The sequence below is a fragment of the Gopherus evgoodei genome, chromosome 4 (genome assembly GCF_007399415.2).
Source record: "Gopherus evgoodei ecotype Sinaloan lineage chromosome 4, rGopEvg1_v1.p, whole genome shotgun sequence".
NCBI lineage: Eukaryota > Metazoa > Chordata > Testudines > Testudinidae > Gopherus > Gopherus evgoodei.
In genome coordinates, this window is record NC_044325.1 from 154,102,712 (window position 1) to 154,245,342 (window position 142,631).

Below are 142,631 nucleotides of genomic sequence, written 5' to 3' on the forward strand. Positions count from 1 at the left end.
TGTCCACACATGGAGCTATTCCGGAACGGCTACTGTATTCACTTCCCACTTTTAATTTGAATTAACTTCCAAATGTAGACAAGCCTTAAGACATAGCAGCATGAGGAATGAATCCTACTCATGCTGATGTCAACTGAAGCCCTGCCCTTGACTCAAATGACTGCAGTATCAGGTGCTGAAGTAGCCAAGTATTATGCAAGACATAAGTATCATCCCCATTTCACAAAGAGAAAAATCCAAGGTTCAGAAGGGAAGTGACATAACAGATCACTACTAAAATTAGAACAACTCCTCCCCTGTTCTAACTCAATTGATCCCACTCCCATCCCTGAACCAGGGGCAGAGAGTCCTGGTTCCCAGCTCCACCATTTATGCTGCTTCTTCACGAACTCCTTGGCCTAGCTGGATGGAAGCAACTTACCATCAAACCAATCGATGGCTGCCTTGGCAGATGGGGGATCATCAAAAGACACAGTGGCTTCCCCCTTTAGCTTCCCGGTCTCACGGTCTGTGTACAGGTTAATCATGGGCTGCCCAGTTTTCTTGTTTGTCTGCAACACAAACAAGGGGTACATCTCATGAGTTTAGCTTCTGGAGATTAACCTACGGCTGAAGGCTACCCTATCCACTTCCCTTGTTGAGTGGACTGAAAAATGGAGGGAAATATTCTATTGCTTTAAGACTAGGGACTATTTGTGAAATCTGCATATAAAGATCTCTGAAAACCATCAACAGTAAGTCATGAGTAAGGCTAAAATTTTGTCATGGTTATTTTTAGTTAAAAAATCACGGACAAGTCACAGGCAGTAAACAATTCCCAAAGCGAAAACAGGACACCCGCATCCGCTGGTCCTAGGCGTCCCCCCTTCCTCTGCATGATGGGGGAGGTTGTCACAAGAGCCCTGAAGAGGGCCCCTTCAGGAGGCTGTAGCCTGCTGCTGGACCTTGTAGGGAGCGAAATGAGGAGGCTGTCACCTTCTCACTGCTGGCTGCCAGCTCCAGTCCTTCGGCTAAAGGAGAGTATGGAATATCACCAAGGTCTCTGGAGGTCACGGATTCCTGACTTCCATGACAAACATAGCCTTAGTCATGAGGATTGCAAGATGGTCAAAGCAGGGACTACCTTGGTATCAGTCAGATCCACACTGGCATCGCACCACAGTCCAAACATAAGGAACCAGTAATATCTGTATACTGCTTACTGAGCACCTTCCATTCGGATCGTTTAAAGCTTTTTAACTAGGCCTTGAATATTAGAAGTTTATATCCCAGTTCTACAATGACAAAACTGGGAGTCTAATGCAGGAGTGCTGAGTTCCCACCTCACCTATCCCATGATACTCCCTCCCTTGCCCTGAACCAGAAACACAGGAGTCCTGACTCTCCTATTCTCAGCTAGAGACCAAACTCCTTCCACGGTAAGACCGCTTGGATTGTACGTTAAGGGCAAGGGGGTACAGGATGACAAGAGAAGTGTCGTTTCGCTATGCTGCTCTTGCAAACCCAGACTATTTAGTTCCCTGTGCTGGTACCTTAATGATTCCTATTTGCTTGAAGTAGTCAGCAACCGACTCGATGGTGACATTTTCACCGAGTCCCTGGACGAAAATGGTGTTGTTGTCAGAGTTATCCTGTTCAGAAGCTGCAAAGTAAGCGAGTGTCACTCAATTTCATACCCAAGGATCAGTCAAGAGAAAAATGTTACCCCACTGTAGATGCTACAGCAATAGCTGCGTAGCAGTGTCTTTAACAAGACCACACCTTAGCAGGTACACAGGCTACACAAGAATTTAATGCAAACTTTCACAGGTTTAAGCTGCTCTAAATTAGCTTTTCTTTTTGTGAAATGGGTATGATGCTTATGTCTTAGATCAACTTCAGATCATCCCCGTAAGTTAACACAAGCCACTTCTGCAACACATGAGATAATTAACCCTGCAAACCCACACTTTGGGAACAGTCACGTACCAGGATCATGGCGTGGTCCTTGGTCCCGGGGCCCTTTTGCACATGAAAATAAGGAGAAATCTAGTTAGTCGGTGGAAACAGACTCATCTCCCACACATACTAAACACATTAAAGACAGCAGGCCAGTGTTGGTACATGTGCTCTGATGCTGAGCCTATGTTTACTTTACTTTAGCCGAAGGCAAAATACTGTGAAGTCAGAGAACTTAAGGTACTTTGAAGACAGTGCTGCAAAACCAGTAACTCTTTTCAGATGTCATACTGTACACAGAAAACGTCTTTCCAACTCTATGTGGAGGGTCAACTACAAAAGCCCTCATAACACACGTTTAATTCTGCTTAGTATCACCTTCCGAGGTCTGTTTAAATTGAGACCTTTGCATATACAATTTAAGCTACTACCCAAAGAGATCTCTGTCCACATGTTTATATACACCTTTGTCATTCACATCTTTCAGTAACATGTTGTAGCATCATACCACTTGCTACCCTGGTTAGTGTCACAGTATATAACCACACACTTAACAGCTTTAAGATTTATGCAGCGATATAGTGGCATTAGCCCATGCCACACATTTAAAGTGAACTAACCTTGCATAAATATAGCTTTATTTCACTTAAACCATTATTTACCTATACAAACCATATATATATTAGTATTTTTGCTATATTTAGACATTTCACCCATTATACCTTTAATCACACCCATATCAGATCAATAATTATCTTAATGAACCTAAAAGCATATGCCCAACACTGGTCTCTTAAAACTAAATTGACCTGATCAAGAGATCATTCATGCCAAACCCTTTTCAGCAAACCCATGGGAACTCTCCTGGAAGTGTTCAGATATATTTTGTTTGGTATGTTTGAGTGCAAAAAATACCTTTTTCCTTCTTAAGATACAAGTTTAAATATAAACCATCTTTCTTAAGGTATAAGCTTACAAAACCATGTAATGTAGTCAAAGGGAAGTTTACACAAGACCAGAAATTCATTCCAGTTTTTGGGGACTTCCCCCATTTTCTTTACCAGGAACCATAAAAAGGTATGTAAACTCTTTGCATTGTTATCCTCAGGATTGCATGCAATTCCATTACCATGTTTTAACTCCAAAAATCACCAGCACTTAAAGCTCCTTGTGTGTTTTGTTTTTTAAAAAAGGAACCACACACAGACCAGACACTTCTAGGAAGTAGCACTTTCGTTTTCTTTCCCCAAAGCACACTTTTTTGTGTGTGTCTTGTTGCAAAACATTCAACCAAGATGTATTGGCACCAAGAACTTTGGTCAAAGTAGAAGCCCAGTGGACGTAGAAATAAGTGACACCGTATGTATCTCAAGAACTCATTTGGTATAGAGGACTGCAGAGGGTGCTCCCATAGGTTATATCTGATAAATGGTGGCTTTTCCTAACACATAAAGATTCTGCATATGAAAGACAAGTCTCTGGAAAATATATATATACTTTTTTTGGTTCAAGTTTTGAACTCTTTGGACTTACCACCAAACTTATTGAAGCCACCACGCTCACCACCGCTGAGGAGATAAGTTAGAAGATAATGAAGCTTTTTCCATGGCTAAAAGGTTCACTAAAACTACCAGATCTTAAAATCCTGACCAACACTTATTTTTTCCAGTTCTTCCTGAAAGCCTAAAGAATGCTCCTTTCAACCTTGTTCTGTCCCTCAGCATATTTAGGCTTTTTATTTATTTAAATACACCCTTTGTCTTGTAAAATTGGAATGGACAAATCTAATACAAGTGCAACTCTGGCTTCCAACCTTCTCCTATTACTTCAGCCGTCGTGATGTACACTTGAGACAATGCTGACTCCTCGATGCAGTCCTAGCGTGGGTAGGAATCCATGAACTGCATGTTACAACTTATTTGTACAGCGTATTCCCCCCAGTCCCGGTGTTGATACCACCTAAACATAGATACATAGGATATTTGCTTTGAAAGCATATTAAAAAACCAACCCAAGTTCCCTAGCATAGCATAATAAACTGATTGACCACTAAGCCTGGACCTAACATAAGCTCTCTCCCTTCCTCACCCGTAGCTAACATGTGGAAGGTCGAGAATTGATAAAGTTCATTGACTTTCATACCTGTAGCACATAAAACGCAGAGTTTGTTAACAGATAACATGTAGTGTTAACAGCAGATAACAAGTAACATCAACAATACTTTGATTTCCCCCCAGCCTAATACTCACCTTTCTAAAAAAAACAATTTAAACTCCCGATCAACAGTTCACAATCAATATTATTTGGCATCTGTTTCTCAACTTATTTCTTTTTAACAGACCACTGAGCAACCCTCTGCAGAGGGAGGACTGTTACACCAGGGCAGTTTAAGACACTGCTTTTCTGTGTGTATATAGTGAGATAAACCAAAAGCAAGTTGTATATAAATGTGATCACAGCTGCTGAAGCTGCTAAGTGGGTGCCCAAATACATCCTTTAACCCATGGAATATCTCCAGTGTGTGGATGGACCACAGAATTAACCAAGTTTGCTACACAGGTTGTAAGCAACCAGGTTGGAAAGAAGACAACTTCTCCTCTGACTGAGGAGACTTACATCCCTTGTTTCTTACCAAGATGACCCAGGTGCTTTGGTGAACAGATTATAGCACCAGATAAAATGCAAATAAACCTTTGCTGTAGAGAGATTTATAGGCCCTTTGAATAGCGATAGTTATAAACCTTCAGTAGATACCTAGACAGGGTAACATGAAAGTTCAGCAAGCGCTTGGAATTCACACTGTGCATTTGATATGTTAAGACATCTGATGTCAGACAACTCTGATAGTAACCACCAGCGGGGTATTTTACCCCCCATGCATAAATTGTCTACTGTAGATATGAACCTACATTGGTTCTTAAGGTAGACAGTAATGGGATTCTGCCCCTCACATACAGGAAAAGCTTTTATTGCCATTCAATCTCCACCCCCCTATAGAACACTGGCACTCCCTTACCATACGCAGTATGATATGGCATTCCACACATGCACACAAGAGCTTCTCCATAATGCAACACACCCTCCCCTAACATGTTAATTTCAGACAGAGCTAGAGACAGTAACATTTAAACCCACTCCCTCTCCCACCACAAGCATCTAGACACCTACCCCATGCCTCCACGACCACCACGGCTGCCTCTTCCACCACGGTCGAAGCCACCCCGGCCATATCCTCCTCTGCCCCTGCCACCACGGTCTTGCTGGCCACCTCCATAGCTGCTCTGATCCTGGCTACCGTAGCTGCCACCACCACCGCCACCACTACTGCTCATGGATGACTGGTCCTGGCCATAGCTGCTGGCTGGAGAGAACATGTGCTCAAAGTTACAAAAACAGGACAATCTTAGTGATAAGAGCAGGGACACTGGAATCAAGACTCCTGGGTTCATCCACAGCTCTGCAAGGGAAGTGGGGTCCAGTGGGTTAGAGCAGCATGGGGAGTTCATATTCCAGGGTTGTATTTCCAGAGCCGCCACCAACTTGCTGTATAACCTTGCAATAGTCATTATCCAAGCCTACAGGCTGGGGAGGAGAGGAAAAACTCACGGGGTTAAAAATTAAGATGCCTGCATGAAAGTACCTTAAAAAGAGGGTAACGTATCAGCTTTAAGACACGCGTAATACTTCTTTGAAAACTGTAGTGACTTCCATTCTCCCTCAATGGAATTTGGATTCCCCCCAGACCAAGTTTCCCAGGCTTTCAACCATGACACACGGAGCACAATAAAGATCAACTCACATCCACTGTTGCCCCCGCCGCCTCCTCCGCTGCTGCTACTGCTGCTGTACTGGCTCTGCTGCCCGTAGCTTTGTGGAGGGTTGTAAGAAGGCTGCTGACCATAGGAGCTCTGTGGTTGGCTGCTATAGCTGGATTGCTGGCCATAGCCTCCACTTGGGGGCTGGCCATAGCTTGTGCTTTGGGAGCTGCTTCCATAACTACAGATTTAAAAAGATCATTGCCCTTTAAATACACATCAAGTCTCTTTTCAATTCACCAAGAATTTGGCTTGTAGGATACGTTGATCACCGAGGTAGTGTGGTCTAACGGACAAAGCACCAGACCGATTCTTTGGTTCTATCCCCAGCTCTGGGAGGGGAGTGGGGTCTAACAGGTTAGAACAGGGGGGCGGGGTCTAGTGGGTTAGAGCAGGGAGGGAAGGGGAGAGCTGGGACTACACACAGCTCTGCCACTGACTGTGACCTTGGGCAAGTCCCACCCCCACAACCTGTAAACAGATTAAAATTTCACAGTAGGTGTTGTGATGCTAAATGTAGAAGTGGCTGCAAAGTGCTTTGAGGTCCACATACACAGGATGCTAGAAAACAGAAGGGACACATGCAGGGAGAGCTATGGGAAGACGAGGACTCTTTAGCTGTACCTTCCAGTTGTCGAGCTGGCTGCCGGTGGCTGGGAGTAGCTAGGATAGGACGAGGGCTGCCCATAAGAGGTCTGAGAGGTCTGGCTGCTACCGTATCCAGTTGTTCCGTAAGCTGGGGGTGTTGACTGAGTGCTATAGCCAGCTAGCAAAAAAATAAAGAGCTCCTGAAAATATGGTGAGGCTGGGTCCCTCCTTCTATACCTGAACTGCACTGAAACAAGTGAGAGGCATCAGCAGATCACTTCATTTCCCACAGGAGCTGTGGAGATGGCTGTGCTGCTCAGTGTGTCAAGAACTGGACCATGGCTCAGGAGACAAGTTCTATTCCCACCTCTGCCACCAACCTGGGCAGTCTCCTTGCTGTCCTGTGCCTCGGTTTCCCCATTTGTAAGACAGGGACAATGACATGAGATTTACTGATTTAAAGCACTAGAGAAGAAATAAGTATCACCCTAAACCTCTACATATGGGGAATCCCTCCATCAGCCCTGAAATGCAGGTACCTCTGGGGATGCGATACAGCAGCTGGCTAAGAGATGCACAGTTGCTGGGGTAGGGACTGAACCAGCAATACAGCTGCAATAACGAATGGATTCTTTGATGGGATTGGCCATCTGCAGAGCAGACTGAAGGGCAAATACTTGGCTCTGTGTCACAGGAGAAAAAAATGCTTTGCACTGATAAAGTGATGGGACTTGCTGGCAGTGAAAACCTGCCTCACTTTAGCCTGAACTGTGAACATCTCCCACAATGCACCTCAACCAAGAGACTCTAGCACTTACAGCTTTGACTCTGGCCATAGGAAGAACTGTAACTGTTTTGTCCATACGCTGAGGTGTCTGCAGACTGGCCATAACCGCTGTAGCTCTGCTGGCTGTAGGGCTGGCTGGTTTGCTGAGAGTATCCCTGTCCTGGTGGTGCTGGGTAAGCCCCATAGCTGAGGGAGAATGATCAGACACACCCATCAGGTTAGATATTCCAGACAGGATACAATGACTCCATTGTTAAGGATGCAACAGTTTAGAGAGAGTTTTTCAAAGGTCCCATACACCTAAGCAGACTGATCTGGAAATTGCCATGACACTATTTGTTGCAATTTGGGAGCAACCACAGCATGTTAGGAGCCATGAATGCCGGGAGCAGCCACAAATCAAGAGATTTAACAGCAGGGACTGATGGGTTTGTCAACTGATCTACAGAGCATTAAGTAGAGAAGAGCTTTTTGCCATGTTCAAATATTAACTGATTAATCCTCAAAACGAAACAGGTTAGAACCTAAGACATGTGACTGAACTGGACATTCCTAAGGATAATAAAAATATCCAGAGTTTAAGGGTACCCAGGAGTGCTGCAAGGGATATAAAAGCTTCCAGTCCGGCCAACTAGCAGTCTGTCATGAACCTTTGCAATATTGTACTAGGTAGAGTCTCTGCCTCAAAGAGCTTACAAATCAAGGGGGGTAAATTCTAGGAGGAGACTCCCTTTATGGTCAAGTTATTGACTAACTCTTTGAGGTAGTGGGGTTCTTTTGGGGGTGGTGGTGGAGGACTTTTCTCTAATCCAGATAACGCTGGTCATTGTTGGAAAACAGAACCTGGGGTAGATAGGCCCACTGATCCCATCCAGGGCAGGTTACTGGGCTGGATGGTCCAACTGATCTAAGACACCAATGGAAGTGAAATGAAGGGAAAAGATTCCCAGGATGAAGCCTCCCAATGTGCCCGTGATGAGCCAGCACTGCCCTCCTTTTGCAAAGCCGACTGACAGCTGGGCAGGGCTATCTAACACTGCTGTCCTTCATATCAGATAACATAAATCTATACCGTGCCACTTCAGTAACACAGAAGCAGGGACATTTACCTCTGGGTGGCTGGCTGGCTGTAATCTGCAAGAGACAAAAGAGGAAAAGGAACAAATTAGACCCCAAACCAATGCCCAGCTCCTGAGAGGTGACAGAGGGGGATGAGGGGGCTGCTACAGCCATCAGTCCAAGCCCTTGTGTCTGTGTGTGGCAGGAATGCCCCCACCCGGCCTGACCCAACCCCTGGGCAGTGGGAATGGATCAGCAGGGGCAATTCACCCTGACATGGGTAGCACAACAGTGGGCAAGAGGGACTGGGGGGCTATTCCCTGTACCTATGTTAAATGGGGCAGGGTACTTACAGCCCCAGGCAGCTGTGGGTGGTGGGGGGGGGCATTTACCCCCTAGGGGAACCTTTAGCCCTGTGGGTGGGGGCACCAGGGGGTTACTTGGTGGGTCACACACTGGGCTGGTCGAGCCTTTTAAAGGCAAACGGGGGGGGGTGGAGCGAGGGGGACGACCGTTGGTTGGGCGGTTGGGGTCCAATGAACCCGCGCCGCGCGCCAGGCGCGATCAGGAGGGGGCGGAGCGAGAAGTACCCGGATGCAAGACTGCGGCAAAAAAAATCAGGAGCACCACGCATGCGCTAACTTGCGCACGCGTGCCCAGAGCGGCATCCAGCCCCTCCCGTCTCTGCCGCGCATGCGCACCTTCAGCTTTCCGAGAGGCGCGCAGACGCCTATTCACACCGAGCATGCTGCGCTTCTTCCCCCCACCGGCGCGCAGGCGCACTTGACTCAGGCGCGCAGAAGGGAAACGGTTCACCCACCCCCCACAAAATGGCGGCCCGAGGCCTGGGTGGCGCAGCTCGGAAAGAACGTGCCGACCCCCAAAGCGTAAAGACGGGGCAGGCACAACATGGCCACCGCGAGGCGAGCAGTAGGGGCCCCACCGCTGCCCCACAATGCACAGGGCCCCACCCCCCTCCAGGGGTACGTCAATGCCCCCCCTATGCCGGGGGGATATTGCCCCGCTTCCTGCAGCCAGGGCGGGGGTCACCCCCTGAGGGCGGGGGTCACCCCCTGAGGGCGGGAGCTTCCCGCGTCCCTCCCCCGCAGCCCAGACCCGGCTGCAGCGGATACACCGCCCGGTGGGGGAGGGGGGACTGAGGCTCGCCCCGCCCGGGGACCGTTACCATGGGGCCATTTACCCCCATTTACGGGGGAGGGGGCGCGCGGCACCCTCAGCCCCGCCCCCACAGGGCCGGCTCTTCTGCCCCCAGCAGGGGGTTGATCCCGTCCCGAGCCCCCAGAGAGAGAGCGTGTGTGGGGTCCTGGCGCGGCCCCCCAGCCTGCGGCCCGATGGTGTCTGTAACCGCCCCCCCCGCCTCACCGTTAGAAGCCATCGCTCCTGCTGCCCCGAGTCCGCTCCACGCGCTGCTGCTGCGGCTGGACTGAGCCTCCCGCCCCCACCCGGGCGCTACATATACTCTCCCCTCCCCCACCCCTTGCCGTCGGCCTGTACCAACTCCCCGGCAGCAGGGGGAGGATGGCGCGTGCCCAGCGCTGCGCCGCGCTGCTGGATCCCCCCTGACGCCGCCCCGCAGCCGGGCGCATTGTTCTCCATGGGGCGGGCGGGCGGCTTTTCTCTGTGCACAAAAAGACCCTGTTCTCCCCCCCCGGGAAGGGGAATGGTACAGCCCACCCGCAGGCGGAGGAATGAGGTAATGGCGCAGGGTGGAAGGAACCAAAGGGGCCGAGGATCCGGGGGGGAGGCAGTTTTCGCGTGTGTGTTTTCTGTGGGGGAGGGGCTGGGCTTTTGGGGGGGTCTCTTTTCGAGTGGTTGGATGCGTGTGAGGGGGAGGTTTGTGTGCAGGGTCTGTGCTTAGGGCAGTGTGTGCCTGTGGGGTCTGTGTGCGGGTCTGGGGGTGTGTGTGTGTGAGATCATTGTGGATTTGTATACAGGTGTGTGTGTGAGAGAGAGGTTTGTGGGTCTGTCTCCAGGTGTGTGTGTGAGAGAGAGAGCGAGATCACTGTGTGTCTGTGTGTGTGTAAGAGAGGGAGGTTTGTGGGTCTGTCTCCAGGTGTGTGTGTGAGAGAGAGGGCGAGATCATTGTGGGTCTGTGTGTGTGTGTAAGAGAGGGAGGTTTGTGGGTCTGTCTCCAGGTGTGTGTGTGAGAGAGAGGGCGAGATCATTGTGGGTCTGTGTGTGTGTGTAAGAGAGGGAGGTTTGTGGGTCTGTCTCCAGGTGTGTGTGTGAGAGAGAGGGCGAGATCATTGTGGGTCTGTGTGTATGTGTGTGAGAGAGAGAGGTTTGTGGGTCTGTGCAGGCAACATTTGTCTAGCTTGTTATACCAATAAGAGCTCATTGAATTGGTTGAAGAAGGTGGGTTTGTCCAGTTGTGTTGCTTTTAGGGCAGTGTGGATAGTGCCTAAAGCACTGGATCAATACTCAGGACTCTTGGGTTCTAGACCACTGGCCTGCTGTGTGATCTTGGGCAAGTCACTTCCCTGTGGTGTGCCTCAGTTTCCCTAACTAAACCAGTAATTAACTTCTTTGTAAAGCGTTTGGAGATCGACAAACAAAAAGCACTAGCTAAGAGCTAGGGTATGTCTGTATGTGTGGGACTGAGTACATGGGTTTATATAGATGGATAGGTACATATTTGTGTCTAAATGTGTGTGTGGATTCATGTTTGTTTGTCCAGGATCTGAATCATTCTGTGCATTTGTTTACGGTATTTCCAAAAGCTGATTTAATTGGATTAATCCTGTGTTGACATATAGTATGTTAACGTTTCCAGTCTTGCTCTTGATTCATCCCACTTCCACTGGTGTCTTAGATCAGTGGGACCATCCAGCCCAGTATCCTGCCCTGGATCAGAGCCATGGGTCTGTATTGGGACATCAGTCACTGGGTTTAAAAAAGCCCAATACCCAACCCCTTTTTTAGGATCATCCCAGTTTAGTGCGGCCTAAGAAAGTAATTCCATTTGCTTGAGGAAGGACGGCAGTCCTTGCGTGGGAGGAGGGTGGGTCAGATTTCTCCCTATTTCAAGAGGACCATAATGTAACACATCCTAAAAAACAGTCCTTCCTCTCCTTTTCCGATCTGGCTCCAGAGCATGTTGTTGAAGGAAGATGAAGTCTTTCCCTCTTAGGGCTCTGGTTCCCCAGCTGGCTGGCTCAGAAGGGACTGGGATACTAGAACAGAAGCTGTTAGGGGTTCTCTCTTCTGTGTTTGTACAGCCCTTAGCGTGATGGGGTCCTCAGCCAGGACTGGGATCTAACACCTAGGTTAGCTTTTCTCCAGGAGCTACCACAGTATATGCCAGTCATCAACCAGCCTTCCCAAAGCAACACACCTTTATTCTTAGGTATTTACCGCCTAAATAACTCACCTTCATCACACCGCACTGTCCCTGAAGGAGCTGTGGCCCACTGGAGTCGCGTGCAATCCCTGACCCACAGTGAGACATAAACCATGAACTTAATACAACATGGCTCCCAAAGGTACTGCATGCAGTTGCAATATCTGTCACCCTCATTTGCACAGATGGGGGGCGGGGGGGATTTCGGCCCAGAACTCAGCACGAATTAGGTACCTAAATACCCTGAAGGGCCTGACCTAGAGGAACTAAGTGACTTAAGTTCGCAGAGGATGTCTGGGGCAGAGCAGGGAACTGAACCTACATCCACTCCAGCCTAGGCTAATGCTCTAACCACTGTACAATCCTTCCTCAGTAATAACAAACTACCTTTGACAGTTAGGTTTCCAGTTTTGCTCTAGCCTCAACTCTGTGACAACCAAAAATTGCTCCCAAATGGCTCTGTTTTTTCAAGTGCTAATTTGAAACTGGATACGTTTTGCACTGCCCGGTTCTGTAGTCACATCACACTGACTGTGCTTAGGAGAGACAAGGTGGGTGAGGTACTATCTTGTATTGGACCGGCTTCTGTTGGAGAAAGAGACAAGCTTTGGAGCTAATATACAGTAGTCCCTAAGCTCAAAAATTTGTTCCACAAACAGAAGCTGGTCCAATAAAACCTCACCCGGCTTGTCTCCCTAATATCCTGGAGCCAACATGGCTATAACAACACTGCAAACAATAATTATGCTTAACACAGGTATTACCATCCTGGATCAGACCCATGGTCCTGTCTAGTGTTCTGTCTGTCATAGCTAGTATCAGACTCTACTGATCCAAAGTAGTTATTTAGGTAATTAACTCATTCTCCCAGACCTGAGGAAGAAGCAGCAGCTCAGGAGCTTGTCTCTCTCACCAACAGAAGTTAGTTCTCACCCACCTCTTCTCTCAAATTAATTAATCAGTTACTTAGCTAATTTGATCAGCATGATCAATCATTGCACAGTGTGGTGGGACATCAGTCACTGAGTTTAAAAAAGCTCATAAATGCCATGATAGCTGTGCTGCAAAATACGTACTTAAAAAGCCCCTTTCTGTATGCGAAGCCTCTGGATCCCTGAGGAAACAAGAATTTGGACAAGCCAAGGCTGGACAGAGATGTGTTTTTCTGCACAGATATGAAGACAGTTTTTAAAGCATGTACTTCTTTTAATGCGGTGCAAGACATTTACCTGTTCTGTTCATTCCCTCTGAAGCAGCCTGCACCGGCCGCTGTCAGGAGACAGGATACTGGGATAGATGGACCATTGGTCTGTCCCAGTTGGGCCATTCTTATGTTCTTACAGTCTCTGAACAAACCTTTCTTTCATTCAGATCAGCTTTTTGATAACAATAAAATGTCAAGTTTTAAAAACACAGAACTGGAACTGAGTGGGAGCTTAATCAGAGTCAGGGAGCTTAATCAGAGTAAAGGCCTAATTCTGAGCCCATTTACACCAGTGTAAATCAGGAGGAACACCCCTGGTGTTGCACCAGGATAAAACTGGTGTGAGCAGGGGAAATCTAGTCCAGTCTGACTGTCAACCATCTAAACTAGATTTTTGCTCCATTCTTTTTTTAACAGGGCTAGGCTGCTGGAGTGCTGACCATGACTGTTTCATTGTTTCTTTGTGCTCCTCCTTCTACCTAGATCCATTTGTTGTCTCTCATCTTATACTTAGATTGGGGTAGGGACCATCGTTTAAAACAAACAAAAGGAAGTATTTTTTCACACAAGCACAGTCAACCTGTGGAACTCTTTGCCAGAGGTAGTCGTGAAGGCCAAGACTATAACAGGGTTAAAAAAAGAACTAGATAAGTTCATGGAGGATAGATTCCATCAATGGCTATTAGCCAGGGATGGACAGGGATGGTGTCCCTAGCCTCTGTTTGCCAGAAGCTGGGAATAGGTGACAGGGGATGGATCACTTGATGATTCCCTGTTCTGTTCATTCCCTCTGGGGGACCTGGCATTAGCCACTGTCGGAAAACAGAATACTGAGCTAGATGGACCTTTGGTCTGACCCAGTATGGCCGTTCTTATGTTTTGTTCTGTGTTTGTTACACCGCCTGGCCATGCCAAGGGCCTTCGGCCCCATACAGTCCATGACTATGGCCCAGGGCTGGATTTAGGGGTGGGCAACCCAGGTGACTGCCTGAGGTGCAGGGTTTGGGGAGTGCCAGGCTCGGGGTGCTGTTTTTGTTGTTAGTGACAAAAGGGAAGATAGAATGTTTGAAGTAACAGGTTTCAGGTGTTCCGTACGTGGATTCATTTTTCACTGACCTCCTTGAATGTTCTGGACCTTTGTAGAATCTTGTGGAACCTTCCAGACTTTCTGAGAACTACAAAAGCAGCAAAGAGTCCTGTGGCACCTTATAGACTAACAGATGTTTTGGAGCATGAGCTTTCGTGGGTGAATACCCACTTAGTCAGATGCGTGCAGTGGAAATTTCCAGGGGCAGGTGTGTGTGTGTGTGTGTGTGTGTGTGTGTATATATATATATATATATATATATATATATATGCAAGCAAGCTAGAGATAACGAGGTTAGTTCAATCAGGGAGGATGAGGCCCTGTTCTAGCAGTTGAGGTGTGAAAACCAAGGGAGGAGAAACTGGTTTTGTAGTTGGCAAGCCATTCACAGTCTTTGTTTAATCCTGAGCTGATGGTGTCAAATTTGCAGATGAACTGAAGTTCAGCAGTTTCTCTTTGAAATCTGGTCCTGAAGTTTTTTTGCTGCAGGATGGCCACCTTAAGGTCTGCTATTGTGTGGCCAGGGAGGCTGAAGTGTTCTCCTACAGGTTTTTGTTTATTGCCATTCCTAATATCTGATTTGTGTCCATTTATCCTTTTCCATAGAGACTGTCCAGTTTGGCCGATGTACATAGCAGAGGGGCATTGCTGGCATATGATGGCGTATATTACATTGGTGGACGTGCAGGTGTATGAACCGGTGATGGTGTGGCTGATCTGGTTAGGTCCTGTGATGGTGTCGCTGGTGTAGACATGTGGGCAGAGTTGGCATTGAGGTTTGTTGCATGGACTGGTTCCTGAGCTAGAGTTACTATGATATCTGAGAACTACTTTTCCTTAAACCTCCTGGGCCAGTCCTTTTAATGACCCATGCAGTCTGCTCAAACCACACACAGACATGGATGGGGGCGGGAGGGATATCTCAGTGGTTTGTGTATTGGCCTGCTAAACCCAGTGTTGTGAGCTCAATTCTTGAGGGGGCCATTTGGGGATTGGTCCTGCTTTGAGCAGGGAGTTGGACTAGATGATCTTCTGGGGTCCCTTCCAACCCTAATATTCTACAAGTGCTGTCAGCCATGCCTTTGCAGGTATATACAGGGTGAGGCATCATCAGGCAGTCAGGCAGTGAGATATAAGAACAAATTGAAGTGAGGACCAAGCTGCAATATTGTTAACCTTGTTTTATTGTGTAATTGTGTTTTAAGACTTGAGGAGCATAAATATCAGCTAATAGAGGACATATTTAATGAGATGCCAGAGATATCTATTGAACCCTTATCTCCAAACGAATATAAAAGAAGTACTGTTAGTTCTTTTGCCATGCTTAACATGTCATGTTTGATGACAATTCCATTTCCTGATGTTAATAAACGTTTCAGTTATTCTTAAAATTAAAAAGTTTCTATAAGTTTAGAGGAAACAGTTTTTAAAATTTGCTTCTATATGGCTTGAGTAAATACAGATCCTATAGAGTGCAAATATATCATCTTATATGACAGATAAATCATACATGCAAATTGTGCATCAAAGTTGTGAAATGGGCTACATATGCAGTAAAAAAATAAGGTATTACAAAGTTTAACAGATGGGGAGGGGGGCAAAGACACTTCTTGCCTGGAGCAACATTTGGTGTAGAGCCCCTAGATGCTATGATAACACAAATAATAATAATTATGTTGTACCCATCACTGGAGTATCTGATTCACAGCTGTCACTGTAGGTTTTTTGTTTTAATAAAGAGCAGCATTTCTTTTAAAACCCCTCGGGATCATGGTCCATTTAACGGCATAGAATTATTGCCGAGTGCAGAGTTTCTCTTCCTCGTGACAAAAAATGAATACATGTTTAAGTTGACTGATTAAAAAAAAAAGAGCGTGGGAGGTGAGCAGAATTTGCAATTGAAAAAAAGTCCATTAATAAAATTTAGGCCTGGATTCTGTGTCTTGGATTGTCTGTGTCGGGGGGGTCAGATACTGCAGTGATGAGTGTGGTATAAGAACCTATATAGACTAGAAAAGGTTGATCGGTGTCTTGGATCGGGATTCAGGAAGAAACTGGATTCTCCTTTCTGCCATCCCCCTCGTCTCTGCAGAATGGTTTCTTCCGGAATACAAGGCTTTCCTGTCTGTGTCCCTGAAACCGGTTCAATCCGGCTCAGAGGCCCATGCGCCATTTATGAATGGCCTTGCTGGGCGTTGGCAAGGCAACGTGGAAAGTAGGTCACTGGCTCAGCGCACTACAGGTTCGCACAGATCCCTACCAAAGAGTGCCGGCCTGTGCAGAGCTCTGGAGAGCCACACACAGAGACATCTGCACAGACCCACATATGGGTCCGCAGAAATATCCAGCCCCGCACAAATACACACAGACCCACATTCAATCCCACACCAATTCACGCAGAGCCCCACACCAGAATTATAATACCCAGCTGTCCTATCGAGCTTCCCATCAGCCGATCCCCAAAAGAGCTTTGTAAAGGAGATAAGTAGCATTGTACAGATGGGGAAACTGAGGCACGGGGAGGGGAAATGACTTGCTATGGGGCACCTAGCAGCTGAGATAGAAACAGAATCCAGGAGTCCTGAGTCTCAGTCCAGTGCTCTGTGCATTAGGCCAGCAAAAACTACCAGCCCTAAATATTCCCCCTCATACATGGTCATACAGATACTTCCATATCACATGCACACGCACCTAGAATGAAAAACATCCAACCCAAAGACAGATCACCATGCCAACACACAGAGCCATACACAGATCACCTGTACACACACATACAATGAGAAATTGAAAACCTTGTTGTTTTCCTCTGAGCAAGCACCTAGGCCAACCCTCTCTTAGCGCTACCTTTTCTTATTACAGGACTCAATTACATTTCACTCTCTGTATTTTTTTTAAAGGGGAGGCCTCACTTTTATATTTCATCAATGAAAAGCAGTTTCAGATCCAACAACTGCTTACACCTCTCTCGGTATATTGAAAAAAAGTCCTTTAACAACATTTAGGCCTGGATTCGGTGTCTTGGATTGTCTGTGTCAGGGGGTCAGATACTGCAGCACTGTATATGGTGTTTCTCTTTGAGCCCCAGTTGCCCAGAGTTTAAGCCTAGAAGAGTCCATTAGATCATCGAACATGTATAGCACAGGTCATTCAATTACACCCAAACAAATACCCCTATATTGAGCCCAACGACTTTATTGAGACTTAGGGTATGTCTTCACTACCAGCGTTAAAGCGCTGCTATGGCAGCACTTTAATGTGGCCAGGGAGAGCTCTCCCAGCGCTGTAAAAAACCCACCCCCACGAGGGGTGTAGCTGCCAGCGCTGGTGCACTGTCTACCCTGGCACTTTACAGCACCGAAACTTGCTGCACTCAGGGGAGTGTTTTTTCAGCGCTGTAAAGTGGCCGTGTAGATGAGGCCTAGCATCCCAATCATAGAAGATCAACTGTTGTGTGCCCCAGGCAGAAAAAAAGAGACACCAACATCGACTAGGCAACACTACCAAATATATGATTCATATGGCAACACAAGGTGCAAGGCGGCAGAGAATCAGGGCCAGGGTAACTTGATTATCACTTCAAAAGTTTTTTTTTTCTCCTCCTGATGATAGCTCATCTCAATTGATTAGATTCTTCCTGTTGGTATGCATACTTCCACCTTTTCATGTTCTCTGTATGTATAAATATCGCCTGTCTGTGTGTTCCGTTCTATGCATCCGAAGAAGTGAGGTGTAGCTCACGAAAGCTCATGCTGAAATAAATGTGTTAGCCTCTAAGGTGCCACAAGTACTCCTGTTCTTTTTGCGGATACAGACTAACCTGGCTGCTGCTCTGAAACTTGATTATCACTGGTGTTAATCATTGTCACTCCACTGAGGGCAAGGGAGTTCTGCTGATCTATCCCAACTGGGAATCTGTGGAGGGGCCATTTAACCTCTCTGCACCACATTGGTCACACAGATGCTGGATCCAGTTCTGGCAGACACATTTTAAAAAGGAGGTTGAAGAATTGGACAGGGTGCAGAGAAGAGCTTTAAAAAAAAATGGTGGACTGGAGAAAATGGCTGAGCGTGAGAGACTCGGTCTGTTTAGTTTATCAAAAAGATTGAGAAGGTGACTTGATGCTGGTGTACAAGGACCTTTGTGGGGAGAATATCTCAAGTATCCATGGCCTCTTTAAACTAGTAGAGAAAGGTGGAAGGAGAACCAAGGGCTGGAAGTTAGAGCCAGACAAAATTCCAGTCAGAAATAAGGCACCAGTTTTGAAATTGAAGGTGATTAACCACAGGAACAAACTCCCCAGGGCCATGGTGGATTCTCCATCTCTAGAAATGTTCAAAAGCAGCCTGGATGCCTTTTTGAAAGATGCTTTGGCCTGACACAGAGGTTGGCAACCTTTCAGACGTGGTGTGCCGAGTCTTCATTTAGTCACTCAGATTTAAGGTTTCGTGTGCCAGTAATATATTTTAACGTTTTTAGAAGGTCTCTTTCTATAAGTCTATAATATATAACTACGCTATTGTTGTATATAAAATAAATAAGGTTTTAAAAATGTTTAAGAAGCTTCGTTTAAAATTAAATTAAAATGCAGAGCCCCCCCCACCCCCACCGGCCTGGTGGCCAGGACCCGGGCAGTGCGAGTGCCGCTGAAAATCAGCTTGTGTGCTGCCTTTGGCACGTGTGTCATAGGTTGCGGACTCCTGGTCTAACACAAGTTATTGGGCTCAAGACAGGAGTGACTTCTGGGTGAAACTGTATTACACTGGAATATGATCTAATCTGCTGGTTCCTTCTGGCAACAAACTCTGTGAATTTGGCCCTGTGTTTCTAGTCTGGTTACTTAATAGCCAGGTTTCTGAATGCCGCAGCACCGGGTCAGCTCCTCCTTTCCTAGTCTCCTTTCTTTAATGAAAGGATTTCTAGCAAGACTTTGTATCTGAAGATGCATAAAACACACCCACAGGCAAATTCACAAGCAGGGCCCTGTCTCCTTAAAGTAGACTCTAATAAGGCCCTTGAACACCACAGCCAGAGTTAACCATCTCATCCCTCAAGCCCTCTTTGGCATAGGAGCCAGGACTCCTGGGTTTTATTACCAGCTCTGGGAGGGGAGTGGGAGTTAATGGTTAGAGCAGAGGCTGGGCCTCAGGACTTCTGGGTTCTATCCCTGCCTCTGGAAGGGCAGTGGAGTCTAGTGGTTGGGGGCAGGGGGTGCTGATAGTCTATTCCCAGCAAAGAGATGATGCTGACAGTGTGGCACATAGCAGAGGTGGATTAGGAGTTTGTGGGGCCCTGGGCCTGAGCAAGTCCCCCTCCCAGCACTTCTGCCAGGGGAAATGGGGTCAGGGCGCAGGGACTTGCCCTGCTCCCCTGCACAGCACTCCTTCTGGGGAGCTGGTGGGGAGGCTTCCCCTGCCTGCCTAGCGCTCCTGCTGGAGGGTGGGGTTGGGACATGGGGGTGCCCATTTTTCCAGGGGTTTCCCAATTACCCAGGGCTCCTGGGCACAAGCCCTGTTGGCCCAGTGGTTAATCTGCCACTGCATACACAGAAAGAGTTGACATGGGCCATGAGGAGGGATATGGGGACATGCTAAGAATGCAAATGTCCTTAGCAATGAAAATGCTGGCAGTATAGTGAGACACACAGACTAGCATTGTGGTCCTGTAGCTAAATAAAGGGGAGGCTGGGAGCCAAGACTCCTAGATTTTATCCTTAAAGAGCTGGGATGCCCGACACCAGAGGTGGCTGCATCTCAGCCTGGGGCAAGCCATCCCTGTGCCGTGTTTCTGTGAGGCTTTTACCTACCTACCTTCCCCACCCCACTGTCAGCTGCACCTCAGCACCAAATGAGTGAGTCATTAGTATACTGCCTGTGAAGGTGATCTTGAAGGACTAGAACACCGTGTAGGGAGAATGGAGGTGGTCTTAATCTGAAAACTCTGTTTTTACTTAGGATTTGTCCAACAGCAGATTGTGAGCATAAACAGAACTAGAATGAGATTAAACTAAGACCATTCATATTTTATTATTGTTTTCACACTTGATAGCAAAAAAATAAATCACTTGCACTCAGATCACTTATTGTCACCACTAGGCTATGCTTTGCAGTCACTCATTATCAGTTACTTGTCTTGCGTGAGGCATAGAGACTAATTGAGAGGAGAGGGTCAGGTTTTTAGGTTGATCAGTTGATATTCACCCAGATCTTCAAGGATTCTGGACCCAAATCGCTTACTGGAAGAAGCGTGACTTGCTACCTTTTTATGAATTTTATTAAAGCCACTTCAACCCCCCTCCTACCAAAGTTAAGCTATTATTACTAACGTAAAATCAAACTACAAATGAAAGCAATACAACTGGAGCTGGCTGGAAAACAGGATTTCCCGTGGGAAGATCCAACATCTTGACTCTGAATTTTGTTGCAAATCCAGATAAGCAGTTACAGCTTTTCTGGAAAGGAAGTTTCAGAAAGAAAGTTTTGATTCAGAAGCCTGCACACAACCTGATCAGAATGGCTTGATAACTCCATGATAGAGTTAGTATAACAGTTAATAAATGTAAGGTGATACGAAACAAGCAAGTCAAAATGAAATGCTCCGTTTTGATTCAGAATTGTGTTGAGATTTTTTTCTGTCAAAAGCTTAGCTGAGAACAAAACCTTTCAATTTGGATCACCACACAATTGATGGAAAACTCATCTGTCAAGATTTTTTTTGGGGGGGGGGGACAGCGTTAATTACAACTGCCAAATCAAAGTCAAATCAACAAATTAATCTCAGCACCTGATCATCAAAAAGAATTCTGGAGATAAAAAAATGCTTTATCAATTCTAAAAGAGGTTTCTAAAAGACGTCAGCTGGCTGTAGGGTTAGAAACCCCAGTGACAGAGTTCTGCCAGCTCACATGTATGATTTCAAACTGGGTAAGTGTCTGACCCCAGCCTCAGCCATCCTTTGATCAGTCTCTTTCTGTACCCTAAGAAAGCAGATCACCCTTAACTGCATGCCCAGCTCCTGTTCCATTACAGTCAACTGAGGTTAATGAAAGGGCAAGCGGCAGTTTTAAAAAAAGCAATCACTTTGTTCTGCACGGTTCAGTGGTGAGGAGAAATCTGGCCCCGTTTCCCCAGCCCAGCTGCATCAGAACCCACACAGGAAGTAATAGTTGTTTCAGAAACTAACTGAGAAGTACATTTATGTTACTCCTTCAACCTTGGCAACTGCGATTACCTAAAAGGGGATTTAGAGCAGAGATGATGGGAGCAACAGTGGGTGAGTGGTTACAGCTGGCTTCAGCAGTGTTACTGAGCATGCTCAGTACAAGCCAAGCAGCAAACTGGGGGGACAGTGGCATGTGATCCTGCATGCCCCCCATCACCTAGCTTTAGAGACATGCAATAGAGAGTATAGTTATTTAATTTCCCCTCTTTCCAATGGAGATCACAGGGAAAGTGGCTTATCTAAGATCAAACAGTGAGTAGGTGGAATTGCTGAGGCTAGATCCCAGGTGTCCTGACTCCCAGCTCACTACCCTAACTCATTAGACCCCACTCCCCTCCCAGACCTAGGGATAGAACCCAGGAATCTGGACTCTCAGGCTACCTAACCAGACTACATATCCCATGATGTGCCATGGCCCAGAGTCCCAGGATGCACTCAAGAAGAGGGGAGGACTATGGTATGTCATGGGAAATGTAGTCCAGCCAGGAAGTCTGATGCATATAGGAGAATGGGAGCATGAGGCACCCAAACAACAGCTCCCATAAGGAAGCATTTCTAAATTAAAATTTGGTGGAATTCAGGCTTTTGCAAAAAAAAAAAAAAAAAAAAGTATTTTCCATGGGAGGAAATAGCTCCCATTTTCCAGCCAGTTGTAGAGACGGGCCATGGTGGGTCAGGAGGAGGGAAGGAGCAGTAGGTGGGAATGGGAAGGGAAGAAGTTGTGAAAATGGGACAGAGAGGACAGGGTTATATAGTGGAAGAACCCACACCGCTGCCCCACAGAAAAGCCCTGGGGTTTGGCTGAGCCTGAGAGTGGTCCATGGCAGAAGGTTTGTCACCTTGGAAAAGACTGGTAGAGATTCAGGGGCCTATAGGGGTGGCTGTGGCAGGCTGGGTGGATCCTGCCAGGCTCAGAGGCAGGGTCCTCAGAGCTCCATGCAGAAGGTCAGATTGGTCCCAGCCATCTTCTTCTCATAGTCCTCCTCAAAGCGCTCATTCTGTGCCACAGTGAAGTGGTTCTTCCAGTCCCCAACAGTCCCTGTGAACAACAGAGATGCAGAGACAGAAGTCGCCATGCAAGGGGAAGGGCTTGGACTTTCGACACAGCCAGCATCTGGACCAGGCCTATCACAGCTGCCAAGGCACTGCTCAGGGGAAGCTCACAGCTCCCAAGGCCTTGCTGAGCACTGCTGAGAGTCAAGCAGGGCAAGGCCCCAAACCACTATAGACGTTTAAATGCCCTTCTGAAGTGAGTTGATGGAAGAACTGAGGATAGAACCCAGGAGTCCTGACTAGACCCCACTCCCCTCTCAGCCCTAGGGATCTGGACTCCCAGGCAATCTAACTGGACTACATATCCCATGATGCACCATAGCCCAGAGTCCCATGATGCACTCAAGAAGAGGGAAGGACTGCGATCTATCATGGGAGATGTAGTCCAGCCAGGAAGCCTGACCCAAATAGGGGAATGGGAGCATGAGGTACCCAAACCACAACTCCCCTTTTTAAATGCCCTTCTGAAGCTTAGCAGCCAACCAAGGTCCAGACAGGAACAGGGCGTATACAGCCTGTCTCAGAAGTGTGTGTGTGTGTGGGGGGGGTGTCACACACCTATCGCCAGCAGGGAGCGTCCTGGAGCCCATCCCAGAGGCAGGTCTCAGGACTGTGTTACCTTTGCGCATGAACGGGGAGATGGACAGGTCCATGAAGGACCTGGGGACGCCGGAGCGGTTAGCCATGGGATTGTCCTTCATGACGTCGAATGATGTGTGATAGACAATCTTGTCCAGAAGCTCCTGGTCCAGGTTCTTCCCTAGGAACTGGGCCACCTTCTGGATCTCACGCTTCAGGTCCTGTGGGGAAGGCACTGCTCTGAGGAAGCTCACAGTGCTAACACTCCTGCTAGGCAGTGTCTGGGCACTGCTCTGAGGAAGCTCACAGCACTAGAGGCCCTACCAGTCCATGGCAATACTGTCTGGAAGTTAATTGAGCTCACAGCCTTGGAATCTAGAGCAGGGCACTGCTTGCAGGGAAGTTCACAGCGCTGTGCTCCTCAGCAGGGCACTGCTGCAGAGAAGCTCACAGCTTTGGAATCCCATCTCCTGTTCCCTTTAAAGATAAGCTGGGAAGGGTTCATTTCTCCCCTCCATCCCATGCGGAGTCCCCTATACTGCCATTTCAAAGTGCCTATGGGGCTCGCACCTCAACCCGCCCAAATCCCCCCCCAGAGCCGCTCACCTTCTTCATGTCCTCGTAGAAGAGGAAGAGCACGCAGTGCATGTCCTTCACCTTCCACCAGCCCTTCACGTGGTCGTGCCACGGACCCCAGCCCACTATAGCAGAAAGAGCAGGGAGACAGCACCATGAGCACAAGCGGGGCTGCGGAGCAGTGTGTGTGTGAGGGTTCCCCAGCAGGGCTCACTCTCTGAGACCACAGGGGCACTAAGGGGATCCCAGGGCTGAACGTGCAGGGGTGTGGTCTCCCCACCAGGGGACAATCTCCCCAGGATTGGGGTCACTCGGGAGGGACCCCAGGGCTGAGACTGTGGGTGGGCTGTCTTCCCACCAGGGGACAATCTCCCCAGGATTGGGGTCACTCGGGAGGGACCCCAGGGCTGAGACTGTGGGTGGGCTGTCTTCCCACCAGGGGACAATCTCCCCAGGATTGGGGTCTCTGGATGGGACCCCAGGTCTGAGACCGTGTGGGTGGGGTGTCTCCCCAGCAGAGGACAATCTCCCCAGGATTGGGGTCACTGGATGGGACCCCAGGGCTGAGACCATATGGGTGGGGTGTGTCCCCAGCAGGAGGTGCTCTGCCCAGGCTGGGAGCTTAAGGGGGGATCCCATAGCTGAGGGTACAGGGGCTCTCCCCAGCAGGGCGCATTCTCCTTGGGGGAGGAGCTCTAGGGGGACTCAAGGGCTTAGGGCACAAAGATAGGAGGTCTCCCCAGCAGGGTGTGCTCTCTCTGGAATGGGGAGCTCAAGGGGGGGGATCTCAGGACTGAGAGCACATGGCTGGGGACATCTCCCCAGCAGAGGGTGCCCTCCCCAGGGTGGGATATTCTAGGGGGGACCCCTGGGCTGAGAGGGTGGGATAACTCCCAGCAGCGGCGCCCACCCCAGGACGGACAACAGGAAGAGGAATTTCTGGATACCAAGCCAAGGAGCTGGGCTGAACTCACCTTTGCCCGCCATGAACATCTCAAAATACTCGTGCCAGGGGCCCGGGTCAGGCAACACCTTGTTCATTCTCTGGAAGTGGTAGTAGGAGACCATGCAGTCCTTGGCATTACGAGCCACGTACAGGAACTGGGTGGATGGGGCAGGAACAACAGAGGGAGAGGGGTTTGCTATTGGTCACTGCTGCAGGGTGAGGGGGTCTCTAAGCTCAAGTTTAGAGGGGAGGAGGTTACCTTACACCTCTGCTCCCAGCTGTTGAATACCCACACAGCAGCCCTGCACAGGAATCACTCACCTAGCCCTGAAATGCAGCCACCTCTGGGGCGGGGCGCAGTGGCTGCCATTGTGAGCATGGTGCTTAGAGGAAGGATTACCTTACACTGCTGTTCCCAGAAGGATGGAGGCAGCAGTTTGACGGGGAGGTGGGTTTTCAGGGTCCGTGGCGAGGGCATGGCTTCAGCCTGTTCCACACCTGCAGGCAGGAGTGAGGTTCAGATGTTGTGCGTGAAGAACCAGCCCCACCCACCCCAGTAGCACCTACCTGACGGTTGAGGTGGTCGAACCCACTCGATGAAGGGGTGCCGGTGGTGGACAGGGGCACGCTTGCACTTCTCCAAGTCTCCATCCTGCTGGATCATGTCTACTATCTCCTGGATCCATGTTGTGCCTTCCCACCGGGAAAGGAGTGGATTTGAGTGTTTATTCCAACCAAACCTGCTGTGCCCATCTTGTTAAGGAGATTGGGTTTACTGGCTGCCTTGAGACACCAAGGCTAGTGGATAAAACACCAGAATTGAGAGACCTGGGTTCTAGTCTTGGCCAGCTAGGGGACCTTGAAGAAGTCACTTTCCCTCTTTGTGCCTCAGTTTCCCCATCTTTAAATTAGGATACTGATGCCAATCTCCTGTGCAAAGTGCTCTGAGATGAGATGACAGAAAATGCTATATAAGAACTAGGGATATTCCATTCAGACTGAATGACGGAGCAACTAAATGCTCTTTTGCTTAGTGATAGCTGAAACAAAGGAAAAAGCCACCCTGGGGACAGATAATGAAAGCCACTGCTCAAAGACTAGATTGAATGCAAATACAGGAGGCTGGGGATCTACTCACTTGATTGCAGCTGTGTGTCTAAAAGAGAAGCCAGCAGCAAGCAAGCCCCAGAGACAAAGCTAAGCAAGAGAGAGATTTTGAGCAGAGGGTTGCCTGGAAAAGAGTCTTGGAATTGTAAGCAAAGAACCAGTCCCCTGTGGTTTGATCCTTGCTGTGCTCAGGTCAGAGGACTCTCTATATTCCTTGTAAATAAACAGAATTGCATCAAAGAAATACCAATTCCTGTGTTAATTTCTCTTTCTAACCAAAAGAACCCACAGGACCCTAAAAATTCACTATCCCCTTAGGTCAAAAAGGTGTAACAATGTATTCTCCATGTATAGGGTGACCTGACAGCAAGTGTGAAAAATCGGGACAGGGGTGGGGTGGTTATAAGAGCCTATATAAAAAAAAAGACTCAAAAATTGGGTCTGTCCCTATAAAATTGGGACATCTGGACACCCTCTCCATGTTTCTTTTCAAAGAGTACGTCTGTACCGGGGTAGGCAACCTATGGCACGTGTGCCAAAGGTGGCACGCGAACTGATTTTCAGTGGCACTCCCACTGTCCGGGTCCTGTCCTGACAGTCCTTCGCACGATACTTGACCAGTCGTCTACCACCTCCAAGGCTCTTCCTTGAGCAGTCTATTGAATCTTCCCTACCACAGTGGTAGAAGCCCTTTAACAATGCTCCCAGCCACAGGAATTGAATCTCAGTGCTCCCAACTTTCTCTATAGCTTTCCCCTCAGCAAACACCCACCTGCTTTGGGGTAGGTGCAGATGAGCAGATCGTCGGGCCTCGCTTGGAAACTCTGGATCCGCTGCCATTCATTACAGGTGACCTGGACGAGCGGAATCCCCTCCACTTCGCCCAGTTCTGGATGTCCCTCTTTTTCCAGCGTGAGCGCTTTAGTCTGTTCTTTGGACATAGTGTATGGCAGACTAGATGATCATCCAGCACTGAAATGCAGCCGCCTCTGGGGTGAGGCACAGCAAGTATTAAATACTCACTAGTGTCCTGGCTGAGATGCTGAAAAAATAACTATCAAGTATTTGTCTCCATTTAAGCAGTGCATACCAACCGTGTAAACCGAGCCAGGGATCAGAGAGATAAGAAGGGTTCTCTCATAGACTCATAGACTTTAGGGTCAGAAGGGACGAATATGATCATCTAGTCTGACCTCCTGCACAAAGCAGGCCACAGAACTCTACCCATCCACTTCTATAACAAACTCTTAACCTATGTCTGAGTTATTGAAGTCTTCAAATTGTGGTTTGAAGAACTCAAGCTGCAGAGAATCCACCAGCAAGTGACCCATGCCCCACGCTGCAGAGGAAGGCGAAAAACCTCCAGGACCTCTGCCAATCTGCCCCAGAGGAAAATTCCTTCCCGACCCCAAATATGGCGATCAGCTAAACCCTGAGCATGGGCAAGACTCACCAGCCAGCACCCAGGAAAGAATTCTCTGCAGTAACTCAGATCCCATCCAACATCCCATCACAGACCACTGGGCATACTTACCTGCTGAAAATCAAAGATCAATTGCCAAAATTAAGCTATGCCATCATACCATCCCTTCCATAAACTTATCAAGCTTAGTCTTAAAGCCAGATATGTCTTTTGCCCCCACTACTCCCCTTGGAAGGCTGTTCCAGAACTTCACTCCTCTAATGGTTAGAAACCTTCATCTAATTTCAAGTCTAAACTTCCTAGTGTCCAGTTTATATCCATTTGTTCTTGTGTCTACATTGGTACTAAGCTTAAATAATTCCTCTCCCTCCCTAATATTAATCCCTCTGATATATTTATAAAGAGCAAGCATATCCCCCCTCAGCCTTCTTTTGGTTAGGCTAAACAAGCCAAGTTCTTTGAGTCTCCTTTCATAAGGCAGGTTTTCCATTCCTTGGATCATCCTAGTAGCCCGTCTCTGAACCTGTTCCAGTTTGAGTGCATCCTTCTTAAACATGGAAGACCAGAACTGCACACAGTATTCCAGATGAGGTCTCACCAGTGCCTTATATAACGGTACTAGCACTCTCCGTCTCCCATCAGCAGTAACAAGCCTTCAGTCTGAACTCAGTTAAGAATAAAGAACAACCTGTGTGTGATGCAGGAGTCAGATTCGAGTCTGGCTCAGATCTTGACTCCACGATGCTAACAGAGTAAAACCGCTGTTAAAGCAGCAAGACAGGACTCACACAGAGAGCAAAACAGTTGAGCAAAAAGCTGGCATTTGAAAATAACAGTTATTCATTTGTACATTTTAAGTAAGTGTTGAGGACGGGTGGATCCGTGAGTAGGGCAGCAGCCTTTGCCTCAGAAGACCTTGTTCAATTGCCAGATTTCCCGTGTCATCTTGGGCAAATCGCTTAGTCTCTCTGGGTACGTCTACCCAGCAGAAAAAACACACGCAGCAGGGAGTCTCAAAGCCTGAGCCTACAGACTTGGGCGTGTGCTATAGGGCTAAAAAGAACATGTAGATGTTCCCATCAGGGTTCTGAAACCTAGCAAAGCGGGTGGAACTCAGAGCCGGAGAAGAAATGCCTGTGTGGCTGTTTTTAGCCCTGTAGCATGAGCCTGGGTATATAGATCCAGACTTGGAGACATGCTCCTGTGGATTTATTGTGCAGCATGGCTGTACCCTCTGTGCCTCAGTTTCCCATCTGTAAAATGGGTATAATAGCCCTGCCCTGCCCCACAGAGGTGTCTGAGTGCGAATACATTGAAGATTGCGAGGTGCTCGGCTACTGGGACAACTGGGGCATATAAACACCATAGGTACGGTGTATAATTTCATTAATAAGCCTCTGTTTTGCAGATGAGGGTGTAAAGGCCCAGAGACGTCCAACTCCATTCGATCCAGCCCAGCCAGGGGAGTATTTAGCAAAAAAAAATTGCCCAGCAAGTCAGTGGCAAAGAGAGACCCCAGGTGTCCTGACTCCAACAGACTGGCTCATTTCTCAGCTTACACTTATGCCTTAAACTGTCTTTTCTTTTGCTCATTTGATTGATCCCAGCTGAACTGTAGTAACCAGAGAATCCCAATCTGCAGTCAATTATCCCCAAACTCTGGGAGTGATCAGTTCATCTCTTGCCATAACTCCTTTAAAACGAAACCCCCTGTTATGCCATAAAGTTAGAGAACTAAAGTATGGATATTATTGTTGGCTTTTTAGTGGATCTGAGCCAAGACTCCCACCTACAGCTCCTCAGCTTTTTACCTTCTGCCTCTTGTCTTGACAAAGCTCCTCCAGCCTCCTTCTCACCTCCGATGGTTGATGGAGTTTATAAAGCTGCTTAATCTGGATGCTGAACTTTCTCCTGCTGGGGAGCAAAGTTTCCTTGTTGATCAGCTAGGCAAAGCCCAGCACTGCTCTTAGCAGGCAGCATTTTTAATCCAAGTTGGTCAGTTTCACATGATTGGGCAGTTTCTGTTCCTCACCCATCTGCTGCAGAGTCCTGCAGCTGTTCTTTGAACCCATGGCATGGCCCCTCCACCCACAGGGAGCGCTAATGTGAATTTAATGGGCATTCTCGGGAAGAGTCAAAGAGCACAGATTGGATCGTACAGAGGCAGTGGGGTTTATTTAGCTACAGCGGAGGAGTGGGGTCTAGTGGATCAGAGCGGGGATTGGAAATCAGGACTCCCGTGGTCTGTTTTCAACTCTGGGAGGAACTGTGACTCCAATCCTGCTGGGAGCTAGAGCTAGTCCCCAGATATCCTGAACACCCAGCCTTCCCCTGCAGCTTTAACCCACTAGACCCCCCTCCTCTCCCCTCCTCGAGCTGAGGATAGAACCCAGGAGTCCTGGCTAGCCCCCACCCTCCAGCTCTAACCCACGAGACCCCACTCCCCTTCCAGAGCTGGGGATAGAACCCAGGAGTCCTGGCTGCCAACCCCCCCCCCCCCGCTCTAACCCACTAGACCCTCCTCCCCTCCAAGAACTAAACAGTTTAAACCAGACACATCCATTCCATTCTGACCAGGTAATTATGTGTGTCCTGTTTTCGGGACTGCTGTCTACAGATCTAGAAGAAGACACCTGTGGAGTAGGACACCAGCTCCATTGAGACCACACACCCACTTGGCAATTTGATGAGGCTCAGCTTTAAATCTTAAGGAGCCCCCTGGTGCCGAATTGACTGATATTTATTGCCAAACAGTACAGCTATCTGTTCCACGATTTAACCCAGAGGGAAACAGGAGACAGTTCAGGGGTTCAAACTTTATCCCAGCGGTAGGCAACCTATGGCACACATGCCGAAGGTGGCATGCAAGCTGATTTTCCGGGGCACCCACACTGCCAGGGTCTTGGCCACCGGTCCGGGGTCTCTGCATTTTAATTTAATTTTAAATGAAGCTTCTTAAACATTTCAAAAACCTTATTTACTTTACATACAACAGTAGTTTAGTTATATATTATAGACTTATAGAAAGAGATCTTCTAAAAGCGTTAAAATGTATTACTGGCATGCAAAACCTTAAATTAGAGTGAATAAATGAAAACACGGCACACCACTTCTGAAAGGTTGCCGACCCCTGATCTATTCCCTAGGGTGATGTGTAGGGACAGCCAGAGCCTTTTTCCAGCTGTACTATATCCCAGTGAGGCATAACACAGCAGGGCTAGTTCCTCACCTGGTCTAAATGGGCATAGCACCATTGTAACCAAGCCGACCGCTCTGGAACTGAAGAATCCACCACATTCCCTGGAAGTTTCGTCCAATGGTTAGTAACCTCTTTGTGCTGTTGTGGAGGAAGACTCCTTGCCTATATTTTGTCCCGGCAATGCGGGAAGGGCAGGGGTAGGTCTAAAACAGGCAAGGCTCATAGCAGGTCTAGATGACGTGACAGTGAAAGAACTGAGGATGGCTAGCATCTGGTCTACTTTGCAGGGAAAAGCTGGTGTAGATACATCCTCTGAGTGCTACCGTCTCATGAAAACTTGACTTGTAGGTGTCCCTGTGCTATTTATGAGGTGCCTGACATCTTGGTATCACAGTGGTAACAGCACACAGGAGGCTGAGCTAGTGGTTAGAACACAGGGGAATGGACATTAGACTCCTGGTTCTAGCCCCAGCTCTAGGAGAAGAATGGTGTCTAGGGGTTACATTGGGGGAGGATGAGAGTTAAGACTTGTGGGTTCTATCCCTGGTTCTGAGAGGGTAGTGGGGCCCATTGAGTTGGGGTTGGGAGCTAGGACTCCTGGGTTCTTTCCCTGGCTCTGGGAAGGAAGTGGAGTCTAGTGGGTTAGGGAGGGGTATGGCGAGGATACAGAACTCCTGAGTTCTATTCTCAGCTCTCCTGGAAACTGTGGTTTAATGGTTATGGTGGAAGATTGAAATCCAGGACTCCTGGATCTTCTTTCCACTTCATCTGAGAAGAAAGCTTCTGTGTCCCCTTCCCCACCCAATGAGCCAGCCAGTCCCCCTGCCCTGGGACTGGATCAGAGCTGTTGTTCCTGAGAGAGAAAAGGCCTGCATCCCATTCCCTGATCCCCTAAACTGGCCAGTCCCCTGTCCTGGGGCTGGATCGGAGCCTGCTCCCCCTTGAGGGGAAAAGCTCCCTACCCTATTCTCTGAGCCAGCCAGTCCTGCAGCATTTAGGGTTATAACTGCAGCCCAGTGTTGTCCCCTGTATTCCACAATGCACGGCTTGCCGCTCAGTTTGCTGAAGCCGTTGATGTACAGCTCAGGGGGCCCAGTGGAATACAAAGCCAGACACCACCACCCTAGGATAATGGCTGGGCTGCCAGAGAACGTAGGAGAAAAGGCTGAGACACAATTACGTACCTAGACTCTGAGCAGCAGGGCAGTCGAGCTGTGCCATGCGATCCAGCAAGGAGTGGCCTTATCGAGGGCTCCTTCTTGTTCAAATACCCTGCTGCTGGTGTGATTGACGGCTCCTGAATCCAAACAGCTTCTGCCCACCATGCGCCCACTTCCTGACCCAGAGCACATGTGTCTGAATCACCTAATCAGGGCGGCGGTATCACGCCCTATGCAAAGAACCGTGGGGACGCTTTGGCTAGGCCAACAGGGCTCTGTCAGAACCATTCTCCTGAGCCAAACGGGGTTGGGCTGGCCAGGGGCAGGCGGGAAAGGGAGCTGATAGCGCAGTTCCTTGGAGTCAGGTGCGAGGGGGTGCTGTGTGCAGGGAGCAGGGTGCAGGCACTTCCCCCTCACACTCAGTACAGTCCCCAACACCCACGTGATGATAAGGGGCACCCTCCTGAGGCAGACAGTGCTGACTCCAGTGTGGCACTAGGGGGCCCTGTGCTGCATGGAGTGGGATGGGGGGGCTCAGTAGGGGTCGCTCTCCCCTGGCAGTCAGAGCAGACCTCAGCCTGGTGATAAGGTTGCGTGACGCAGGGTGCCAGATGGGGGACTGAGTAGGGGGCACTCTCCCCTGGCTGTCAGTGCTGACCTCAATGCTGCGCTACAGGGCACTATGAGCGATTCATAGTCTGTCCCCCCTGCCTTCCAGTACAGAATTGTTCCCTACAATCAGCTTTCCAAGGCTTTGCTCAATCTTAAATTTTAAATGGCACCAGGTCCCAGCCCTGGTCTTGGGAGGCGATTTCCGACTGTGATGCATCCCACAAGGGGTTTTCCTGATACTCAATGCAAATCCCGCATCCTGGAATTTGATGCTGATTGCTACCTGTGCCGGGGTGCACCTGGCCCTTCGTCGCCCCCTGCTGGAGAATCCCCAGTCCTACTACACCCTGTCTCACACAAGCAGAGACAGAGGAAGGTTCTCCAGGTCTGCCTAGAGAGGATGCACGGATGCAGCCAATCAGAGCCCAGAAAGCTTAGATAAAAGGTGCTGCAGAGCGTGGCAGGTCCTGACCTAGCCCCAGACCTGGGGCTGATGAGGGCAGACAGACTGTTTTGCTATCCTGGAAGGGATTAATTTTGACTGTGTGACAGTCAGAGGGCTGAGCCACTGAAGATCTGCCAGGTGAGGTTGGCAACCCACCGAGGCAGTGCCAGGAATGGGAAAGGCCTGCAGTACCACCCGTGGCAGCAGGTGGTGCTCAAGAGGCATGGGGTATCTGGCCTACCACTCCCATGAAGCTCTGCAGGACCTGAGTCAGAGGCGGTTTAATGTCAAACTGGCTAAAAGCAAAACAATTTGCCGTTTCAGAATCTAAATTTTTTCAGAATTTTTCATGTTGTAAAAAAATGCAGAATTTTGACTTTTGCCCCGAATCTGTATGAAAAAACGAATGCCAGAATGATCAGAGTCTCTCGTGGCTTAGAATGTATTATTTTCAACCATATCTATCACCATAACTTATAAGCACTCAACTCTATTTTTTAAACAGAACTAAAAATATTAACATCGTAGCTTTACGTCCAACACAAACTCAGCTAATGTCTTGATGCTGACACCTCACAGATCTAGCTCTCTACTCCAGCCCTGTCTTCTTCTGTACGAGCTAAAGTCTTGGCGTGTCTCTCTGACATCCCCTCGGGGATGTTTATCCATCAGCTTAAGCACAGCATGGTTAAAGGAGAGCTCTTAATCTTTATCCCCCAGGTCCTCCCTGCTAGGGCCTACCTCCTATCTCAATCACGGTGGACAACACCACCATTCTATTGGACTCAGCCTGGGTGTGAGGACCTAGCATAGGCACTGACTCCATGGGTGCTCGGGGGCTGGAGCACCCATGGGGAAAAAATGGTGGGTGCTGAGCACTCACTGGCAGCTCTCCATCAGCACCTTTCCCTTCCCCTCCAGTGCATCCTGCGTGCTGGCAGACCCCACTGATCAGCACCTCCCCCTCCCGCCCCACACTTCCCACTTGTTGCAATCCGCTGTTTCGTGGCATGCAGGAGGCTCGGGCAGACAGGGGAGGAGCAAGGATGTGGTGCGCTTGGGGGAGAAGGCAAAACGGGGCAGGAAGAGGCGGGGTGGAGAGGGGGTGTGAAGAGGTGGGGCAGGGCACTGGGGGGAGGGGTGGAGTGGGGGCAGGGCCTGGGGTCGAGCACCTCCCGGCACACTGGAAAGTCACTGCCTGTGGGACCTAGAGAGAGGTCCATGTCTAAATCTTGCTGATTTGTTCTTTGGAATGTCTCTAAGATATGGCCTTTCCTATCCACCGACATAGGTAAAACTGGTGTCCAGGCTGTCCTCATCTCTGCTCTCAAGCATCCTTCTCTCTGACCTTGACTAATGCAATGTTGTCTTGCATGTAGCCATTCTGAACATGGCCCATCCCTCTGTCCACATCACCTTTCTCTATATCCCTCCCCTAGCTTTCCCTTTAATAATAATATGGAGAAATACCTATCTCATAGAACTGGAAGGAACCTTGAAAGGTCATCAAGTCCAGTCTTCTACCTTCACAGCAGGACCAAGTATTGTCTTTGACAGATTATTTTTGCCCCAGATCCCTAAGTGGCCCCCTCAAGGGCTGACTGCACAACCCTGGGTTTAGCAGGCCAATGCTCAAACCACTGAGCTATCTCTGCCCCCTTCTCTAGCATGTCACATGTCAGCTGCTGTCGTCCCTTTCAAGGCCCTTCATCGCTAATCCCCACCTGACCTATCATCTTCCTTTCACTATAAAGGTCAGCTCCTGCCTTCAGCTGGCCCATGATGGCAACTTCCGAGCACCTTTGGGCTTTCACCCACACAGCTCCTCACGCCTGGGAGGAGCGCCTTGTAAGCACCCGCAAAAGTGACTCATTATCCTGGGCATAGTTAACCGACTTTTATTTTCAAAAATGTTCAAAATTGAAAATTTTCATTTTGGGTCATGAAACTTATGCCTTAAACTGTCTTTTCTTTTGCTCATTTGATTGATCCCAGCTGAACTGTAGTAACCAGAGAATCCCAATCTGCAGTCAATTATCCCCAAACTCTGGGAGTGATCAGTTCATCTCTTGCAATAACTCCTTTAAAACAAAGTCCCCTGTTATGCCATAAAGTTAGAGAACTTAAGTATGGATTTTACTGTTGGCTTTTTAGTGGATCTGAGCCAAGACTCCCACCTACAGCTCCTCAGCTTTTTACCTTCCGCCTGTTGTCCTGACAAAGCTCCTCCAGCCTCCTTCTCACCTCCGATGGTTGACGGAGTCTATAAAGCTGCTTAATCTGGATACTGAACTTTCTCCTGCTGGGGAGCAAAGTTTCCTTCTTGATCAGCTAGGCAAAGCCCAGCACTGCTCTTAGCAGGCAGCATTTTTAATCCAAGTTGGTCAGTTTCACATGACTGGGCAGTTTCTGTTCCTCACCCATCTGCTGCAGAGTCCTGCAGCTGTTCTTTGAACCCATGGCATGGCATGGCCCCTCCACCCACAGGAATGTCAGGAATGGGAAAGGAATGGGAAAATCCTTGTAAACACCCGCAAAAGTGACTCATTGTCCTGGGCATAGTTAACCAACTTTTATTTTCAAAAATGTTCAAAATTGAAAATTTTCGTTTTGAGTCATGAGCCATGTTGTTAGACAAGAATTCATTTTGAGTCAGCCACCAAATTTTCTTTTTTAAATGGTTTTTGGCTCCACACAAAATGAATATTTTAAAATAAACATGGAATAGCCAGTGAGCTGAAATATCCATTATGTGCACAGCTCTGACAGTATCTAGAATTTTAACCTGAGAAGGTCGAAGCTGCCTAAGGGGTTGAGGGGCTGGATCCCCATTTAACATCAGCGATGAATTCAATCCACAGCCCCTTCCCTGACATGCTCCTGCCATGATTCTAAACCTGCTGTGCCTTTCGATGTACTGGTTCTTTCCTTCCGCATCTGTGCAAGCATCAAGAAGAACTGAAGCCCAGCTAGGTGAGGGATGGAACCTGAGACCTAACCTCCCCCCACAGGAATTAGGCACCTAAGATCTTTTGAGGATCTGGGCTTAAGGGCTTTGCTGAATCAGGACCAAACTGCACACAAAATAAATCATCCCCTTGGGTCTTTCTGCATTTTAGTTTTTTAGATGCAAAATTATTCTTGTTTTACATGGGATTAAAAAAAATCAGTATTTTTTAAATTTTATTTTAAGGAAGTACACTTCTACCCTGATATAACGCGACCTGATATAACACGAATTCAGATATAACGTGGTAAAGCAGTGCTCCAGGTGGGCAGGGCTGTGCACTTCAGTGGATCAAAGCAAGTTTGATATAATGCGGTTTCACCTATAACACAGTAAGATTTTTTGGCTCCAGAGGACAGCATTATATCAAGGCAGAGGTGTATATACAGTTTCTTTAAAGGAATACAGACAGTATGGTGTTTACAGTCTAAAACTCTGTTCCCATAATCAAAATAGAAACATAGATCACATATGGCTCTTCATTTGGCTGGACAAAGCATAGCTGAATCAGCACCATATTCCTGGCTGGATTGTGTGTTACAGGCCTGCTCCAAAGTCCAGCGATGTTCAAATGTCCATGGCAGGGGTAGGCAACCTATGGCACGTTTGCTGAAGGCAGCACGGGAGCTGATTTTCAGTGGCACTCACACTGCCCGGGTCCTGGCCACCGGTCCTGGGGGCTCTGCATTTTAATTTAATTTTAAATGAAGCTTCTCAAACAGTTTAAAACCCTTATTTACTTTACATACAACAATAATTTAGTATCAGAGGGGTAGCCGTGTTAGTCTGGATCTGTAAAAGCGGCGAAGAATCCTGTGGCACCTTATAGACTAACAGACGTTTTGGAGCATGCATCTGATGAAGTGGGTATTCACCCACAAAAGCTCATGCTCCAAAACGTCTGTTAGTCTATAAGGTGCTACAGGATTCTTTGCAACAATAATTTAGTTATATATTATAGACTTATAGAAAGAGACCTTCTAAAAACGTTACAATATATGACTGGCACGGGAAACCTTAAATTAGAAGGAATAAATGAAGACTCAGCACACCACTTCTGAAAGGTTGCTGACCCCTGGTCCATGCCTTTGGATCAGGCCTTATAAACATAACCCCATAGCACAGAGCCAGTCCAACACAGGCAAAGTATCTTGACATATTCTGCTGCGAAAAACCACAGTGGTCAATAGGATTCCCTATTACATCCCTTGAGAGGGTGCTACATACTTTCCACTGCCCTGCTGATCAGCTTTGGCCAGCCATAGCTCCACCTTGTCCTTGAGTTGCTGCAGCAGGGAGTCATTCTTACCTCTCCATCTGCTACTGTGAAAAAGTGGAATACCTGTATTTTGTTGCATCATCAATTTACAAGTTTCCTTTACTGTAGTATCTGAGCCCCTCACAATTCTCCATGCGTTTGTTCCCATACCGCCCTCCCCAAGTGAGGCCGAGCAGGGCTATTCTCTCCATTGTACAGATGGGGAAACTGAGGCACAGAGCGGCTAAGCGACTGTCCCGAGGTCACACAACAAGTCTGTGGCAGAGCAGAGAATTGAACTTGAGTCTTTCACGTTAGCACCTTAACAACTGGGTCATCCTTTTTTATAATAGCTTTTAACTCTAACGCCCAGTTGAAGAGAGATTTTTCTCAATGTGTGAATTAAATATTTCAAGTTCTGCAGCACATGGACCACCTTTTTATTTTGTTCATACAGTGCCTGGTACATCAGGGTCCTAGTCCATGATTAGGGTTTCTAGGCACTACAGCAATTCATATAAATAATAAATAAATAAATAATAATAATAATTAATTAATAATAAAATATATCTGTGTTTAAAAAGAAACCTGGGAAATCCAATTCTGTCACATGCAACTATAATACTCCTTCTATAGGTAATAAGTGGGGTTTGACCCACAGACCTCCCATTTCCCAGCATGCACTTCTATCACTTGAGCTATAGGAGTAAATTACTCCTCAACCTTTCTTCTCAACGTAAGATGTTGTCCAGACATTCTCCTCATCTGGTCAGTGTAATCCATTGTTTCCCAACCTTGCTTAGCACATGCTGGGTCACCAGTGAGGACTGAACCCAGAACTGCTGGATCTCAAAACGTGAGTCTATATTGCCTGAGGCAAAAGACTGGCTCCAGTAACTTAAAGGCAGTAGCAGATGCACAGATGTCTACATCTACTCCAACCACTAGGTGGGGACAATGAGCCAATGATTTAGTGTGAGGTAAACTCATCAGCAGCATTCCAGATGCAAACAGTGCTGTGGAAGATTTAGTATATTTAATATGTTTCATGGAAAGATCTTAGGTTTCTTTTGTACAGCCTGGAGCCAGTTTTGACCTGGCACTGAGATTGCCCCTTTAAAAGCTTCCTCTAAACTTTCCAGTGCCTGCTCTTGGGTTATATTACCCTAGTCCCTGGGCAGATCAGCTGGTTTAGCACCGTATTCTCTAGCAAATTGTTGGTTGAACTCCTTGAAAACAAACTTCCAGCTGGAATCTGCTGGAGAATGACAGCGCAAGACATTGTTATCTTCATAAAAACAATGGCAGTAACCTATGTGGACGTGGGAATCCCTGATAAGCCATCCGGAATAGCACGGAGCATAGTCAAGTTTTGGGCCATGCACCAAACAGGGTAAGAAGACTCTCTTGGGTTTCATTAGCCCTTGAGGCCGGTGGACTGATGCAAAATGAATTTTGTGATTGGTGCCTTCTGCTTCACAGGGGACTTTGCAGAATGGACAGCACTTCCCACAGCCAAACATGCGCTTACAGATCTCCTCTTCGGGCTTCAGAGGCAGGATGGAGAGCTTAGACTCTACATCCAAGTCTTTAAACTGAGATAAGATTGTCTGCTCAAGTGCACGCAGAAAGACTTGAATAGCACTGGGAAACTGGTTTGAGTTTTTGGTGATAATAAGCTGCATTCTGGCTAAGCTGTCCCTGGACATTACAAGATCCCTTTGCAAATATTTGAAAAAGCTGCCTAAAAAGTCAGTCTGAGTCTTGGAGTTCTCCAGAGCATCCATGATTTTCTTTATTACTGTGGACAGAAGCTCTCTCTCCAAATCTTCCATGCCCCTAGTCTCTTTGTAGTGATCTAACAGGTGTGTCCATATCCAAGTTATGGCAAACTCTTGGTAGCTATTAATATATTTCACATAACCATCAAAGTTCATCTCCTTCAGGAGTCTGCTCAGCAACCAAAATTGGAAGATGCTCCGATTGCCATATCCAATCGCCTGTGCACTGTTGAGAAAATTGCCCACTATTTTTATACCAAGCATCCTATTAACATAATCCACCAGGGCAGGCCTCAGACACTCCTCACAGAATATCCTGATCTCCTTTTGAAAGGGGTCCCTTTCTGAGGAAAGGTTTCTTTTCCTGCAGTGTCCCAACAGACAGTCCGCTTTCCCTTTCATTGTTTTCACGTTCATGGCTTGGATCTGATGGTTCAGTCTCTCTGGGCTGCTTTGACCGTCAACTGCTTCTTCACACTTTCTGAACCAATACCGTCTGAGTTCTTTCATCAGGCCATTGGTGCTCCTGATGAAATCTTCCCTGTACTTCTCTGTCAGAAGCACATTTGCAGCTCCACTTTCAATGTATTTTTGCAAATAATCCAAGAGCCTCCGTTCTTCTTGCTGCAGTTTCTGCCAAGTTTCATCTTTTAACCTACTTAAAGCTACATGGTCTAATTCAGCTTGAGGCTGATTCTGAATAAAAGTTCTTGCTCAGACTCCCCGAGATAAATCTCCTTGCGGAAATCCCATTCCCATTCAGAATACTTTGCAAACAGCTGGTTATAAGTGTGAGCCACAAAGCTATTTCTCAAGCTGAAGGTAGAATTTGAATGTTTTATAGCATTCCACAAGCTCTTCACCCATTCACTAAACTGGGGGATGTCCTTAAGGGGTCTATTAGATGAGTATCATCTCATGAATTCAAATAGGTATTTCTTTAGCTCACACACACTCTCACTGTATCCCATGTTCACTGGAGCCATGGGAGGAAGGAACAAGCAGTTTCACACATACAGAATGGGAAGAGACTGTCTAGGAAGGAGTATGGCAGAAAGAGATCTAGGGGTCATAGTGGACCACAAGCTTAATATGAGTCAACAGTGTGATACTGTTGCAAAAAAAGCAAACGTGATTCTGGGATGCATTAACAGGTGTGTTGTAAACAAGACACGAGAAGTCATTCTTCCGCTTTACTCTGCGCTGGTTAGGCCTCAACTGGAGTATTGTGTCCAGTTCTGGGCACCGCATTTCAAGAAAGATGTGGAGAAATTGGAGAGGGTCCAGAGAAGAGCAACAAGAATGATTAAAGGTCTTGAGAACATGACCTATGAAGGAAGGCTGAAGGAATTGGGTTTGTTTAGTTTGGAAAAGAGAAGATTGAGAGGGGACATGATAGCAGTTTTCAGGTATCTAAAAGGGTGTCATCAGGAGGAGGGAGAAAACTTGTTCACCTTAGCCTCCACTGATAGAACAAGAAGCAATGGGCTTAAACTGCAGCAAGGGAGATTTAGGTTGGACATTAGGAAAAAGTTCCTAACTGTCAGGATAGTTAAACACTGGAATAGATTGCCTAGGGAAGTTGTGGAATCTCCATCTCTGGAGATATTTAAGAGTAGGTTAGATAAATGTCTATCAGGGATGGTCTAGACAGTATTTGGTCCTGCCATGAGGGCAGGGGACTGGACTCAATGACCTCACGAGGTCCCTTCCAGTCCTAGAGTCTATGAGTCTATGAGGGACTCCATGCCACAAGCCAGGGAGGTACCAATTGTGTTTCTCTGCATCATTATATAAAATGCCAGGAAATTTCGTTTTCCTGATTCCTTTTTCTGTACAAGCTGCAGCTATGGTCATTTCTTCCAGTGACTCCAGGAGCTGATACCTGTCTCCCGCGTTTTGTTCATGTGCGGACACATCGCTGACATTCTGATGCACAAACTGGCAGTTTGGATGTTGCTTGATTTTCTTCATTTTCAGAAGTGTATCTAGCATAATTTGCAGGACACCTTTCATGTCAGTGGCGTTCTCCATGGCTATGTTAACGATGGTTATGTCACTCAGTGCAATCACCAGTGTGGCCAGCTCATTGTCACGTCAATAACTGTCCTCCAACTTGGCCAGTTCAGGGGCTTTCATGCCTTCTGTGTCCATTGCCAGGAGGAAATCACAGCCCAGCTCCTGCTGAAAGTTCTCTGTCACTTTAATGACTGACATGAAGGCTCCTCGTGTATGTTGGCCACTGCTCACTGCAAACTGCAGGCCGAACATGGTGTTGAGGAGGGTGGATTTCCCAGTGCTCTGCCCTCCCAGCACCGTTAGAACCAGCATTTTGGACCTTCCTCCCAGCTTGGCCTGAAGCTGGGTCAGAACATCTGTTACCCACTGTAGTGGGATGTTAGATACATCTCCGTTGATCAGTTCTAGAGGAAACTCTTCCAGCATCAGGTCAGCTGCTATGCCTGGGAGATGGATAAGTTGCCTTTGGGTTTTTAGCTTTTTTCCTTCCTTCATCATTGCACATTCAGCTTCATAAAACTGCCCCAACCCACGCATGAAATGCTCAACCCCTAAAGAAGTGGAGGAAATTGGTTCATGCAGTTGTGCTCTATGCTGGGGATCATCCCCTCTAGCATGACATTTCTCCTTATAGTCTGCCTGCAGGCTGGAGAGATTGCTCTGAGCAATATGACCCAGATGGTATTTCATCCACTTTAGGAAGAAGTGTGTTTCCACTTGAGAGAGTTTTCCTAGCCCAGTAATAAACTTGACCATCCCATTAGTAAGCTCACATTTACTCTGTAAGTCCAACCATTCCTTTCTTTGCTGAGATGCCTGGAACCCAGTGGCAGTGTCCCCTTGCCATTGCATTCGGCACAGCTCTTTCTCTGCCTTGGCCAACTTTTTGCACCGATCCTCCGGGAGTCTGAACATTTCCCTTTTGTACTTTGCCACATCCTTTATTTCCGCTGTGATTTCTGCCACCTGTTTGCTCGTGCTTTGGCATTCCTCACAGTCCTCATCCACCCGGATACCTAATTCTTGTGCTGTCACAGCCGTGTCTGCTATGGAGGTTCTCTTGAGGGAGGACTCCGTTAGGCTTCCTATGGTGAACTGTAGCTTCTCCACAAACTGAGCATGATTTAGGGTGTTCTCTCTCATCAGCACGCTTAGTTTGTCTAGTTTCAGCACTGACTCTAATTTATAAAGGAATCCCAGGGTCTCCTCAGGTTTCTCAATCTTGCAGTTAAAGATGAAGTAGTATTTAGTGGCTGATCCCTGCAGAGATGATAACAGTGCGTATTGTCTCTCGTTGATGCTCTTAGTAACTATGAACACTGCTGAGGAAACCTCTGTTAAAAAGCTGAACTGCAGCCAATGCGACTCAATGTCTCCGTGCAGGTTTGTAACTGCGATGGCTTCTGGGAAAAGATCTGAGCTCTCCTTCCCAGCTGGTAAATACCAGGAAATTTCGACCAGCCCATCTGTGATTTCCCGAGGGACGTTCCCAGACTCCATGTCACAATGGACAAAGAAATCATGGTGCTGCTGCGAAAGGCTCAGTATGTCATTGAGGAGTTTGGACTTGGAGAAGCTGCAGCTCCCCAGCCGCACAAAGGAAATGGTTGGCATTTTGGTGAGTACCAGGCTCTCCTCTCTGAACCCCCTGCTCTCTGCCAGGGAGTGCGGCCTCCACTTCCTCACAATGTCCCTCATGGCCCACAGCATTAGGGTGCACTTGGGGGTGTCAAGGGCAGGCAGCAGCAGAGGGAGGGCAAACTGGCACATGGACATTTTGGACAGGATCTCCTGCTGTAGGAAACTCTCTGAGCAAAGCAGAACGGTGCAGAGAACATTGAGGGGGTTCAGAGAACTACTACTGTCCATGTTACTTATAGAAAGATTATTGTAATCAATATGTACTTCCTGCTCCTCATTGGTCTCTTGATCATCAGTTGCCCCATGCACAAGCCTTGTGTTTCTGGCCGTCCCATTCAGAGCCATGACTTTCCTCAGGAAATGCCAAGGTAAATCCCCTAATGTCATAGAAGCCCAGGTCTCTCTGCTCTCTGGGCTGATCTTCTGGAGATCCCTCAGTCTGAGCTGCCTGCTTCTATATTGCTCCAAGTTCAACCTCTCCAGAACTCCCTGTGTGGCTCATCTTCTCTCTACAGGAAAAAAAATAAGAACATGACATTTACTCATGTTCAGCCTCCTCCAACTTTAACTGTGCTCGCTTCCAGATGTCCACCCCTGCAAGTTTAACTCTGACCCCTTACACCTTCACAGCACCTATCCCCAACCTTAACTCTGTCCCTTTACCCATACAGACCCTCCTCTAACCTTAACTCTGCCCTGTTACCCTTGCTATCATCCCCCAATATTAAGTGTTCCCCCTTTCACCATGCCCCAGCTTGCTCTCAACTACAAGTCATAGACTCTTCTTCCCTGCCCCCTTGACATAATGGCCTAAACATTGCAGTCACCCCGTACTCTCTGGCTGACTGCCAGAAGCTGGAATTGGACAACAGGGGATGAATCACTCAATAATTGCCCCATTCTGTTCATTCCCTCTGAAGCATCTGGTATTAGCCAGTATTGGAAGACAGGATACTGGGCTAGATGGACCACTGGTCTGACGCAGTCTGGTCCTTCTTATGGTATAAGCTGGAGCCCAGACTGCCCCCCTCACTCCCATGTTAGGACCAGAGGTCATACCCTCTGTCTCATGCTTCTCCATATAAGGATATGCATCTCTCTCACCCCCTCCTGATCGCCACCTTATTATTGGCTGGATAGCCCACTCTACCTCAATTTACCCTCCCACAACTGGTCAGAGTCCCCACCTCCATGCACAGACCAGATGGATGCTCTTCCCATCTTGTTCATGATATGTAGGCACTGAGTCTCTCTCCCTACCAGCTCCAGACACCCCCACGCACCCCGGATCCCTCAGCAGCTGCTGTATGCAGGTGGGGTGAGTGCAAGTTACTTCATTGTACAGCCAAATCTCAGGCTATTGCAATTGATGTGTACATCACAGAAGTCTTGAATGTCCTTCATGTGGCAGCTAATGGGGCTCTCCCCTGGGAGTGGAGTGTGGAGGATGCAGTTACATTTATTTCCTGGACTGAATCCCTTGCGGAGACAAGCTTGTAAGTGCAAATACCTTGGGAAATGTCTCTTTCCTCTGGTTCTGGGGGTCCCCGAGTCTCTGATTCCTGCTCTGGATGAAAATCAACTTCTTCCCCCAGCTCTGGCGCTTCTGGAGTGTCTGAGTTCTGCTTCCGTCTTAAAAGATCTATCATGGAAAACAAGAGGAAGCACAAATGAATGGCACTCAGTCACAGACCTGCTCCAGCCCTTTTCCCAAAGGGTTTGGGCATCTCGAACTGCTGCCTCAGTGTGCAAACAAGAACAATCTGCAAACAAGGAAAGATTGGTTTAAAGTGCTCAGTCTGGGGCAGTCAGAAATGAGCTGGTTGTGGATCTTTCTTTATAAACCCTTGGGGTGTGTTTCTTAGCATACACGGGGCATTTTGGGGACTTTTTAAAAAAGAAGACTAAAGCACACAGTATCATTTTTGATTTGATCTTACCCAAAATCTCCATTTCTGTCTCTGTGTGCATGGTTAGTGTATGTGTGTGGAGTCAGTGTGTATGAATGCAGTCAGTGTGTGGGTATAAATCAGAGTCTGTCTCTGTGTGCAGGCAGGCATGCAGTGTGTGTGTGTGTGTGTGTGTGTGTGTGTGTGTGTGTGTGTGTGTGTGTCTGTGTGTGTGTGTGTCTGTGTGTGTGTGAGAGAGAGAGGCCCCTGCTGTCTCGCCGCCATCCCCACCCCCCATCACTCCTGGCTTCCACGGCCTTCCTCGGAATGACTTATGTAAGACGTGGGAGGTCATTGTCCTGCTCTACTCAGCACCAGTGAGGCCTCAGCTGGAGTATTGTGTCCTGTTCTGGACACCACACTTTAGGAGAGATGTAGACAAACTGGACAGAGTCCAGAGGACAGTAACAACAATGATCAAAGGTTTAACAAACCTGACCTATGAGGAAAGATTAAAAAACCCGGCATGTTCAGTCCTGAGAAAAAAAGACTGAGGGGGGACTTGATAACAATCTCTCCAAGGGGAGGGCTGTGGTGCATCATGGGAGATGTAGTCTGACTTATTTATAGAGAATGGGAGCATGAGGCACCCGAACTACAGCCCCCAGGAGGCACCATGATTTGATTTCCAAATTGGAAAATTTTGATTTTTTTGGCCAAAATATTTCAGATTTTGATATTTGTACTAAAAAGTTTATATTTTCCACAGAAAAGAAAACCTTCTTTTCCAACCAGCTCTTGTTCATATTATACACAACAGGAGGAGACCATATTTTCTTTCATGTGGCAGCTCATAAAGCTCTCCTTTGGGGAGGGATGAAGATGACAGAAGAGGAGGTTGATTTGGAAGGAAATGCCTTGGGTAAGTACAATCTCTGTTGGCTGTGGGGTTTGCTGGGCACCTGATTCCTGCTCTGGATTTTAATCACCTTTTTTCCCTGGCTCTGGCTCTTGCTGAATCTCTGCCTGCAGCCTTGGCTGGTATTCAGTGTTTTGACCCAGTTCTGGGACTGGTTGAGTCTTTGATTCCAGCTTTGGGTTTAATCTAACTTTGTGCCTCTGCTCTGGGGCTCGCCAACTCTCAGACTGATCCTCCCGACTTGGTAAGAAAGAAGAGATGCAAATTAATGATACTTAATCCCTGATTGCCTCCCTCCCCGATCCCAAATGACGTTGGGTTGATCCAAAACTCTGCCCCCAGTGGTACAGCTCAGTGCTTGTAAACGGGACTCCACTGGGAGCAGAACAATCCTGACCTGAGAGTTTTAAAATATCTCACACTTAACTCCTTTCCCACTTGTGCGAACAGAACGCAATCTGCAAACCAGGAAAGATTAGTTCTTAAAGTGATCCAGCAAGGATGGCCTATAACAGAGGAACCTCAAGACATATCTACACTACGGAGCCTGTGTCAGCATGGCCTCTAGTGTAGTTGGAGCATACACTGCCAGAAGGACACCATCTCCCTGAATGACATTAGTTAATCTGATAAACCAGCATAGTTGCATCTACACTGGGAGTTCTGCTGGTGTAGTGTTGTCTAGGGGCTGTGAATTTTTCATACTCCTAACCCACATGTCTATGCTGGTAAACCTTCGTAGTGTAGACCCAGGCCTCACTTGTTTACAGAACATTGTGCTATAAATAAGTGAGCTGTGTTTCTCAGCAAACCTGGAGCAGACAGTGTTTCCAACTCTCGTAACTAGAGTTGGGCAAACCTCTTCATTCAAAACTTTTTTTCAGCAAAAAAGTGAAGATTTGGGGACACCAAAACGTTTTGTGTCATTTTTGCCAAATTGTATCAGTCAGGGGAAAAAGAAAACCCTAACTCACAATTCTGGAAAATTCAAAATGTTGTGTTTTGACATTTTCAAAAGCAACATTTCCATTTTTCGATTCAAAGTGACTTTTTGTTTTGAAACTTATTTTAATTTTATTGTTAAACAATTAACAAATATTTGGAAAACGGTTGAAATTGAAATGAAACATTTTGTTTCAGGTTGAACAAAATGTTTGTTTGGCCTGAAATTATTCTTATTTTACTTTTCAATTTGCCAAAAGTTTTGAAAATTTTCAGTTCGGCCCTTTTCTTGGTGTTGCAAGTGAATTGAAATATCTGTTCTTCTCATAAGTCTCATGATAATGTACTGTTTATTTGCTTTAAAATACCTAGCTCTTGAGTCACTGATGGTGAGAATCTCAGCTTTAATTTAAAGAGAAAGTTTCCAGCCTTCCTCATTTCAGAGAAAAGTCTCCAAATATGACCCAAAATGTGACTCTAATCCTCAGAAAGCATCAGGCAAAGAAAAGGAATCCACATTAATTATTTTTAAAAAAATCTCTTTTAATCCACTCTCATGATTTTTGGGGACGTGACTCATAACTGTTTAATGCTTAGGGATAGTAATAGCAGGCAGGACATCTCTGGGACCTCTTTTTAGAAAACATTTGAGCTGATGTTTGAAATGGTCCTTAACCATTTAGGTTATGTCTTGTAGCTTGAGTAGACTTAGCAAAGCTAACTTTGATCTCGCTAGCTTAGATACCAGCAGCAGCACAGGTTTCGGTGTGGGCTAGCCATGTGGGCAATTACCCAGGGTCCCGTACAGGCTTGTACTGCCCATGCTGAAGTCCATCTCACTCTGTCTTCACTGCTGTTGGCAGGTGAATGAGCTAGATTAAAGCTAGCTCGGGTACATCTACATGAGCTGCAATCCTACCTCCTGATTGCAGTGTAGACATACCCTTACATCCAGATTCAGGCTGTGTGTGAATAAACATTAAAGGGAAACTGTCCATTTTAAATCCATTCAGTTTCAAAAAACAAGCAAGGAGTGGTCTCAGATGCTGCGTCTAGGGCAACGCTTGCCATTTTATTACCAGATTTTCTCCATTTTTCAAAAACGTTTTTCACTTCTCTCCTGCTGCATGAAAAATCCCGACAGACAAGAGGACAGATTGACTACAGTGAAACAATGAAACGGACGCAGTACAAAATATTGGCAAAAGCACACAGGAAATCAACTGGGGAAAAAATGGAGCATAAAGACCATTTCCTCTCCAGTCGCTCTGAGTTACTGGGCGAATGATCTCAGCTTCAGCAGGTACATAATTTCCAGCCAGGGTGTAATTTGAAAGATGAAAGTGTCCCTTTACAGGGCTGCATCTCCAAAAATTCAACATCCTGTGCTGTAAATGATCTAGTCTTCTTCCAGCACTCTGCAGTGAGATCCCCCTGTTCTCTCCCTGGCTTGTTCCTTACCAGCTCTGCTGAGCCTCTCTGCCAGGTCTCTCTGGTTGATGTCTCCTAGCACCTGCACAGTAACCTCCACCCCGTAGCGCTCCCCATAGTGACTGATCAGCAGGTTGCTAACATCCACAGGGTCCCCTTTCTCCAGCTGGAGCCAGGAGATGGCTTTGTACCTCTCCTCCAGCGGGGCTGCTCGCAGCTTGTTCTTGAATCTCTTGAAATTGTCCTCCCCAAGATCATCCAGGGCCTCCAGCAGGAGGTTTCTCTCTGTCTTCTCCATACCAGCTCCTCAGAGGGGGCCCTGAGCAAACTGCAAGGCCAGACAAAAGCAAAAGTCGGGAAGTGGTTTCTGTATTTGCATGGTGAGGTATGGAGTGGGGACGGAGGGGGATGGTAAAGTCTAGTGAATGCAGCTCACCGGAAATCCTTCCCTGTTGCAGATACATGCATTGAACCTACACTTTCCCTGCTGGAAACAGTGGCCTTAAGTCCCTCCAACATGACCTGCTGTCACTGTCGCCAATTTTTGCGATGTGTTTTTCTTAATGCTCCTACATTGATGTGAATCCTCACTTTTGTTTTAAATATGCACAGCTTTCTAGACCTCCTTGCTGCAGGGAAAGGCTTGAAAACATGAGCTGAGTGCACCCTGAAGGCACTTTTTTATGTCATGATTTTTAAGACAATCTCTTGATGGTTGGGGACCTGACACATGGTTTTTGAACACTTGGGATGGCAGTACTGTAGTGTCGAGGTAGAATTCCTTCTTTTTGAGGACAATCATTAATGCAGTGGTGCCCAAACTTTTTCCGCAGTGTTTCCCTGCCGCCCCCGCCCCCGCTAGCTGGGGCTAGAGGCAGAACTGGCCTTGGGACGGAGAGCGAATGAGAGCAGACCTGGGCTGCGGGTAGATTGGGGTTGGAGTGGAGCTGCAGCTGGGGGCAGAGCTGGGTGGAGCTCAATTCTCGCTGCTCCTGCACCCCTGTCGGAGCTGACTAAGGCCCCATCACATGCCACACTGAATATTCCTCTGCACCTCCTAGGGAAGCATGCTCCATAGTTTGGGGACCACTGCATTAATGAGTTAATTCCCTATATTTTGACATTTTCATAACAATTATTTTTTAAAAAAAAGCATTCTGGAAATGGCACGAGGTCAGTAATTAAATATCTTTTGTGGGGACTTGTCTGTAAGTACTAGACCTTATTATTATCATCACTATCTCCATTATACAGATTGGGAAAACTGAGGCATCAAAAGAGGAAGTGTTTCTCTTGAGGTCACATGGTGAGTTGGTAGCATAGCTGGCAATAAAACCTATCAGGCTCCCAGCCCCCACTCCCATCTAACTCACTAGACCCCACTTTTTTCCCAGAGCCAGGCTAGAACCCAGGGGTCTGGAGTCCCAGCCTCCTCTGCTCTAACAGACTAGATCCACTGCCTTGTCGGAAGAAGGAACAGAACCCAGGAGTCCTGAGCTGTGGCTTTTGACTGCTAAGAGTTGTATATCACCAATAGCAGTGTCATATTGCCATCTAGTGGCTGGTCCAGACCACAGCTAACACCTCTATCTTTAGTTCAGGTGGTGAATGCCCATCGTGGGCAGCTGATGATGGAGGATTCAGGTCCTGGTTCTGACCCATGCAGAGAGGTGCCCAGGATGGAATTAATTTATTCACTTTTCTTTTTTAAAACATCGATTCATTTAGCTCCCCCGGTCACAGGAGGTGACTTTTTTCCTCACAGGGGGTGCCCCGCTCTGCCTCTTCCCCCAGGTCCTGCCCTCACTCCACCTTCTCCCCCAGGCCCTGCCCTTGCCATGCATCTTCCCTCCCAAGGCCCCAACTTTGCTCCGCCTCTTTCTTCCCTCCCCTTTCCCCTGCAGCCCCCCCATGTGTGTGCCCACAGCTTGCTTTTCTCTGCTTCCCCCAAGCGCCTCCCACCAGCTGCTCACTGCTCCGCTGGCCACCCGTGGGGCCAGAACCACTGTGGCTGGTGGATGCTAAGCACCCCCTATTTTTTTCTGTGGGTGCTTCAGTCCTGGAGCACCCATCGAGGCAGTGCCTGTGCCCTTTGTGAGAAAACATCCTTAACAGATTTTAAATGAAAAACACTCTAATTTTTCCATTGTGGTACAACACACAACAATACCCATGTGTTCTATATTTCAATCCTTTGTCACACATTTTGGTGGATTGCCTCACACATTGGAAGGCTCAAAGGTTGAGAGGTCTGATAACAGCACATAGCCTCTTTCACTGATGCTGTCAGTAACTATGGACATTGCTGAGGCGACTACTGTTAAAAAGCTGCACTGCAACCAGTTGGATTCAATGTTTCTGTGCAGGTTTGTAACCACAACAGACTCTGAAAGAAAAATCTGAATTATCCCTTCCCTCACGGAAATACATGAAAATCTCAACCAGCCCATCTGCGATTTACCAGGTGACGTTCCCAGATGCTATGTCCAGATGGATGAAGAAATCGTGGGGCTGCTGGGAGGGGCTGAGAAACTCATTGAGGAGTTTGGACTTGGAGAAGCGACAGCTCCCCAGCCGTACAAAGGAAATGGTTGGCATCACTGTGAGCACCAGGCTCTCCTCTCTGAACCCTCTGCTCTGTGCCAGGGAGTGCAGCCTCCACTTCCTCACAATGTCCCTCCTGGCCCATAGCATCAGGGTGCACTTGGGGGTGTCGAGGGCAGGTAGCAGCAGAGGGAGGGCAAACTGGCACATGGACATTCTGGACAGGATCTCCTGCTGTAGGAAACTGTCTGAGCAAAGCAGAACGGCACAGAGAACATTGATGGGGTGCAGAGAAACTCTGGCTTCTGTGTCTCTATGCCAAGATATCCCGTATTAGTCACTAATTCCTATATCATCTGAAGCCCAGATCAAATGGCTTGTACTTCTGGCCACCCCATTCAAAGCCATGGCTTTTCTCAGGAATTGCCAAGAAAGAATGCCTAGCGTCGCAATGGGCCAGGATTTTGCACTTTCTGGGTGAATTTTCAGGACATTGCTCTGCCTGAGCATTTTGCTTCTGTGAAACTCTTAGCTCTGACAGGACTTTCTGAAATTGTCTTCTCGCCTCTGTAGAAAGATGTGAAAATGGGCCCATGTTTTGAGAGCTGAAGAAATTCTGTTTGAGGCTCAAAACTTACTGATTTTATTTTTCTTTGAAGGCAAATATGTATGTTGATGTTGGGTCAATAATGTGAAGGAGTGGAACACATTGCATGTGCTTTTCTCCCCAAAATGCCTATAGTTCCAATCCTGCAGTGACTCTGTGCAGACAGGGGGCAGCATTATATTGACTGCTGTATGTACCCTTAGTAAGGGCTTTGTGTATACGGGGTGTGTGTGTGTGTGTGGTTCATTTGCACTGATTCTTTGCACACCAATTAGCACATATTAATTGTGTACATTTTGTTAATTTGTATCCTTTCAGCTAAATTGTAAAACAAAACAAAACTAGCTAAACCAAACCAAAACCGTCCCAACTTTTTTTTTGACATTTGCAAAATGAAATATTTTGTTTTTTTCAGCTTGAAATGACTTTTCATTTCAAAATGGCCTTTAACTAAGCAACAAGTACTGAACTGCTCAGAGGCTCCAGGGAGGAGTCACTTAGAAATGTCTACAAATAAATGAAAAGAAGTAAAAGACAACATCCTATCAGTGTGAGAGGGAGCAGAGGAGAACTGCTTGGTGTCGGACACTCTGTCTTCAACTGTTTCTCTTTATTCCTCCAATTGTTCCTTTTGCAAACATTTTGCTGCAAAGTACACAGCATGCAAAATAAATCCACATCCATCAAATTCACTTAACAATATAAAAGTACAATGTTAATTTAAGAGGCTATCTGCTGCTTCCCAGACATGACAGTAGAACAAAGCATGTAGCATGGGCCAGACCATAGTGGGACCTGCAATGAATTCCACCTTCGATTGCATGCACAGACAGTTGCTAGCCACAAGATACCTTGGTTGTGCAGGTCTCGAGCTATCCTCAGGCTATTCTCCATTGTCCTTGGATTAACTGCTCACTGGATTTCACCTTTGCTCCAGTAGGCTTGAGAAACTGTAAGAGGATGCCATTTTCTGGGATCCTGCCTAGGAATTCAGAGCTAACCCTGCTGAATCAGCGGTTAGAACTCTGCATAGAGATGCAGTTGTTTGTGCTGACTCACCCTTGTGTCAGATCAGGTGAGTTCTATTAGCCTTGAATAGCGGGTACCGAAAGTTTCTGAATGTCTCAATGAGACAGACTAAAATTAGGGGAAAGAACATAAGAGATTTTGTAGGGAAGGCCATAGGCACAGCTAAGCTCAACAGAAATGTTTGGGTGAGGATTGTTTTCGCTGGTAGGAGTTAGTAAGAAAGGCAAGTTACAGGTAGAGAGCAAGTTTCAACAACCAAAGGGGAACCCACCTGAATACAGGAATGTTTTCAGTGTAACTAATGTGGTTAATCATTAAACACATATTCGGAAATGTTCATTTAGGGTATTTCAATCACCTTTAATTGTAGCATAAATTGACAGGTGATTGAAATTGTATTGAAAAAAAATCAGTTTCCTTATTAATCTTCCTTAGGAATCATGAGTTTTATTTGTTTCTCCATAGAAAAAGAACTACATATTTTACATCACATGCTCTATTTGCTTCCTTTAAAAAAAAGGAAAAAAGGAATTATTCTTCATTGTTCTGTCAAAATATAACTCATATAAATAGAACTCACTTATACAGACTTCCTCACCAATTGGGCTATTTCATCATAAACACTTTTTTTAATGCTCTCCAGTGCCAGCTCTTTGGTTATTTCCCCCCACTCCTCTGGGAGATCAGCAGGCAGAGCATCGTACTCTCTAGCAAACTGGTGATTGAATTCCTTGAAAACAAACTTCCAGTAATCAGAAGCCACGATGCTGGGATCAGGCTGGATATACCAGTTTGGGTAACAGTCACGATAATCTTTGTAAGGATGAAGTTTCCATTCTGTGTCTGAATTTTGGAATTTGTCATTGTAAAGCACATCAGTGGAGCATAAAGAATAATGAAGCTTTTTAGCATGGCTATTCCCGAATCTCTGTAGGCTTTGAGGACGATGCACTGATGCAAAATGCTCCCTGTGATGACGGCCGTCTGCCTCACAAGGGACTTTACAGAATGGGCACTGCTTCCCGCAGCCAAACACTCGCTTAAAGATTTCATCGTGGGGCTTCACTAACAGACTGGAGAATTTAGACTCAACTTCCAAATCTTGAAATTCAGCTAAGATTTGCTGTTCTAGATCAGGAAGGAAGGACTGAATACAAGCAAAGAAACTCTCAGTGTCTGTTGTGTTGAGAGCCCATACGCCCACTAAACTGTAACTGGGGATGACTAGGTCCTTCTGTATCATCTCACAAAAATGGAATAAAAATGCACAGACTGTTCTAGTCTTTTTATCTTTGGTCATTTCCAGTGCATCCCTGACTTTCTTTATTATTGTGGACAGAATCTCTTTCTCCAAATCTTGCAAGCCCTCCGACTGGTAGTAGTTGTCTAACAGATATATCCACATCCAGGATGTCACAAATTTTTCATAGTTATTAATGTATTCTACATAGTTGTCAAAGTTCATCTCCTTCAGCAGCTTCTTCTGCACTGTGAAGTGGAAGACACTCCGGCTGCTGTATTCAGTGGACTTCCCCCTGCTGAGAAAGTCATCTGATATTTCCATTCCAAGTCTGTTATTAACATAATCTTTCAGGGCAGGTTTCAGACACCGATCACAGAAATCCTGGACCCTGTTTTCACAGGAATCCTTCTTCAAAGAAAGATATTTAAATATGGAGAGATACTGAGGTTTCAGCTGTTCCACATGTTGCTGAGGATAATTTCATTTGATAAAATCTTAATTCATCTTCTGAAAGGCATAAGCCACCTTCCACAAAATGAGAAATTTCAGGTCAGTCTCAAAGGAAAGGGTAGCGGGAAGTTTCCGAACATCCTCCTCTTAGAGCCACTCATTGACCATATTCAGCAGTTCTCTGAAGTAGGTTTCATTGTAGCCTGCTTTGGACCTTACTTTTCCTTCGGTGTAACTAATGCACTTGGCCATTAAGGATTTAGCCAGTGCTTCTAGTCTATGATAGCATTCCTGTGTAAACCATGGAATCAGAGCTTTAAAATATGGCAAGTCTAAGTACTGCTGTTCCGTTGGGAATGACTTGGTTTCACAATTCAACAAGGTTTTCATGGTTACGGATGTCAAAATGTCAACAGTTGCTCGATTACTCAGGTCCTTTGTGAGGTGGAACATCATCTCCTGAGTTATGGCACATTCCTGTGAAAATGCAAACGGTAACTCTGATAATGTTTTTCTCCACATTATTTCAAATTCACTCTCCAGTTCCCTATTGTCTAATTTCTGTTGTCTTCTCCTGCAGTCTCTCCAGAGTCTGTCTAGATTCGCTTCAATGGTTTCCATGTACTCCCCCTTTAGAAATCCTTCCTTGAGCCAGTATTTTCAAATATAAATAGATTCCTCCAACTTGTTTATTGCATAACGTTCAGGTTCCTGTTTGAGGCTGCTTGTGCACCTGATAAAGTCGTTTTTGTATTTCTCCATCAGGTGCTCCTCTCCAATGTCAAAATATTTTCCTAAACAATCCAAAATATTCTGTGCAGCAAATACAAGATGGTCCTGAACATTACATTGTAAGATACCAAAATCCACTTTATCTGGTGTCTGACTTTGAATAATATTTGCCATTGAAGTTACCCAGAACATCATCAGCTCACGAAGTTTCAATTCCCACTCTTCAAACTTCACAGACATTTGGCTATAGGCCTCAGCAATGAGGCTCTTTTTAAAGCTGAAGATGAAGTTCTCATGTTTCACTGCATTCCACAGGCTCCCCACCCATTCAATAAATTGAAGAATGTCCTCAGGGGGGCTGCTCAGTGAAGAGTTCCTTATACATTTAAACAAATACTTCTTTAGTTCACATACACTCTCACTGTATCCTATATTCACTGGTGCCATGGGGGGGACTCCATGTCATAGCCTAGGGATGTACCAGTTCTATTTCTGTGGATCATAGTCCATGATGTCAGAAATTTTAATTTCCCTGCATTGTTTTTCCATCCTTCCTGCAGCTTTGGTAATTTCATTTAGCTGTTCCAGGAGATGATTCATATCCCTAGTGTTTTGTTCATGTGCAGACACATCTTTGATGTTCTGATGCACAAATTGGCAGTAAGGTTTGTGCCTGACTTCCCTCATTCTGAGAAATGTGTGGACCACAATTTGCAGAACATCTTGCATTTCAGTGGCGTTCGACATGGCCATGTTAACGATGGTTATGTCACTCAGTCCAGTCACCAGTGTGGCCAGCTCATTGTCATGTTCATAACTATCCTCCAGTGTGGGCATTTCAGGGGCTTTCAAGCCTTCTGTGTCTATCACCAGGATGAAATCACAGCCCAGCTCTTGCTGAAAGTTCTCTGCCACTTAAATGAGGGACATGAAGGCGCCTCGCGTACATCGGCCACTGCTCACTGCAAACTGCAGGTCGAACATGGTGTTGAGGAGGGTGGATTTCCCAGTGCTCTGTCCTCCCAGCACCGTTAGAACCAGCATTCTGGACCTTCCTCCCAGCTTGGCATGGAACTCAGTCAGAACATCTGTCACTCACTGTAGTGGGATGTTGGATGAAACTTCATCAGTTAGCTCCATGGGAAACCCTACCACCATCACTTCAGCAGCTATATCCGGGAGATGGATGAATCGCCTTTGCCAGTTTGCTTTTATTCCTTCTTTGACCTTTGTGCATTCTGTTTCATAAAACTGCCCCAACTCTCTCATGAAATGCTCCACCCGTAAGGAGCTGGCAGAGACTAATTCATCTAGTCCTGATAAACTTTTAGGGTCATTGCTTCCAGTTTTATATTCTCCTTTATATTTTTTTTCCACTAGAGAAAGTTTTTTATTCCCCCTACTAATGTTATCCAGATTAAATCTCATCCATTTTAGGAAGCTATGGACTTCCACTTTAGAAAGTTTTTCTATTACAGTAATAAATTTCATGGTACCAACACTGATATCACATTGATTCCATTTGATCGTAACTCTAACACTTTCTCACTCAGATGAGATTCCTGTGTCTCCGTGGATGCCTCTCTATTCATCCTACACAGCTTATTTTCTAATTTAACCCACGTTTTCCCAATGTCCCCTTGCAGTCTCAGCATTTCCCTCTTGTACTTTGCCACATCTTGTATTTCTGCAGTGATTTCTTTAGCCCAGTTGCTTGTGCTCTGACATTGTTCATAATCTTCATCTACCTGGATTCCTAGTTTACGTACTATCACAGCCATGGCTGCAATACTGATACTCTTGTTAGCAGACATCATTATGATGCCTATGGTGGACTGAAGCTTCTTTACAAGCTGCACATTAGTTCTGGTGTTCACATTCTCCAGCACATGGGATTTATCCAGTTTTAAGACAGGAGCCAACTTCGCAAGTTCTTCAAGTGATTCATTGTGTTTGTCCGCCAGGGCATTGAGGATGAAGTAGTGGCTGATTCCTGCAGAGATGATAAAAGCGCGTATTGTCTCTCGTTGATGCTCTTAGTAACTATGAACACTGCTGAGGAGACCTCTGTTAAAAAGCTGAACTGCAGCTGGAGCGACTCAATGTCTCCGCGCAGGTTTGTAACTGCAACGGGCTCTGGGAAAAGATCTGAATTCTCCCTCCCACCAGGGAAATACCAGGAAATCTCAACCGGCTCATCTGCCAATTCCCGAGGGAGGTTCCCAGACTCCATGTCCCAGTGGATAAAGAAATTGTGGTGCTGCTGGGAGGGGCTGAAAACCTCATTGAGGAGTCTGGACTTGGAGAACCTGCAGCTCCCCATCCGGACAAAGGAAATGGTTGACATTGACGTGAGCACCAGGCTCTCCTCTCTGAATCCTCTGCTCTGTGCCAGGGAGTGTGGCCTCCACTTCCTCACAATGTCCCTCATGGCCCACAGCATTAGGGCACACCTGGGGGTGTCGAGGGCAGGTAGCAGCAGAGGGAGGGCAAACTGGCACATGGACATTCTGGACAGGATCTCCTGCTGCAGGAAACTGTCTGAGCAAAGCAGAACGGCACAGAGAACATCGAGGGGATTCAGAGACTCAGTAGGGCCAGGGTCACTAAGTTGGAAAATACTGTCCCCACTATCCAGCTCCTCCTCATCCTCACTGATTCCTTCCTCTGGTGCCTGATGCCCAAGACTTGTGTTTCTGGCCATCCCACTCAGAGCCATGACCTTCCTCAGGAAATGCCACGGTAAATCCCCTAATGTGTGAGGAGCCCCGATCTCTATACTCTCTGTACTGATTTCCTGGAGATTGCTCAGCCTGAGCTTCCTGCTTCTGTGCCACTCCAGGTTTAGCTTGGACAGGATGTCATGACATGCTCTTCTTTCTGCAGGAAGAGAGTAAAACAGAAGTAGAGATTTCAGGGTTGATGACATCTCAGAATCAAATTCTCAACTTTGTTTACTATGTAATTTTTTTCTTTGAGATTGGGGCAGTATTGCAGAACCATAGACATTTATGACAGCAAAGATGCATAGTCTAGTATTTTTCTGAACCCCAGCCCTTCCCCTAGCCACCAGAATTATTCCCTTCTACTCTTAACTTCATTGACATCAGCAGGGTCATTCTGGATTTACACTGGAATCACCCAACATCAGAATCTGGCCCTGAATCCACTGACGTCAAGTGGAGTCATTCCGGATTTTTACAATGGAGTCACTGAGACTTGAATCCAGTCCTCCTTCCACTGACATGAATGTGGTTGGTCTGGATTTTTGTAGTGGGATCACCAAGATCAGAATCTGGCCTTGACTCCACTGATTCCAGTGGAGTTGCTCCAGATGTACAGCAGGAGGCATGTACCATAGAGGAGAATGAAGGCACGGAGTATCTGAACTACAACGCCTATGAAGCTCTGCATCACCTTAGTCAGATGCAGTTTAACGTCAAACTGGCTCAGTGCAAAACAATTTGCATTTCAGAATGGAAATGTGTTTAGAATTTTTCATTTAATGAAAAAATGCGATATTTTTACTTTTCATACTGATTCGGGACAAAAAGTAATGTCAAAATATTGGGATTTCTCATGGGATGGAATGTGTAATTTTCTACCATATCTGTCCCTTATCTCCGTAATTTACGAGTATTTAATATTTTTATTTATATTTAAAAAAATAGTTAAAATTACAGTTTTAAATGCAACACAAATTCAGCTATCATCTTTATGCTTACAGATCTGCTTCTCTACTCCAGACCTGTCTCCTGTAGAAACTAAAATCCAGGCCTCTCTCTCTATTACCACCTTGCGGATGTCTAGCCATCAGCTCAAGCTCAATATGGCTAAAACAGAGCTCTCAATCTCCCCTCTTCCCTCCCTGCTAGCATTCTCAATCACTGTGGACAATACCACCACTCACTCAGGCCTGTAACCTGACAGCATCCTGTCTGTCACTCAAGCCTGTAACCTGGATGTCATCTTGCAGACCTCTTTCTAGGTCCTTGTATCCTGGCTATGTCTAAGTCTTGCTGATTCTTTCTGCAGAACATCTCTAAAATACAGACTTTTCTATCATCCACTGTAATACTCTGTATTCCAAAGCAACACCCTGGCTATTCACGTCTGTCATATAACTATGATATGTTATGTATATAGTATGCCTTGGGTTTGTATTATTTTAAAAGTTTTGATCTGTTAAGTATGAATATCCTGTTGGATTGTATGTGCTAGCATTATATGTGAAGTTATGAAGTTTTGCTCTGTGTGTGTTACTGAAATATGTTGTGAGTTGGAAACACCTACCAACAGCCTTTCAGGTACAACAGTGGAGAAGCCAGACACTGATGATGACCTATTAAGGGACATACACAAGGACTACATCAGGAATTGTATACAATGAAGACCTCTCAGAATGAGCACATACACAATGGAGACTTTTTGACTCATGTCATAGCAAAAGACATTTCCAGCGAGCTATAAAAGGGGGAAGTGACATCATCACTTGTCCTCACTCTCCCCACAACTCAACACCTGGAAACACATCTAGAGAACACAGACTGAACTGGGGAGGTAGTCCCATTATGGAAGATCTATGATCTGTTTGTATTGTCCATCAGGGTGAGATGCTGCTTGATTCAAGTCCTGTCTAATATATAGAACTCAGATTGCATTCTTACTTTTATTTCTTAGGTAATCAACTTTGATCTGTATGCTTACTACTTACAATCACTTAAAATCTATCTTTCCATAGTTAATAAATTTGTTTTATATTTTTTTACATAAAACAGTGTGTTGCTTGAAGAGCAAGGAAAATCTTCTTAGAAATAAAAGCTGGTGCATGTCCTCTCTGCATTGAAGGAGGGACAGACTGGGTAATAAACTTACACTGGTTGGGCTTCTGACCAGGGCAGGTACAACTCTGGGGCCCTAGGCTGGGGAGTTGGGAGGAGTTGACTGAAGCCGCTCTATTGTTAGTTCATGAGTGGCTGGTGAAAGCATTAATGTAAATCAGCTAGATGTGTCCCTCGCTGTGGATGACTGTGTGAGTGCAGGACCTGGAGGGGTTTGCAAGTTGTCACAGCATCACAGTGTGAGATGGAGCCCAGCTTGGTAAGACAGAGGGCTCAGCAGCCCCTCAGTTCCAAGTTACACCCTGGGGAACCCATCACATCCACACAACTAAAAGTGTCATCCAGGGTCGCATCATCTCAAGTCTTGATGTCTGCAGCATACTTCTCTCTGATCCCAGCAAATGAAATCTTGCCCTTTTCATATCCATTCAGACCACTCCTGGTCATTTTGACCACGTCACCTCCATTTGCATCCCTCATTTGGCTTCCCCTTTTCCATCACATCAATGATAAGTTACCTGTCTTCATTTTCAAGGCCCTTCGCAGCCAATCCCCACCAGCCAATCATCTCTCATTTGATATCAAGTTGTTGAATCCTAGTCCCTCTTATTCTATGATGCCAGTCTCCGTCACCCACTTGTTAAATTTTCAAACAATATCTCCTTGCTTTCTCCCATGCTGCCATTCATGCTTGGGAGACGCTCTCTGTAAACACTGCAAAAATAACTCATTATCCTCCTTGAAAACCCTCCTCAAGACTCTCCTTTGCTGTGATGCCAACAAAAAACTTGACAGTGGTTAGGCAGCGGGTGCACTGAGAACACTGCCCATCACGCTGGCCAATATTATCTCATTGTTTCCTTTTACTCCCCCTGTCAATCTGCCTGTCTTCATGTGCTGTCTCTTGTCTTATACTTATTTCATAAGCTCTTTGGGACAGGAACTGTCTCTTTGTTCAGTGCTATAGTAATACAAATAAATAAATAATAATAGTCGGAATTATCTTGGGAAAGTTCTGTCTCTGAGTCTTGCCCAATGGCTGATTCCTCACACCGATTTGAACCATCTTTCCCCCCCGGCTCTGAGTCGCTCTTAGTCTCCAATTCCTGCCCAGGATTTATAGACCCTAACAAAAGAAACAAGATGAGGCACAAATAATCCACTTTTTCAAATGACACAGGGATCTATCTCTCTAGTAATCAGTGGATGTGTGTCCGGTGCTTTGAACATGCGAAGGGAGTAAAATAGGTTGAGGGCCAGCTCCCATTGAAATTCAATGCAGTTTGGATGCCTAAAAGCCTTGGAAACCTTTGTTAATTCCAATCTATAGAAATGATAGCATAACCCAGTTGAACAGAAATGGCTCACTGCCGCCATCTAGTGACTAAACCAAACATAGTGTTTGAGACTCCTACTATCCTTGCGTTTTACTAGGTTTGCTCTTTTAGCTCAGGCAGTAGAAACTTATGCTATTAGAGCCAGAGCCTGAGCCTGAGAAGGAGCCAGAATTTACCAACGTACATTGCCAAAGAGCCACAGTAACACATCGGCAGCCCTGCATCAGCTTCCCCCTGCCCGCTCCCAGTGCCTCCCACCCACCGGCAGTCCCGCCAATCAGCACCTCCCGCTCCCTCCCCGCACCTCCTGACCAGCTGTTTCGTGGCATGCAGGAGGCTCTGGGGGAGGGGAGGGAGGAGCGAGGGCAGGGGAGGGGGCGAGAAGGGGGGAGTGGGGGCAGGGCCTGTGGCAGAACCAGGGGTTGAGCAGTGAGCACCTCCAAGCACATTCGAAAGTTGGCGCCTGGAGTCGGTGCCTATACATGGGGCTGCATATTAACTTCAGAAGAGCTGCATGTTGCTCCAGAGCTGCAGGTTGGCCACCCCTGGGTTATGGGTTCAATAACCTTGACTGATGATTCATCTAGAGATATCATGTTCCGCTATGTAATATTGTCTCTCTCCCTGTTTCTAATACTAATAATTATACCTAGTTCTCATCTAATGCTTTTTATCGGTAAATCTCAAAGTGCCTCATAAAGGAGATCAGTATCATCATCCCCATTTTATAGATGTGGAAACTGAGGCACAAGGTGGTGAACTGGCTTGTCCAAAGTTATCTAGCAGCCCAAGCTGGGCATAATGAACAGGTATAATTTGCACAAAGAAGAATGATCGCTTCTTAATAAAACCTGCCAAAGGCCATCAGTAACACAGGGGCTTAGCCTGTTGGCAATAATAATTAGTGTTTTCAAGCAGAGTCTGAATGAGCTCTCCCCTTGCAGCTAGCTGGGGAGGGGGAGAGACTTCAGGAGCAAATTGCTTATGTATCTAGCAGATAGAACTGCATTGCTCAAATTGATCAACTTTGGCTGGTGTTGGGTTACAAATAACTTTAGTACTGAATGGAGGGGTAGTGAAATGTTGTTATCAATGTTGTTGTCTTTATTGTATGAGTAAAGGGGAGCAGAACTGTGCTCAGCCGGTCCTGACTGAGGGGTCACCCTCAGCTGAAGGGAACTCACTAAGCCATGGGCTCAAATGCCAGACCCCTGTGAGAATAAAAGGGGTGGGGACAGGTGTCCCAGACAGGAGGTTTGGTCTCTGCCTAAGGATACCCAGTCAAGTTCAACCTTTTCCTCCCTTCTGCTCAAAGATAGAGCTAGATAGGCTCTTTGAGGAGTTTTTTGTTTTGTTAAGTGTTTGCTAGAGCTGAAATCACTTGAGGGGTAGAGTTTCTGCCTAGCCTGCTTCAGGTTCCCCCCTAAGAGCGGATAATAACTAAGAGTTGGGTGGAACCTGAAGAGACTGATCTGCAGCCCTCACAGCAGAGAGGCAGATGACAGCAGAAGGTGACTGGTGAGCAGGAGCGGTGAGCAGGTGGCTGGAATGGCAGCTGGTGGGGTGGCTAGCAGAGTGGAAAGAAATGGCGGCTGGCAGGGAAGCCAGCCAGAGCAAGTGTTCAGATTGTGGAGCAAGCAAGGTGCCTTTTTCCTTGGGTGGGAGGTGAACTCACACAGATGCACCTCTGGACCCTGAGGCCTCACCGACCAAGGACAACTACGGTGAGTGGGGTGTGGTAAGGGACCAGAAAGGAGCACAGAAAAGAAACTTTTGGTTGTAAAACTCAAGAACCTGAGGTGGAAGGCACTGCCCCACGCACTCTGGGATGGGTGTCCTGCTCACAGTTTCATGATTATGAATCCTGATTGCAGCATTTTGCCTAATTAGTTGGGTGACTTAAAAATTTCTTTTCTACACTCACACTTTGTACTTGCTAATGGAGAAGTATTGCAGATAGAGGCTGAGGTTGGTGTCAAGCAGGGCTCGTGCACACAGATACTAGAGAGCAGATGTGAATAGGGGTTGGGGAGAGGCAGAAACGAATGAACCTTTTGTGGGCCCGGCGCCAAACATGCTTGTGGGCCCCCACGGAGGCCATGGAGCATGGCGCAGGGGGAGGGGTGTGTGTGTCTGTCCCCAGAGTGAGGGGCCAGCGAAAGGCAATGGGGCATGGCATGGCAGGGGAAGCCCCACTTCACCCAATGCGAGGGCACTATTTACAAACCGGCAGTTGCCCAGATGCACAGTGGCCTGCCCGACCCTATGCTGCCAGCGTGTCCCTTCCTCTCGGGGGCAGGCCCATGCCACACCAGACAGCCCCCTTGCCCAACATCTCCTGACTCCCTATGGCCAGAGGCCCCCCGGGACCCACTATGCCCAGCACCCCTCCAGACCCACCCACAAATGTACAGCACCTTGCACAACACCACCCCTGCCCAGTGCCCCACATAGAACCCCCACTCCCTAGTGCCCCAACACACACAGATCCTCTCTGCCCCTTCACAGCCCAGCACCCCCCCAGACTCTCCACAGACCTACTCCCTGCCTCCTGGCCATACTCACTGGCAGTACAGCCAGGGCTGGTCCCAGGGCCGGGGATCACTCCGGCTCCTCAGGAGTGGCGCAATCAGCCAGCCCAGGCCTGTCCCGGTAAGGGTCCATCAAGATGCACTGGCCTGGAGGGGCCCAGCCAAGCCCGCCATGCTGTCTCCCAGGGCCATTTGGGGGGGCGGTCAAGTGGGGCAATTTGCCCCAGGCCCCTAGGGGCCCCCACGAGAATACAGTATTCTATAGTATTGCAACTTTTTTTAATGGAAGGGGCCCCCGAAATTGCTCTGGGCCCCCTGAATCCTCTGGGCAGCCTTGCTGTCTCCCCGCCCCACCTGGCTGAGACTGACCAGGCTTCTGCACCAGTCCCAGGCGGCTCAGCTCCGGGGAGACACGCGGGGCCTCACAGGTGGTGGGAAGCAGAGACTGCCCAGAGCCGGAGGTGCCCTGGGGTCTGGCCAGGCGGCTGAGAGGAGCAGGGGTGTGGGGCCATGGAGTGGAGAGGAGCCCCTCGGCTAGTTGGCAGGCAGGCCGAGAGGAACAAGTGGTGGGTGGGGGGCGCAGTGCATGGAGCCACTGTAAACCTGGCACTGGGGAGAGGAAACAGATTTCTTAACCCACCCAGTCTCATCCATCCCCCTGCCCCCAAACTCCTGCAGCAGTCAGGGCCACCCGGGGGGGCAAGTGGGGCAATTTGCCCCAGGCCCTGGGCTCCACAGGGGCCCCCATGAGAATATAGTATTCTATAGCATTGCAACTTTTTTTTATGGAAGCGCCCCCAAAATTGCTTTTCCCCAGCCCCCCTGAATCCCTCTGAATCTATCCAACGCCTTCGGGTCCATCCCCCACCACCACATCTTCAGCACGCTACGGGAGTTTGGGATGCCAGAGACCTTCCTTGGCCTGATCCGGGAACTCTATGAGGACTGCAGCACCACCATCTGCTCGGTAGAAGGAGAAACCGCCGAGATCTTGATCCACAGTGGCGTGAAGCAGGGCTGCCCCCTCAGCCCAATCATATTTAACCTGGCCATGGAGCCGCTCCTGCGGGCGATTTCGGACCGCGCTGACGGCTTTGACCTGCACGGCGAGAGGGTGAGCATCCTGGCCTATGCGGATGACCTGGTCCTTATCACGGATGTCCCCGAAAGGCTCCAGGGCATGCTCAACGCTATTGGGGGAGTCGCAGACTGGACGGGACTCCGCTTTAATGCCAAGAAGTGCGCGTCCCTCCATGTTGACGGGAGTATGAGAGACTCAGTACAGGCGACGGAGTTCCAGATCCAGGGTGAGTCCGTCATTCCCCTGGCAGATGGACAGGCGTACCAACACCTCGGCACGCTGACGGGTGTCCGCGTCCGGCAGACCCCTGAAGACACCATCCGGGAGATACTACAGGACGCTGCCAAGATCGACGCATCCCTGCTGGCGCCGTGGCAGAAGATCAACGCCCTCAATACTTTCCTGATCCCCCGCATCGCCTTCGTCCTGAGAGGTTCCGCCGTGGCAAAGGTGCCCCTCAACAAGGCAGACAACACCATCCGGCGGCTGGTTAAACAGTGGCTGTCCCTGCCCCAGAGAGCCAGCAATGAGCTTATATACATTGCCCACAGGCACGGTGGTGCCAACATCCCCCGCATGGGTGACCTCTGCGACATCGCGGTTGTCACGCACGCCTTCCGCCTCCTGACATGTCCGGACGCCACAGTAAAGAACGTCGCAGCGGCCGCCCTACGCACCGTCGTTGAGAAGCGAATTGGCAGGCCTCCCTCCGGCCCGGATGTAGCCACTTTCCTGAGCGGCTCCCTGGACGGCGAATTTGCCCGGGATGGGGGCGACATTGCTTCGCTGTGGTCCCGTGCCCGCAACGCCACGCGCCGGCTAGGAAAACGACTGGGCTGCCGCTGGGTTTGGAGTGAGGAACGACAGGAGCTGGGAGTCCTGGTGCCACGGATCGAGACAGAGGGCAGCACCATCGTCAGCCCTGGAGCCAGAGGCGTGCTGGAGAAATCACTGAAAGCCGCTGTCCACACGCTTTATGTGGACACCCTCAGGAAAAAACCCGATCAAGGCAAGGCCTTTGAGGTGACCAGCAAGTGGGACTCCAGCAACCACTTTCTCCCTGCGGGCAGTTTCACCCGTTTTGCCGACTGGCGATTCATACACCGCGCCCGCCTGAACTGCGTCCCGCTCAATGGAGCCGTCCGCCACGGGAACCGAGACAAGCGCTGCAGGAAGTGTGGGTATGCTCTGGAGACTCTGCCCCACGTCCTGTGTAGCTGCAAACCCCACGCCAGAGCCTGGCAGCTGCGCCACAACGCCGTCCAGGACCGGCTGGTGAAGGCCATTGCCCCACACCTGGGTGAGATCGCAGTCAACCACACCATCCCCGACACCGACAGCCTGCTGCGCCCAGATATCGTCGTCACGGATGAGGAGCGGAAAAAGATCATCCTCGTCGACGTGACGATCCCGTTTGAGAATAGGACCCCAGCCTTCCGTGAAGCCCGAGCCCGTAAACTCGAAAAATATGCCCCCCTGGTGGACACCCTGCGGGCAAAGGGCTACGAGGTCTACACCGATGCCCTGATTGTCGGGGCACTGGGTGCCTGGGACCCCTGTAATGAACAAGTACTTAGGGCCTGTGGGGTGGGCCGTCGCTATGCACGACTCATGAGATGTTTGATGGTCTCGGACACTATCCGGTGGTCTAGGGACATTTACACAGAGCACATCACCGGCCACCGCCAATACCAAGAGTGAATCAGCATGGCTCTGTGCACTCATGGGGGGGTTGAGGCCTATAAACCCCCCTACTGAACCATATCCCCTAAGCCCTAAACCCACTGAACTAGATTGCACCAGGTGAGGGTCATCCTGTCCCGATTACCCAGCCTATTTACTTATATCTATTTACTTATTTTTTTATATTTTATATATTATTTATATATTTTTATATATTTACTTATATCCATGACTGCGTGTAAATCACTGTATGAGCAATGTACCCTCACTGCTTCCTTACTGCTTCCTGATCCCACCCACCGTACACCCCACATTGGGGACCTTACGGACTATATACGTTATATGCTAACCAATCCCCAAACACCAGCTTCCCCCTATACTCTGTATGTTGCCCCCAATGACCAACAACTGACGCTTTGAACTCTTTGTATCATCTTTATTTAAATATTCTCTAATAAACTTTTAATTCTATAGTATTGCAACTTTTTTTTATGGAAGCGCCCCCAAAATTGCTTTTCCCCAGCCCCCCTGAATCCTCTGGGTGGCCCTGGCAGTAGGGACAGGCTGGTCTCTCTCTGGCTCGTTCCTTACCAGCTCTGCTGAGTCTCTCCGCCAGCTGTCTCTGCCTGATGTCTCTCAGCACCTTCACAGCCACCTCGACTCCTTAGCGCTCCCCGCAGTGACTGATCAGCAGGTCGGTAACATCCATGGGATCCCCCTTCTCCAGCTGACCCCAGGGGATGGCTTGATATCCCTCCTCCAGCCAGGTCACTCGCAGCTTGTGCTTCAACCTCTTGAGATCATCCTTCCTCAGGTCATCCAAGGTTTCCAGCAGAAGGTCTCTCCCTGTCCCCTCCATGCCACCCCCCTTGCATGGGACCCTGGAGAAAGTGCTAGGTCATTACATTGAGACAGTCAGGAAGCGGCTTCTCTATCTGCAGCCAGGAAGCAGGGCCTGGGGAACAGAAGTGAAATTAACATGCCCAGACAATATCAGTTCCCAGCAAACCCTTCTCTGGTACTGCTCCCCGAAGGGTCTCTATCCAAGGATAAGAAGGTCACTCTCAGTCCACAATGCAATCTCTCAAACACCCGGCTGCCCCAGCATTAAGCCCTTCAGTCCTGCTCATCTGGGAGGTTCGGCTCTGGGACAGGGAGAGAAGTCAGACTGGCACCCAGTGTGCAAGTAAATGGTGTGGTCCAATCAGAGAGCTGCAGCCCTGGAGACGTCACTCAGCTCCCAGTGGGGGGAAAGGTGGGGCTGTTTGGGATGGGATCAGTAGGGGGATGGAAGGGGTGAGATTGGGTCAGTTGGGGAGTGGTGGAAGAAGTTTGGGGGATCATTCACAGGTTACAGATATGGGTGAGGGGAGGAGAAGTTTGAGGGGAGCTGGTTGTGGGATGTTGTGAGGGGTGAGCAGAGAATCAGTTCTTTGGCCACCCCCCATTTGGGTCCTGCCTGCAGGGTGTTGCTGTGTTTCTGCTGCACTGGGTCATGAAACCAGCTCTGAGGGTCCCTGCTCACAGCCTCGATCAGAGAAGCCCAGGGGAGGGATGTGCCTTGTGGATCTCTGTCTATGTAAATGCTGATAAATCTGGCATGGGTGCTGCTTGGTCCTTTGGCTGAGTGCACCCGTCTGATCAGGGGTGTAGATGCCATTCTGACTTATTTGCAAGGGAGCAGCATGCTTAGCCTGGCTTTCTGCTCCATGACGCTAATGCTAGGGTGACCAGATGTCCCGAATTTTTAGGGACAGTCCCGATATTTGGGGCTTTGTCTTATATAGAATCCTATTCCCTCCCAGCCCCCGTTCTGATTTTTCACACTTGCTGTCTGGTCATCCTGAGCTGCCAGGGTTTGTGGGAGGCAGCTTCCCAAATATCCCCAATGGGATGGCATCTCTGTCCACCACAGATCCAGGAAGAAGTTACCAAGCCACTAGTCCTTTGCTGCAGGATGACACCACAAGGTAAGGTTGAAGGAGGAGTGGGTGAGGGCAGTGAGCTGCATAGACTGGGGGGTACCCCATAGCTTTGTATAGTTCAGATAAGCATCCATACTTGAAATTATATAAGGTTCCCCCAGCACTAGAGTCACATGGAGTTTGGCAATTGGGAGGATAGTTTATTATAGCCTGTCACTGAATGGAGCATTGGATGAGGGCAATGTTTCCCAAAGTGTGGGCCACAATGAGGGGCAGGATTGGACAAGTCCTAGGGGCACATACACACACCTCAACTGTTCCCTAGTGTTAGCTTTCATTTTTTAGAAAGCACATCTAGCTTAGGGTGACCAGATGCCCCAATTTTATAGGGACAGTCCCGCTATATGGGGCTTTTTCTTATATAGGCCCCTGTCCCCATTTTTCACACTTGCTGTCTGGTCATCTTAGTCTAGCTGTTATGGTTGCAGAGAAACCCTTCAAAATGTGACTAGAAGGTAATTGTTGCCAAGTCTCCCAGCAAAGGCACAGCCCAGCCAGGGGTCTGCATGCCCTTCATAGCCCCCCAGCACCCAGGCCAGCCTCTGATTGGCTGCTCCAACCTCCTCTATGCAAATGAACCCCCCCGATGCAAACAAGGATGCAGGTTGCCCCTTTGGGGGAGGGGAGCTTGGAATGTTTCTGGGGTGACAGTTAAACCAACATAACTGACTCCAGGGGTGCAGGGGGGAGGGGTTGAGATCAGGGGGCCACTCGGGGGCTAGAGGGGGGGATTCAGGATGGGGCCAGGGATGAAGGGAGGGAGGAACTTGGTAGGAGGAATCAGTTGGAGAGGGGAGAATTTGGGGGGTCAGTTGGCTGAGGGGAGCTTGGGAGGGGTGTTAATTGGGAAGGGGGTGTTTTGTAGGGTTCCCAGCTGTCTAATCAGAAAAACTCAAACACCCTGGTCAGGGGCGCAGAGTCTGGTCTGACTCATTAGCGAGAGAGCAGCATCCTCAGCCCAGCTCTCTGCTCCATGCTGCTGCTGCTGAGCTGCCAGGGTTTGAGGGGAGCAGCCTCCCAAATACCCGCATGGGATAGCAGCTGTGTCCACTAGAGATCCAGGAAGAAGGTACTCAGCCAGCCAGCTTCCTTTGCTGCAGGAAAACACTACAAGATAAGGTTGAAGGAGGAGCAGGTGAGGGCAGATAATTCCATGGACCTGGAGGGTGACCCCTTAGCTCTGGATAGTTCAGATAAACTCTGAATTGTCTGAGGTTCTGTCATCACTAGTGTCACATGGAGTTTAGCAGTTGTGAGGATGGTTTATTATGACAATGCCATTAAATGGAATGTGTGCCTATGGCAGTGTTTCCCGAAATGTATGGCACAACTCCCCGATGGGGACGTGGGGGTAAAGGACAAGTCCTGGGGGCACATACACACATCTCAACCATTCCCTAGTGTTAGCTTTCATTTTTTTAAAAAGTCAGTCTAGCTGTTATGATTGCAGAGAAACCCATCAAAATGTGACTCGAAGGTAATTAATGATGCAGTGTTGTCTGCCTGAGTCTGCAGACACCCTGAAATAAGAGGTATCCCTTTCATTTAATAGAATAGAAGATTAGGATTGGAAGGGACCTCAGGAGATCATCTAATCCAGCCCCCTGCTCAGAGCAGGATCAATCCCCAGGCAGATTTTTACCCCAGTTCCCTAAATGCCCCCCTCAAGATTGAACTCACAACCCAACATTTAACAGGCCAATGCGCAAACCACTGAGCTATACCTCCCTTAGGGGGATGAAACTGACTCAAATGCCAGTGATGCTGTTTTAAAAGTCAGCACTGTGAACTATTTTGCTGCTCAAAGCATGTAAGAAAGAAGTGAAAGTATATTCTGAAGATCTAAATGGCTACGCCTTAAACACTAGATGGCAGTATTAGTGAGTGTGGGGGGCAGATAGTGTTTGATGCATTTTACTGAAGGGAGGGCTCAGTTTTCAGAAGTTTAGGAAAGACTGGTGCATGGTGAAACTTGTGTGGCATTTTGCAGTGATAAGGCTGCTTTAATATAGAACGCTGTTATGTGGACTTTAACAATTAATTTGCATATTTTAAAAAAATATTCTTTTGTAGTGATATGAATTTGATTTTCAAATCGAGCTTCCAGTTTCGCAGCTGAAATTTTGCATCCACAATAAATTGTGGCCCACAATTTTTTCCCACATATGGTTCCACCTGGCTATGTATTGCAGGTGCAAAATTGTGGGTACAATTAACTGAGGAAGCAAATTTGCACCTGCTAAATTGGAGAGTCAGTTGGAAAATCAGTTGAATGTATAGTTTAGAAGAATCAGAAATACTATGGCCTTTTGGTGGGAAACTGGCTGGCTTACCAGCCCCACGCTGAATAGGGCATGTACACCACTTCCCCTGCCTGTTGGAATCTCCTCGTTTATAGCCTGTTCTTGTCTGTGGTCTCCGAGTGCCTTCTGCACTGATGAAGCTGGGGGTGGGGTAAAGTGATCACTGTGTGGTTCATGCAAAATTAATCAGTTGGACTGAACCACTATGAGGCTGTTGGGAAAGTGACGAAGAAAGAAGATGGCCACTGTATTATAAGGAACATGGAATTAGGCGAGAATGCTTAAATACGTGATCAATAAAGGTGAAAAGTCAACATCATGTTGGTGTGGGAAAGGGTAATGCATTATATACTAAGGGTTCTATCCATCTGTCTCATTTTAAATTATCCCCATCCTCATGAACTGTTCCTCTTGGGAGAATTTTGCTGTAAAAAAATCACATATGAACATTATAATGAATCAACATCCAGTGACTATGAAGCAAAAAATTGTATTAATTTTATTTTGTTTTTTGTATAAGTTGTTGATGATAAATTTTCAACAGCATTAAAGCAGTATGCATGGCTAGTTTGCTAGTAGAAATTAGTAACTGCTTCTAAAAGTATGCGTAGCACTCCGACCCTTGGATTAATCAACAGCAATGTATTACAAGAAGAAAATAAAACCCTTTCTGCCCTGTCCCAACACACGTTTTACCAAATTAATAATAATCACGACAATAACTTGCCCTTCTTTAAAGTTTTCCATTAGAGAAATGAACATTATTGAATTAAGCATCATAATCTACAGAGAAGTGGATCAGATTCATTATCCCTTATTTTACAAATGACGAACTGAGGCATAGGGAGGGGTTGGAAAAGTGAAATTACCTAAAGTTACACAGCAGGTCAGTAGCAGAGCTAGGACAGAGCCCAGGAATCACTAATCCCAGTACCTCTGGCCCACTGGTCCACATTCCCATCTCAGAACTAGGAGGAGAACCCACATGTCCTAGTCTTTAGCCATCAACACCATCCATCCCGACAGATAGAGAAGAGAGAGTAAGGAGTGTGTCAGGAGCCCCTTCTTGTTAGACCTCCTTTAGAATCGTAGTTCTTTTCATCAGATTATTTTCAGCTCTGGAACCCTGAGCTGCTCTATAATTTAACCTCTAGATGGTGTATTCCACCCATTACCTTGAGGAGCCTAGTCATCAGGAAACATGGTAATGGGGGGAATGAGTAGATGGCGTAAGTAAAATGGAGCAAAGATGAGGAGACAGACCACAGGTGGGGGTGAACAGAGTACATGGAATGAAGGGCAGAGGAAGCACTACAAGTGAGCCATCAGTGGCGTGGGATTTGGTAATTTCTGATCATGGTACAGTGTCCCAATTATAACAGGGCCCAGAAATGCAGATGATCCTTTATCTGGAATGACACTGCCCTAGCTTTTCTAATAAAATAGATTGTGTTGGGCAAAATACAATTATATAGTATGGTGTATCCTACCCTTTGAGTTTAGCTGCCTGGGTCAGAGTATTGATACTTGAATTAGTAGGAGAGTTGATCAGTTTTGGGAGTGAATTAATTGGTTATTAGTATCAGAGGGGTAGCCGTGTTAGTCTGGATCTGTAAAAGCAGCAAAGAATCCTGCGGCACCTTATAGACTAACAGACATTCTGGAGCATGAGCTTTCGTGGGTGAATACCCACTTCCTCAGATGCATGTCATGCATCTGAGGATGTGGGTATTCACCCATGAAAGCTCATGCTCCAAAACGTCTGTTAGTCTATAAGGTGCCACAGGATTCTTTGCTGCTAATTGGTTATTGGATGTCACCTTGTCTCTGGTGAAATGTATCTGTGGTTTGAGCAGTTAAAAGCCTAAGACTTGATTCTCTTACAAATAAAAAAAAAGATTTTCATTCTGAAGTTATGAACGGTGCCTGATAATGTCATAGATGAAATTACATATTTGTTTGAAGTTGGACTTTTTCATGTCTCTTTTAAAATGAAAAGAATATTCATTTTTCTGTCTGATCACATACATATCCCATTTAAGGAGATTGTCTGCATGTTTATTTCATAGTAAATGCTTCCTTTAGGCTCTCCAGAGCCTGTTCTTTGGTTATTTTTTGCCAGTCTGCTGGGAGATCAGCTGGTTTAGCACCATACTCCTTAACAAACTGTTGATTGAACTCCTTAAAAACAAATTTCCAGTAATCAGAAGCAGTAATGCTAGGATCTGGCTGAATGCGCCAGTGCGGGTAATATTGACGATAATCTTTAAAAGGATGATCCTTCCAATCTGTGTCTGAATTTCTAAATGTAGTGTTGGAAACCACATCAGAAGAACATAGAGAATAGGTAAGCTTGTCTGTTACCAAATTTTGGTATCTTCCTAGCCCGTGAGGACGATGTACTGATGCAAAGTGCTCTTTATGATCCCCTCCTCCTGCTTCGCAGGGGACTTTACAGAACGGACACTGCTTTCCACAGCCAAACACTCGCTTGAAGATTTCATCCTGGGGCTTCAGTGGCAGCTGGGAGAGCTTTGATTTAATTTCCAAATCTTTCAATTCGGCTAGTATTTGTTGCTGCAGATTAGGAAGGAAGGTTTGAATAAAAGTACAAAATTGATCTGGATCTGCTGTGTTTTTAAACTGTATCCCCACCAAGGTATCCTTGGAAATGACTAGGTCTTTCTGCAGCACTTTACAAAAGTTGTTTAGAAAGGCTGAGACTGTCGTAACACTTTCATCTTTGGCTTTCTCCAGAGCGTCCTTGACTTTCTTTATTATCGTGGATAGAATTTCTTCCTCAAGATCTTCCAAATCCTCAGCCTCTCTGTAGAAATCTAATATGTGCCTCCATATCCAAGCTTTGACAAACTTTTCATAGTTGATAATGTATTTCACAAAGTTGTTGAAGTTCCCATCTTCTAACAGCTTCTTCTGCACAGTGAACTGGAAAAAGCTCCGACTGGCAAATTCAATGGACTGTCCGCTGCTGAGAATGTCATCCACTATTTCTAGTCCGAGCCTTTTGCTAACATAATTCATTAAGGCAGGTTTGAGACACTGATCACATAAATCCCTGGCTCTATTTTGTCGGGCATCTTTTTCCAAGTAGTGGTCTTTAAATATAGAGAAATATTGAGGTTTCAGCTTCTCCAACCGTTGCTGAGGATCATTTTCCTTGAGAAAATCTTCATGCATCTTCTGAAATGCGTGAGCGGCTTCCCCCAAAATGTGAAGCTTCAGATCAACTTCAAAGCAAACAGAAGTCTGCAGTTTTTTCACTTCCTCCTGTTGAAGTTTCTCATTGATCAAATGCAACAATTCTCTGCAATAGGTTTCATCATAGTCTGCCTTGGAATAGATTCTCTCTTCAATGTAACTATTACATTGGGCCATCAAGGATTGAGCAAGTTTTTCTGTTTTCTGTGACTGTTTTTTTGTAAGCCAACATTTCACAGCTGAGGTAAATGAGAAGTCTAAGTATTCATTTCTCATTGTGAAAGAGTTAATTCTATAATTCATCAAGCTTCCTGCTTTTTGTATCTTCTGATTGACAGAACTCCCTCTGTTATCCAGGTCTTTTCTCAGATGGAACTCTATATCTTCATGAATTTCATATTTCTGTAAACAAATGGGCGATAATTCTGAAAAGGTTTCTTTCCACATTTTTTCAAATTTCATTTCCAATTCTTTATTTTCCAACTTACTTTCTTTTCTCCTGCATTGTTCTAAAAGCATGTCCACTTTCCCTTCAATTACTTTCATGTACTCAGACTGGATATTGGCTATCTTGTGCTGGCCTTTTTTAATGTGAATGGCTTCCTTACATTTCTTAAATGAATAACCTTCCAGCTCAGTCTTCAGGCTCTTTGCACTTCTGATAAAATCTTCCCTGTACTTTTCTATCAGATGCAAATTTGCTGCTCCACTTTCAAAATAGTTTTAAAAGCTCCAGAATTCTCTGTTCTCCACACTGTAGTTTTTGTTGCATTTCATATTGTCACTTATCAGCTTCTAGTTCATCAGGAGAAAAATTCTGAATTGCAGTTTCTTTTTCAGTTATCCAGAGGTGTATTTCCTTGTGGAAACCCCATTCCCACTCAGAATACTTCACAGACAGCTGGTTATAGGCTTCAGCTATGAGGCTGTTTCTAAAGCTGAAGATGAAGTTCTCATGTTTGACAGCATTCCACAGACTCTTCATCCATTCAATAAACTGTGGAATGTCCTTGGGAGTTCTTTTAAGTGAACGGTTCTTTATGAATTCAAACAGATACCTCTTTAACTCATATACTTTTTCACTGTATCCCATATTCACTGGAGCCATGGGAGGGACTTGATGCCACAGCCCAGGGATGTACCAATTGTGTTTTTCCAGATCATACTCCATGATATCAGAAAATTTTATTTCCTTGTTCAGTTTTTCCATCTTTGCTGCAGCTTTGATCATTTCATCCAGCTGCTTCAGGAGGTGTTTCCTGTCCCTCATGTTTTGGTCATGTGCAGACACATCACTGACGTTCTGATGCACAAACTGGCAGTTTGGCTTATGCCCTATTTTTTCCATTCTGAGAAAGGCATGGACCACAATTTGCAGAACATCCTTCATTTCAGTGGCGTTCTCCATGGCCATGGTAACAATGGTTATGTCACTCAGTCCAATCACCAGTGTGGCCAGCTCATTGTCATGTTGATAATTGTCCTCAAGTTTGGCCAGTTCAGGGGCTTTCAAGCCTTCTGTATCTATCACCAGGATGAATTCACAGCCCAGCTCCTTTTTTAAGATCTCTGTAACTTGAATGAGCAACATGAATGCTCCTCGCGTACACCGGCCACTGCTCACTGCAAACTGCAGGCCGAACATGGTGTTGAGGAGGGTGGATTTCCCAGTGCTCTGCACTCCCAGCACTGTCAGAACCAGCATTTTGGACCTTCCCTTCAGCTTGGCATGAAGCTGGGTCAGAACATCTGTTACCCACTGCAGTGGGATGTTGGATGCATCTCCATCAATCAGCTCAATAGGAAACCCTTCCAGCATCAGGTCAGCTGCTATGCCTGTGAGATGGGTGAATTGCCTTCCACTCTTTAGAATTTTGCCTTCTTTAACCATTGAGCATTCTGCCTCATAAAACTGCCCCAACTCACGCATGAAATGCTCAGCCCCTAAAGAAGTGGAAGATATTAATTTATCTAGTTCTGCCAACTGTTTGGGGTCATCTCCTAAAGACTTGCATTTCTCTTTGTATTCAGCCTATAGTTTAGAAAGATTCCCCCTAGCAATATGATCCAGCTGAAATTTCATCCATTTCAGGAAATAATGTTTTTCTAATGGAAGTAGATGTTGTATTGCATCAATGAATTTATTCAAACCATCAATAAGGTCACATTTATTCTGTTGTTTACATAATTCCAACATTTTATCTTTTAGCTGAGATTTATATTTCTCAGCAGGGATATTCCCTTGCCTTCTCATTCGGCACATTTCTTTTTCCACTTTAGCAAGGCTTTTCCATAAATCCCCTTGGAGCCTCAGCATTTCTTGTTTGTAATATGCTACATCTTTTATTTCTGAGGTGATTTCTTTCACACAGTTGCTTGCGGCTTGACATTCCCCACGGTCTTCATCTATTTGGATTTCTAGTTCATGCGCTGTCACAGCCATGTCTTCTATACCTATCCTCTTGGGAGACGACTTCATTATGCTTTGTATGGTAGACTGCAGCTTTTCCACAAATTTTGCTCTATTGGTGCTGCTATCTTTCATCAGCATATGTGAATTTTTCAATTTCAGCACAGGGGCTAATTTGTTAAGGAATGCCAGAGTTTCACTGGATTTCCCAGCCTGGCGGTTAAGAATGAAATAATATTTAGTTGTGGATTCTTTCAAAGATGATAATAGAGTGTACACTCTTTCAGTGATGCTCTCAGTAACTATGAACATAGCTGAGGAGACCTCTGTTAAAAAGCTAAACTGCAGCTAGTGAGATTCAATGTCTCCACGTAGATTGGTAACAGCCACAGGTTCTGGGAAAAGATCCAAATTCTTCCTCCTACCAGGGAAAAACCAGGAAATTTCTATCAAGCCATCTGCGATTTCTCGAGGGACATTCCCAGATGACAAATCCTGATGGATAAAGTCTTGAAGACTGAAACTCCACCAAAGAAGTTTTTTGTTAGTATCTTTGACTGTCAGAAGCCATTCCAATGTGGCTTGATCAGTCTGCAGTTGGTAACGCCATCCCCAAATGTATGGGCCTAGCTTCTCCAGAGCATACAGAATGACGTAACATTCTTTTTCTGAGACTGACCAGTGGCTTTCCCTCTCAGAAAGTTTTTTGCTGAAAAACACAACAGGATGGAATTGTCGATCTGGTCCTTCCTGCATTAAAACTGCTCCTACACCATGCTCGGACACATCTGTGGTTACAACGTACGGTGGGTCAAAGTCTGGGGCCCTTGGTACAGGGTCAGACGTAAGGGCTGCCTTAAGCTGGTTGAAGGCTCTTGGTGCCACAGGACTCCTTGTTGTTTTTGCTGATACAGACTAACACGGTTACCCCTCTGAAACGTGTCATTCTGAAGGCTTGTTAGGGATGTGAGAGACTGAGGTGGGCAAAACTATGCCATGCATGCAGAGAGGGGGTATGTCTACACTAAGAAATTATTCCTATTTTACCGAAACCGGTATTTGGAAACAGATTGTATAAAGTCGAGTGCACACAGCCACACTAGCACATTAATTCGGCGCTGTGCGTCCATGTACCAAGGCTAGCGTTGATTTCCAGAGCATTGCACTGTGGGTAGCTATCCTATAGTTCCCGCAGTCAGCCCCACCCATTGGAATTCTGGATTGAGATCACAATGCATGGTAGGGCAAAAACAGTGTTGCGGGTGATTCTGGTAAATGTCGTCAGTCAGTCCTCCCTCCGTGAAAGCAATAGCAGACAATCATTTTGCGCCCTTTTCCCTGGATTGCCCTGGCAGATGTCATAGCATGGCAACCATGGAGCCCGTTTAGCCCTTTTTCACTCTCACCGTATGTGTACTGGATGCTGCTGACAGATGTGGTACTGCAGTGCTACACAGCAGCATTCACTTGCCTTTGCAAGGTAGTAGAGATGGTTACCATCCCTATTGCACTGTCTGCTGCTTTAGAAATTAGCAGTGATGGTTACCAGTTATATTGTACCATCTGCTGCTGTCGTGGGTGCTCCTGGCTGGCCTCGGTGAGGTCGGCTGGGGGCGCATGGACAAAAATGGGAATGACTCCCCAGGTCATTCTCTTCTTTACGTTTTGTCTAAAGGTAGAGTCAGTCCTGCCTAGAATATCAGGCAAGCCTACTATAGAACCAGAGAGGACAGTCGTTCTGGGTCAGAGCCCCAGACATCCTGCAGAAATGATGAGCTGCATGCCATTCTGGGGGGTGCCCCTGTCATAATATAATTCTCAATTCTGAACCTTAGCGTCCAAAATATGGGTACTAGCATGAATTCCCCTAAGCTTAATTACCAGCTTAGATCTGATAAGCTGCCACCAATCAGGAATTCCAGTGCCTGATACACTCTGGGCCCCCCAAAATCTTCCCTGGGGACCCCCAAGACCCAGACCCCTGAGATCTTAACATAAGGAAAGTAAACCCCTTTCCTCACTGTTGCCTTTCCTAGGATTTCCCTTCCTGGGTTACCCTGGAAGATTACCGTGATTAAAACTCCTTGAATCTTAAAACAGGGAGGAATGTCCCTCCCCCCCCTCTCATTTCTCCCTCACCCAAAGGCAAAACAGATTCAAGCTCCGTGAATCTAAAACAAAGCGATTCCCCCTTCTCCCCTCCCTCCCTGTTAAGTACGGACTCAATTCCCTTGAGCCTCAACAAGGGGGAAAAATCAGTCAGGTCTTAAAAGCAAAACTTTTAATAAAAAGAAAGAAAAAAAGGTAAAAGTTTATCTCTGCAATTTAGATGGTAAAAAGTTACAGGGTCTGTTAGCTTATAGAAACTAGAAAGAAGCCTCCCCCCCTGCAAGATACAATTTAAAATACTTCCAGCAAACTACACATTTGCAAATACAGAAACAATCAAAAGACTATAATCGCCTTTCTTACTAAATTACTCACTATTCTGAATATATAAGAGACTGTAGCAGGGAGATTGGCAAGAAACCTGGTTGCACGTCCAGTCCCTTCCAGGACCCAGAGAGAACAAAGCAAAACCCAAAAAACACAAACAAAGGCTTCCCTCCACCAAGATTTGAAAGTATCTTGTCTCCTGATTGGTCCCCTTGTCATGTGTTTGGTTCCCTGTTTGTTAACCCTTTACAGGTAAAAGAGACATTAGCCCTTAACTATCTGTTTATGACAGCCCCTGAACAACGCCACCCATTGCTTCCCTCCTCCCCCACCCCTCCTGGGCTACCGTGGCAGTTATCGCCCCATTTGTGTGATGAAGTAATAAAGAATGCAGGAATAAGAAACACTGACTTTACTGAGATAAAATGGAGAGGAGGCAGCCTCCAGCTGCTATGATATTCTAGGCAGGTCTGAATCTCTAGGAGACAAAGCTTAAGGAAGGGGAATGACTGGGAGTCATTCCTGTTTTTGCCCAGGCCCCCTGGCCTATCTCACTGAGGCCAGACAGGAGCACTCACGGGATGATAATGACAGTTATCAATCCTATTGCACCATCTGCCATCAGGGAGAGGAGGGGATGCTGCTGTTTAGCGCTGCAGCACCGCATCTACCAGCAGCATCCAGTAGACATATGGTGACATTAAAAAAAAGGAGAAATACGATTTTTTCCCCTTTTCTTTCACCTGGGGGGGGGGGAATTGATGACATATACCCTGAATTACCTGCGACAATGTTTTTGACCCTTCAGGCATTGGGAGCTCAGCCAAGAATGCAAATAGTTTTTGGAGACTGCGGGAACTGTGGGATAGCTGGAGTCCTCAGTCCCCCCTTCCTCCCTCCATGAGTGTCCATTTGATTCTTTGGTTTTCCGTTACGCTTGTCACACAGCACTGTGTTGAGTACCTGCTGTGGCCTCTGTCTATCATAGCCTGGAGATTTTTTCAAATGCGTTGGCATTTTGTCTTCTGTAACGGAGCTCTGATAGAACAGAGTTGTCTCCCCATACAGCAATCAGATCCAGTATCTCCTGTACGGTCCATGCTGGAGCTCTTTTTGGATTCTGGGACTGCATGGCCACCCGTGCTGATAAGAGCTCCACGCTGGGCAAACAGGAAATGAAATTCAAAAGTTCACGGGGCTTTTCCTGTCTACCTGACCAGTGCATCTGAGTTCAGATTGCTGTCCAGAGCGGTCACAATGATGCACTGTGGCATAGAGCCCGGAAGCCAATACCGTCGAATTGCGGCCACACTAACCCTAATCTGACATGGCAATACTGATTTCAGCGCTTCTCCCCTCGTCAGGTAGGATTACAGATGCCGGTATTAAGAGCCCTTTATATTGATATAAAGGGCATCATTGTGTGGACTGGTGCAGGGTTAATTCGGTTTAACGTTGCTAAATCCGGTATAAACTCGTAGTGTAGACTAGGCCCCAGGCAGGAATCAGTAGATCCCTGCAGATCCACAGGTATTCACTTTATAGCTGTGGACCATTTTTGTGGATGTACACTTTCCAGGGCCACCCAGAGGATTCAGGGGGCCTGAGGAAAAGCAATTTTGGGGGCCCCTTCCATAAAAAATGTTGCAATACTATAGAATACTGTATTCTCATGGGGGCCCCTGTGGGGCCCAGGGCCTGCGGCAAATTGCCCCACTTGCCCCCCCTCTGGGCAGCCCTGACACATTCACCCGAATGGAGTGGCTGTCCCCCAATCTACAGGCTCCAGCTCCGGCTCTCTGAATTACGCAACTGCGGGGACAGCCTGCTGGGGATTCTGGGAGCCGTAGTCCCCAGCTTGTTTGGAGGGAGAAAGTAAACTACAACTCCCAGAAGGGAGTGAGATAAACAACGTTTTGAAAGAAGTGTGGTTGTATTTTAAACTAGCCAGTGGCAAGGGCACGTGCTGTGAAGAGAGCAGTAGTCATCGCACTCTGTCTGGGCTGGGTCTGCATGCATTACAGCCGCTGCAGCTGCATAGGGGTGTCCAAGCCCCCCCACTGAGAGGAAGGCACTGCACACGAAGGCCCAGAATTATTGCCTTCCTACCCAGAGTGGAGAAGGGGATGCAGTGGGGGCAGAGCAGGTGGTGGGGCAGAAGATCTCTGGGGATAAGTGGGGGATAGCTGGGGGTTAAGGGGCTTGGCACAGTTCTGCTCACAACAGAGTTTCTTAGCCTGTTCTTGCCTTCAATGTAAAGGCTTCCTTTAGGCCTTCCAGTGCCTGCTCTTTGGTTATTTTACCCCAGTCTTCAGGGAGATCAGCAGGGAGAGCATCAAACTCCTTAGCAAACTGGTGATTGAACTCCTTGAAAACAAACTTCCAGTAATCAGAAGCTGTGATGCTGGGATCTGGCTGGATGCGCCAGTCTGGGAAAAAAATTAGATAATCTTTATAAGGATGATCCTTCCATTTTGTTGCTGTGCATCTGAATGTGCCATTGGAAACCACTGCAGAGGAGCATATATCATAGCTAAGTATCTTTGTTCTGATACTTCGGTATTCCCCTAATCCTTGAGGGCGATGCACTGATGCAAAATGCTCCTCGTGTGCAGGGGCTCCTGCTTCACAGGGGACTTTACAGAATGGACACTGCTTCCCACAGCCAAACACTCGCTTGAAGATTTCATCCTCAGGTTTCACTGATAGATTGGAGAGCACTGACACAACTTCTAGCTTTTTAAATTCAGATAAAATTAGTTCCTTCAGATTAGGAAGAAAATTTTCAATATATACAGAAAACTGTTCAGCATTTGCTGTGATTTTAAGTCTGATCCCAGCTAAAATGTCCCTCGGAATGACTAGGTCTTGCTGCAGCAATCTGCAAAAGTTGTCTAAGAAGGCAGAGACTGTGTTTGTTTTTTTATATTTGCTGTTTTCCAAAGCCTTGTTGACCTTGTTTATAACTGCAGTTAAAATCTGTTCTTCCATAACTCTCAAACTCTCACTCTCTCTGTAGTGATCTAGCAGGTGTCTCAGTATCCAGCTCTTGACAAACTCTTCATAGCTGTTAATATATTTCACATAGTTGTCAAAATTCATCTCCTCCAGCAGTTTCTTCTGCACAGCAAACTGGAAAAAACTCTGGCTGCCATATTCTAAGGATTGTCCCTTGCTGAGAAAGTCATCCACTATCTCTATTCCTAGTATCTTGTTCACATACTCCACCAGGGCAGGTCTCAGACACTGATCACATAAATTCTTAGCCGTCTCTTGGCACGTATCCTTCTCCAAGTAAAGGTCTCTAAAGGTGGAGAAATACTGAGGTTTCAGTCTCTCCAGATGTTGCTGAGGATCATTTTCCTTGTTAAAATCCTCATGCATCTTCTGAAATGCACAAGCTGCCTCCCCCAAAATGTGAAATTTTAGATTGACTTCAAAGAAAGCACTGATGTGAAGTTCATGCAGATCAGCCTGTTGGAGTTTCTCATTGATTATATTAAGCAGTTCTCTGCAAAAAGTTTCATCGTAGTCTGCTTTGGACTTTATCTTTTTCTCAGTATAACTCTGGCACTTGTCCCTCAATGATTTAGCAAATTCATCTGTGTTACATGGAAGTTGTGGTCTGAACAATTCTTTGATCGCTGTGACTGATGTTTTCACAGCTTTGAACAATGTAAAGACAAAGTATTCATTTTCACTGGTGACAGATTTCTTTACATAATCCCGCAAGCTTCCTGCTTCTTGTAGCTTCTGATTGACCTCACTCCCTCGATTCTCTAAGTCCTTTCTCAATTGAAACTCCATATTTTGATAAATTAATCGTGTCTGTAAAGGAGTGAATGATAATTCTGACAATGATTCTCTCCACATTTTTTCAAATTCAGATTCCAGATTCTTATTATTTAATTTTTGTTTTCTTTTCCAGCATTCTTTCAAAAGTCTGTCAACTTTCTCTTCTATTTTGTTCATGTACTCAATTTGGATATTTTTTATCATGTATCGACCTTTTTGAATTTGAATTGCTTCCTCACACTTACTGAATGAATTGCTATCAAGTTCTTTCTTCAGGCCTTTTGCACTCCTGATGAAATCTTCCTTGTACTTTTCAATTAAGTGAAGATTAGCTGCTGCACTATCAAAATAATTTTGTAAACAATCCAAAATCCTCTTTTCACCATCCACCAGTTTCTTTTGCAACTCATATTTTAATTTACCTTTATCTAATTCATGTGGAGAACTATTCTGAATAGCAGTTTCTTGTTGGGATACCCAGAGATGCACCTTCTTGCGGAAATCCCATTCCCACTTTGAATAATGCACAGACAGCTGATTATAGGCTTCTGCTACAAGGCTATTTCTGAAACTGAAAATGAAGTTCTCATGTTTTACAGCATTCCACAGGCTCCTCACCCATTCAATGATCTGGGGAATCTCCTTAGGTGTTCTGTTAATTGAACGGCTTCTCATAAGTTCAAACAGGGATTTCTTTAGGTCACATACACTCTCACTGTATCCCATATTCACAGAAGCCATGGGAGGGACTCCATGCCACAGTCCAGGAATGTACCAATTGTGTTTCTCTGGATTATAGTCCATAATGTCTGAAAATTTTATTTCCTTGCTTTTCTTTTCCATCCTAGCTGCAGCTTTGGTCATTTCATTCAGCTGCTCCAGGAGGTGTTTCCTGTCCCTCATGTTTTGGTCATGTGCAGACACATCACTGACGTTCTGATGGATAAAGTGGCAGTTGTGCTTTTGCCCAATTTCCCCCATCCTGAGAAAGGCATGGACCACAATTTGCAGAACATCTTTCATTTCTGTGGCATTCTCCATGGCCATGTTAATGATGGTTATGTCACTTAACCCAATCACCAGGGTGGCCAGCTCATTGTCATGTTGATAACTATCCTCCAGCCTGGCCAGTTCAGGGGCTTTCAAGCCTTCTGTGTCTATCACCAGGATGAAATCACAGCCCAGCTCCTGCTGAAACTTCTCTGCCATTTTAATGAGCATCATGAAGGCTCCTCGTGTGCATCGGCCACTGCTCACTGCAAACTGCAGGCCAAACATGGTGTTGAGAAGAGTGGATTTCCCAGTGCTCTGCACACCCAGCACCGTTAGAACCACCATTCTGGACCTTCCCCCCAGCTTGGCATGGAGCTGGGTCAGAACATCTGTCACCCACTGCAGTGGGATGTTGGAGGCATCTCCATCGATCAGCTCCATGGGAAAACCTTCCAGCATCAGGTCAGCTGCTATTCCTGGGAGATGCGTGAATTGTCTTCCACTTTTTGCGACTTTGCCTTCTTCCATCATTGAGCATTCAGCCTCATAAAACTGTGCCAACTCGCGCATGAAATGCTCAAGTCCTAAGGAACTGATTGATATTAATTCATCTAGTTCTGATAACTTTTTTGGGTCATCACCTAAAGTGTTATATTTTTCTTTATATTGATCACGCAATTCAGAAAGATTCTCCCTAGCAATGCAATCCAGTCTAAACTTAAGCCATTTCAGGAAGAAGTGTTTTTCCAGTGGAGCTAGTTGATTTAGTCCCATAATAAATTTAGTCAAACCATCAGTAAGATCACATTTATTCTGCTGAGCACGTAATTCTGATAATTCTGCTTTCAGCTGAGATCTATATTTCTCAGAAGGGATGCCCCCTTGCCTTCTCATTCGGCACAGCTCTTTTTCCACTTTAGCCAATTTTTTCCATGGATCCCCTTGGAGTCTAAACATTGCCTTCTTGTACTTTCCTGTGTCTTTTATTTCTGCAGCAATCTCTCTAGCCCACTTCCTTCCTGTTTGACATGCCTTACAGTCTTCATCTACCTGGATTCCTAGTTCACGTGCAATAACAGCCATATCCTCTATATTTATTTTCTTGGGAGAAGATTTCATTATACATCCTAAAAGGTTTTGTAGCTTTTTTACAAATTTGGCCTTATTTTGGCTGCTGTCTTTCACCAATAACTGTGATTTGTTCAGTTTCAACTCTGAGACTAATTTATCACAGAATGTCTGTGTTTCACTGGATATCCCAGTTGGAATGTTAAAGATGAAATAATATTTAGTTGCTGATTCCTTTAGAGCTGATAGAAGTAAATAGTTTTTTTCACTGACACTTTCAACAAATATGAACACTGAACAGGAGACATTTGTTAAAAAGCCAAATTGCAGCCAGTGGGGCTCAATGTCTCCGTGCAAATTAATAACTGCAACAGGCTCTAGGAAAAGATCCAAATTCCCTCTCCTCCCAGGAAAATACCAGGATATTTCTACCAACCCATCAGAGACATTTCGAAGGACATGCCCAGAGTCCATGTCCCGATGGATAAAGAAATCGTGGTGCTGCTGGGAGGGGCTGAGAACGTCATTGAGGAGTTTGGACTTGGAGAAGCTGCAGCTCCCCAGCCGCACAAAGGAAATGGTTGGCATTTTGGTGAGCACCAGGCTCTCCTCTCTGAACCCTCTGCTCTCCGCCAGGGAGTGCGGCCTCCACTTCTTCACAATGTCCCTCATGGCCCACAGCATTAGGGTGCACTTGGGGGTGTCGAGGGGGGGCAGCAGCAGAGGGAGGGCAAACTGGCACATGGACATTTTGGACAAGATCTCCTGCTGTAGGAAACTGTCTGAGCAAAGCAGAACAGCACAGAGAACATCAAGGGGATTCATAGCATTAGCATCACTAAGACAAGAAATACTATCATCAGTATTCAGCTCCTCCTTATCTTCACTGCTTTGTTGATAATCAGGTGCCATGTAGTCAAGGCTTGTATTTCTGGCCATCCCATTTAAAGCCATTATCTTTCTTAGGAAATGCCAAGGTAAATCTCCTAATGACTCAGGAGTCCAGCTCTTTGCATTTTCTGGGCTGATCTGCAGAACATCCTTCAGCCGGAGCTTCTGACTTCTGTGCTCCTCCATCCCTAACTTGGACAGGACATTTTGTAATGCTTGTCTTCTCTCTGATGATAAAAATAAAAATATCATAACTTCAATAGTTAAGTATGTCTGTGTGTATTTATATGTGACAGAATATACTGGCGTGTTCACATCCTACACACCACTATAGTAATGTTTGTACAAGATGTGTCCTGTCAGATATCATTCAAAAAACTCAATTTGCTGGTCAGTATTGTCCTAGTAAAATATGTGTGACCATGTTGCATTTGAAGTTAAAAGATTCCTCAGTATGGTGTTATTAACACGTTTCAAACCCTACCCAAACAGAAGTTGGTGAACAGGTTTGTCCTAAGCAAAGAAATTTTTGTTTGCCTTAATTTGAATTTAAGTGGTAAAACAGTCATCAAGCAGGAAGGGAAGACCAAGGACATTCAAATGATGGTGGGGGGCGAAGGGTATTTCTCCTTATAATTCTTCCTTCTTACTCGTAGTTCACATTACACTATATGCACATTAAAACCCCCTAAGCCAAAATAACAGTGAGTGTGCTAAGTCAAGCACTCAGGAGTTAGAGAATGCTAGAACTGAAGCTGCTGCGATTGCTATATTCTTTTTGGAGCACTACCTCTATGGGGCTGGAAAACATACTCAATGCAGATGAAGGGGCATACAAGAAATCAGATGGGTCTAAGGAGCAAGCTCATATTGAAGTGGAAGGTTGGTGAAGCTGGAGTATGCTCAGTGCAGATGGAATGTTCAGAAAATTTAGCAGCAAGCCTCTGACAAGTTCTACTGAGCTACAAGTGGTGATTTCTAGATGCATATAACTCAAATAAATCTGGGTGAATTTTTATGGTTGACAGGAAAAGGCATCTTTCTGACACCTCATGATTATCCCTTGACAAATTTAAAGTCCCCACTCCAACGCACAAAGGGATTAGAGCTCTTCAAATCAATAGCTTGGGAGAAGAAGAGGAGAATTTTTAACATTTGGAAAACAGCTTATTTTTCATAGTCCCATTATTGGAAATAGCGGACACATTTTCCTTATATTTTTATAATAATTCAGCCAGCAGAGGTTCCATGCAGACTAAGCATGGAAAATTTCAGCCTAAGCGGTTAAGGTTTGGAAACGTTATCAGTGACTGAAAATAAGAGATTATAATGGAAAGTGTAAAACCTTCTTAATTATATGCATTACTGCCAGCCCCACCTCTAATATTAGAGAGAGGGAAAAAAGGATAAAATGAACTAGTAGTTATTATTTAGTGTTTTATAAAATCTCGGCTCAGACCAAAAGAGTCAATCAGGTAGAATTGTTCTGGTATTTCACTGCACTGGAGATATTACCAGGAAAGGACTTTGCCTAGAGATAAAAAAGGAAGAAGCATTCCGTGCTGCATTGTTGGACAGTGTGACAGACCCAAACCAGTGGGGTACAAGAGTCTGGTAAAGGTCAAATACACTGGTCACTGGCTGAGTAGTTTTCTGTTCCCTGAGTGACCAGAACAGGGGCTGCACTAGAGTAATCAGGAACCCGCTAGAACCAATTAAGGCAGACAGGCTGATTAGAACACCTGCAGCCAATCAAGGCAGGCTAATCAGGGCATGTGGGTTTAAAAAGGAGCTCACTCCAGTCAGGCTGGGGGAGCCAGAGGAGAGGCAGTGCATGTGAGGAGCTGGGAGCAAGAGGCACAAGGAGCTGAGAGTGAGAGAGTGTGCTGCTGGAGGACTGTGGAGTACAATGAGGAAGGTTCTGTGGTGAGGATAAAGAAGGTGTTTGGAGGAGGCCATGGGGAAGTAGCCCAGGGAGTTGTAGCTGTCATGCAGCTGTTAGAGGAGGCACTATAGACAGCTGCAATCCACATGGTCCTGGGCTGGAACCCGGAGTAGAGGTCTGGCCTGGGTTCTCCCCAAACCTCCCCAATTCCTGATCAGACACAGGAGGAGTTGACCCAGACTGTGGGGAAGATCACTGAGGTGAGCAAATCTGCCAATAAGCTCAGGACCCACCAAGGTAGAGAAGGAACTTTGTCACAACAGCCTTGTTCTCAGAATATGTTAGGACAACAATTCCCAAGATGTACATGTTTTATGGGAGGGAAGGTGAAGCCAGAGTAATCTCACTTGCACCCCTACAACTAGTATTGTGTGCAAATGACAAAATGTGGGAAATAAAACAGCTAATCCTAATACATGATTGTATAATTGAAAAATGGAATTACCCAGACACTTCAACTTGAACAAATTGGATTAGATAAAATAATAAAAGAAATGTATTTACTACAAAGAGAGAAATATTAAGTGAGTCCAAGTAATGAGACATAAAAGTCAGCAATGGTTACAAAAAAAATAAAGATAAAATGTATACTGGTACCTAACCTAACAAACTGAATTAAAATCAAGGCAAATTTTTCTCATCACATGCTTTCAGCAGTCTTGCTGACAAAACTCTTTAGGTTAGGACCTCTCCCTCAGAGTCCAATGGCTGCTTTTTTTGTCTCTTCAGGTGTAGTGAATGTGATAGTCAGGGAGAGAGGGAAGAGTCCTTTGGGGTATTTGTCTTCCTTTACATAGTTTCAGTCTCCCTCTCAAAAAACATTTCCAGCTCAGACTCAGGAGATAGAGTGTATGTAGAACGCTATTCCCTGCTGTCCCTTCATGCAAGTTCTTTTCCACTGACTCTGGGATATGCTGAGTCTCTTCTTCTTTCCTCAGATTGAAAGAACCTTACATAAAATTTAGGAGGGAAATAATTATCAATAATTAATCACCAATTTTTTCATACATATTCATATTTATTAAAAATCTAGAAAAAGGAGTGAATGATGAGGCAGCAGAATTTGCTCATGACACAAAATTGTTTAGGTTAGAGAATTCCAGAGAAAATTGTGAGGAACTTCAGAAAGACCTAACTAAACTAGGAGAATGGGCAATGTGATGGCAAATGAAGTTCAGTGTTAATAAATGCAAAGTAGCACACATTAAAAGGAGAAATTTCCATTACTCATAAACCATATAGGTTTCTAAATCAACAGTATAAACACAGGAAAGGAATCTAGGTATCACTAGGTAGAGTTCACTGAAAACCCCAGTTCAACATACAGCTGTGGTTCAAAAAACTAACTAACATTAGGATGAATAAGGAATAAGATGGACAATAATACAGTACCAAAAATATGATGTAGCCTCATCCAGAATATTGTATGCAGTACTGATCACCCCTTCTCTAAAAGGCTACTACAGAACTGGAGAGGTTTCAAAGAAGAGCAATGAAGATGACCAAAGTCTTGGAAAAGAGACACTAAAAAGATTGGGATTTTTTTAAACTTAGAAAGGAAATGAGTAAGAGGGGACATGATAAAAGTATACTGTATAAAATAATGAACGGAATAGAAAAGGCAATCAAGAGCGTCTGTTCGCCTTGCCTCCTAACATAAGAACAAAGGATGTTCAGTGAAAGGTGGGAAGTTCAAAACTGATCAAAGGAAATATTTTTTTCATATAATACATCATTAGCATATTGAACCTACTACCACATAGTGTCATTGTGGGCAAGAGTTTAGCAAGATTCAAAGAGAGATTAAAATGTAGATAGGTAGTGCTACCAACATTTTGGAAAGAACATAAAACAGCCTGCTTCATGGTTTAAACCAATTACTAACAGTTAGGGGTTAGGATGAGACTTTCATGAGAGCAGGTGATCCTGCATCTGCCTACTGTAGGTTGTATCTTTCTTTGAATCATTTGGTGCTGACCACTACTGGTGATACAGTAGAACCTCAGAGTTACAAACACCAGAGTTACAAACTGACCAGTTAACCGCACACCTCAGTTGGAACCGGAAGTACGCGATCAGGCAGCAGCAGAGATTAAAGCAAAAAAAAAAAAAGGCAAATAAAGTACAGTACCATGTTAAATGTAAATGACTACAAAAGTAAAGGGAAAGCAGCATTTTTCTTCTGCATAGTAAAGGTTCAAAGCTGTATGAAGTCAGTGGTCAGTTGTAAACTTTTGAAAGAACAACCATAATATTTTGTTCAGAGTTATGAACAACCTCTGTTCCCAAGGTCTTTTTAACTCTGAGGTTCTACAAGGTATTGCCAAACTGGATCAGATATAATAAAGGATCTGGAGTTGACCTATGTGCCTATATTAACTTTTGTAGATTATTTACCTTCAAATTCTTTGGTCCACCTTCTTCTCTATGCTTTTGCCCAAAAGCACTAGTTTCATTGACTGCCTGAGGTTTGGTCCTATAGTGGGGTAATCCACAGGTAGTGTAGAGACCCCTTCCAGCCCCCAGCATACAGGGTATGGCTGGGGATAAGGTACCATGGCTGGAATTCTCTTGCACTCTGCATATCCCCAGCTACTGGAATGTGTTCATAAGAACTTTGCAGCTGGACATAGGTTTGAGCGGCCCTGAGTCTGCTCTAATTTAGGCCAAGAAGTAAACCATTCCTATGACTGGAAAATTGCAAAGACAGTATAAAAGCCCCTTCCTGGCCTACCTCTTGAGTTCCTGCCAGATCCAAGAATTGGGGCAACATTTCATATTTCACATGCATATATAAAACTGTAATTCCCAACACATTTATAGGGTATGAATATCTGTTAGGCCATTAATCAGATGATTAATACTGGGGATTAGTTGCTGATATAGTGCAAGGGATTCTGGGATGTAATCATCTACACACAGAATAAACATCTGCAGCCTCTGCAAGAGGCAGGTGAGTTGAGGTGCCCAGGAGAACACAGACACATTGGTATTGTGGGTCCACAACAGAGTGGAACACCTTAGCCCATCGGAGAAGGCTGGTCCTCGTTCACCTCCACAACAGCTGCATCTGGCTCAGGGGGAGCAGGGATAGGAGGAAAAGCAGATGGCAAGCCCATATCCACAGAATCCTATTTCTCTGGAGTGGGGCTGGATGCCTTCCCATCTTTAGGACATCTAGGACCTCTCCTCCAATGACAGCTTGCCTAAAGAGGAGGAGAGGAGGACTGTGCAGGAGAGGAACAGGGAATTTACTGGTAGAGATATGGCCTATTTCACCTGGCTGCATGAGAATCCATTCATGAATACTGACACAATACGGATTTCTTAAATGTTGGCACAGAAAGAGGTATTACCTGCAACATGCACATTGTTTGGGTACACGAGGCTGTCTTGATTCTCGGATCCATGACCCTCTGGGGACACAGGGCCGTCTCGATTCTCAGATCCATCCCTCTCTGGGGACACAGGGACATCTTGATTCTCGGATCCATCCCTCTCTGGGGACTCAGGGCCATCTCGATTCTCGGATCCATCCCTCTCTGGGGACACAGGGCCGTCTCGATTCACGGATCCATCCCCCTCTGGGGACACAGGGCCGTCTCGATTCACGGATACATGCCCCTCTGGGGACACAGGGCCGTCTCGATTCACGGATCCATGCCCCTCTGGGGACACAGGGCCATCTCGATTCTCGGATCCATGCCCCTCTGGGGACACAGGGCCGTCTTGATTCTCAGATCCATCCCTCTCTTGGGACACAGGGCCATCTCGATTCTCGGATCCATGCCCCTCTGGGGACACAGGGCCATCTCGATTCTCGGATCCATGCCCCTCTGGGGACACAGGGCCATCTCGATTCTCGGATCCATGCCCCTCTGGGGACACAGGGCCGTCTTGATTCTCAGATCCATCCCTCTCTTGGGACACAGGGCCATCTCGATTCTCGGATCCATGCCCCTCTGGGGACACAGGGCCATCTCGATTCTCGGATCCATGCCCCTCTGGGGACACAGGGCCATCTCGATTCTCGGATCCATCCCTTTCTGGGGACACAGGGCTGTCTCGATTCTCAGATCCATGCCCCTCTGGGGACACAGGGCCGTCTCGATTCTCAGATCCATCCCTCTCTGGGGACACAGGGCCATCTCGATTCTCGGATCCATGCCCCTCTGGGGACACAGGGCCATCTCGATTCTCGGATCCATGCCCCTCTGGGGACACAGGGCCATCTCGATTCTCGGATCCATGCCCCTCTGGGGACACAGGGCCATCTCGATTCTCGGATCCATGCCCCTCTGGGGACACAGGGCCATCTCGATTCTCGGATCCATGCCCCTCTGGGGACACAGGGCCGTCTCGATTCTCGGATCCATGCCCCTCTGGGGACACAGGGCCGTCTCGATTCTCAGATCCATCCCTCTCTGGGGACACAGGGTCGTCTTGATTCTCGGATCCATGCCCCTCTGGGGAAACAGGGCCATCTTGATTCTCGGATCCATGCCCCTCTGGGGACACAGGGCCATCATCTCGATTCTCGGATCCATGCCCCTCTGGGGACACAGGGCCATCTCGATTCCTGGATCCATGCCCCTCTGGGGACACAGGGCCATCTCGATTCTCGGATCCATGCCCCTCTGGGGAAACAGGGCCATCTCGATTCTCGGATCCATGCCCCTCTGGGGAAACAGGGCCATCTCGATTCTCGGATCCATGCCCCTCTGGGGACACAGGGCCATCTCGATTCTCAGATCCATGCCCCTCTGGGGACACAGGGCCATCTTGATTCTCGGATCCATGCCCCTCTGGGGACACAGGGCCATCTCGATTCTCGGATCCATGCCCCTCTGGGGACACAGGACCGTCTCGACTCTCTGATCCATGCCCCTCTGCGGACACAGGGTCATCTTGATTCTCGGATCCATCCCCCTCTGGGGACACAGGGCCGTCTCGATTCTCGGATCCATCCCCCTCTGGGGACACAGGGCCATCTTGATTCTCGGATCCATCCCCCTCTGGGGACACAGGGCCGTCTCGATTCTCAGATCCATCCCCCTCTGGGGACACAGGGCCGTCTCGATTCTCGGATCCATGCCCCTCTGGGGACACAGGGCCATCTCGATTGTCAGATCCATCCCTCTCTGGAGACACAGGGCCGTCTTGATTCTCAGATCCATGCCCCTCTGGGGACACAGGGCCATCTCGATTCTTGGATCCATGCCCCTCTGGGGACACAAGACCATCTCGATTCTCGGATCCATGCCCCTCTGGGGACACAGGGCCATCTCGATTCCTGGATCCATGCCCCTCTGGGGACACAGGGCCGTCTCGATTCTCAGGCCCTTCTTCCCTTGGGGGCACAGGGCCTTCTTGATTTCCAGGTTCATCATCCATATGAAAAGATCCTGGGAAGAAAATAACATTAAAATCTGCTCAGGTCTGTAAAGATTCTCAGCTCCTGTTGGTCTAGCAGCACCTAAAAGGGCAGAGTTTTGATTGGCTCTGTCTGTCAGTCAAGGTTAAAAGGGCATCCAGCTGTTTGGGAGGAATTGGCTAGAAGGAAACCAATTTTAAGTGGGGAAAAATTACAGCTAAACATTGTCACTTGTCCCATGGATAAATGTCTTGATTCTCCTGTACACATGTGTAAGATTGTTACAAACCTCTAGCCCAATTCTGTTCTCATTTACACTGGTGGAAATCCAGAGTTGATATAATTAATTTCAGTGGAATCACTCCATATTTACACTGGTGTAACTTAAAGCAAGTTCCTGCTTTATCCCCATTACATTTCAGTGGAGTCATTCTGGATTTACACAGAGATAAGTGAGATTAGAACCTGTGAAAGCACTCAGGATTTACACTGAAGTTACTGATATCACAACCTGGTACTAACTCCATTGACTTCAATGGAATCACTCCAGATTTATACTCAGATAACTTGAGATCAAAACCTGATCCATCCTACAGGAGGGCTCATTCAGATGATATTTTGGATTTCCAAGAACTTGTGTATACACCAGTTTTTGCACAGCCTTTATTCGTCAGGTTTATAATGGGTTTATGGAAACTCCCATTAAATAGTCCCAGGGGTTTTGTGGCCCTTACTGAGCCAAAGTTGTCAGTCTCCTGTTGGATGGCCTGCAATGACAGTCTGTGCTAAGATAATATGACATCAACATAAAGAACTCATTTTTTATTCTGGTATTTTTCTGTCGGTGTTGGAATACCACCTCCCTGAATGATGGTAGCCAGGTCAAAGGAAGCATTCTTCCATTGACATAGCTGAATCTATACTGGCATTTAAGTCAGCATAGCTACACTGGTCAGAGGTGTAGTGGATTTTTCATACCCCTGGCCAATACAGTTATGTCAACCTAAATTTATGTGTAGATTAGGCCTAAATCCTATTGGATTTCCTGGAAAGCAGTGACTCCGATAAGAATTTAGGGGTCATAGTGCACAAATAACTCAACATGAGCTCCCAGTGCAATGCTGTGGTAGAAAGCACTGCTGAAATCTTTGGAAGTATAAACAAGTGAGTAGTGAGGAGGAGCAAGGAGGCACTTTTATGTCTGCATATGGCACTGGTGAGACCAGTACTGGAATACTGTGTCCAGTTCTCGTGTACACATTTTTAATAATGGGAGAAAGTGTAGAAAAGAGTCACAACTGGAGAAAATGTCTTACAATGAGAGAATTAAAGAGCTCAATGTGTTTATCTTATCAAAAAGAAGACTGAGAGGTGACTTGATAACAGTGTGATATATATATCTATATCTTAATGAGGAGGAACTACCAAGCCCTAGAATACATTTTAACTGAGCAGAAAAAGGCATAACAGGAACCAGTGGCTGCAAGTCCAAAGCAGACGAATTCAGTTAGAAACAAGGCACAAATTCTTAATAGTGAGAGTGATTAACCATTAGAACACATTATTAAGGGAAGTTGTAGATTCTTCATCTCTTTATGTTTTCACATTTAGACTGAATGCCTTTCTGGAAGACCCTTTAGCCACACACAAATGACTGGGCTCAGTACAGGGGGAACAGAATTACATTCTCTGGCCTGTGTAACACAGGAGATTAGACTAGATGATCAAATGGGTCCTTCTGGTCTTAAACTCTAGGAATCTGTGCAGGAAATGGATCTTTCTCAGAGGCCTGTCCCAGATCATGGACCAAATTCCCACAGGAATTAGGAACCAACAAAACCGTCAACACAAAGTGAAAGGTGTACTTCTACCTTGCTTTTGCTAATGTAAACACATATCTCAGTATACAGGATTATATATTTTAACAAAAAAGAAAAAAAGGAGAAATAAAACTAACCTCCCACCAATTTCTCCTTAGAGAGAGGAAGAGAAAAAGAAACACAAGACACTTTCTAGTCATATTGCTGAATGCTCTCCTGGAAGACACTCAAATATTATCATGGTGAGGGTGGTATACAAGCTTGAATAGAATAGAATTAAGGGCTGCCTTTTAAAATTAACTGATGCTGACCAGTATAACTAAGAACACATTCTTCATGTTTCACAGGAGTTTAGGAGGGACCCAGATAGTGGAATAGACACTAAAATAACTGGGTTATAGCATAGGAAATGTAGGGTGTCTAGTGCAACACCAGGGGGACTGCGAGCTTTGAGCTGGAAAAAGGGTAAATTAAATTGCAGCAGTGTGGCCACATCTCATAGACTCATAGACTCTAGGACTGGAAGCGACCTCGAGAGGTCATCGAGTCCAGTCCCCTGCCCTCATGGCAGGACCAAATACTGTCTAGACCATCCCTAATAGATATTTATCTAACCTACTCTTAAATATCTCCAGAGATAGAGATTCCACAACTTCCCTAGGCAATCTATTCCAGTGTTTAACTACTCTGACAGTTAGGAACTTTTTCCTAATATCCAACCTAAATCTCCCTTGCTGCAGTTTAAGCCCATTGCTTCTTGTTCTAAAAATCTCATCTGACTCTCCTTCTTTTAGCCCTATCCCCTCATGTGTACCCACAGCTCTGCTGTATTGGTACACATTCAGCTGGGCTGTGGGCAGGTTTCAAGGACTCCCCTACAGCTTCTGAGCAAGCAGCCTCACTGCCTCCCTTCTGGCTCCTAGTAACCATGGATGGACAGCTGTTCCCCAGCTCTCTCAGCAACACCCAGCAACCAAATACGCACCCCAGCTGCCTTAGTTGCCACCCTCTGGCGCACGCATTATGCATCCACCTTGTTGTCTCAACATCCACCCCCATCACACCAAATCCAGGTCCCCACTCACACTGTTGTTCCAGGACCTTCTCCATACACCGCAACCACTTGTGAATACAGCACCACCACATGGCTGCCATCCACCAAGCTGCCCCAGGCAACCAATAATAACATTTCCAGCTTCCCCAGGCACCTTTCCCTGAAGTTGGTTTTGCCACCCACCTTGGAGATGAATCCTAGGGTGGGTATCATGGGGTTCTGAGGCCTTTTTGCTACCTGCTTCCAGAAATGTGATGGGATAGGGCCTTCCCACTTTCACTTGCTTCCAGTGCTTTGGTGTATTTGTGCCTCCCTCTCCAACCTCTGCTACTACTCAGGAAATCAATGGTTCTCTTAGCCATCTAAAATGTCACACATAAAGCTGCACACAACTTGGCAGCCACAGTTACACAGATGAACAATGAGAACTTGATTTGAACCAGAGTTTGCACTGACTGGGGGATTGAAAACTTAGAGAAATCAGGTAGCAATTCAATGTGTTTGGATTGCAGGTATCCCACAGGGCTCCTTAGAGTAGAGTTCTTCACCTGACTTCTGTGGGTGACTCATTGTTCTTATTTAAATCAATGTTCCAAACATTATGTATTCTGTTACCAAGAATTCAGAGATGTATCGTTTCTTCAAAATGGAATGAGAGGGAAAGTAAGATGGCAGATTCAGAAATGAAATTATTACAACAGTGCCCTCATCCCCCAGGATGTTGATGTGACAAATCACACAAACCTTGATGGAACACATGTGAAAAACAGAGATAAAGGAAATGTGAATAGTCTTCAGTAAATTGCTTGGGAAACAGGCAGGTGAAGTGGGAGAAAGTGCCACATATCATAGTGTACAGGCATAACTCAAACAGAGATTTTCTAGAATGGTTTTATTCCAAGACAAGTGGAAAAGTGGCTTTTGTGGAAGGAAATTAACTTGATTAACACAGGTTTCTCTTGAGACCTCCTATCTTCTTGGAAAGAGTCCACATTAATTGGAGACAACCAAAGTACTTCCTTTTTTTGACTCAGTCTACTTCTGCTTCAGCCTGGGCTACTACTGACTTCGCCCCTTAAGGGTCAGTCACATACTATTTTGGCTTTCCCTGAACTACTAAGAGGCAAACTAGACTGTTTTCATACCTGACTTCTTAGGTTCCTTAAAAGCAGTCAATTACAACCCCTTTTACTCATTTAACAGCCTCAGGTGCTGTGTGATGTAAATATAGTGTTTGTTCTGCTGAAGCCTTCTTTTGAGCCCTCTGAGATGCATTACACTAAATGCCTGTCATGGAAAGATTTTCTTCTGTTGCTGGTGAATTTATAGTGAGTGTATTTGGGCATGAGCAATTGCTGCCCTCTAGGCCAAATTTAGAAATGGTGCTATGGACCAAGATTTCTTCCTAATCTGGTAGTGGAATCTCTCCTTCACCACTCCATCAATCACTGAGCCTGAGGTGCAGTAGAGTCTATCTCTTGCAAACTTTATTCACATGAGCAGTCCCACAGAAGTGTGCAGTCCCACTGACCTTAGTAAGACAAGGGATATGAGTGAATGTTTGCAGGATCTGATCCAAAGCCAATCAAAACATCCAGCCATCTTGGTTTCCTTCACAGAAACTCCTCATAAAATTCATAAAACAAAATAAATAAGTGGTATCGCCCTCCACAGCTGCCAACAAAACTCATCCATCAATAAAACTCCCAGAGATATTACAAGGTCCATACCCAACCCAGCCCTTGTCACAACCATCTATCTGCAAAAGCTCTAGGAAATAGCTATGTCTGGGCCACCCTGCCCTGGATCCCACATATTGCTACACAATGCCAGGCAGGGTCCCTTACTCAGATGAACTCTATATGAGGCACTAGAAATGCATCTGTAGTATGTAAGGTCTTGGAAAAAAATTTGAAGGAGAAAGTAGTTCAGGACATTGAGGTCAATGGTAATTGGGACAAGTTACAACATGGTTTTACTAAAGGTAGATCATGCCAAACCAACCTGATCTCCTTCTTTGAGAAGGTGACAGATTATTTAGACAAAGGAAATGCAGTAGATCTAATTTACCTCAATTTCAGTAAGGCATTTGACATGGTTCCACATGGGGAATTATTAGTTAAATTGGAAAAGATGGGGATCAGTATGAAAATTGAAAGGTGGATAAGGAACTGGTTAAAGGGGAGACTCCAACGGGTTGTACTGAAGGGTGAACTGTCAGGCTGGAAGGAGGTTACTAGTGGAGTTCCTCAAGGATCAGTTTTGGGACCAATCTTATTTAATCTCTTATTACTGACCTTGGCACAAAAAGCAGGAATGTGCTAATAAAGTTTGCAGATGACACAAAGCTGGGGGGTATTGCTAACACAGAGAAGGACCAGGATATCATACAGGAAGATCTGGATGACCTTGTAAACTGGAGTAATAGTAACAGGATGAAATTTAATAGTGAAAAGTGCAAGGTCATGCACTTAGGGATTAATAATAAGAATTTTAGATATACATTGGAGACACATCAGTTGGAAGCAACAAAGGAGGAGAAGGACCTTGGAGTATTGGTTGATCACAGGATGACTATGAGCCGCCAATGTGATATGGCCGTTAAAAAAGCTAATGCAGTTTTAGGATGCATCAGGCGAGGTATTTCCAGCAAAGATAAGGAAGTGTTAGTACCATTATATAAGGCACTGGTGAGACCTCATCTGGAATACTGTGTGCAGTTCTGGTCTCCCATGTTTAAGATGGATGAATTCAAACTCGAACAGGTTCAGAGATGGGCTACTAGGATGATCTGAGGAATGGAAAACCTGCCTTATGAAAGGAGACTCAAAGAGCTTGGCTTGTTTAGCCTAGCCAAAAGAAGGCTGAGGGGGGATATGCTTGTTCTTTATAAATATATCAGAGGGATTAATATTAGGGAGGGAGAGGAATTATTCAAGCTTAGTACCAATGTAGACACAAGAACAAATGGGTATAAACTGGACGCTAGAAAGTTTAGACTTGAAATTAGATGAAGGTTTCTAACCATTAGAGGAGTGAAGTTCTGGAACAGCCTTCCAAGGGGAGTAGTGGGGGCAAAAGACATATCTGGCTTTAAGACTAAGCTTGATAAGTTTATGGAAGGGATGGTATGATGGGAGAGCTTAATTTTGGCAACTGATCTTTGATTATCAGCAGATAAGTATGCCCAGTGGTCTGTGATGGGATGTTGGATGGGATGGGATCTGAGTTACTGCAGAGAATTCTTTCCTGAGTGCTGGCTGGTGAGTCTTGCCCACATACTCAGGGTTTAGCTGATCGCCATATTTGGGGTCGGGAAGGAATTTTCCTCCGGGGCAGATTGGCAGAGGCCCTGGAGATTTTTCGCCTTCCTCTGCAGCGTGGGGCATGGATCACTTGCTGGTGGATTCTCTGCAGCTTGAGTTCTTCAAACCACAATTTGAAGACTTCAATAACTCGGACATAGGTTAGAGTTTTGTTATAGAAGTGGATGGGTAGGGTTCTGTAGCCTGCCTTGTGCAAGAGGTCAGACTAGATGATCATATTGGTCCCTTCTGACCCTAAAGTCTATGAGTCTATGAGTCTATGAGATCTGCGCAGGAATTGGAATCCTCACCCCATTCTCCTTCCATAGCGGAAGAGAACCACCTCCCTCTCTAAGAAACTCTGATGTCCGAGAGGCAGAGGCATCATTTGAATCTACTAAGTAGGAATTGAGTTGGGAACAAATCTCCCCATTCAGTGTTACAGCAATTACATTCTTAGTGTGGAAAAATGATTTTTTAAAATCAGACACAATCACACCACTTACCCTGTCCTGGGTATTGTATGTGCTGTTGGAAATCAGGCAACAGGTTTTGTAAACTCTCCAAAAATTGCATACAGGTCAGTTCCCCTTTCTGCTGGATCACAATCAACAATAGTCTTATTTTGTCCTCTGCATCCTTTCTTTTGTTGATTCGATTGTAGTCCTGCTGTGTGATCACCAACTGGCAGAGCAACTCATCCAAGACCTTGCCAGCAATGTTTTGAAGTAATTTGACCAGATTATTTCGTTCCCTGCGTATCTTCTCCAAGGCCTTTTCAGCAGTGGCTGCTGTTACCGAGTCCCATGGTCTGGAATAATAAATCACTTTTAAGTGTATACATTTTTTGTTGCTAAGAATTAAAAAAAATGATGTTTTAATCAGTGTTTTGGGACCTGGACTCTTTCAGCAATGAGTAATGAGCAAGTCGAACAGCTGCAGAGAGAAAATGGCCATTTCTAAGTATTTCTTCTCTTTGCTGGAATGATGTGGAGAGCTCACTAAGAGTGGATAAAAATGTGGCCATGAAAATTTTCCATAGTGTCAGTACATGGTGCTCTAAATTGGGTCACACAAGTCAGCTGCAAAGGGCAGCAGGCTTGTGACAAGCTGGGTGTGACCTATGTCACACTAACATGCAACATCACGGACTCAATGTGTGTACCCTGATGTGCATTAATAGTTCCTTAATGCCCTTTGAGCTGTTCCTCTGAAAGGAGACTAGATCAAAGCTAATTAACGAACCAGTCATGCACATCAGAAGGTGTAAACAATGTGCACCTGACCCTGTGCACATTAATATATGCACAGAGACTTGGTGTGGACCATGAAGCTGAAAGGCCTGGCCTGGATCCGTCACCTCTCCCTGGATGAGTATGAGGCTGAGAGGTCCACCAAGATAAACAGTGACCAGGTAAGTAGCACCTCTTTCTCCCTATCTACCCTCAATCCTATACTTCCTGCTTCTCTCTGTCCTCTTTTTCTAATACATTCTCAGGTGTCCCTGTGCCCCAGGTTGCTGCCCCCTTCCTTAGCCCTATTGCACACCTCTGCTCCCATTTTCTACCCACATCTCATCTGCTCCTGATCCCCATTTGCCCCCAGCCTTCCTGCTTGCCATCTCACTCCCATGCCCTAGCCTGTCTGTCACCAGGGGTCTAGCCACCTCATCTGTTCCTGATCCTCCAAGGTTCTGCCCCTCACACTATCTGCCCCAGCCACTGTATCATTGCCCTCCTTCTCTAACATCCTGCCCTATCTGCTCCCTGTATTCTATCCTCCATGCCACCGGTCTTGTGATCTGTTCATAGAATTGTAGAAAATTAGGGTTGGAAGAGACCTCTGGAGGTCATCTTGTCCAACCTCCTGCTCAAACAGGACCCATACCAACTAAATCATAGAATCATAGCACTGGAAGGGACCTAGAGAGGTAATATAGTCCAGTCCCCTGAATTTATGGCAGGACCAAGAACCATTTCGACCATCCCCGACAGGCGTATGTCTAACCTGCCCTTAAAGATATCCAATGATGGAGATTCTACCATCTCCCTAGGCAATTTACTCCAGTGTTTAACCACCCTGACAGTTAGGAATTTTTTTCCTAATGTCCAATCTAAACCTCTCTTGCTGCAGCTTAAGCCCATTGCTTCTTGTCTTATCATCAGAGGTTAAGGAAAATAAAGTTTTTCCTTCCTCCTTGTAACAACCTTTCAGATACTTGAAGACTGTTATCATGTCCCCTCTCAATCTTCTTTTCTCCAGACTAAGCAAACCCATTTCTTTCAACCTTTCTTCATTGGTCATGTTTTCTAAACCTTTAATCATTTTTGTTGCTCTTCTCTGGACTTTCTCCAATTTGTCCACATCCTTCCTGAAATGTGACACCCAGAACTGGACACAATACTCCAGCTGAGGCCTAATCAGCGCAGAGTAGAGTGGAAGAATGACTTCTCGTGTCTTGCTTACAACACTCCTGCTAATATATCCCAGAATGATGTTTGCCTTTTTTGCAACAGCGTTACACTGTTGACTCATATTTAGCTTGTGTTCCACTATGACCCCTAGATTCCTTTCTGCCTTACTCCTTCCTAGGCTGTCATTTCCCATTTTGGATGTGTGCAACTGACTGTTCCTTCCTAAGTGGAGCACTTTGCATTTGTCCTTATTGAATTTCATTTTATTTTCCTCAGACCATTTCTCAAGTTCTCCAGATCATTTGAATTTTCATCCTATTCTCCAGGGCACTTGCAACCCCTCCCAACTTGGTATCATCCACACACTTTATAAGGGTACTCTCTATGCTATTATCTAAATCATTGATGAAGACATTGAAAAGAACTGGACCCAGAACTGATCCTTGCAGGACCCCACTTGTTATGACCTTCCAGCCTGACTGTGAACCATTAATAACTACTCTGGGAATCAAGTATCAGAGGTGTAGCCGTGTTAGTCTGGATCTGTAAAAGCAGCAAAGAATCCTGTGGCACCTTATAGACTAACAGACGTTTTGGAGCATTAGCTGGGGGCTGTATGTGATGGCCAGTGGAGGACTGTCTGGATATATGGATTCTCTACTCAGACCCTATGCCACCAGCACTCCCAGCTATCTCCGTGACACCACTGATTTCCTGAGGAAACTACAATGCATTGGTCACTTCCCAGAAAACACCATCCTAGCCACCATGGATGTAGAGGCTCTCTACACAAACATCCCACACACAGATGGAATACAAGCTGTCAGGAACACTATCCCTGATGATGCCACAGCACAACTGGCTGCTGAGCTCTGTGCCTTTATACTTACACACAACTATTTCAAATTTGATGACAATATATATCTCCAGATCAGTGGCACTGCTATTGGCACCCGCATGGCCCCACAATATGCCAATATCTTTATGGCCAACCTGGAACAATGCTTCCTCAGCTCTCGTCCACTCACGCCCCTTCTCTACCTACGCTACATTGATGACATCTTCATCATCTGGACCCATGGGAAGGAGACTCTGGAAAAATTCCACCACGATTTCAACAGCTTCCACCCCACCATCAACCTCAGCCTGGACCAATCTACATGGGAGGTCCACTTTCTTGACACCATGGTGCAAATAAGTGATGGTCACATTAACACCACCCTATATTGAAAACCTACCGACCGCTATGCCTACCTTCATGCCTCCAGCTTCCATCCCGGACACATCACACGATCCATTGTCTACAGCCAAGCACTGAGGTACAACCGCATTTGCTCTAACCCCTCAGACAGAGACCAACACCTACAAAATCTCCACCAAGCTTCTCAAAACTACAATACCCGCACGAGGAAATAAGGAAACAGATCAACAGAGCCAGACGTGTACCCAGAAGCCTCCTACTGCAAGACAAACCCAAGAAAGAAACCAACAGGACTCCACTGGCCATCACATACAGCCCCCAGCTAAAACCCCTCCAATGCATCATCAAGGATCTACAACCCATCTGGGACAATGATCCCACACTTTCACAGGCCTTGGGTGGCAGGCCAGTCCTTGCCCACAGACAACCTGCCAACCTGAAACACATTCTCACCAGTAACTGCACACCGCACCATAATAACTCTAGCTCAGGAACCAATCCATGCAACAAACCTCGATGCCAACTCTGCCCACATATCTACACCAGCGACACCATCACAGGACCTAACCAGATCAGCCACACCATCACCGGTTCATTCACCTGCACATCCACCAATGTAATATACGCCATCATATGCCAGCAATGCCCCTCTGCTATGTACATCGGCCAAACTGGACAGTCTCTATAGAAAAAGATAAATGGACACAAATCAGACATTAGGAATGGCAATATACAAAAACCTGTAGGAGAGCACTTCAACCTCCCTGGCCACACTACAGCAGACCTTAAGGTGGCCATTCTGCAGCAAAAAAGCTTCAGGACCAGACTTCAAAGAGAAACTGCTGAGCTTCCGTTCATCTGCAAATTTGACACCATCAGCTCAGGATTGAACAAAGACTGTGAATGGCTTGCCAACTACAGAACCAGTTTCTCCTCCCTTGGTTTTCACACCTCAACTGCTAGAACAGGGCCTCATCCTCCCTGATTGAACTGACCTCGTTATCTCTAGCTTGCTTGCTAGCATATATATATCTGCCCCTGGAAATTTCCACTACATGCATCTGAGGAAGTGGGTATTCACCCACGAAAGCTCATGCTCCAAAACGTCTGTTTGTCTATAAGGTGCCACAGGATTCTTTGCTGCTACTCTGGGAATGGTTATCCAACCAGTTATGCACCCGTCTTATAGTAGCTCCATCCAGGTTGTATTTCACTTTAATGGGAAGGTCAGGTGAGACTGCATCAAAAGCCTTACTAAACTCCAGATATACTACATCTACTGCTTCCCCCATCCACAAGGCTTGTTACCATGTCAATAAAACCTATCAGGTTGGTTTGACATGATTTTTTTTTGACAGATCCATGCTGACTATTACTTATCATCTTATTATCTTCTAGATATTTGCAAATTAATTCCTTAATGATTTGCTCCATTATTTTTACTAACTTGTCTAAGTAATTTTTAACTTGATCTTTCCCTATTTTTGCTTCTGATCGTACCACTGACATTCCCTATGTTAGGCATCCAAATGCCACCAATCTTCTTGGTGCAAACCGAAACAAAGAACTCGTTAAGCACTTCTGCCATTTCCATATTTTCTGTTATTGTTTTTCCATCTTCACTGAGTAGTGCGCCTACCCTGTCCTTGGTCTTCCTCTTGCTTCTAATATATTTGTAGAATGTTTTCTTGTTGCCCTTTATGTCTCCAGCAAGTTTGATCTCATTTTGTGCCTTGGCCTTTCTAATTTTGCCCCTACAAACTTCCAACATTTGTTTATATTCATCCTTTGTAATTTGACCTAGTTTCCACTTTTTGTAGGACTCTTTTTTGATTTTTAGATCATTCAAGATCTCTTGGTTTAGTCATGGTGGTCGCTTGCCATTGTTCCTATCTTTCCTACGCAATGGAATAGTTTTCTCTTGAGCTCTTAATAATGTTTCTTTGAAGAACTGTCAACTGTCTTCAATTTTAAATCATCCCTGCCAGGACTTTTTCAAGCCTGACCTTAAACACTTCTAAGGATGGAGATTCCACCACCTCTCTAGGTAACCCATTCCAGTGCTTAACCATCCTCCTAGTGAAATAGTGTTTCCTAATAGCCAACCTAGACCTCCCCCACTGTAACTTGAGACCATTGATCCTTGTTCCGTCATCTGCCACCACTGAGAACAGCCAAGCTCCATCCTCTTGCACTTGGAGGAGAGGAAGGTGATCAGGAACAGTCAACATGGATTCACCAAGGGCAAGTCATGCCTGACCAACCTGATTGCCTTCAATGATGAGATAACTGGCTCTGTGGATATGGGGAAAGCGATGGACATGATATATCTTGACTTTAGCAAAGCTTTTAATACAGTCTCCCACAGTATTCTTGTCAGCAAGTTAAAGAAGTATGGATTGGATGAATGGACTATAAGGTGGATAGAAAGCTGGCTAGATTGTTGGGCTCAACAGCTAGTGATCAACAGCTTGATGTCTAGTTGGTAGCAGATATCAAGCGGAGTGCCCCAGGGGTCAGTCCTGGGGCTGGTTTTGTTCAACATCTTTATTAATGATCTGGATGATGGGATAGATTGCACCCTCAGCAAGTTTGTGGGTGACACTAAGCTGGGGGGAGAGGTAGATATGCTGGAGGGTAGGGATAGGATACAGAGTGACCTAGACAAATTGGAGGATTGGGCCAAAAGAAATCTGATGAGATTCAATAAGGACAAGTGGAGAGTCCTGCTCTTAGGATGGAAGAATCCCATGCACACCTATAGGCTGGGGACCGACTGGCTAATCAGCAGTCTGCAGAAAAAGACCTGGGGTTACAGAGGGTGAAAAGCTGGATATGACTCAACACTGCGCCTTTGTTGCCAAGAAGGCCAACGGCATATTTGGCTGTATTAGTAGGAGCATTGCCAGCAGATCGAGGGAAGTGATTATTCCTCTCTATTCGGCACTGGTGAGGCCACACCTGAAGTATTGTGTCTAATTTTGATCCCCCCTCCACTATAGAGAGGATGTGGACAAATTGGAGACAGCCCAGTGGAGGGCAATGAAAATGTTATCAGGGGGCTGGGGCACATGACTTACTAGGAGAGGCTGAGGTAACTGGGCGTATTTAGTCTGCAGAAGAGAAGAGTGAAGGGGGGATTTGATAGCAGCCTTCAACTACCTGAAGTAGGGTTCCAGAGAGGATGGAGCTCAGCTGTTCTCAGTGGTGGCAGATGACCAAACAAAGAGCAATGGTCTCAAGCTGCAGTGGGGGAGGTCTAGGTTGGATATTAGGAAACACTATTGTGATGGGTCGGATCACAGAAACCCCCTTGCGAACTGCCAAATGATGTGCCAAGACTACTTCTACCTCTGCTTTCCCTGCCAGCCGGAGACCCCAGCACCCTGTCTTGCTAACCCAGACATGCCCATCTGCTCCAACACAGCCCCAGGGTCTGAATTACTTGCCCCAAATATCTGCAGGGTTACTTGAAAGCAGCTAACTGAAGTGTTCTTGTCTTGCCCAACTCCCAGTGGGGTCTAAACCAAATAAATCCGTTTTACCCTGTATAAAGCTTATACAGAGGTAAACTCGTGAATTGTTCACCCTCTATAACACTGACAGAGAGAGATGCACAGTTGTTTGCCTCCTCCAGGTATTAATTCACACTCATGGTTAATTAATAATTAAAAAAAGATTTTATTAAATACAGAAAGTAGGATTTAAGTGGTTCCAAATAGTAACTGACAGAATGAAGTAAGTCACCAAGCAAAATAAAAGAAAACACGCAAATCTATGTCTAATCAAACTGAATACAGATAATCTCACCCTTAGAGATGCTTCAGTAAGTGTTTTCCTCAGACTGGACACCTTCCAGGCCTGGGCACAATTCTTTCCCCTGGTACAGCTCTTGTTCCAGCTCAGGTGGTAGCTAGGGGATTCCTCATGATGGCTCTCCCCTTTGTTCTGTTCCCCTTTATACATCTTTTGCATAAGGCAGGAATCCTTTGTCCCTCTCTGGGTTCCCACCCCCTCCTTCTCAATTGAAAGACACCAGGTTAAAGATGGATTCCAGTTCAGGTGACATGATCACATGTCACTGTAAGACTTCAAGCCTTCAATCCTCCCAGCTTGACTCACAGGAAAGCTGCCTGCAAACAGAGCCATCCACAGTCCATTGTCCTAGTTGATGGGAGCCATCAAGATTCCAAACCACCATTAATGGACCACACTTAGCATAATTACAATAGGCCCTTAGAGTTATATTTCACATTTCCAGTTTCAGATATACGAGTGGTACATTTATACAAATAGGATGACTACACTCAGTAGATCATAAGGTTTGTAATGATACCTTACAAGAGACCTTTTGCATAAAGCATATTCCAGTTACATTATATTCACCCATTAGCATATATTTATAAAATCATATACAGTAGAACGTCACAACTATTTCACTAGGAGGGTGGTGAAGCACTGGAATGGGTTACCTAGGGATGTGGTGGAATCTCCACCTTTAGAGGTTTTTAAGGCCCGGCTTGACAAAGCTCTGGCTGCAAGAACTTAATTGGTGTTGGTCCTGCTTTGAGTAGGGGGTTGGACTAGACGAGGTCTCTTCCAACCCTAATCTTCTATGGTTCTATGATTCTTTGGAACCCCCCTTCAGGTAGTTGAAGGCTGCTATCAAATCCCCCCTCACTCGTCTCTTCTGAAAACTAAATAAGCTCAGTTCCCTCAGCCTCTCCTCAGAAGTCATGTGCCCCAGTCCTCTAATCATTTTCGTTGCTCTGAGCTGGACTCTTTCCAATTTGTCCACATCCCTTCTGTAGTGAGTGCAGGGAGGGGCGGGCGGCAAAACTGGATGCAAAACCCCAGATGTGGCCTCTCCAGTTCCCTGCATCCTGTTTTCCTAGTCCTGCCACCCATCTGCCCCCATGTCCTAGTCCCTCCCAACCCCATTTTTACCTCAGTGCAACCTGAACCAGTCCCATCTGTGCTATGCCTTGGCCTCCCTGTGGGTCCTGGTCCCCATCCTCACTTTGAATCCAGGCTTTAGTTCCGCAGTATTATCCCCCCATTGTTCCCCTTGCATTGCATGACCTTTCCTTCCCCCAGCCTCATTCAAGGACTGTCCCCCCATCCTTCCCATTGTGCCAGTCCTTCCCTCCAGTACACCAGCAAGAACCAGGAGTGACTCCATTAGAACCAATGGAATTACAGTACATCAAAGCTAATGTGAGCAAGTGCAGCATCAGGTCCATTGTTCTCACACCTTTGTGAGCCAGGTTTTGTCTCAGGTATGTAGAACAAGAGTCAGAACATCACAGCAATTACCTTGAGGAGACACTTTCCTCCTAAGACCCTGTGAAAAGTTACCTTCTGGTTGGTGATGTTATTGGAGCAGCTCTGTTGGCAATTCCCACAGGTTCCTCAGGCCTACGCCTTGGCGATGTCATGTTACCAGCTGGTGCTGCACAATAAAACAGAACAAAATGATCAGTGAGGCATTGATGGATTTATAGGGACCATTGTCTGAATTGCTCACTGAAAAGCATGAATTAGATTATGGGTTTGGCAAGTCTACATTTTCCAGTTCATTTGAGTATTGTGTGCAGCTACTACTGTATCCAGAGGGACATTGGCAAGACGGATGTGGGTGGCACAAAAGCATGAGAGAAATTTACTAGATTCCATGTTCAGATGTTGGACCTAATTCCTCTGCGTTACTCCACGCCTTGCATTGACTTCAATGACTGTCGGTCAGAACAGAATGTAGCACATTGTGTGTAAATAAAAGCTCCAGTTCTGTTTTTAGCCTTGCCCACTCCCTGAAGCCCTAACGGTGCATGTGCAACCTTAACTTTCAGCAGTGAGTGGTACGGGCAAGATTTTAGTCTGGTGTATAAGCTGAGCAAACACTGATTGGCAGTATGTCAGGGAACTCACGGTACCAGTGGTATAGGTAGAATAGCTGTAGTATCACTAGGTTCCCTCAGCACAAGCAGCTGAAGACCTCTTAGCAGCAGGAAAGGGGCCTGGAGGACATGATACCCTAATACTAGCGGCTTCTATTCAAGGTGGGCAAAACTCATCGTGACAGTTTCAAGCCCCGTTTAACATTGTGTGGCGGGAAGTCTGATTGACATTAGCGGGTTTGATTTCTGCTTATGCAAAATGTAGAAGAAAGAAGAGTATCTAATCAAAAAGAGGTGTGAAAAATGCAGCAGAGGATGGGAATATGAAAATATAGATTATGGACATGGAGGACTGGGATCTGACTGTGATGGGGTGAGAAGAGGAGTTGAATAAAGTTGGTTGAAATACTGGAGCACAAATATCATACATAGGACTCCCACTTTCAACACCCTTGCTCTTCTCTTTCTAACACAAAACACAGAAATCCTGTTACCTGGAAACACTGTTCTGAGAAGTGCGTCTTTCTTGGATGCATAAAAGGGGGATTCATATATTAAATTTCAGAGGAAAAAGTTTTGCCATTTCAGTCTGGTCTTGTGAAGCCAGAACAGTTTCATGAGGGGTACTGAAAACTTTAGACTACACAAGATTCACCCATTCCCAGTGTAGATTCTGTAGTCACTGCCAGTTATTGGCAGGGTACGGAGAGAATGGCTCATGCCTATTAAGTAACATTGACCGGATCTGATGGCCTCCTCTGCATGACACTGGTTAAACTCCCATTCATATTTTTCTTATCATTCTGGGCACCTTAATACCAGCAATACGTAGGGCAACTGAGGGAATACACAGAAGAGCAGCAAAAATAAATCCTGAGGTTAGAGGGACTGTATTAGGAGTCAGAGTTCCTGGATCTCAGTGCCATGTTATAGGTAACAGGGCAGCACATGGCTTCCTGAGAGAAGGGGCATGACTTGGATTAATAGATCTCACTGAATAATGGGACACGTCTGGGGAATATAAGGAATACTACAATACAGTATCAGACTGCAGACCAGTCTCCCAAGGGAAGGGGTGAATGCCACAGGCCTTGGAATATTTACACGCCACTGGACAACCACTGGAGGATAGACTGGAGGGAACACTGCAGAGCTGAGCAGAAGGGATGGTGAAAAAGATGGGACCCTTGTTATCTCTTTGAAACCTGCAGGTCTAGGAAGGGAATGAGGGGCTCATAGAGGGGTTGCCCCCAGATAAACAACCTTTCTGTTTAGGAAGGTCTGTGTCCACTAGGTCTGCAAAGTGCACTATGCTGTAGAGTCAAAGACAATACCTTGAGGATTCACTATCTCTGAGGACTCAGAGCCAGTTACATTCCTCGGTGTATTCTCCATGATTACAGACTCTGAAAAGAAAACAAGATCTGTAAGACTCTCTTCATACAAATTTCTTTTTGGCCTTTCTTCAGAATTAGGAGGGTGCCCCTCATCCCTCATGATGTTTATGTCACCCACCACAATCACATCGATAGAATTCATGTGAAAAGCAGAGATAAAGGAAATATGAATGAGTTTCAGTAAACTGTGTGACAGACAGCAGGGAAAGTTGGAGATACTGTTGCACATTGTTGGGTGAAATCAATAAGTAGTATAACCTCAATAGTTTTCATCACCATGTATTTTTTGAAAGGTTTCCATTTAGGGCTTCTGTCCCATCCTCTGACTCTGTTTCCGTTGGCGTCAAAATATATAGGAAAAATATGTTTGAATAGGAGGAGTATTCTGTGTTTGTGCTTTGATACATTTAGTGAAAAAGGTTGAAAGAATAGAGTGAGAGAATTTAAAGATAAAAAAGAAAGTTTGGGTAAGGTTTAGAGGTAAAAAGAAAAGAAAGGCTATTTGGTGAAGTTGAGTAAGAAGAGATGATTGTAAAGGCCTAGTTTGGTATGTTATTAAAGAATAGAAAGATAATACTTTAAAATTTGAGATTTTTGTTTTTAAAGGGCTAGTTTGAAAGAAGAGAGGCAAGTTATTAAAGAAGAGAGAAATTTTTGGTGAGGTTGAATAAGGAGAGATAATTTTAAAGGTCTAGTTGGGCAGGCTATTAAAGTATAGAGAATTTTGAAATAAGTGTATTAAATATAAGGATAGGTTAAGAAAAAGAGCATTTAAAAAGAGTTAAATAAAAGAGAAAACTAGGTTTAAAAAGAAAACACATGCCAAAAAAGAAAATTTACTAAGGCAAAGCCTCTTTAGTAAACACATGGTAATAACTATAAAGGCAGGTTTAAAAAAACACAATTAAACTATTAAATTTAAGGGTAAGTGAAGAAAAGAGCATTTAAAAACAGTTAATATTGAAAACTATAAAGCTAGGTTTAAAAGGGAATTTACTAAGGCAGAGCCTGTTTAGTAATCACATGGTAAAAAATATAAAGGGTTGCTAATTAAAAAACACATTCAAACTATTAAATATAAAGGTAGGTTAAGAAAAGAGCATTTAAAAACATTAAATAATATTAAAAGCTAGGTTTAAGAAAAGCACACACAGCAAAAAAGAGGAAATTTATGAAGGCAGAGCCTGTTTAGTAAGCACATGGTAACAAAGGCAATAGGAAAGCATTTAAACTATTAAATACTGTACAAAGGTATGTTAAGAAAAAGCATTTTAAAAGAGTTAAATAAAAAAGAAAGAACAAGGCAAGAAAAAGGAAAAGAAAACCCCTTTGCAAAGAATGTTGTTGAGTCAGAGAGAGAGAGCTCTTACCCTTTCAAGTCTTTTTGCCAAATGAGGCAACCTCCCAGGTTCACAGCCCCTCAGGCTTGTTATCACCACTTTTGGATCGGACCAATTAGATGTTGTTCTACAGCAGCGTCACAGAATTCATTTTCCTGAACCAAGCCTATAGTCCCAAGATTTTTAAACAAGAGTCATTTCCCTCCTCTCCCCTCACTAATGCCCTACCCCCTTCAACTGCCTTATTCTTATCTAAAAAAACAGAACATTTTCCCCACCTTGTAGCCCTTTTACATAGGGGCTTTAATAAACATTAAAACCACAAGCTTTTAATAACAAACAATTTTTAAAAGTTTCCCCCCTATGTTTTAGACTAACATGGATTATTTTTTAGTAAGAACAATTTGAAGCTGCAGCAAAACCCCCGTTAGCAAAAACAGTGTCTGTGAGTCAGTGGATTAGAGATAAGAAGGCTGCTTCTTCCCCAAACTGTTTAACAAATGCAAGTAAAAGTTATATTAAGTTTTGTAAGGGAATGAACACTTTAAAAGACAAGCCTATATGAAGACAGAGCCCTTTATTTAACATTTTTACATGTGTGTTTTAATTTAAAAAAAAAACAGCATGCAGAAAACACCCCAGAGTGAAAACCACAGAACCTTAGTAACAGCTACTTTATATTCCCTTTATTCTGTAATCCAGTGGATCAGAGAGAAGTTTATTTTCCTCCCCACTTCTTTACAAATCCATGCGAAAGTTATATTAAGCTTTCATTTTCTTAAGACTTTTAGATTTAAGTATGAATTTTTCTGTTGTATTATCAGAATGTCCTTGTTTTAAAATGATTGCAACCCCTGTGCTGAGACACAGGTACAAGCTTCTGTGTTTGTTTTGGGTCCATATATTTTATTAAAATAATATAGCACAGCCCGGAGCTGTGGCTTTCTCTACATTTTAAAAACAGATAAGACTAATTAGGCTAGCTCAGGGGTGGGTAAACTTTATGAATTCCCCAGCAATTCACAGACTTGCTGCGTTTAGGAATAATTAAATATTTTTAAGAAAATCAAGGAAGACAGAAATTGGAAAATACTGTGTCAGTGGAGTCTTTGTAATCTATCTGCAGCAGTAAACCAGAAAAACAGACTGCGGGTCAATTCTGTACACAGTAATTACTGTGTCTTTGTGACGTCAGGAAAATTAAAACAAGTATTTCACTCATATAATATTATAATTAATAAAATGTGGAAAACCTCATCAAAGTGCTCGGGGTTCCAAGCCTTTAAAACACTCATGATAATATGGGAACGAAACAGATACAAATGTTCAGAAGGCTTTGCATTTACTGTTAGCACAAAGTGGTCTGTACATACACACAGTTAATGAAGTCCCCGTGTTAGATATACCTGTAACAATATTGAATAGATTTCCCATAAAGGGTAAAGCTCTTCCTTACACCTCTCTCCCAGGGTGTCTATTCTAGTAATTACCAGGATGTTTCTCTAACAGTTTGGACACTGGGAGGTAAATAGAAAAGGCAGGGAGTTGATAGCAGCGATCACACGTCTGCCTGCTGTAAAATATCCTGGCACATTTATCTTGGCTTTTCTACACAAATCATTAAAGCTCTGCTCTGACTGATGTCCACAGGCAAATGCCGGTATGTCCCTGACAGTATGAAAATCAATCAATATTGTTCAGATTCTGAGCTCCTTACTTAACTGTTAGTTTTAAATTGTCTTGATTCAGTTTTATTCCATTGAACACCAAGGGAGTTCACAAAGAAAGAATCTTCAAATTTGGCCTAGAGATTTTTGTTCTAAGAAATTTTCCAGTGTTTTTTGTAATAGAGAATACCACCTACCTCTTCTTGTCTAGTAGAATCAATAAAAAACACAGCTCCCAATGAAGTTTCATACTGTTGTGTTCGCCTCATACTGTAAAAATAAATAGTCACTTGGAATCTGAAAGTAAAATACATACAGGAGGTGGGGAAGTAGGATGGGGTTTGGCTCATAGTTTTACTGCTGATTACTGGAAATCACACACCACTTGAAGAATTGTAACCACTTGAACTCACAGAAGTTCAACATCACCCCCCTCACAACTGACACTTGATCCAGTCCCCAACACAGTATGTGTGTTTAGTGTGATTGGGACCACAGATGAAACAGGAAGTCAGTCTGGGAATTCAGGTTCAGGACAATTTATGGGGCTAATCTCACTCCCATTTACCTTTCTGCTGCACCTCAGTAACTGAGGGCAGAATTGAGCCCACAATGCTCATTGCAGAGTCTGGCTGTCGCACATTATGGAATGTGGCTGGCAGAAGAAGAATGCAGTCGCTTTCTGCTTCCCTCATCACGTTTGGGGGTGACTTCCTGGAGAGAGACAGTTCTTGCCCAGCAGCTTCCCCTTTTCCACTGTCAGTTGCATTCAGGGGGCAGAGCCCCACATAGAATGGAATGGGGGAGACAGTGGCTGGGAAGAAGGGGGAGGCATAAACAAGGGCCAAAACACTCAGTAGGGGGAGGGGATAATGTGCAGCTGAGGACCCATCGTACTTCAGAGGGGAACAATGTAGTATGCACCATTTGGGTGAGACATGACCCTTTACACTTGAGGGAAATGCAGGGAGCAGGGTGTAAGGGTATTGCCCCCTTAGTTTAGTGGAAGCAGATTTTCGGGGCCTTGCAGTGAGGTAGAAATCAATGACGTGGAGGCATGTTTACTTGAGCTTGGTGCACACCTGGCGTTTTTACTGCTTCAACTGCACTGGCATAGTTAAAGAAGCGACAGTCTCCTAGTGTAGATGAAGCTTAGACCAGCAGAAAAGCTCTTTTGCCAATAAAGCTTATACCTGTTCCCTGAGGAAAATAAATTCTACTAGCAAAAGCACTTTTTTTTGCCAGTGTAAGTGCATCTAACACCAGGACATTTGCTGGCACAATTATGTTGTAAAAAAACCACATTCCTAACCAACATAGCTCAGGGGCATGCACACCTATTCCATACAGACCTGCCCTTAGTGTAAACCCGTGCATTTACAAAATGTATATTAAATTTGTTTCCTTGGACAGAGGTGTCAGGGACTGCAGATGGGCAACTTCTTCTTGCAGAAACCTCAGCTAAACCAGCACTGTCCTGTCCCAGGAAGCAGCTGACTGAACCTCTGCCTCTGTCTAGGGTATAGCACCAAACTAACTGACAGACCAAGAAGAGTGTTCTACAAGTACACCTGCTTAATGAGGGTCAGGTTTCTTATACCAGTAGAAAGCATTTGCCACTTTTTGCATAACAAGAGCTAATCATACTTGGGGTGAAGGGAATTGAGAGTTTTGCTGTGAAGACCTTATATGCTGTGGAGACTTGGTCATGCCATCATTTTGCTACATCAGATCTGATGACCTCAATCAGGGATTTTTGGATTTAATCTGTAGAGAGTAATCAGGGCTGGCTTGAATGAATTTGTATGTTTGCTACCTATTCTGTTAGGCCCATTCCAGTCATGGCACTCCCCTTCCATACAGCTATTTCTGTTTGACTTATGTTTAGATACTATAAGGCGGATCAGGAACTTCTGTTGTAATTCCAGTCTCCTTACCCAGTTAGTCCCAGTCCCCCATCTTCCCTGGCTCCCAGTCCCAGTCCTTCTGCCCAGCCAATCACAGCCCCCACCCCACCAAAATTAACCTTCTAGTTATTCTCCCCTTCATCAGTCTCTAGTGAAAGAAAGAAAGAAAGAAAGCAAGAAAGCAAGAAAGAAAGAAAGAAAGAAAGAAAGAATTATGAGGAAACATCATTAAACCCCCTCATCAGCTGAAAATTAACATGACCAAAACCATGCTACTGATCTTTTCCCCTGAGCCCTCCCCTCTTTTCTCTGTCACAGGGAACAGCACCACCATCCTTCTTGTCACTCAGCCCTTTGCTTCATCTTTGACTCAGCTCTTTTCTTTGACCCACACATTCTGACTGCTTCTTCTTGCACATCTCCAAGATTGGACTTTTCTTCTTGAGCCACACTGACAGAAATACTGAGGAGAGTAGTGTCCCCTATAAATAGGGCCTAAACAAATTCACGTCCATGAAAAATGCATCATGAACTTTGAAATCTAGTCTTGAGTGTGAAATCTCGTCTTTTGTGTGCTTTTACCTCATACTATACAGATTTCACAGGGGAGACCAGTGTTTCTCACATTAGGGGTCCTGACCCAAAAGGGGGTTGTAGGGGGTAGTCATAAGATTATTTTAGGAGAGTCAATGTCTTTGAAAACTCATGGTGATCAGGGGAGGTCCTGGACGATTGGTAAAAGGTAAATATAGTGCCCATATTTAAAAAGGGGAAAAAAGAGAACCCGGGAAACTGCAGACTGGTCAAACCTCACTTTAGTCACCAGCAAAATCATGGAGCAGGTCCTCAAGCAATCCATTTTGAAGAACTTGGAGGAGAGGAAGGTGATCAGGAACAGACAACATGGATTCACCAAGGGCAAGTCATGCCTGACCAACCTGATTGCCTTCTATGATGAGATAACTGGCTCTGTGGATATGAGGAAAGTGGTGGATGTGATATATCTTGACTACAGCAAAGCTTTTGATATGGTCTCCCACAATATTCTTGCCAGCAAGTTTAAGAAGTATGGATTGGATGAATGGACTATAAGGTAGATAGAAATCTGGCTAGATTGTCGGGCTCAATGGGTAGTGATCAATGGTTCGATGTCCAGTTGGCAGCTGGTATCAAGTGGAGTGCCCCTGGGGTTGGTCCTGGGGCCAGTTTTGTTCAACATCTTTATTAATGATCTGGATGATGGAATGGATTGCACACTCAGCAAGTTTGCAGATGACACTAAGTTGGGGGGAGAGGCAGATATGCTGGAGGGTAGGGAGAGGGTCCAGAGTGACCTAGATAAATTGGAGGATTGGGCCAAAAGAAATCTGATGAGGTTCAAGAAGGACAAGTTCAGAGTCCTGCACTTAAGAATCCCATGCACTGCTACAGGCTGGGGACCGACTGGCTAATCAGCAGTTCTGCAGAAAAGGACCTAGGGATTACAGTGGACAAGAAACTGAATATGAGTCAGCAGTGTGCCCTTGTTGCCAAGAAGGCTAATGGCATATTGGGCTGTATTAGTAGGGGCATTGCCAGCAGATCGAGGGAAGTGATTATTCCCCTTTATTCAGCACTGGTGAGGCCACACCTGGAGTATTGAATCCAGTTTTGTTCCCCCTTTCACAGAAAGGATGGAAAAATTGGAGAGAGCCCAGAGGAGGGCAACAAAAATGATCAGGGGGTTGGGGCACATGACTTACTAGGAGAGGCTGAGGGAACTGGGCTTGTTTAGTCTGCAGGAGAGAAGAGTGAGGGGGGATTTGATAGCAGCTTCAACTACCTGAAAGGGGGTTCCAAAGAGGATGGATCTAGACTGTTCTCAGTGGTAGCAGATGACAGAACAAGGAGCAATGGTCTCAAGTTGCAGTGGGGGAAGGTTTAGGTTGAATATTAGGAAACACTATTTCACTAGGAGAGTGGTGAAGCACTGGAATGGGTTACCTAGGGAGGTGGTGGAATCTCCTTCCTTAGAAGTTTTTAAGGTCATGCTTGACAAAGCTCTGCCTGGGATGATTTAGTTGGGGTTGGTCCTGCTTTGAGCAGGGGGTTGGACTAGATACCTCCTGAGTTCTTTTCCAACCCTGATATTCTATGATTCTATGATTAGTAATGTGTCTGTCAGGGCCTCAAGGCCTACACACTCTGAAAAAACACATCTGGTTAATTGATGATCAGAAGGAAACCTCTTGCTTGACCTTTAAAAACTGCTTATTTAGCAAGTTTTCTTTAAGTGACATGTCATTGTACTACTAATGTATATATAAGGTGAAAAAGTTTGGAGTAGTTGGACTCTTCAGGAGTGTTTCTTCTGGGACTCTCCCTCTGGATGCATCTTTTGGGCCCCACCAGCAGAGAGAAGTTTGACCAACGAAAGTTGATGCCAGTCGAGAGCCACAATCAGCTTTGGTAATTATTGAGGGTTGGGAGTGTTTTACTAACCTGTTGTGGGCATGTGTAAGTGCTTGATTCTAAGTAAAGTTTAGCTTTAAGTGAAAGCACTCTTGTATTGTCCTGTTTGTGCCAGCCATCTATCGGTCGGACGGCCGTGTCTCCCTTGATTTTGACTGTTAACATTGGATACAGTGAGAGTGTGTCTGAGCTAAAGAAATACCTGTTTGAATTCATAGAGAACCGTTCACGGAAAAGAGCTGTAAAGAATATTCCTGATTTTATTGAATGGTTGAGGAGTCTGTGGAACTCAGTGAAACATGAAAACTTCATCTTTAGCTTTAGAAACAGTCTTGTAGCTGAAGCCTATAACCAGCTATCTATGAAGTATTCTGAATGGGAATGGGGTTTCCGCAAGGAGTTGTATATCTGGATATTCGAAAAAGAAACTTTCATCCAGAATCAGCTGCCAGAGAAACTAGAGGGTGATCTCTTACACAGCTTAAAAATTGAAGCACAAGGGAAACTACATCAGGAAGAACAGAAGTTCTTGGATAATTTAGAAGAGCATTTTAAAAGTGAAGCTGCAAATTTGAACCTGATAGAAAAGTACAGAGAAGATTTCAAAAGGAGCGCAAATAGCCTCAAAAGCGAACTTGAAAGTTATTCAATCAGTAAATGTGAGGAAGCAATTCGAATCCAAAGAGGACAGCACAAGATAGACACTATCCAGTCTGGATACAAACAGACAATTGAAGGGAAAGTTGACAGACTCTTGGCTGAATGCCGGAACAGAGAAGATAAACTAGACCATGAGAAACTGAAAAAAGAATTTGAAACGATGTGGCGAGAAACCTTGTCAGAGTTAAAGCTCAATACTTTACAGAAACGTCAAGTTGTTCAAGATATGGATCTCTAGCTGAGAAAGGATTTTGAGAATCGAGGGAGTGCTGTCAATCAGATGCTACAACATGCAAAAAGCCTGCTGGGTTATGGAATGAAGTCTTTCACAATGAAGGAGTACTTAGAACTAAAATGGACCACAGCAGTTGTGGAATTCTTCTTACAGGACTCATCGTAAAACTGAAGAGCTTGCTCTATCTTTAGTGGATGAATGCAAGAAATACATTGAAGAAAAAGTTAAATCCAAAACAGACTATGATGACACCTAGTGTGGAGAACTGCTGCATATGGTTAATGAGAGGTTAAAAGAGGAGGATATTGAGAAATTTCACACTACTCCTTGTTTTGAAGTTGACCTGAAGCTTCACATTTTGGGGGAAGCAGCTTGTGCATTTCAGAAGATGCATGAAGATTTTATCAAAGAAAACGATCCTCAGCAACGTCTGGAGAAGCTGAAACCTCAGTATTTCTCTATGTTTATGGATCTCTATTTGGAAAAGGATGAAAGCCAAGCAAGGGCCAAGGATTTCTGTTATCAGTGTCTCAAACCTACCCTGGTGGGTTATGTCAACAAAAGGCTCGGACTAGAAATAGTTGACAATTTTCTCAGCAGTGAACAGGCCGTTGAATATGCCAGCCGAAGCTTCTTTCAGTTTTCTGTGCTAAAGAAGCTGCTGGAAGAGATGAACTTTGACAACTATGTGAAATACATACGTACCTATGAAAAGTTTGTCAAATCCTGGATACAAAGATGTCTGATAGATCACTATGGAGAGAAGACAAGTTTGAGAGATTTGGAGAAAGGGATTCTCTCCACAATAATAAATAAAATCAAAGGAGTTCTGAAAAACTCCATAAATAAAAACAATAACACAGTTTCTGCCTTTTTAGACAGTTTTTGCAAAGAGCTGCAGCAGGACCTGGTCATTTCCTGCAATAGCTTAGTTGGAGTACAGTTTAAAAGCACAGCAAAAATTGAGCAGCTTTCTGATAACATTCGAACCTTCCTTCTGGAGTTAGAACAACAAATCTTAACCCAGTTTAATCATTTGGAACTTGACACCAAACTCTGCAACCTATCAGTGAAACCCCAGGATGAGATCTTCAAGCGAGTGTTTGGCTGTGGGAAGCAGTGTCCATTCTGTAAAGCCCCCTGTGAAGCAGGAGGCACTGACCATAAAGAGCATTTTGTATCAGCCCATCGGATTAGAGAACTTCAGGGATCATATGTCACAAAAGCTTGAGCATTCCATATGCTCCTCTGATGTGGTTTCCAATTGTGAGTTCCGAACTGTAGCCACAGAAGGAAAATTTCATCCTTTCAAAGATTACTGCCATTACTACCCAGACTGGCGCATTCAGCCTGATCCCAGCATTGATGCTTCTGATTACTGGAAATTTGTTTTCAAATCATTCAATGACCAGTTAGCTAGGAAGTATGATGCTAAAGCAGCAGATCTCCCAAGAGACTGGAAAAATATAACTAAAGAGAACGCACTGCAGGGCCTAAAGCAAGGGTTTTATCTGAAAAAATAGACATCTCAAGTGTGTCTTTGAATAGGATACACTTCAACAAAACAAAACCCTTGATTTAAAAAACGGAATATGAACAAATCTGACAGCCTGTACTTTTTTTTAAATTGAAAACTAAAAAAAAATCAATTGCGGGTCACATCTTCCAATTAGTGCAAGGCTGCTGCCCAGGTACAGCCATACCAAAGGAAACTGATAGTCCCTGTCTCCTTGCTGAAGCAGAGTAACAGCCCATCTAGCCTGGTATCCCCACCTCTCTGCCTTATTAGATCAGACCAATAACCCATATAGCCTAGTATCCCACCTCCTTGCTGTATTGAATGAGACCTAAAGGCCATCTAGCTCGGTATCCCATCTTCCTGTTGTACTGGATCAAACCAGTGATCCATCCTGTCTCTGACAGTGGCCATTACAAGAGGTCTCAGTGGGAGGTGCAAGATACCATCTAATGGAAATTTTATAGAAACATGTTTAGAGAGGAAACTTCTTCCTAACATAACTATGTAAACAGGGTCCAAATGAGTTTTCCCATGACATCTAGCTGGGAGTAGGAGAGACTTTAGGAACAAACTGTATTTACATGAACTTATCTACTCTGCCTAGATATCCAGCAGATAGAAGTGTTGCTCAAAGTGGTCAATTTTGACTGGTGTTGGGTTACAAATCACTTTAGTACTAAATGAAGGGATAGTGAAAGGTTGTTGTCAGTGTTGCTTTAATTGTATGAGTAAAGGGGAGCAGAACTGTGCTTAATCTTTCTCAAATGAGGGGTCACCCTCAGCTGAAAGGACTCATTAAGCCAGGGGCTCGAATGCCTGATCCCTGTGAAAGTAAGAGGGGGATCAGGAGAGATATCTTTGTCAGGAGGTGTGAACTCTCCCTAAGGGTCCCTAGTCCGGTTTAAACTGCTCCTTCTCACTCTTCAAAAGATAGCACTAAATAGGCTTCATTAGGAGCTTTTTGTTATTTTGAGTGCTCAAAGGAGCTGACAATTAATTACTTGTGGCAGGACAGCATTTCTGCCCAGCCTAAGGGCTTGGCTACACTTGAGAGTTACAGCACCGGTGGTGGCTTTACAGCGCTGTAACTCACTCCTCGTCCACACTGGCAAGGCACATACAGCGCTGTATCTCCCTGGCTACAGCGCTGGTTATAGTCCACATGGACGAGAGGAATAAAGAGAACAGCGCTGGTGCTGCAGCGCTGGAGTGCCAGCGTAAACAGGGATTAATCTTACTACTGCTGTAACTGACCTCCGGAACCTTCCCATAATGCTTTTAACTAAAGAACTCTCTTTGTTTTGTTGTGAACTCGGGGCTCCCAGAGCTGCTTATCTCAAAAACAAACACAGCTCCTGTTTGCTCGAGCAGAGGCAGGCAAGGCAGGGGGATCCCTTTGGAATGTCCACAGCTAGTGTTTGCTCGAGGAGAGAAGCAGCACGGGGGATGGGGGGGGTCCGTTTTGGAGCAGCTGCTTATCTGGTCTGTGAGGGAAAAAACAAAGAGGGTTATTTGCATTTAGTGAATGAGAGAGGGGTGGGGGAAGGGGTCGGAACTTGCAAGGCAGGGAGCTGACACAGTGTTAGCTCCAAAAATCCACTCTTTCTCCCGCCGTGCTCCTTGTCACACTCCACCCCACCCCCCTCTTTTGAAAAGCACATTGCAGCCACTTGAATGCTGGGATAGCTGCCCATAATGCACCACTCCCAACAGCGCTGTAAATGTGGCCACATTGCAGTGCTGGGAGCTGTCAGTGTGGCCACACTGCAGCGCTTTCCCTACACACAGCTGTAGGAAGACAGCTGTAACTCCCAGCGCTGTACAGCTGCAAGTGCAGCCAAACTCTAATAGCTGAAAATCACTAAGGGCTTGACTACACTTGCGAGTTAGAGCACATTAAAGCAGCCCTGGGTGCCCTAACTCACGACCTGTCCACACTGGCAAGGCACGTAGAGCACCTGGACTCTGCAGCTGGAGCGCTTCTAGTAAGCCACCTCCACCAGAAGCATAACGCTTGATGCATCTTGGCTGGAACGTCTCAGCATCAGTGTGAATGAGGTGTTGCATTACTGTGCTCTGGTTGGCCTCCAGAAACGTCCCATAATCCCCTTAAGTGAAGTGGCCACTCTTGTCATTGTTTGGAATCGGCTGTGGGAATGCAGAAATGCCCTTTCAAAGCTCCATTTCTGACAACTGGCTGCTTATCTGCTCCAGGACAAAGCAACTGTTACTGTGGAATGCTGCTTGAGAGGTGGGGGAGGGGGGTCTGCTGCTGTCTGAACTTACAAGTTACAAGAACTGACATGCTTTCAGCCCCCCCACAACCAACTCTCTCTCCTCGCACATACACACAACACACTCCCTGTCACATTCCACCCCACCCCATTTGAAAAGCATGTGCAGTCACTTGCATGCCAGGATAGCTACTACAATGCACTGCTCTCTGTGGCCATTGCAAGAACTGCTAATGTGGCACCGCCAGTGCATTTGAATCTGACAGTGTGGACGCACTGTAGTGCTTTCCCTAATGTGCTCTCCAAGAGCTGGTTTAACTCACAGTGTTCTACATCTGCAAGTGTAGCCATGCCCTGGGTGGAACCCCAGGATACTGACCTGCAGCGGGCACAGCAGAGAGGCAGGTGGCAGAAGGTGACCAGTGAGTGGAAAAAGTGGCTGGCAGGATGGCCAGGGGAGAGGAACCGTGGCTGGTGGGGTGACCAGCCAGAGCAAGTACTCAGATGAGAGAGCTAGCAAGGTGCCTTCTTCCCCAGCTGGGAGGTGAACTCACACAGATGCACCCCTAAACCCTTGGTCTTCAGTGACCAAGGACAACCACTGTGAGTGGGGTGTGGTGAGGGAGCAGAGAAGGCAGGGCTGGTGCTTCCATTTAGGCGGCCTAGGCAATCGCCTAGGGCGCCAGGATTATTGGTGGGCGGCATTTTGCCAGAAGGGGTGGCAGGTGGCTCCAGTGGAGCTGCCGCAGTCGTGCCTGCGGATCGTCGGCTGCTTCCGTGGCTCCGGTGGACCTCCCACAGGCACCATTGCCGCAGCTCCACCGGAGCCGCAGGACCAGGGCACGGGGCGGCAAAATTGCCGTGTGCCTAGGGCACTAAACCCCCTTGCGCCGGTCCTGAGAGAAGGGCACAGTAAAGGAACTTTTCGTTGTAGAACTCAAGAACTGAGGCAGAGGACACTGCCCCACGGGCTCTGGGGTGGGTGTTCTGCTCACAGTTTTGTTAATGAATCCTGTTTGTGGCATTTTCCCTAATTAATATTGGGTGACTTCCCTCCATTCATTAAAAGTTTCTGATCTCACAAGGACTGAGTCTGAGTGTAGAGGGGAAGCATTGCCTCTGAGAGGCACCCGGGGTGGTGTGTAACTTTTCCAGGATATTGTTTGGGGATCAAGCTGATTCTGTTTTGTATTATTGAAAAGAACCCCCTAGATATTGAACTCCACCCTAGTTGCTGCCAGCGTCACTTGGGTGGTTTCTTATTTATACTATTCCTTGAATATTGATTGGTTGAAATTGTTCAATTTATATAATCACCAAATAAATATTCTTTCAATAATCATGCAGTATGCAAATTCCTTTGTGCTGGCTAATAATGATCCTTATCTGACCAGCGTGCAGGGATTTACATAATCACTGTATGTTATTTCTTTACCACACAATGAATATGCAAAATCTCTTTATTCTGAATGGCTGCTACAACCTATGTGTTCTGACTGACTCCTGCACTGGGAATTTTCAAGCTGTTTGACAGCACGGAGAATGCTTCTACGTCCCTTCAAGTGAAGCAGAAAAGCTCCACGATGAACATGAAAGAAACGGGAACAAAAATATGAAGAAACCCCAAAGAAACTGCCTTTGAAATCCCAATATCCATTGGTTCAGTGAATTGTGGGAAAAATCTCACTGAGATGAAGAAAAGAAACAACAACTCGTATTATGCTCTCTGCTTTATTTTATTCAGCATGCAACATACGCAAGCAGCTAAGCCAATCAGCCTATTAACTCTACTTATTTTGTATATCCTAGCGTAAACTCTGTGGCTTGCGTACGTTCTCTCTATTCATATTGATGATCTTAAGGACAAAGCCTTACAAGTGATGCATTCTAGGGGGCTAGATCATGACTCAGGAGAATGAGGAAGAAAAAGATTCTCTCCTCTTACGCTCCTGAACAGGCTGTGTGAACCCTGGGCCTAGGCATGTGAGAGTAGACAGGCACTGCACGCCTGGCTATGCCCCTGCTCACGTGGTGGGTATGGAATGAATGAGGAATGATCAGAGCTATGGCTCCCTCCCTCCGCTGAGTGGCAACATAGCTGAGCCAGCTCAGGCCACTGGTACATGACCACCTCCAGGGAGAAAAGAGGAAGCAACAAAAGGCTATGTCTACGCTGGTGGATGTACAGCGCAGGCAGTTACAGCACCACGTAGAGAGCGCTGCAGGGAAACCACTGTTGTGTGTTCACACTGTCAACTGCCAGCGCACTAGCATGACCACACTTGTGGCACTTGCATTCAGAGCGGTGCATTCTGGGCAGGTATTCCACAGAGCACCTCTTCCCTTTCTGCCTCTGAGGTTTGTGGGAAGAGGGAGAGAGAGGGTCACAGGGCATCCTGAGTTCTGTCCCAATGCCCCGTTATGCATCACTTCACATCCCAACAGTCCCTTCACTTCCATCCGCATTTGGTGCCATCTTTCAATATTTTTTGTACTGTAGGCTGTCTGCCTCTTCGGTCTGTGGGAATGGATCCCGAACTGGTGAGGAATATGTTGACGGGCCTCACTAGCACGTCACCAATGGCAGTTCAGTTACTCCTTACACTGCAGAGTGAGAATGAGGAGTCTGACGACGATGTCAACACCCATAGCATGTACGACATGAGATTGCTTGTGGTATTCATGGAGGTGCTGAGCACAGTGGGACGCTGCTTTTGGGCTCAGGAAACAAACATTGAGTGCTGGTATCGCATTGTCATGCAAGTCTGGGATGACGAGCAGTGGTTGCAGAACTTTTGGGTGAGGAAAGCCACGTTCATGGCACTGTGCTGAGCTCACCCCCATCCTGCGGCGCAAGTGTGGCCATGCCATTGTGCTGGCAGCTGGCAGTGTGAACACACAGCAGCGCTTTCTCTGCAGCACTCTCTGAGAGGCACTGTAACGCCTGCTGCTGTGCATCTGCTAGTGTAGACATAGTGTATGTTGCATCAGTGAAACTTTCTTTATTCAACACAAGGGTAGATTCAGGACCTGAGTACTACATGGTGGGAAGTAATTAGTCTAGAATAGGCTGTAAAAACAGATAAATGATTGTGGCATGTATGTTAAGTGTTTAAACTGAGTCTCTCCCCCGCAAAATCAGAACCAGTTGAAGACAATCAAACTTTTATATTTAGAGCATGACTGTCATTTATTCTCCCTATTGTGCATTAAGAAATTAGTGTTCTTGTTTTAATGTAATCATGCATAAGAAGCAACAGAAAACCATTTACATTTAAACAAAATAAACTTTTGAACTGACCTTTTTTTGTAGTGGCTTATTTATTTTGAAATGTTGCCTTGGAACTTTTTGTTTTATTTAACCCTGGGAGGAAGGATATTGGGTGACGTCAGTAAACATTTCAGGAGAGGTGATGCTTCAAAAGTATGAACCCAAGAAGCCTGATGCTGGTAAGAATGATGAACCTCATGGAAAATGGGCTTCGTTTTGCTGATTAATATTATATAACATTTACCGTGCTAGAACCTGCAGGCTGTACCCACATAATCATTGAAGATTTTAACTACATCATAATTTAGAATAAAACAAAAAGCTTTTCCCACTTTGCTCATTACAAATTTTAAACAGTGAGAAAATTCTATGGAGCCCTGAGCTCTCACTGTAGGGTGGTGGAGACCCAGTAGGGCACAAATTAGTAACTGCTGTGGTGGGAGAGGCAGGGCCAGCACTGGAGCAACCCCCAGGTGAAGCTGCTAAACCCAACCCAAAGAATGGATTTTCCACAGTTACAGGAGAAATTAGATAACTCTCTATATATACACACAAAAACAGATGGAAATATGTAGGGTTAGAAATCCCCAATAACAACATTTATGGCCCAAACTCTCTGCAGTGACCCCAACCAACTCGTTAGCCTCCTAACAGTCTCAGTCATAATGCTGGGTAACAGCAGGGGCCCCTTTAACAAAACCCCTCTATATTTTTATTTCTTTGTTTCATGGGTTGCAAGCCTCCCCATCCTTCTCCAGTGAAAGTGAACCATCCCCTCCTGCTGCCATCCACCCCCATCCCTCTGGCTGCTACGGACACAGCCTGGCCTGGGAATGTGAAGGAACCTCTCTGAACTGAGAGGAGACATGCACAGAAACACACAGTCCTCTGTATTGGAGAGTGAGAGGCTGGAAACACACAGACACACCCACAGTTCACTGATCTCTCACATTAACAGTTTGAAGAACATCCACCCAGGCAAGAAGAAAGGTTCAGCCTCTCAGAGCAGCTCAGCTCAGGGGATGAGGGAGCTGAGGTAGTAAGAAGGCTCCAGGGAGCCAGGAGCCATGTTGGCTCTTTCTGGGGTGCCGAGGGACAATGGAGCACAGCTCGTTAACTGCTGGGGTGGGAGAGGCTTTAACCTAGCACTGAGGGAAGCAGCTGAATGCAGGGGGATTTCTAGTTAAAGGAGAAGTTCGATTTCTTACAATAAATGTGTAGGGAGAGAATCAACCATAACAACATTTCTGGGGGAAAATCTCCCCAGCCCCGGGGATGCCCTATCACCTCCCAGCCAGCGTCCCTTCTCTCCAGCGGGGCTGAGAGCACGTCTGCATGGGGCATGGGTTCCTCTTGTGTCCCCCAGGGGGAATCTCTTCTCTTCATTGTTACATTCTTCTCAGAGATCCTGGCCTGTCAGTGCAGCAGCTTAGTGAGTTTTCACATGTCACCAATTTTAAATTGTTCCTTCCCCCATGCAGCACCTTGAGCTTTCCACATTGAATGTCACCGGCCAGCACATTGCCCATCTACCTACTTTTGTAGCCCTTGCTGGTGTCCCTCACAATCCTCCCAAGCAGAAGAATTCTGTGGTATCAGCAAATTTCCGCATCTCACTCGCCACTCCATTATTCCAGGTGATACTAAATACACAGAACCACCGCAACCTTTGAACTGGTCCCTAAGGTCCCCCTGGCTATTTACCTTATTCTCACATGGGAAACTGGAGAATTTATTCCTTCTAAAATTTTCCAGTAAGGGGCAATTCTGTCCTAGATGCTCCCCCCTCACCCTTACACAGGGCAACGGTTCGTAGGGGAGAGGTTAGTCTGAGACACACAAGGACACCCCAAGCACTGGGCAATAAACAACACAGAGCCATTAAAATTTAGAAGAGAAAGGGTAAAATTTTCAAACGTCCTTAAGGCTGCATCTACATTAGAGCTGTGGGGTGTGATTTCCAGCATGCACAGACATACCGGCGCTAGCTCTGATCAAGCCAGCACACTGAAAATAGCCATGTAGCCAGGGCAGCATGGGTGAGGCATGGACAAGCAGTCCTGGCTATGTAGCCGTGGGGTCCAAGGTTCACAAGAGAGGGAGTGATATTGAACTTTCTTTGGGCTGTGCCTTCTCTTGCAGGGATTTCCCATATATCCAGGGAAAAGCTGACTGCTCCCTCTGCCCAAAACACTTTCCTCTCCATGTCGTATTCCTGACTCATTTACTAAATTTAAATGTATTCACATTTCTGACAGCCCAAGATCTTTCTTTATATAAAGCAGAGCAGGCACTTTGTGGAGATTTCTAGATGCGGACAGAGCACAGAATAAAAACACATGGCTCAAACTCTGAACTCCTTACTCAGGATTTCAAATGGGAGTTGCCTGAGTACCAGTAAGTTTTATTTTGAGCTTGTCTACATTTTCAGGATTCCCAGCTTGAGGAGACTAACCCATTCCAGTGCACTAAAACCAAAGTGTAGCCGTAGGTGCACAGGTGGCTAGGTGTAAACACCCATCCACGATGCTAGCCACATCCTCAGGCAGCTAGTCCCTCCTGCAATGACACGATTTTTAGTGCCCTACCTGGATCAGAACTAGTGTGTGTATCTCTACGTGACCGGGAATCAGATCCCAGCTTGAAGTGTAGCTGTACCCTAAGTAAAATTGTGTAAGTAGCTTAGTCTCTAGTCACTAATGACTTATTTAATGAAGGTGGGATATTGGCACCCTTCTCAGGATAGAGTCCCCCATCCTGTAAGTATAGCTTACATTCTTCATCAGCAAGGAGATGTGGAGATTTTTAACAGAAATGTGAAAGATACGTAATGGGAAAGGATATTTTACAAGTATAATGGGTCTGCTAATGAGGGCACAGCAACTCCCATTAGCCCTCTCCCTACTGCACTTCCCTTTACCCTGCCCAGGAACCTAAATAGTTGGTCAGTTCCTGAAGGGCTTATTCATAGATTGCAAGGCCAGAAGGGTCAATCGTGATCTTCTAGTCTAGTCTGACCTCCTGTATAACATAGGCCAGAGAACTGCCTCACAATAATTCGTAGAACAGATGATTTTTTTCTAATAAAACAGCCAATCTTGAATTAAAAATGATCAGTGATAGAGAATCCACCACAACCCTTGGTAAATTGTTCCAATGGCTAATTGCCCTCACTGTTAAAAATGTACAACTTATTCCCAGTCTGAATTTGTGTAGCTTCAACTTCCAGCCGTTGGACAGTGTTATACCATCTCTGCCAGAGTAAATATTTGTTCCCAATTTAGATGCTTATAGACTGTAATGAAGTCACCACTTCACCTTCTCTTTGTTAAGCTAAATCACTCTGAGGCATGTTTTCTAATCATTCATATGGTGCTTCTCTGAACCCTCTTCAACTTATCAATATCTGTTCAGAATCGTGGGCACCAGAACTGGACACAGGATTCTAGCAGTGGTCACATCTGTGCCAAATATGGAACTAAAATAACCTCTCTGCTCCTGCTTGAGATTGCCCTGGTCATGTTTCCCAGGATCACATTAGTTCTTTTGGCCACAGCTTAGTTAGGGCTCCTGAGAGACTGACCCTTTTAAAGTCTGCTGAGTGGCTGACAATCCAATTTTAAAGTGTCAGAAATGAACAAGCTCCCTAAAGCTTGTGTGGGAAGGAGAGGTGATGGGTAGTCCCTGAAGAACATCCAAAGACATGAGGAGGGGGGGACCTGCAAGGATCAACAGAGCAGCCTCATACAGAAAGTTATTTTTGAAAATTGTAGTGATCTCCCAGCATTTTATGACTAGCTATAGTCATAAGGAACAAATGCATTCACAAATGAATAGTTGCAACAAATAAGTCAACCCAATCTATATTACCTGCATCCTAAAACCCCAAACATAGCACTGTTACAAACAGTATTTAAAAAAAAATTAGAAAGAGGAGCATTTATATACTTTTATGTGTCTTCCACTGAACGTAGGATTTATTTTTTTCTTATGAACAAACCCAGTCTCTCCAATTTTCATGAGAATCCACTCTTTTCCAAAGATACCCAAGCTAGTTTTATGGGCATTGCTGCTGGCAATTAGAAATTCTAAACTTCTTCTGGTCTATCCATGACCTGCTTGAGCCTGAATCCACGTTTCCAGAGGCTGAGTTTAATCCCTTTTCTCAGCTGCTCCTCTTCTGATTAGTGAAATGCAAGAGCTTGACTCAAAAATTAGAGGGGACGTCACCCTTGACTGCAGATTCAAGATAATTGCAGCTTTGAGTTCCAGAAAGTGAGGCTCTTTTTGTACCTGAATCCCTGTGAAGAAAACTCAAGAAGCCTGATAACAGCAAAGGAAAGGTTTATTCCCCGTCTCTATCAGAGATCACATTCATCCTTTCCTTCTTCCACTCACCGTCCTGTCTCCTCCCTGTCTTGTGGTGACTCCTGAGTCCTGTAGTTCCTGGACCCAAAACTTCAGGAACAAACTTACAAACTCAGACTGCTGTCGCTGTCTGTACCTAGATAGACACAGCCATTTGTCTGGCTCCTATTCAGATATGGAAAGAGAGACAGAGTGCGCAGTTACTACAATGGATCAGACAGACCAGAGGACCTGAAAGAAGAGTTCAGAGGTTGAACTCAGCTCTTTCTCCAACAGCTCATTCTAGGGGCAACTTCTGACTCTCAGCAACATCAGATCTTCAGACAGTGGGATCTAAAGGCATATAATGGCAGACAAGGATGTGAGTATCAGAAAGACTCTTCTGCAAGCAGCAGGTAAATGAACATGTGTGGAGGGGATGGCTTAACTCCAAGTTCATACTTACCTAGCCATAGCCAAACAGATGTATTTACCTATTTCCATATCTAATTGGGTTATAGCCCCTTTCCAGTGACCACACTATTTCATACAAGTTTTCCTCAGGCTTTAATATGGTAATTGGCTACAAAGTTGAGCATTTGAACGTGAAGTGTTCCAAGAGAGAGTTAAGTGTCCATATTTACTTATAAGTAACATACACTTAGCTATGTTTAGCTGCTTATATCATTTCTCGTCTCTCTCCCAAATGCTGATAATTCTGTGTATACTTCTACTACAAATAATCATTACTATGTATGCTTAATCCATACTGCGATGCACTATTGTTTTCCATTGTGAGTTTATATTACAAATCCACATGATCACAGATCCTATGAGTCTGGGATATGAGGTGTTTCAGAAAGATCATGGATAATTTGAGTTTACATATACTGGATTTTCAGAGCTTGCATAAATCCTTGTTTAACCTGGAATTTTGATTAACGAAACATTTTCTCTTCCAAATAGAGGAGAGTATGAGGGGGAAAGTCATATATTTATGACATTTCTCATTATATGACAATTTGGTACAACTAAAGACAAGTGAAACATCCAAAACTGGAGTTTCTGAACTTTTCTTTTGATGAACAACAGCCTTGTTTACTTCCCCCATACATGCATTTTGCTGGACCAAAATTGGCACCTAGTAACCAGTTAATGTTTGTATATATGCATTAAGGTATAGTCTTTAACTATATGACTACTTACTATCTCTTCCTCCCCTTGTTTCCTGCCTCATTCAGTGCACAGGATTGATGGTGCACAGGAAATGAATTATGGCAGTGCAGTGAAGGAGACTGTTGTCAGTAGGATCCTGCCTCACTTGTTGCAGAAATTGGGAGGTGTGCTGCAATGAGGCAAGGAACTGCAGGAAGAGAGGGGATTAGTCTTGTAGTTTAGGTAGTTAAGTTCTGCCCTAGAGTGCTTGGAAAAATCAGGCCTTAGGTACCTCAAATTAGGCATCCAAAATTAGTGAACAGTTTTGGTCATTTTGGTCTTAATCTTTCCGTGCTTAGAGTTCCCCGTCTGTAAATAGGGATAATACCACCTCTCCACATTACAGGGGTGTTGTGAAGCTATGTTAATGAATGTTTTTGAAGCACTCAAATACTAAAGTTACAGATGCCATGGAAAAGTAAATAAATAATTCTGCATTCAATGCAGGGGTTGGATGGTGGGCAGTTAATAAGGCCTGTAGCCTCATACGGCATGATAAATGTACAAAGAAATATTGAACAGCTCTCCATCGAGTCAGCCTTGTCCATCTTGCCCAGCCTTGTCCATTAGTGAGGGTAGGGTCCAATGGAAAAAATAGTATGTGATCCTGTAAGTTGATCACAACGATTATTATGCATATGCAAGGGGGACAATTAAAGATGCATGTAAAACCTTAATTCTGGCTTCTTCTGACTCGAGTGCTTGACTTTGCAATCATAATGCAGGTTTTTTTTAATGTAAAGACGTACGCAGTCAATCAAGCTATGTTTAATACAAGATTATGTATAGAATTATAGAAGGTAAATAGAACTCTGTGTAGCCTTTTATTTTATTTAAAGTGACAATTAAAGTTATGATTCCCCAAGCATATAGAAATTCTGTACAGATCTAAGTAACAAATCTAGTTATACTCACATCCTTGACAATAGTGTTAGGGTCTGATGGGTCTCTCATGTCTTGATCATCATTAGAGGGATGGCTTCTGCTGGAGTTTCCCCTAGAGGCAGCTCAGTTTTCCCATTCTGGGCATCCCCTTTTTATACTGTGATTCTGTTTATGCCTACATTTTGCGCATGTTTATAAAAGTGCCGACTCTCTTTTCTCTTATGGGTCTGTATCCCCTACAAACTTAAGAGACCCCAATTTTCTATAAGCTGGGTAAGTTTCCCTTTATTCTCATTAGCGTTGATGCATAGCCTGTATTCCATGATTAAGACACACATCTGAGACAGATGCGCCTGTACAGTATTTTTATGATGTAATATGAATCCTTTGGGTAATTTTGTGCAATATTATTACTTGGTACCTCTTTTTTTTGTAATCTTAGGGCACTGGGCTATTTTTTGGTTACTCATGTTATTATTTTTTGGTTCCAAGGCCTAAAAATAGCTAAGCTAAAGTTTTGCAGGGTTTAATCTGCAGGTTTTTGCGTATTAGCTTGCTTTACTCACGCTTAGTAAATAGTTTAATATTTAGAGGAACTATTTTATACTTTTATAATTTTACAAATTAACTTTAATTGACATACAATGAATATCTATGATACAACACTCATAACATTACACAATGAACGGTCAACTAAAATCATTGGCTACATAAGAACATATAAGAACATAAGAACGGCCGTACCGGGTCAGACCAAAGGTCCATCTAGCCCAGTATCTGTCTAGTGACAGTGGCCAATGCCAGATGCCCCAGAGGGAGTGAAGCTAACAGGCAATGATCAAGTGATCTCTCTCCTGCCATCCATCTCCATCCTCTGATGAACAGAGGTTAGGGACACCATTTTTACCCTTCCTGGCTAATAGCCATTTATGGACTTAGCCACCATGAATTTATCCAGTTCTCTTTTAAACATTGTTATAGTCCCAGCCTTCACAACCTCCTCAGGTAAGGAGTTCCACAGGTTGACTGTGCGCTGCGTGAAGAAGAACTTCCTTTTATTTGTTTTAAACCTGCTACCTATTAATTTCATTTGGTGACCCCTAGTTCTTGTATTATGGGAATAAGTAAATAACTTTTCCTTATCCACTTTCTCAACATCACTCATGATTTTATATCCCTCTATCATATCCCCCCTTAGTCTCCTCTTTTCCAAGCTGAAGAGGCCTAGCTCTTTAATCTTTCCTTGTATGGGACCCTCTCCAAACCCCTAATCATTTTAGTTGCCCTTTTATGAACCTTTTCTAGTGCTAGAAAATCTTTTTTGAGGTGAGGAGACCACATGTGTAAGCAGTATTCGAGATGTGGGCGTACCATGGATTTATATAAGAGCAATAAGATATTCTCAGTCTTATTCTCTATCCCCTTTTTAATGATTCCTAACATCTTGTTTGCTTTTTTGACCGCCTCTGCACACTGCGTGGACATCTTCAGAGAACTATCCATGATGACGCCAAGATCTTTTTCCTGACTTGTTGTAGCTAAATTAGCCGCCATCATATTGTATGCATTGTTGGGGTTATTTTTTCCAATGTGCATTACTTTACATTTACCCACATTCCATTTCATTTGCCATTTTGTTGCCCAATCACTTAGTTTTGTGAGATCTTTTCGAAGTTCTTCACAATCTGCTTTGGTCTTAACTGTCTTGAGTAGTTTAGTGTCATCTGAAAACTTTGCCACCTCACTGTTTACCCCTTTCTCCAGATCATTTATGAATAAATTGAATAGGATTGGTCCTAGGACTGACCCTTGGGGAACACCACTAGTTACTCCTCTCCATTCTGAGAATTTACCATTAATTCCTACCCATTGTTCCCTGTCTTTTAACCAGTTCTCAATCCATGAAAGGACCTTCCCTTTTATCCCATGACAGCATAATTTACGTAAGAGCCTTTGGTAAGGGACCTTGTCCAAGGCTTTCTGGAAATCTAAGTACACTATGTCCACTGGATCCCCCGTGTCCACATGTTTGTTGACCCCTTCAAAGAACTCTAATAGATTAGTAAGACACGATTTCCCTTTACAGAAACCATGTTGACTATTGCTCAACAGTTTATGTTTTTCTATGTGTCTGACAATTTTATTCTTAACTATTGTTTCGACTAATTTGCCCGGTACCGACGTTAGACTTACCAGTCTGTAATTGCCGGGATCACCTCTATAGCCCTTTTTAAATATTGGCGTTACATTAGCTAACTTCCAGTCATTGGGTACCGAAGCCGATTTAAAGGATAGGTTACAAACCTTAGTTAATAGCTCCGCGACTTCATATTTGAGTTCTTTCAGAACTCTTGGGTGAATGCCATCTGGTCCCAGTTGGAACAGAGGCATAAATATCAGATTGGTGTTGAATGTAGCAAATGGGTGAAATTACTTTATGTTGCTTCCTCCTAATTCTTCCCCATCCACATTTACTGAGGTTGTGTTGGTTTAACTGTCACCCTAGGGACATTCTGAGCTCCTCTTCCCCTTGGGGCCTCTTGGGCCCTATTTAGCCACAGGTGAAGGGGGTGAAGGCTCATTTTCATAGAGGAGGCTGGAGCAGCCAATCAGGGGCCAGACTGGGTGGTGGGGAGGCTATAAAGGGCTCCCCAAAGCTCAGGGCACTCAGACCCCTGGGCAGGGCTGTGCTTGTGCTGGGTGCCCCGGCTGCAGGGTTTGTGCCCAGTCACGGAGCAGGCAGGGCCCCAGACAATGGCAGGGGGAGGCTGCCCCAGGTAGATGCTGGGGGCTTAGGGGCAGCATGAGGTTGCGGTGCCTAGAGCTGGCCACAAGGCAAGGGCAGGAGTTGGAGGCTCCTGGGATAGGAGCTAGGAGCTGAGCCAGCCCAGGGGCAGAGCTGGGCCCTATCTGGGGACAGGAGCTCCCCTCAGTCCCTGCCGCTCCCTGTATGGAAACATGTACACTGAAGCTGGGAGCAAGCTTTCCAGCTTATGGAGACAGATGTGCTTGCTCGGCTGGAGCTATCGTGCTAAAAATAGCAGCATCGCAGAGGGTAGACTGGCAGCAGCTAAGCTGGGCACTAGAGTATAGACCCACCCTGAACCCCTGGACACCGGCTACCTGAGCTGGGAGGCATGTAGTGCTCATTGGGAGGGGCTGAGGCCACATCATGCAGCTGTGAATCAGGCCTGTAGGAGAGAATGAGCTTGGCTTCACCGATGCCCTAATTGCCCCCACATACTGAATAAAGCAACTGACTGCTTTAGCCAGGTGAGATGGGGACATGAAGATGAGTGTTGTCAGCATCCCGAAGATCCCACAGCCCAAGCCTCCTTGCTAACCTAGTGGATCAGATACACTTAAAACAAGAGGGGTGGCAGGATGGGCCCTGCACAACCCGAGGTGGCAGCATCCTCAGGGAGGAAAAGCAATTGACTAACATCACCCTCATAGAGCTCTCAGCAAAGGTAGGAACGGAGCCATCCAAGAGCAGCCCTGACCACCCCGCTTTGGTCCATAGTATGTCATAATCTGCTAATAACATACGCAGGTGAGTTAACAGCATGTCACGATCAATAGTAGCTAGGTCAGTGGCTGATCTAATCACACCAAGGTGACCCTCAATTCTCAGTTATCTGAGGCTGTTTATAAGTGTTTATATCTGACCAGCAGGCCCTGCCCTCTTCTCTCTAACATGGCTGGAAGTTTGCCAGTGGTTTCTTGGCTCCCATAGCCCAGCAGACAGAGAAGTGACAGCTGCAGTGTCTATATTTAATATGTAACTCTCTGGCAAAGGATATTTGTATACAAGATCTGGTGGGATCAAAATTTTCACTCCAACAAGGCACTTGCTTCCGAGTGTTCTCCCTTGTGGGTGACTGGAGAGGAAGATTTGGTAACAGTTATAAGGGTTTATACCTTACTGCTTGTGATCATATCGATTGTGAAGAAGCCCAACAACCTCCAAGAACAATATAAAGCGTAGGTGTTAGCTAGAGAGCAAATCGAAGTCCTAGTCAAGTATCCCAGGTCAGGGCTAAGGCTCACTGGGCTGTGCCCTGCCACTGCGAATGTGGGAGGGAGGCACTCAGGCTGTGCTGCACCTGATTCAAATAATAATGAGATAAAAAGAAAAGGACTTCCACAAAATTGCTGCCCCTCAGACCTTCCTCCCTTACCTCTTCTCTGTCCTCCTCACTGCATCCTCCCTTCCCTTGTCTTTCCATTGAGTTTGTCCCTTACTAATTAAACCCTGCACCACCACTGCCAGAAACCACACACCCCACTGGCACTGGCTCGGCATTTGCTGCCTCACGTTGAAGGTTCTGTTTGTGAGTTATAGCCCTTCCCCCTACCCCGTGTGTGTCTGGTCTATTTAGAGTTGCTCCTCAGACCAGCACTGTCTATCACCCTCTATTTGTACAGTTTCCAGTACAATGGGGCCCTGATCTTGGTTGGCCACTAGGTACGACGGTAACACACATGATCAGTAACAAAGGGGAAGAAGGTTCAATCTGAGTGATAAAGGAATAAGTCATTTGTTTAAAGACCTCAAGTTAAGGAGGACTCTCTGCTGCATGGCATGATTTCATGTGACTAGAAATGTGGGGAATAAACGCTTACTTTGTGTGTCAGCACCATATAGCTACAGAGTGACTGATAGGGTTGCCAAGTCTCCAGGATTGCCCTGCAGTCTCCAGGAATTAAAGATTAATCTTGAAAGATTATGTAACGGGAGGAAACCTCCTGGAATACATCCAGCCAAAACTGGCTACACTAGTGCCTGCCTGAGGGCCAGACTAATAAATGGCTCCCTGCCCCAGAGTGGGACTTTAACCTGATTGCTAATACCTGATCCAGGCCTGTGCCTGAGGGGAAAGGGAGTGACGTGATTGGTCCAGGTCTGGATTGAACCCACTCTGATAAACTCGGGTCAGTTTTGCCAGAGACACACTGATCACCACTGTTAATTCTGTAGACTCAGTCACAGGTCAGTAGTGACGTGGCCCTGCCATCCCAGCATCCTAGCTGGGAGCATGTCCCTGGGAGCGGTGGTAGAGCAGAAAGAGATTGGTGTCCCGAAGCAGCTGCTCTTGTCCTGCCACTCATGCTCTCTGATGAAGGACAATCTGAACCTGAGCTCAAACCCTTTCACTTTCATCTTGGTTTATGACTGGCTACAAATAGAGCCTGTGGTTGTGCCAAGGGTCACAGGAGAGGAGGATTATGTGCACCCTTTAGGGATGTGACTTCTTATCTTCTGCTATTTCCTATAAACACAGCAGGATGCCAGCCAGTGGCTGTCTCCAAAATACTCATTGAAATGAGAAGAGGCACAGCTAGAGGGATCAGGGATCCCTTTTTCCTGGACTTTGTCATGCAGGAGGTCTGGAGAGATGATCGAAATAGCCCATTTTAGCTCTAAAATCTAAGGCTTGGTCTATGCTGAAAAAGTTACATTGGCATACCTATGTCAGTCAGGGGTGTGACAAATCCACTCCCCTTGAGAGACGTAGTTAAGCTGACCTAACTCCTGGTGTAGACAGCACTAGGTCAACAGAAGAGAGCTTCTGTTGACCTAACTACTGCCTTTCAAGGAGGTGAATTATATCCAGCAATGAGAGAGCCCCTCCCATCGCTCTTGTGAGAGGCTACACTGAAGCACAACAGCAGTGTAGCTGTGCTACTGTAGCATTTCTAGTGTAGACATAGCCTGAGAATGCATGAAAGAATTTAAAAATAGCTCCAGAGTTTCACTGATGCTGGAATGGCTCTCACCATCAATTCACATGCTGACATTCCACTGAATATGTCAGGACAAAACGGAATGTCAGATATAATATTCTTAGACTTGTGTAAGGCACATAACATTCTGAGCTATCTATCTACACACACACACACACACACACAATCAATGTAGCCCTTGGTAAATGAATTAAAAAACAGGCTAATTGATAGATCTCAATAACTAGGCTTGGAAGGATGCACAGGTCCATCCAAGGCCCCCCCACTTACCCCCACATGTGGGGCTGTCCGAGGTCCCCTTTTCCCCCCTGCATGTGGGGCACACCAGTCCTTAGCCCTCCCTCCAGGGCAGGGCTGGGGTTGCCACTCCCACCCCCACATTCCTCCACGCTGCTAGGGGTCCCTTCCCACTTTTTTGGTAAAACTGGGTATTTGTCCTGTTTGCTCTTGAGAACTGATGATCAGCTGGCAAGAGCAAACAGGACAAATGCCCAGTTTTGCCAAAAAAGTCAGGATGGCTGGGACAGAACCTAAAAAAGGGACTGTCTCAGCCAAAATGGGACATATGGTCACCATTGCGGTGGGGAGAGGAGCATGTGCCATTCCCAAGCAGCTGCTTTTGCCCTGCCAGTCATGCTCGGTGATGAAGGGCAGTCCAAACCTGAGCTCAGATTTTCAGTTTCTCATTAGTTCATGCCAGAGCTGGACAGAATAGAACCTGTAATTGTGCCAAGGGTCACATGAGAAGGGGCAGATGTGAGCTCCTTTGGGCTATGGCTTCTTCTCTTGTAGCAATTTCCCATAAATTCAGAGGGAATCCAGCCAGCCCCTCTTCCCAGAATACTTTTGGAAATGTCTGATTCAGCTGTTCTGTTATATAAAGCAGAGCATACACGTCACTGGGAGATGGGATCTCTCTAGCTTTTCACAGAGAGTGGAAGGTGGCAAGTACTATGCATTTATTACAAACTGTGATCATCCTTTACAATAAAACGTGCCCTGGCCATGTCTGGAGTTGCTTGCTCAGCTTTTACTCACTTCTTACTCAGAACAAGTTTGCCTGAGTAAAAGCTAAGCAAAGACATAGGGCCAATGATGATTTATTTATTGAAGCCTGAGTATCAGCACTGAGTCATATTAGAGTGTCAGTGATTCTCATGGCAATGTGATGTTAAATAAGGAAGGAGGATATTTCATTGTACTCAGAGATGGAATGGCTGCTAATCTACCTCCTGCCTTCAGCTTTACCTATCCAGGATCAGAACTGGAGGAAAGAAGAACTCTTGTAGTGACTCAATTTGCTAGCCTGGTGATGACGGAAGGAGAAACGACGGAGAAGTTGGATAGGGAGAGGGCATCTCCATAGAAGTTCTGAGGCTGTTTTTTTTTTGGGGGGGGAGGGGGTATAAATTGTTCAGTGCCCACCCTGGAGAGGTGGGGTGGCCCCAGAGCAGCAGTTATGTTTTGGCACCATTGTCTGAACCTCTTCTACACATGGACTAAGATCCGAAATCTTCACACAAATATCTCTGAACTGACAAAACTGAACAGATCCACCAGCTGAACTATTCAACTCACAAGAGGAAGTAGGGGGGGCCTATTTGATGGGCCTATTTCTCAACTTGTTTAACTGCTTGATGTCAATAATGGAGAAAGCACTTTTCTAGATTGTTGCTCAGTAAATTGAATCTATCTGTGGCAGCTTCACCAAGATAAGTTCTTGCATCTCATGTGATTTTTAAAAAAATAGTCTGGATCTTGTGATTTTGTAACAATGATGACTGGTGAAAAATATGGAATTATTCTTCAAAGGAGCCCAGATAATGTATTTGATGAGTTAGTTGCCCAGTCCATCATCACAGGACATATGTGTGTGTTGAGTATGGAGTATGGAGTATGACAGCCTGAATCAAATATGGGACCCAGTGTCCAAAAGTAGGAAAATGTTAATTCAGATTCAGAAGAAGGGTGAATCAGCCTGTCAGCAATTTCTTAAAGGTTTAGAAATTCTTTTCCAGGCATGGAACAGGTTTTGCAGCATTCAGATAGTGGTAAATTGCCTCTTTCTAGTTTTATTTTTTTATAAGAGGAAAAAACAAACAGCCTCCTTCATGTCCTATCTAGCATCTGATAGATTCAGAATCAGGACAACTGTGACTGTTCGCGAACCAGGAAATACAAAATTAAGATGATGCCTCCCACACAACCTTCACTCTACTTCATCTGCTGTCTGAAAGATGCAATAAGCATTGGAGTAAGTGTTGCTGTATTAATTCAGGGATTAGTTGCTGCTGGTTGCCAGAGTTCACACTACCTTCTGAAAACAGGTGCAGTTGCAGCTAGAGGGATCCTTCTTAGGTTATGTTATGCAAGAAATCTGAGCAGATGGACCCTGTTAGTTGTAAAAATCTAAGAATCTATGTAAGAGTTGAGTTTTTTAGTACGGCTGTACAGTTTCAATGACTCTAGAACTGCTCTCACTGTTAATTCCATATGGAAAAAGGAAATATACTCTACAATATACTGAGACTTCTATAAGGCACGTATCAGAGGGGTAGCTGTGTTAGTCTGGATCTGTAAAAGCAGCAGAGTCCTGTGGCACCTTTTAGACTAACAGACATATTGGAGCATGAGCTTTCATGGGTGAATACCCACTTTGTCTGCTGTTGCATCTAGAAAAGCTCATGCTCCAATATGTCTGTAAGTCTATAAGGTGCCACAGGACTCATTGCTGTTTTTATAAGGCATATGACATTCAGAAGGGCTATGGAGGCAGAGGCAGCCAGGGAGGTAGCTGGCCTGTAAACAGGCTGGAAGCTGGGCATGGCATCAAAAGCAAAATAGGCCTACACTGCTGTGTGGAAGGGGAAACTGAGGCACACCGCCTCATGGCATTGGTGGCTAAATGCCAAGACACCTCCACTTTAAGAGATATTGCTGTCTGCATTATGTTAGCAATACTACAGCCCAACCTGTTTTCAGGGACTTGGGGACCAGGAACCCCAAACCTTGCTAGAACACCTTGGAATGACATCATACGGTTTAAAGGTACTGAAAGGGGGTGTGACCAGAGACAAACAGGGATTTTACATGGACAGTGTCCAAGTCTCTGGCAGTAGGTTCAGGAGGAGGGTGTGACAGTGCACCCTATAATGCTTTATCAAAATATGCTTATGAGTGTAAATATGACATAACTGGAATATGTTTTATGCTAGATAGGCCATATAACATATCTTTGCAAAGGCTACGTTCTACTGAATGTATTCATCCTATTTTTATGCACGTATTATCTTTATATCTGAAGTTATGAGCATTGGCTCTATGCTTGTATTTAAAGTGTTTGCTGTAGGAAGCACATAAGGCAGATTTGGTCAACATAGTGTGAAGGGGTTATTCAAGTAATTGAGAGTACTTAGCTAACAATGGACCTTGAAAGATGCCAATCCACATCTGAGATTTCCTGGGAATATTCAAACTAACATGTAAACAATGGAGTTGGCCTGTAAAGAACTGAATCGTGCATGGACATGTGACTTGATCATGTGACTCCAAAACTCCATCTTGTAGCTGTGATTCTGCACAGAACACAAGAGAAACACTATATAAGGCCCTGGGGAACCCCTCCATTTTGTCTTTAGCTGGCTCAAGAGATGCTTGAAAGAAACTGGAACAAAGGACAGTAACTAGGAGGTCTATAACCTTTGGCATAGATAAACTTAAGTAACTCATAAGTTATAGGGAACTGACAATGGCATGCCAGAGGGGGAATTTTGTCCAGAATACTGACATTAGCCACCCACAGAACATTGCTGACACCAGCATCTGGAAGGTTCCAGACAGAACATCCAACCGCTGCTTTGACAGCAGATAGACATGTATGCTAATAAGGTAACATCATACATATACTAACCTATAGAAAACAGACACCTTAAGGGGAGGAAATACAAATAAGGACCTTTATTGCATATGCACTGGACATGGCAGCACCCCTCAATCCTAGAAGTACTTTCCCATTCAGTTTAACAGCATGCATATGCTCATCGCTTGGTTGTGTAGAAGCAACCTTTACAAATCCTGTGTGGAAAGAGGCAGCAGCCTGGTAATCAGAAGCAGTAGCTTCATGTGCTACCTGCTGCCTGTTCCCACTCAGCCAAGGACATTTATTCCTCAGGTGCTCAGTGGACTTACAATTATAGCACCTCTTGGGCTCCTCTGTTTGTACAGGAGATTTGGGATGAGTAACAGGGGAATGGGGAGGCGAACTCCCAGCCTCCTTTTTCCCAGGGGTAAAATGGTGGTTTTGCTTTCCATCAACCCTGTACCCCTATGCCAGTGGTTTATATTTAATTGCAGCTTGTGACTGCTCGAAAGAGTCTGTAAACTCAGCTAATCCACCCACTGCACCCACCTTTTTGTCCCACAAATACTGTTTTACATCATCACTGCACATATTCAGGAATTGTTCCTAAGTAACCAAAGCACACAATCCTTCAAAGCTTTTAATGCCTTTTCCCCTCACCCACTTATCTAACAAATCTCTTGTTTCATTTACATAAGCCACATTACTCAAAAGAGAAACACTATATAAGGCCCTGAGAAACCCCTCCATTTTGTCTGCAGCTGGCTCAAGAGATGCCTGAAAGAAACTGGAACAAAGGACAGTAACTACTATTCTGTCTGTTATTACTTAAATCCTACTTTTTATATTTAATAAAATCATCTTTTGCTTATTAATTAACCCAGAGCAAGTATTAATACCTGGGGGAGCAAACAGCTGTGCATCTCTCTCTATCAGTGTTATAGAGGGCGAACAATTTATGAGTTTACACTATGTAAGCTTTATACAGGATAAAACGGATTTATTTGGGGTTTGGATCATATTGGGAACTGGGTATCTGGGTGTTGGAGACAGGGGCCCGTCTTAAGCTGTTTTCAGTTAAGCCTGCAGTTTTTGGGGGATGTGGTTCAGACCTGGGCGTGTGTTTGTAGCAGGTTAGCATGTCTGGCAGAACCAGGCAGGGTACCGAAGTCCCAGGCTGCCAGTGAAAATGGGCTTAGAGGTAGTCTTAGCACATCAGGTGGCAGTCCCAAGGGAGTTTCTGTGACCCAACCTATCACAATGGCTTAGTAGAGCAGGATCTGGGCACAGCTGATTGCTCTGAGACACTGGTAGTGATTTTAAGTGAATTTTGGGTGTAGTGTGGTGTTTCTGTGGCCCAACCCGTTATACATCTATGAAAAGTCTTCGAGCACATGAAGGAGGCAGGACTAACTGTTAAGGCTAAAAAGTGTCAAATAGGCCAAAACAGAGTGACTTACCTTGGACACCAGGTGGGTCAAGGAACAATAAACCCCCTACAGGCCAAGGTGGATGCTATCCAAAAATGGCCTGTCCCAAAGTCAAAGAAACAGGTCCAATCCTTCTTAGGCTTGGCCAGATATAACAGGCAATTTGTACTGCACTGCAGACAAATTGTCTCCCCACTGACAAACCTGACCAGAAAGAAACAGCCAAATGCAGTTCAGTGGACTGAAGACTGTCAGAAGACCTTTAACCAGCTTGAAGTGACACTCATGTTTGACCCTGTGATAAGGTCCCCACACTTTGACAAGCCTTTCCCAGTAACCACAGATGTGGCCGAGCATGGTGTGGGAGCAGTTTTAATGCAGGGAGGACCAGATCAAGAATTCCACCCTGTTGTGAAGGGCCATCCCTAGGCATTTTGGTGCCCTCCGCAGAGGGGGCAACCCCAGGCCTCTGCAGGGAGCGGGGGCTGGCCCCAGGCCAATGCGGGGAGGGATCAGGCTTGGGGGCAGGGGTGAAACCGCCCCCTAGCACTCACTGGTGGAGCGGAGTGAGTTGGGGCTGGGTTGCTCCAGTTCCAGTCACCTGGTGAGTGCAGGGCAGGCCCGATCCTGCACTCATGGGGTGGCAGAAAGTGGAGTAACCCGGCCCCAGCCCACTGCACTATGCTCCCCTGGCTCCCAGCCCTGTGACTTGGGGGGCAGAGGGGGACCACCCCTCAGCACTCACCCACAGCGCAGCTGGAAGCCGGCGATGCGGAATGGGCTGGGGCCAGGTCACTCCACTTACCGCCATGTGGTGAGTGCAGGGCAGTCCTCAGTGGAAGGGGTGGAGTGGAGCAGGGGGCGGGGTTGGAGCAGGGGCGGGGGCCATGGGAAGAGGCGGAGCAGGGGTGGGGCAGCTTTCCTGGCCGACTCAGCCAGCCGGGGCATCGGGTTGGCCACTGGAGCAGCACGCAGCTGTGTAGGGCACCAGGAAATTTGGGGCAATTTGGTGTCCCAAATTTCCTGGTGCCCAACATGGTTACGTATTTTGCGTATGGGTTGGGGTGGCCCTACCATTGTGTTTCTCAGCAAAAAAACGTCTGAGAGGGAAAGCCACTGGTTAATCACAGAAAAGGAATGTTATGCCATTATGTATGCTCTGGAGAAGCTACACCCATACGTTTGGGGACAGCATTTACACCTGCAGACCGACCATGCTGCGCTGAAGTGGCT

At 45.7% G+C, this 142,631-nt stretch overlaps 8 protein-coding genes and 4 pseudogenes across 8 annotated transcripts in view; all 12 read right to left on the minus strand.

The window, feature by feature from the left end:
* Window positions 1-9,655, minus strand: part of FUS (FUS RNA binding protein) — a 13,701-nt gene extending 4,046 nt beyond the window's left edge. The window contains exons 1-10 of the mRNA XM_030562431.1: window positions 9,571-9,655; window positions 8,238-8,262; window positions 7,160-7,314; window positions 6,378-6,519; window positions 5,738-5,934; window positions 5,107-5,299; window positions 3,472-3,506; window positions 1,969-2,001; window positions 1,533-1,642; window positions 422-551 (exon numbers count right to left, since the gene is read on the minus strand). Coding sequence (XP_030418291.1) covers window positions 422-551; window positions 1,533-1,642; window positions 1,969-2,001; window positions 3,472-3,506; window positions 5,107-5,299; window positions 5,738-5,934; window positions 6,378-6,519; window positions 7,160-7,314; window positions 8,238-8,262; window positions 9,571-9,583 — 1,033 coding nt within the window. The 5' untranslated portion in view covers window positions 9,584-9,655. The remainder of the gene's footprint in view (window positions 1-421; window positions 552-1,532; window positions 1,643-1,968; window positions 2,002-3,471; window positions 3,507-5,106; window positions 5,300-5,737; window positions 5,935-6,377; window positions 6,520-7,159; window positions 7,315-8,237; window positions 8,263-9,570) is intronic.
* Window positions 9,656-19,876: 10,221 nt separating this feature from the next.
* On the minus strand, window positions 19,877-28,633 carry LOC115651459 (sulfotransferase 1C2-like). Its single transcript, XM_030562540.1, has 8 exons — window positions 28,554-28,633; window positions 26,092-26,308; window positions 24,780-24,905; window positions 24,613-24,710; window positions 24,241-24,367; window positions 23,297-23,391; window positions 22,731-22,911; window positions 19,877-22,097 (listed from the first exon to the last, which is right to left on the minus strand). The coding sequence occupies exons 2-8, from the start codon at window positions 26,258-26,260 to the stop codon at window positions 21,985-21,987; spliced, it is 909 nt and encodes a 302-aa protein (XP_030418400.1). The 5' UTR covers window positions 26,261-26,308; window positions 28,554-28,633; the 3' UTR covers window positions 19,877-21,984.
* Window positions 28,634-37,469: 8,836 nt separating this feature from the next.
* Window positions 37,470-42,579, minus strand: LOC115651309 (annotated as a pseudogene).
* A 108-nt stretch (window positions 42,580-42,687) lies between these two features.
* On the minus strand, window positions 42,688-47,428 carry LOC115651310 (pyrin-like). The gene is made up of 3 exons (XM_030562244.1): window positions 47,076-47,428; window positions 43,375-43,506; window positions 42,688-42,719 (listed from the first exon to the last, which is right to left on the minus strand). The coding sequence occupies exons 1-3, from the start codon at window positions 47,341-47,343 to the stop codon at window positions 42,688-42,690; spliced, it is 432 nt and encodes a 143-aa protein (XP_030418104.1). The 5' UTR covers window positions 47,344-47,428.
* Window positions 47,429-49,089: 1,661 nt separating this feature from the next.
* On the minus strand, window positions 49,090-49,922 carry LOC115651642 (annotated as a pseudogene).
* A 1,598-nt stretch (window positions 49,923-51,520) lies between these two features.
* On the minus strand, window positions 51,521-53,162 carry LOC115651085 (interferon-induced very large GTPase 1-like). Its single transcript, XM_030561966.1, has one exon. The coding sequence runs from the start codon at window positions 52,787-52,789 to the stop codon at window positions 51,806-51,808; it is 984 nt and encodes a 327-aa protein (XP_030417826.1). The 5' UTR covers window positions 52,790-53,162; the 3' UTR covers window positions 51,521-51,805.
* A 435-nt stretch (window positions 53,163-53,597) lies between these two features.
* On the minus strand, window positions 53,598-74,651 carry LOC115651084 (annotated as a pseudogene).
* On the minus strand, window positions 55,350-56,526 carry LOC115651086 (up-regulator of cell proliferation-like). Its single transcript, XM_030561967.1, has one exon. The coding sequence runs from the start codon at window positions 56,367-56,369 to the stop codon at window positions 55,557-55,559; it is 813 nt and encodes a 270-aa protein (XP_030417827.1). The 5' UTR covers window positions 56,370-56,526; the 3' UTR covers window positions 55,350-55,556.
* LOC115651082 (interferon-induced very large GTPase 1-like) lies at window positions 71,444-73,200 on the minus strand. Its single transcript, XM_030561964.1, has one exon. It carries the CDS (start codon window positions 73,174-73,176, stop codon window positions 71,470-71,472), a length of 1,707 nt encoding a protein of 568 aa, XP_030417824.1. The 5' UTR covers window positions 73,177-73,200; the 3' UTR covers window positions 71,444-71,469.
* On the minus strand, window positions 73,397-74,662 carry LOC115651311 (up-regulator of cell proliferation-like; the record flags this gene model as incomplete). Its single annotated transcript, XM_030562245.1, has 1 exon — window positions 73,397-74,662. A coding segment is annotated over one exon (1,251 nt), but the record flags the coding sequence as incomplete, so codon positions are not given.
* Window positions 74,573-76,119, minus strand: LOC115651083 (annotated as a pseudogene).
* Window positions 76,120-79,183: 3,064 nt separating this feature from the next.
* LOC115651081 (interferon-induced very large GTPase 1-like) lies at window positions 79,184-111,917 on the minus strand. The gene is made up of 6 exons (XM_030561963.1): window positions 111,835-111,917; window positions 108,568-108,639; window positions 106,695-106,788; window positions 98,228-98,532; window positions 89,525-91,573; window positions 79,184-84,450 (listed from the first exon to the last, which is right to left on the minus strand). Exons 2-6 carry the CDS (start codon window positions 108,626-108,628, stop codon window positions 79,709-79,711), a joined length of 7,251 nt encoding a protein of 2,416 aa, XP_030417823.1. The 5' UTR covers window positions 108,629-108,639; window positions 111,835-111,917; the 3' UTR covers window positions 79,184-79,708.
* Window positions 111,918-142,631: the final 30,714 nt, after the last annotated feature.

Bases quoted from the DNA above. Each gene is read 5' to 3' on its own strand.
- LOC115651459 (XM_030562540.1), bottom strand. From the start codon at position 26,260: ATGTCCAAAGAACAGACTAAAGCGCTCACGCTGGAAAAAGAGGGACAT. The intron at 24,368-24,612 runs GTAATCCTTCCT...CCATCCACCCAG, and splicing joins TCTGGGAACAGCAGTGTAAG to TTCCTGTACGTGGCTCGTAA. The intron at 22,098-22,730 runs GTAACACAGTCC...TGTTGTTCACAG, and splicing joins CTCCCCGTTCATGCGCAAAG to GGACTGTTGGGGACTGGAAG.
- LOC115651310 (XM_030562244.1), bottom strand. From the start codon at position 47,343: ATGGAGAAGACAGAGAGAAACCTCCTGCTGGAGGCCCTGGATGATCTT. The intron at 43,507-47,075 runs GTAAGGAACAAG...TTTCCATGATAG, and splicing joins AGAGAGGCTCAGCAGAGCTG to ATCTTTTAAGACGGAAGCAG. The intron at 42,720-43,374 runs GTATTTGCACTT...GTCCAATTCCAG, and splicing joins GGAAAGAGACATTTCCCAAG to CTTCTGGCAGTCAGCCAGAG.
- LOC115651085 (XM_030561966.1), bottom strand. From the start codon at position 52,789: ATGGAAATATCAGATGACTTTCTCAGCAGGGGGAAGTCCACTGAATAC.
- LOC115651086 (XM_030561967.1), bottom strand. From the start codon at position 56,369: ATGGCTCTGAGTGGGATGGCCAGAAACACAAGTCTTGGGCATCAGGCA.
- LOC115651082 (XM_030561964.1), bottom strand. From the start codon at position 73,176: ATGAAAGTAATTGAAGGGAAAGTGGACATGCTTTTAGAACAATGCAGG.
- LOC115651081 (XM_030561963.1), bottom strand. From the start codon at position 108,628: ATGGAGAATACACCGAGGAATGTAACTGGCTCTGAGTCCTCAGAGATA. The intron at 98,533-106,694 runs GTAACTTTTCAC...TTATTATTCCAG, and splicing joins ATAACATCACCAACCAGAAG to ACCATGGGACTCGGTAACAG. The intron at 84,451-89,524 runs GTAATACCTCTT...TTTTATCATCAG, and splicing joins AAACAATGTGCATGTTGCAG to AGAGAAGACAAGCATTACAA.